General features: G+C 52.1%; 17 protein-coding genes across 21 annotated transcripts; 7 read left to right on the top strand and 10 right to left on the bottom strand.

Annotated features, from left to right (window-relative positions):
- Positions 1–3,088: 3,088 nt before the first annotated feature.
- IUM83_10449 (phosphatidylinositol 3-phosphate 5-kinase) lies at positions 3,089–5,402 on the top strand (the record flags this gene model as incomplete). Its single annotated transcript, XM_067934957.1, has 2 exons — positions 3,089–5,329; positions 5,397–5,402. The coding sequence occupies 2 exons, from the start codon at positions 3,089–3,091 to the stop codon at positions 5,400–5,402; spliced, it is 2,247 nt and encodes a 748-aa protein (XP_067781509.1).
- Positions 5,403–7,774: 2,372 nt separating this feature from the next.
- On the top strand, positions 7,775–8,848 carry IUM83_10448 (phosphatidylinositol 3-phosphate 5-kinase; the record flags this gene model as incomplete). Its single annotated transcript, XM_067934956.1, has 1 exon — positions 7,775–8,848. One exon carries the CDS (start codon positions 7,775–7,777, stop codon positions 8,846–8,848), a length of 1,074 nt encoding a protein of 357 aa, XP_067781510.1.
- A 701-nt stretch (positions 8,849–9,549) lies between these two features.
- On the top strand, positions 9,550–12,907 carry IUM83_10447 (Phosphatidylinositol-3-phosphate5-kinase; the record flags this gene model as incomplete). The annotated part of the gene is made up of 4 exons (XM_067934955.1): positions 9,550–9,886; positions 9,950–10,037; positions 10,101–10,797; positions 12,827–12,907. The coding sequence occupies 4 exons, from the start codon at positions 9,550–9,552 to the stop codon at positions 12,905–12,907; spliced, it is 1,203 nt and encodes a 400-aa protein (XP_067781459.1).
- A 281-nt stretch (positions 12,908–13,188) lies between these two features.
- Positions 13,189–14,853, bottom strand: IUM83_10446 (Flagella associated protein; the record flags this gene model as incomplete). Its single annotated transcript, XM_067934954.1, has 1 exon — positions 13,189–14,853. One exon carries the CDS (start codon positions 14,851–14,853, stop codon positions 13,189–13,191), a length of 1,665 nt encoding a protein of 554 aa, XP_067781352.1.
- A 179-nt stretch (positions 14,854–15,032) lies between these two features.
- On the top strand, positions 15,033–15,985 carry IUM83_10445 (Trifunctional nucleotide phosphoesterase protein YfkN; the record flags this gene model as incomplete). Its single annotated transcript, XM_067934953.1, has 4 exons — positions 15,033–15,525; positions 15,590–15,686; positions 15,749–15,857; positions 15,953–15,985. The coding sequence occupies 4 exons, from the start codon at positions 15,033–15,035 to the stop codon at positions 15,983–15,985; spliced, it is 732 nt and encodes a 243-aa protein (XP_067781514.1).
- Positions 15,986–18,440: 2,455 nt separating this feature from the next.
- Positions 18,441–21,674, bottom strand: IUM83_10444 (DNA polymerase sigma; the record flags this gene model as incomplete). The annotated part of the gene is made up of 6 exons (XM_067934952.1): positions 18,441–18,451; positions 18,530–18,559; positions 20,458–20,749; positions 20,847–20,900; positions 20,983–21,280; positions 21,355–21,674. The coding sequence occupies 6 exons, from the start codon at positions 21,672–21,674 to the stop codon at positions 18,441–18,443; spliced, it is 1,005 nt and encodes a 334-aa protein (XP_067781444.1).
- A 346-nt stretch (positions 21,675–22,020) lies between these two features.
- Positions 22,021–23,531, bottom strand: IUM83_10443 (Amino Acid/Auxin Permease (AAAP) Family; the record flags this gene model as incomplete). 2 transcript variants are annotated; one of them, XM_067934951.1, is made up of 2 exons in its annotated part: positions 22,021–23,213; positions 23,300–23,531. In XM_067934951.1, 2 exons carry the CDS (start codon positions 23,529–23,531, stop codon positions 22,021–22,023), a joined length of 1,425 nt encoding a protein of 474 aa, XP_067781441.1. The 2 variants fall into 2 exon arrangements, with proteins under 2 accessions (XP_067781441.1, XP_067781442.1); XM_067934950.1 differs by having other exon boundaries at positions 22,021–23,207.
- A 3,141-nt stretch (positions 23,532–26,672) lies between these two features.
- Positions 26,673–29,797, bottom strand: IUM83_10442 (putative DNA replication licensing factor Mcm2; the record flags this gene model as incomplete). 2 transcript variants are annotated; one of them, XM_067934949.1, is made up of 3 exons in its annotated part: positions 26,673–28,973; positions 29,049–29,193; positions 29,307–29,797. In XM_067934949.1, 3 exons carry the CDS (start codon positions 29,795–29,797, stop codon positions 26,673–26,675), a joined length of 2,937 nt encoding a protein of 978 aa, XP_067781512.1. The 2 variants fall into 2 exon arrangements, with proteins under 2 accessions (XP_067781512.1, XP_067781513.1); XM_067934948.1 differs by having other exon boundaries at positions 26,673–29,193.
- A 1,032-nt stretch (positions 29,798–30,829) lies between these two features.
- On the bottom strand, positions 30,830–32,239 carry IUM83_10441 (putative HECT E3 ubiquitin ligase; the record flags this gene model as incomplete). Its single annotated transcript, XM_067934947.1, has 1 exon — positions 30,830–32,239. The coding sequence occupies one exon, from the start codon at positions 32,237–32,239 to the stop codon at positions 30,830–30,832; it is 1,410 nt and encodes a 469-aa protein (XP_067781511.1).
- A 1,111-nt stretch (positions 32,240–33,350) lies between these two features.
- Positions 33,351–33,757, bottom strand: IUM83_10440 (putative HECT E3 ubiquitin ligase; the record flags this gene model as incomplete). Its single annotated transcript, XM_067934946.1, has 2 exons — positions 33,351–33,356; positions 33,491–33,757. The coding sequence occupies 2 exons, from the start codon at positions 33,755–33,757 to the stop codon at positions 33,351–33,353; spliced, it is 273 nt and encodes a 90-aa protein (XP_067781443.1).
- Positions 33,758–40,439: 6,682 nt separating this feature from the next.
- IUM83_10439 (hect e3 ubiquitin) lies at positions 40,440–45,442 on the bottom strand (the record flags this gene model as incomplete). Its single annotated transcript, XM_067934945.1, has 2 exons — positions 40,440–40,526; positions 44,129–45,442. 2 exons carry the CDS (start codon positions 45,440–45,442, stop codon positions 40,440–40,442), a joined length of 1,401 nt encoding a protein of 466 aa, XP_067781370.1.
- Positions 45,443–45,806: 364 nt separating this feature from the next.
- On the bottom strand, positions 45,807–48,811 carry IUM83_10438 (putative secreted RxLR effector protein; the record flags this gene model as incomplete). The annotated part of the gene is made up of 4 exons (XM_067934944.1): positions 45,807–46,208; positions 46,896–47,024; positions 47,108–47,375; positions 47,445–48,811. 4 exons carry the CDS (start codon positions 48,809–48,811, stop codon positions 45,807–45,809), a joined length of 2,166 nt encoding a protein of 721 aa, XP_067781437.1.
- Positions 48,812–49,961: 1,150 nt separating this feature from the next.
- IUM83_10437 (uncharacterized protein) lies at positions 49,962–51,064 on the bottom strand (the record flags this gene model as incomplete). Its single annotated transcript, XM_067934943.1, has 5 exons — positions 49,962–49,971; positions 50,070–50,225; positions 50,301–50,495; positions 50,592–50,834; positions 50,928–51,064. 5 exons carry the CDS (start codon positions 51,062–51,064, stop codon positions 49,962–49,964), a joined length of 741 nt encoding a protein of 246 aa, XP_067781372.1.
- Positions 51,065–53,873: 2,809 nt separating this feature from the next.
- Positions 53,874–54,272, top strand: IUM83_10436 (putative retroelement; the record flags this gene model as incomplete). The annotated part of the gene is made up of 1 exon (XM_067934942.1): positions 53,874–54,272. The coding sequence occupies one exon, from the start codon at positions 53,874–53,876 to the stop codon at positions 54,270–54,272; it is 399 nt and encodes a 132-aa protein (XP_067781371.1).
- A 33,759-nt stretch (positions 54,273–88,031) lies between these two features.
- Positions 88,032–89,110, top strand: IUM83_10435 (Mitochondrial Carrier (MC) Family; the record flags this gene model as incomplete). 2 transcript variants are annotated; one of them, XM_067934941.1, is made up of 3 exons in its annotated part: positions 88,032–88,292; positions 88,495–88,561; positions 88,635–89,110. In XM_067934941.1, 3 exons carry the CDS (start codon positions 88,032–88,034, stop codon positions 89,108–89,110), a joined length of 804 nt encoding a protein of 267 aa, XP_067781350.1. The 2 variants fall into 2 exon arrangements, with proteins under 2 accessions (XP_067781350.1, XP_067781349.1); XM_067934940.1 differs by having other exon boundaries at positions 88,032–88,400.
- A 298-nt stretch (positions 89,111–89,408) lies between these two features.
- On the top strand, positions 89,409–90,332 carry IUM83_10434 (Nuclear distribution protein nudE 1; the record flags this gene model as incomplete). Its single annotated transcript, XM_067934939.1, has 1 exon — positions 89,409–90,332. One exon carries the CDS (start codon positions 89,409–89,411, stop codon positions 90,330–90,332), a length of 924 nt encoding a protein of 307 aa, XP_067781373.1.
- Positions 90,333–91,294: 962 nt separating this feature from the next.
- On the bottom strand, positions 91,295–92,869 carry IUM83_10433 (regulator of chromosome condensation (RCC1)-like protein; the record flags this gene model as incomplete). 2 transcript variants are annotated; one of them, XM_067934937.1, is made up of 1 exon in its annotated part: positions 91,295–92,869. In XM_067934937.1, the coding sequence occupies one exon, from the start codon at positions 92,867–92,869 to the stop codon at positions 91,295–91,297; it is 1,575 nt and encodes a 524-aa protein (XP_067781439.1). The 2 variants fall into 2 exon arrangements, with proteins under 2 accessions (XP_067781439.1, XP_067781438.1); XM_067934938.1 differs by having other exon boundaries at positions 91,295–91,543.
- Positions 92,870–102,550: the final 9,681 nt, after the last annotated feature.

Genomic DNA, 102,550 nt, shown 5'->3' with positions numbered 1-102,550 from the left:
GTGGTGGGCTTTAAGCGAGTCAAGCGGAAGCCACCCAGAATGGCCAGCCGTTGCGTATAGCTGGAGGTCACGGTTGGCGAGAATGGGGAAAGATCGCTTGAGTGCGTCGATGAGGTCCCCTACGTCCCCAGTGACTTCCACATCCACCGCGACCGGAGGCTTCCCCGCTCCCGTCACCAAACACTTCGGACTTAGCATTTGTTGTCGCTTTTTACCAACTCGACTCGGCCCGCTGATCCACTTTCTGACCTGACTCGGCTCATCATTTTGGGGAATCGATCCACATCGCACCTGCGACCGTGCGGAAAATGGTGTCTAACTTGGTTGCCCCAGTCGGGCCCAGCAGTGGGTACGTTGAAGGAGACACCACCAAGTTTGGCGGCTCTGTCGGGCGAGGTCTACTTCGAGGAAGCTGCGTTGGAAGGAAGAAGCTTCAACCAGGTAGTGCAGGGGGTAGCTCTTCTTTTGGTCTGCTTCAATGAGAGTGAAGCGAGTGGTTACCTCCAAAATGGGTCGTATACGGAACTGATCGGTTTTATGATCTGACGGATGTCACAGCGATGATCGGGTGTGGGATCGGGAAACTAGTGATGGAGAGGGACTCAGGGCAGGCAGTGCAGGGTGCTGAATCAGTCGGGAAATCGCGTCAAAGGGTTCACGTGACATGGAGGAAGGTGCTAGTGCGGTCGGGAAGGACGATGAGGTGGGGGCCGCGGTGGTGGATAGCGAGGGTGCCTCTCGAGCTGAAAACGTAGCAGAAGTACCTAAAGATGGCGACGGGCAAGCGACCCGGCCAACTGAACTCACCGGCAGCAGCGCCCCGAGACGTGCGGAGCATACGACGTGTTTCTTCAAGGGGTACAAGTACACTCGTGCGTGGGCTTCTTCGAGGAAGATAGTTTATCGGTGTTCTACGTATCGAGCGGGCTGCTGTGGCAAAATGAAGTTTACGATTGCATCAATGGGCTACTCGTGCGTCCGAACGCATACTTGCAGCGCGACAGTTGTAGCTAGCTCCGCCGCCAACGTAGAAGCTGAAATGAAGGCACAAACTGACCTATTAGCGATTTAGCATGCTGCATGGCCTGTGCGTAGAGTCTGGGAGGAGCTCCAGCGCCGCTTCTACTCAGCGGACAATCCTGATGTCGTGCGCGGCCTGTCCGAGCAGCAAGTGATACGGCACGTGCACCTTGCAAGAAACCAGCATTATTCGGGCAACGTACACGGCTCTATCGAGATCCCACCGCTTTCGCTAGCGCTCAACGAGGCAGTCACGTTTTTCCAATTTCACTGTATTACACCAAACCGTGACTACCTGACTAAGCCTACGCGTCTTCTGGGTTGGGCACACCCTGCCTTGGTGGCACTCTTACGCCACCATGGCACGACGCTATTCGTCGATGGGACGTTTCGTTGTGTCCCGAGTGGCTGCGCGCAATGCGTCGTGTTCATGGTACATGATCGCGCGTCTGGTGTGTTCGTACCTGTATTTACGTTCTGAGCACGTCCCGAACGGCCGATTGCTACTGGGATATGATACATTTCATCGTTCAAGCTACTGATCAGCAAATTGAACCAGCAGAAATTGTCTGCGACTTCGAGGTCGGCTTGATGTATTCGCTCCAAACACAGTTTCCTAACGCAATTGTGTTGGGGTGTCTGTTTCATATGAAGCAGGCACTCCGTCGCGCAATGAAGTGCTACGCTGTACCAGAGGATGAGTGCATCATTGCCATGACGCGTGGTGCGTTAGACACACTGACTGTGATTCAGCATGATCAAGTTGAACGGGACATTAAGTGGGTAAGGCGTGAGATCAAGCGGCGATGCACTATAGCTGGGGTGACCTATTCAGTAGGAAAATGGAGAGAGTTCTGGGGATATTTTGAGCGCACATGGCTTCAACAGTATTCCATTGAGGTCTGGAATGTGTTTGGGCTGGACAACGAACTGATCGCGAGGACTAACAATCCTCTCGAGTGGTTTAACCGCGAGTTAAACAGTAGGTTCCCAACGCCGCATCCGTCTATGGCGACATTCGTCACGGTGATTAAGACGATCTCGCACGAGTATGTGCGTCGTATTGCCAACGTTCCTCGTGGTCGTACCCGACGAGTTGCTCGCGAAGTAATCCAGCTTCCCGAAGCCATCGACATTCCTGCCGACATTGGGACCGACGAGGAGATGGCTGAGGAGGTGACTCCCTCTGACACCGCCACTGGTTCAGGCGCCAGTGTCACACTATAGGTATTGTTAGGTAGCTGCTAGCACATTCCTATAATGCAGAAACTTCTCTAATACACACTCGCTTCACCTTCAAATGGATCAGTTCACATGCCTGATCCGCATTCCTGATCGTGAACAAGATCAGGTCCGTATACGAACCAAAATAAATTCTTCCAAGCGAGTTGGTGCTCGCTCGGAAGGTGCACCCACCCTCCTCTTATCGCTAAAATATGCAAATATAAATGTCACCCTTCTTGACTTGCTGATAATACTCTTTCTCCCTGAACTTGGATCACCCATTCGGTAACAGCGCCCCCATAAATTTTGCCCCCCAACTTGCCCCACCCCCTATGTTGTGCCACCCGACCCAGCCCCTGTAAATTTATACTTTGGGGCTCGAAAAAAGTGGCCTGCTGCCCTGACACCAACTATGAACTGCTTGCCTGACCCCGGAGGCCGCAGCGGACCTGATTTTCTTCAGCCGGAGCCGACGATCAGCGCGACGAGGTCGTCGTTCACCTGCGGACACTTCGTCCATGATGCGGTACTTGGCCACAAATGCCAGCAGCTCCCACCTCCAGCACCACTAGCGCGCGCGGTAGCAGCGCTGATACAGGAAGATGAACACCCGTTGTAGAGTGCCCAACCGCTATTGCTGGCCTTGCGGGTGCGGGTCTCGTCAATCTTGGCGCCTGCGTTCGTCTGCATGTTGCAGATGATACGCTCAATTTTTAGAGGGCGCTATTTTTGCCGCCCATACAAACCCGCAGTCCCAAGCGAAATAGAGCGCGTGCCCTTTCTCACTCCGGCAACTGGGCAACTCCATTATCGCAAGGCAAGTCGCTTCCGCACTCCGCGGGCCATGTCGACGATCTGCGGCGCGTTCCGGCAGCTCACGAGCGCGTGCGTGGCGTCCGCGGACTCCCCGCCGGCGCGCAAGGCGTCCTCTTCCTCCCGGGAGCTGGCGCTGTTCTCGGGCCCGAGCGCGCCGCTGACGCTGGCCACGCGCGTGGCGCGCAACAGCCTGAGCGGCTACACGTCGCTGGACCATTTCACGCGCGCCGTGGAGCGCGTGACGGCGCTGCGCGTGCCCAGGCTGCACGCGGGCGAGCGTCTGGGCAGCATGTTCAGCTCGCTGGACGCGCGCCTGGGGCTGCAGCTCGTGGCGTCCGCGCGCCGCGACTTCCGCGTGTGCGTCAACTTCGTGCTGCCCGGCAGCGCCGCCGAGGCGCTGGGCGTCCGCCCGGCGGCGCTCGTGGTGGCCATCAACGGCCAGTGCGTGCGCGGCGCCAGCCTGCCGCGCGTGCAGGCCACGCTGCGCCGCGCGCTGCTCTCTAACGCCGCCGACGCCGCCGACGCCGCCGACGCCTTGGCGCTGGCCGTGCCCGAGCGCGGCGCCTTCGTGGAGCTCGCGCTGGCCCAGCGCGAGCACGAGATGCACGTGGACCGCAACCCGTTCGCGCTCACGCAGTTCCCGTCGCCGCAGGGCCAGCACCTGCCCGGCGTGACGCAGTTCCGCGACGCGCGCGCCGCGGACGAGCAGCAGCCGCTGCAGCTGCAAGTCCAGGAGCAGGCGTCCCCCGCGCGGCTCGGGCGCGAGCGCTCGCGGTCCTTCAAGCACTTCTGGATGTCGGACAGGTCCTGCAAGGCCTGCTACGACTGCGAGCAGCTCTTCACCTTCTTCCGGCGCAGACACCACTGCCGCTCGTGCGGCCAGATCTTCTGCGCCAACTGCTGCGCGCGGCTGCCGCAGTCCTTCGGGGGCGGCAAGGTGGACGAGTCCATCGCGCGCCTCCGCAAGCAGCTCGTGTGCCACACGTGCCACCGACAGCTGCGCGAAGGCCTGCAGATGGAGCTCACGGGCGCCAAGTTCGAGGACGACCCGCAGAAACCCGCCAGCTCGCCGCCCGCGCAGACGCTGCTGCTCATGCCGCAGCATATTGCTGAAGCCATGCAGCGCTCGACGTCGGACGCGCCCAATTACAAGCACCTGGACAAGTCGGAGCTCTTCGACAAAGACGAAATCACTGACGACATGCGCGTGACCGAGCAGCCCGAGAAGTCCCGCCCACCCGTGCTGTTTAGCATGTTCCCCAAGGTGCAAATTGTAGCGAGCGCGCAGCATTTAGCGCACCAACCCCATCTGCATGAACTCACCAAGGAGGTGAAGCAAAGTGGCCATGGAACTGCGCGCAGGCTAAGGACGTTCAGTGAGCCGCAGATCTTGTTCGAGAGGAAAGATGCACAGCATGTGTCACGGAAACTCAAGCGCTCGAACAGCCAGGCAGATATCGGAAACCCGAGCAATCATCGCTGGAGCGAGGCGGAGTTTAAACGTCTTGTCGCCGAGTCGAATGCTCAAGCTCGTCTTGCAGGCGCATTCCCTCCGACGTCTAATGCTTTGACGGCCCGCCCCAAGGCTTTGTCAGCGTCTTTTGATACCCCACGCTTTGGAAACGCTGTTCAGTGGACACCATTCGGCCCCGACAAACTATCAACGAAAGATATCGGTATTCTTGCGATGGTCGGACTCTCTAAGGATGCACACGACGAATCGGAAGACCCCGAACGATCGCTTAGGAGGGATGCCGCCGTGGAGCAAATGTCGAAGGATGCTCGTGATCGTATTGAAGAGCGAATCTTTCACTTGCTCGACAGCTCCCCGGCAGTATCGCAGCTCATTATGGTTGAGCAACATCGGTGGATGCAGATTATCAACCTGTTTGTTCACCGAGCTGCACTCACCGTCTCGTGCGAACCTGACCAAGGTGACTTGCTGGATATTATGCAATATGTCCGCATCCAGTGTTTGGATGGTGGTCGTGTGCAAGACAGTTTCTTCATCGACGGTGTCCTTATCCACAAAAGTTTGGCTCGCAAGGGTATGAGAAGCGACATTTTAAATCCGCGCATTTTACTGATTGCCTCAGCCTTAGACTATCAACGCAAGAAAGAAACCATCTCGTCGTTGGAGAGCGTAGCAGGCCAAGAAGTGGAGTACATGCATATCGTGACGGAGAAGATCATGACGCTGAATCCAGATATCGTGTTGTTCGAGGGGCATGTTCACCGCGTTGCTGAGGAACTGCTCTTCAAAGGAAACGTTGCAGTTGTAAAAAACGTTCGACTAATTGATTTGCAGCGGATTGCTCGCTGTACGGGGGCGTCAGTGCTGACGTCATACGATCACATTGACAAAATGTCGGATGTTGGAGTCATTGGTACGTGCAAGCGCTTGTACGTATTGCTGAGCGACCAAGAACCGAAGAGCGCGAAGAAAATTGCGTTTAAAGCAAATGCCGAAGGGGTATTCGTAGCCGAAGAAGCCTCTGGTATTCCTCGACACCGCAAAAAGCGCACCCAGCGCCAGAATATCGTGTTCGAAGGAGGCATTACGTCAAAGGGGTGCACTTTGTGCCTACGCGGAGGAACGCATGATGTTTTTACGGAGATCACGAATGTGCTCACTACAATTATTCGTGCAGCGTACAATATGAGGCTCCAGCGGTCTGTGCTGGCAGCTTATGGATACATAGCTCCAAGCCAAAACCATGAACGTTCTGTCGCAGAGGAGTGGTTTGCTAAATCGTCGACCTCCTTGTACATTTCGCTCAAGTCAAATTCACTTTCGATGCGCGCGGCTCTGAAAGAAACTCAGGCGATGTGCAAATGGTGCAAGGCGCACACACGCTTCAATAACATTAGTTCGTTGCGGGTGGTTAGTGGAGCTGATGACGATGATAGCTCCTCATACGCAAGCGCATCCATGATTGAGTCGGGGCATCCGAATTGGTGTACATGTGGAGCGAAATCATCCAACTCGTTGAGAGACCGAATCCTGTTTTCTACTTGTTGGAGCACATTAGAGGGGAAAACAGCATCGAAAGCGGATATGATGTGCATCGACTTCTACAGCTCGAATGACATGTCGGTGGGCCAATTCCTGGAGAACTTTTGCTTTGCGAGTAGTAAAGCCGAATTCAAGCGCGCATTCTCGATGTCGAAGCTATCGTTTTCCCATGACACTGGCCGCGTCATTGTGCGAGTCAAGGATTTGAATGACTTCAAGGACACGAGTGATCAGCTTCCCCCGGCAGAGTTTCTCCGGGAGTTCAGCTATCGTGCTGTCTTGCAGCAGATTCGATCCGATGAAGTGATAATGTGGTCACGCAACATGAGTGGTGGGAACGTCTCGGCACTTTTGTCCTCGGAGTATTCGGTGGTTCCAAACGACTTGTGGAACTATTCATTTGGGAAATTCCTAGAGGACATGTTCTACGGAAAGGCGATGGATATCGACTGTGTGCGCTTCCCCCACTTAGCTGGCGTCAGCGGATCGCGAGATGCTTCGTTGGTGCACTACTTTTCTCGCCGTGGACGAGTAGTAAGTGTACACATCGAGCCCCTTGAACCTGTTCTTCACGTAGCACTACAGCCGGCACTGTGGCAGGATCATATTGACCACCAGGCTCAACTCGACGCCATCCATGATTTGTGCGATCTTGTTCGCGAAGTTTACGGAGTGACAACCTCTAAAGTTGCTGAGTCGATGGCAGATCTAGTCACTCCGCTACACGCCAAACAAAACTTGAAAATCCTGAGGAATGAGGTTCAGCAATGGTATTCCTGCTTCGGCGCAAAAATTGAGTCAAACCCTCCGCAGGATGTGTTCGCGTACAACGCGCACTTTCGTGAGATTTACGAGTATGCGGTTGGTTGGAGTTTACGTATCACACGAGCTGTGCAAGCTACGGTAAAACCAACTATGGCGAGCCTCGTAAACAGTCCGAAGAGTGCTCTACCCAAGGCCTGGTTTGACCAACTTGCACAACAAGCGGAGTCCAGCGACCGCTACAGCGAGCCGTCCACCCCCAGTGTGCTTGGAACTACTCCAGTAAGCATCAATTTTCAAGAGCCCGGGAACTTGGCTCACCTCGCGAGTTTTGCGCGTAGCTTGGCTGCTGCCAACAAGGACTCGCCGGCAGCAGGGGGAATGGCTAATGTTGTCAATGAAGTCACCAATACTTTGCGACAGAATGGAACGACGAGCTCTCGCCAATCGGAGCCATGGGATACAGATGAAAGCTACGATCGTTACGATGAATCTAGCCATTCATTCCCGGCCGACTACATGGCAGAAACAGAGCCGTTCCCGCTAGGGCCCCCAGTGTTTGGTCAAGCAGTGTCTACCATGGGAGTTCCAGGTCATGTTTCCTCCACAATGGGGGCGCTTGGGTCCAAAAACGCACTCGAAAACTTCCGGTTGACGCAGCAAGCGAAGAAGCCTGACGGATTGGGATATCTAGCACTCCCTAAACGCCTTCTTGAGTGGCACCCTAGTCTACCGTTGGGGGCAAACAAGGCTGCTGTCCTCGTGAATGCGAAACAGCCCACTTCGGTGGTAGCATACTCACTGTTCTCGAAGGAGTACAGTCAGTGCATCAACGAAAATATGCGGAAGGAGGCCACCCGATACGCTCTCGAGGCAAAATCCACTGAAAGCGGCTTTCAGCCGACCGATTGCGGCCAGTCCGAGGAAACTGGCAGCATGCTACGCATTTTGCGCTCCACCACGCGAAACAACGTGGATCACAGCTTCGTCGACGAGAACCAATTCCAGTCGGCCATGCGCTTCAGCTGCAAATCGTACTACGCAATGCAGTTCCACGCGCTCCGGAAACTATACTACGGCGGTGACCGAAACTACGTGGAATCGCTTTGCAACTGCCAGCAGTGGAATGCAGCCGGTGGTAAGTCTGGTGCTGGCTTCCTAAAAACGCGCGACGAGCGCTTCATTGCCAAGGCCATTCCGGAGATTGAGCTGCAGATGTTCCTGAGTATGGCAAACGAATACTTCTGCTACATGGCGAAGACTTTCGAAAATGATTTGTCTTCCATGCTGTCGAAAGTGCTCGGCATTTACAAGGTATCAATCTCGAACTCAACCCAGAGCGGCGACAATGACCAAAACGTACGCATGTGCGTGATCGTGATGGAGAATTTGATGTACGGGCGCGAAGTAGACTTTTCCTTCGATCTGAAAGGAAAAATGGAAGGACGCTACAAGGAAGACCGCAACGGAGACAGCCGCAGTGTTTTGTGGGATCGCAATTTCGTGGAGCTAGCGGGCGGCATTCCTTTACCTCTGCAGGAATCAGCGTTGTCTCTACTATTATCGGCCATCATGAACGACACAACTTTCTTGGCGTCTGTCCAAGCAACTGACTACTCGATGTTGGTGGGCTACGACGTGAACAAGCAGGAGCTCGTGGCGTGCATCATCGATTACATCCACAAATACGACTTCATGAAGATGATGGAGCACGCTGGCAAGAGATTGATCCAGGAGGAAGGCGAGATCACCGTGCTCAACCCGAAGCACTACCGCAAACGCTTTTGCCTGGCCATGAACAAGTACTTCGTAACAATCCCGTCACGCTACACCAAGGTGACCACATTTGTGCGGAACACGGCGTCTACCACGACAGTCGGCAGCACCACTACAATTAACCAAGAAGAAGACAGGGACTATGCGCAGCCGCCCTACAGCACAAGCACGACTGCCAGCAGCGTGAGCACGATCGCAAGCTCTTTCGTGGGTACGCATCGTCGCCAGGCATAAGGTGGCACCACGACAACAAGGATGATACTTCGAAGTAGTAATTTACTGTACAATACGAAACCCAATCGAGAGAGGTGACCAACTGGGAACGCACCATACGAATAGAACGCCGCCGACGGAGTAGAATTTCACCCCCAGGTAAAAATGAAATGCAGTTTCGCACCTCTAGCATTCGTGTGTTGTGTCTCTTCATAGGAAACGACAAGCCCAATCTAATGGCGTAGTGAGGGACAATGGAGACAATCGTGCTGCTGGAGGCGGTACTCCGCGACTACTGTCCCAGTCCAGCAGTGATGAATCCGTTCAAGCCCAAGGAAAAACGATGGTTGTCTGCTCTTCGCCCCGTGAAAGCTGCTCCACCACGCGAAGTCGTCGGCAAAGTTCAAGTGAGACCAAGTGCATTGCAGTGTGGTAAACTGTCCGTAGATTGCTGGCTAACAATTTCACCGTGCTTTGTGTTCTAGCTTATTCAACGGAAGAGCCCCACATCAACAGGCGAAACAAAATCGATGCACTCGACGTATTGGCTGAACTTTGAGGACGTAAGTATCCGAAATGATCGCGATCTACCGCTTTACGTGCTTCTTTCGCGTGCGAATGATACTATCCTAGACGATGATCGCATCGTACAAAAGATGGAGAGTAGCGCGCGACCTGTATTGCTCGATTGTGGTCCTGAAGGTCAGTGGAAAGGTTCGCATATGCCCCGCGTTTTCGAACAAGAATTGCTTGTCTTTGATCCGATGGTATTCGCTAGTGTGGCTATTGGAAAGCCTGCGGCTGCAAAGCCTCCGACGGCGCAGGTGCTTGTGTTCGCGTACGGAGCCTTTGAGACGTATGTTCCTCCGACGAAATCTCCAGAGCAGATAGCACTTGAGATGGAAGCACTTTCCAATCGATTCCTGCAGACTGTTATGGAGGTGGAACAAGACGAACTGCAAGGGGAAAACGACTTATCGCTAGACGTTCTGCAGCGCAATGCACGACAACTTTTCCGCATGTTTGATCAAGACAAGTCTGACTCAATCGACTTTGAAGGTATTTATCGAAATTGTTGACACACACGAAAGTCGTCTTACTTGAACGCTGTTCAAACTATAGAGTACAAGCAAATGCTGGCTTACATGAAGGTCAACCTGTTGGAGTCCAAAGCTAAACGCTTCTTTCAGCTGGTGGACGATCAGAACAAGTGCGTGGTCACGCAGAATGTGTTTGCTTGCAGTAACTAACCTCTTTGTGGGTGCTTTCGCAGAGGCTACATCGATGAGCGAGAGTTTGTCATTGCAATGTACGTCACCAACTACTTGCGTGCTCATCAGAACAAGCAGAAGCGAATGGAAGGGAGAGGTACTAATCCAGGGCAAAATTTATCACCGACCGACGTATTTCATCAATTGGACGGTGACCGAGACGAGCTCCTGAACACGTTTGAGTACGAGAAAGCATTGGAGCTACTTGGTGTACCTCTCATTTCTAAACGAGATCGAAAAAAAGCGCACAGCAAACTACCAAAATCATCAGTGATTTCGCTGGAGGAGTTTAAACGCGCATGGGTGGAGTTGGTTGATGTCCGGCTGGAGTTGGAGAAGCGCAACGTTGACGGTTTTAATGGAATAGTTGGTCAAAGGAGAAGCAATAGGCTCGTGGAACAAATGCGATCTGCACTGCTGGCTGAAATACATCGAGAAGAACAGGAGGAACTGAACGCTGCTCTGAAAGCAAAAGAGGAAGTTGTCTGCCTAGAGAAGGAGCGTCGAGCTATTGAGCAGGAGGAGTCAAGGCGATTGTTTCAGCAACAACGTCACGCCGCCACATCAACGCGAACGAAGGAGGCGCTCCGTGAACGACAGGACAAGATCAATCGAAAGAAAGAGCGCATGATCAAAGATCGCCAAGCTCGCGAAGAGCGTCGATTACTGGACCGTGCTGAAAGTGAGGCTGAAAAACGCGTAATTCATGAACGTGAGGTCGTTCAAGAGTTGATGATGTCGAAAATGGAGCGCATCATTCGTCGTAAAGCGCGTTGTGGTGACGACGTTGTGGACTTACATGATCGAGGGCTAAAAGAATTTCCTTATGACTTGTATCACGGCCGAGATGCTCTTGCCTCCCTGTCAAGTTTGCTGATCTTAGATATATCTTGCAACCAACTTGAGGCTCTTCCAGGTGGCATCTTCATGCATTTATTCTCGCTGCAATCTCTGAATATCAGCGAAAACAAATTGGAACTAATCCCGGAAGAAATTGGTGAAGCTCGCGATCTACAGCTGCTCGATGCTCGCAGTAACAGATTGACTGCCACACCAACAGGTCTAACAAATCTTCACCAGTTACGCGTTCTTCACCTAGCTTACAATTGCTTGATGAGATTTGGCGACAATTGCGATGGTCTCCGCTCGCTTGAAGAGCTGAATCTAGCTAACAACGCGCTAGAAGTTCTAGCTGATGGAATTGGAGAGTCGTTAGAGAAACTTGCGCGGCTGAATCTCCGTGGAAATCCATCCCTCAAGCGTCTACCAAACAGCTTACAGCAGCTACACAACCTGAGCATATGGGACCTCAGTGCTTGTGACCAAAAGCGGTTGGGCAAGGATGTTTTCGGTGTGCAACTTCAGAATCTACGCAGCCTCAACTTGTCGTTCAATGCTCTCTCTACTTTACCTGACGGTGTTGGAGCGATTGCCAATCTTCAAGAGTTAAATTTCAAGTCCAATGCACTTGGGTCGCTTCCCGCCGCGGTAGGGAATCTCTCCGAGCTTGTGGAGTTGAACGGTGAAAATAACGTGCTCCAATGGCTTCCGTCAGGGTGCGGAGAAAATTGGGGATCGCTGGAGGCGCTGCGGTTGTCACACAATCGACTTACTACCTTACCTGTTACACTTGGGCTATTGCGTTCTTTGCGTACGCTACATCTCTCGAACAACCGCATCACCGCTCTACCTCTGGAGCTTGGTGCTTTGATTAATCTTCGCGAGCTGGATGTGTCATGGAATCAGTTTACGAGCATTCCCGATGAACTCGGATGTCTGGAGTCCCTAACGAAGATTGATGTATCGCACAACAAACTCGCGCAATTCCCTAAAACAATCGCAATGCTAACACGTTTAAGTCACCTGCGTTGCTCTCATAACGCTTTAGTAACCCCATTAGACACGGGGCTTGGTACGCTGAAGTCTCTCCGCTACGTTGATTTGGCTGAGAATCAACTCACAGAGCTTGAGCCGTGTCTCTACGAGCTACCAGAACTCGAGGTACTGAATCTGTATGGTAACAAGATAACCATGCTGCCAGGTGAAATGGCGCAGTATTGTACCGCTCTTCGAAAGCTGGATTTGTACAACAACCGACTACGTGCACTTCCCTTGGAGCTGGCTGACGGACTCCTTTCACAGCTTGATGTGCTGGTTATTGGTCGCAATCCTCTGACTCTTCTCCCTGAAAAGATGAGCAGTACGTGGAAATTGAAAGATCAGTACGAAACGAGCTTTACCAACGGATACACACCGGCTGAGACTAAGGCGTGGATCGTTGATCGGAAGGCCTGCTATCCAGTATTTGTACGAGTATGGGATGAACTTACGAGCAATCGGCTAGCATCTCATACATTGCCGCTGATCAATGAATATCCTGAGGTTACCAGAGAAGTTGCCAATGTACAAATAACAAGTGATGAATTTTGTAGACGCGTAGAGGCTGCGATGAGGAGCACCACCGGTGGTGACAACGGGGAAAAAGGAGTGTGGCAGCAACGATACCAGCGACTTGCTCGCCATTACTTCTACGAGTTCAAGCACGTCGGCCATTCAATTGTGTTTAATGCATCGACTCAACGTCAAGTTGGAAAAATGAATTATGATGTTGAGACGCGTTTGCAGCGGCAACGTTTGGAGCGCGCTGAGTCTGCTATCCAGAAGTGCAATGATTTCAGAGCGCAGTTAGCAGCTGTCTACCGTGCAGATGGTGATGTGTTGGTACCAGCTTCCGATCAAGCTCATGAACGGCGGGATCAACACGAAAAGCAGCTACTTGCACGTGCTCGACGTGACGCGCAGGCAATAAACGCGGGTGTCAAGGACCAAGTTGAAGCCGCTCAACGGAGACACGAGGAAGTTAAACGGCTTCAACGCACCAGGTTTGCCGATGAAATGAAGCGCCTAGCTCGCGAACGTTTACAAATAAAACAGGAACGGAGGTCGCTAGCCAAGAATGGTAGGAAGATCGCAGTGGCTTTAGACGAGGAAGGCAGGGAAGGTGATACCCCCGAACGTGAACAGTGAGGCTGTGCACACTTGCATGGAAAAATGGAGATAGATGAAAGCCAGGAGTAGACACACCTACTCTTACACATCCTCTGCTGCCGCTGCTGCCTCTGCTGCGGCCGCCGCAGCTTCATCCTCGAGCTGTTGGGCTTGCTCCGCCATAGCAGTGAGATTTTCAGAACGGGCAATTACGGCGAGTGCCCAGACGTAAAAGCACGATGCGACTGGGCTTGCCGAATCGACATCAGCTTTGGCGATGTCACCTAGCGTTAACTTGGCCTTGGAAATTGCTGCTAGGGTCGCTGGCAGAGCATTCCGAATCGAGCGAAGTCCTTTGGCGCTAGTACTATCGGCTTCCGCCAAAGATGACATCGTTGTCAGTGAGGACTCAAACGCGTTCAAGCATGCTGTTAACATCGCTTCTCCCAGAAGAGACGAGATCTTGTCCCAACTGGGCTGACCCGTAGCAGGATTGTAGAGTTCGCGTCGAGCGTATCCGAGAAGTTCTAACGCCGCCGCAAAGGTGGACAGGACCACCGGTTTGAATGGAACCACACGGGTGGATGCGATCGACAGGGTTGGGATGTGCGACACCAGAAGTGTCGTGAGGAAGGATAGACGAAGCTCGGCCTCTTTTGTAGCTCGTTGCTGTAGGGCAGCTTCGCTGAGCTCTTCGCCTTCTGCTGGCGCTGGAAACTGAGCAGCTAAATTCTCCTCCTGGACAGCCACTTGTGCAGCAAATGCCACAAGAAATTCGCGCAACAGAGGTTCGTCATTGGAGACTTGTTGCTCGTGATCCTTCATGTACAGCGCGCGTTCTTTCTCTTCAAGCGTGGTGAGGAAAATCTCAGTGGCGTGGCGGAAGCGGTCGACCTCCTTCCTGGTGAACGCTCGCGCCTGGCCCATGGTATCAACCGAGAAAACAAGCCACTGTTCCAGGACATTCGGCTCCTCGGGGTTGCTCTCATTAAGCACGTCGGCGTGCAGATAGCTCTTGTACTGTCCTGCTCGCGTCAGAAGAGCTCCTAGCTTGGGCACACCGAAGAACTTGACCCGCGGTTCTCGAAGCACATTCTCCACGTGCACGAACTTGAGCGGGGCAGCTGGGAGTGGATTGCCCTCTGCATCGAGAGCAGGGCCGCCATCGTCACCGACAGGTGCAATCTCCTTAAACACGTCGAATGTAATTCCAATTCCACGTCGTACGCCCTCTTCATCTCCATCATCTACTGGCTGAGCCACGAACTTGTCAACTACCGCCGAGTCCGGGTGCTTGGAGCTCGCAATAAAGTGGACGACGTTGTTGCCGTGCGGGTCGACACATTTGCGCCCAATGTACGCTTCTTCGGCGTTGAGCGTCGAGCACACCCACTCAAGGAACCGCTGCAAGACGAGCGCCACGCTGGGCAGGCTGTGCAGCTGGTCGTGCACTTGCCTTTCCTCCTCCAGCAGCGCTTCCCAGGCAGTTTCTTGCATTTGCTGGTCGTTGGTCCCGTCCACCGCTCCGACCAAGTGCTGTCGAGCGATTGATAGAGGAGTGGAGAGTCCAGACCGCTGCTGTTGCTCCTTCCGCTTCTGGAGCTGCTGCTCCGCCTCGACGTTGGCGACGTGTTTGAGCAGGTAGTTGCCCAGGAAGTCCACGGGGTCTTCCGGCTGCAGAATCGCCAGCTGCGCCATCGCCTCCGTGAGCGGCGCGCCCACCGTCTGCCGCAAGTACTCGTGGTCCAGCTCGAAGTTGTTCGCCATTTCACTCACTTGGTGCTGGAAGATCGGGGAATGACACCGACATGGCTACATGCAAGTTGAAGCGACGCGTCCCTTCAAGATAGCCGTGCGAACTTAACGATGTTTCTAAGTTAAGTACGTATTGATGTGGACCACTTTTCCCGCCAATTTGAACCCGCATTTTTCGAATTGCGAGCAATATGGCGGAGGACCCTCTGATCGTGCCCTTCGCCGAGCTGTGCGGCGCGCTGCGAGGGCTGCAGGAGCAGGTGGAGCAGCTGGCGCGCGTGCACGAGGCCGTGGACGACTTCAACTCGGCGTTCGGCGCCTTCCAGGGCGCCATGGCGCTGCACGCGTCGTGCCTCACGTACCCTAAGACGCCCAGGCCGCCGGCGCGCAAGTCGCTGCCCAAGAAAGACAAGCAGGTGTCCCCAGGCTCGGGCATCCCACGGCCCAGCAGCGCGCACGTGTCGCCCAGCGGCAACGGCGTGCAGACGACGGGGCCCAGGAACCCCAAGGGAGCGGAGGCGGCGAACGGGGACAGCCAGCAGCCGAAGAAACGCGCGCCTCCTGTGGGCGGCATGAAGAGGCACGGGAAGGTGGAGCCGCCGCACGGGGGCAACCACAGGATCAAGAGACGGAAGACGCAGCCGCCCAAGGCCAAGGCGCAGCCGGCGTGGACGTGGGAACGCCGTACGTTGAGTAAAGAAGTCTTTTAGGTGGGTGTGGAGGGTTAATCGTGGTTTTGTTGCTGTAGATGTTCGGGAGAAGATCCCGCGCAAGTACCAGAGCCCGGCGGAGCTCAAGAAGCTCGAGAACATCGTGCTGTACCTCAAGAACCGCCACTGCGCGATGTATGTGCCTACTACGGTAGTTGGTGGTGTTCTCGGTGCTAACGTGTTGTTGCTCTGTGCAGTTCTATCACGGATCTGGTCCAGCACAGTGGGTTGCCCGTGATACGCTGCAAGGAGATTCTGCAGACGCTCATGAAGCTCGACATCATCGAACGCAAGCGCGAAAAATCGGTAACCTTCCTGCGGCTGGAGTGCTGGAATGCTTTGCCGATCTGCAAATTACATCATGACTCACCCCTTGCTTTCTTTTCGTCTTGTACATCCAGGGTTTCGTCTATAGTTTCGGCAGTTCGAACTAAGGCGAGCAGCACAACCTTTGGTGAGCTGCTGCTGGCTGGTGGGGTCTTCTTCGCCCAACATTTTCCCATGCCGTATTTATCCAATTGATGCGTTACCTTCAGTCGATCACGTCCATCGCCTCACTTCAATTCCGAGTCGTCTTTCGTCTCCCACCGCTCGTTAATGCTCTCCTCCAGCGCCATATCATCGCGCGAAAATCGTGGCGGTCGAGCCAGCGCGAGAGGTGATTTCTTTGGAATCCCTACTCCAGCGCTCCCACCGTCTCGCACAACGTCTGCGAAGCTCAGTGACAAGCTCATCGACCGTTCACTGTTCTTTCGGCTCAGCACCTTAGCCGTTCTGTGGCCGTGAATCTGCTTGAGAGACGATTGACGCTGCGGCTGGTTACCGCGTTCCATGGAGCTCTGACGTAGCAGACGCGCTTGCACGTCGACATGGTTGCCACCATCGTGGGGCTGTGGAGCAAGCTGTGGACTGCCTAGATGCCTTTTTCGTGTGCGATCGTGGTGGCTAGCTGTTGAAGTTGCTGAGCGTGTTGTCAGCTTTTCACTCTCGCTTTCACTATGACGCCGTGAGCCTGGGTCATTGCGGTACGCGCTCACAGCATGTGACTGCGGGATTCCAACATGATGGTAAGGCTGTCGCGGTGGCTGGTGGTGGTGATGGTGATGATACGCATACTGTTGCTGCTGCTGCTGGTTATAAGGGTGGAATGCGTACGGGTGTTCGATAACGCCAACATACGCCCCGGCCGCTGCAGAAGTGGCAGCGTCAGACTTCCCGTTAGCTGGAGCACCAGACCCTAAGATGGAGCGCAGAGTATTGTCCGGGTGGAGTCCTACACCAGCCACTAGTCCCATTCGATTCTCTGCAAACACCGCCGGATCCCGTGATGCAGCAAGCAAAGCAATATGTGCCGCTGAAAACGCACGTCGAATCTGCATGATGCGGAAACAATTTCTCCCCACGTTGTTGCTTGGGCATAATGGGTCTTCGATAAACACCGGGTCAAACTTGTGCGGATCGTACGTTTGCTGCTGTAGCTGCTGATAGTCCAGCAAACCCGTCGCAGCGCCCATTCCGTCCAATGCTCGAGATGCCGGCAAGTCTAATGACGAGCGGTAACCGTACCGCCGTAAACCTTGAGCAGAAGCAGCCTCAGCATTCGGTGATAACTGCCCGTGTGGTTGTATAGGTACTTGCCAATGTTGAGCGTACCCATACTGGCTTGTGCGGTCGTCCACTGCAGCGTCATCCGCTGCGTACTGCTGTTGATACTGATGCGGTACTTGATGCGGGTCACCCATACCGGCCATGAAGGTGCTTTCACGATTAAGAAAGCAGCGCGAAGCCACGCTGATGCCAGTGGTGCGAGGATCGAACCGATTACCATAGAAATCCAAAAATCCCATAAGCATCAGACCGAAATCAGCCACACCTGCTTGCACCGTTGACAAACTGTGCTGAACCGCACGAGAAGCATTCGCAAAGCCATTAGGCATCGTGTCGCTATGCTCCTGGAGATAACGAGCCACCAGTAGTAGCAATGCATAGGATGAGAGCCCGCCAGAGTAAGCAACAGCTAAACCGCGCTCAATAGCGAAGCTTTTCAAAACGAGCATCATCGGTGCTAGGGGCGGGAACTCGTGAAGTAGTGAGAGCACAACGTCGTTGGTAGCCAAACCATTGTGGCCCGGACCTTCAAACGATATATCGAGCCTCACGTTGTATGGTGGAGCTGTGAGCAGAGTGATGATCGGGACAGCAGCATGCGGTAGTGTTTTGACGGAATCACGCACTACCCAGGGCTCTTGTTTTAACTTGCGCGCAAGATTCTGCTGCCATGTCTCCTTGATGGCATTTCGCCCTTCCAACACTCCAGCAGCATCAGCTGGTGCATCACGACGAACCTTTGGCAGGCAGATAACGAGGTCGACATCGCTTGATGGGAGCACCAGCCGTGATACATGTGACCCGTAAGGCCGCACCTGCGCACGCGGCCACAGGGATTGTACTGTTGCAGTGCACAACCGTTGTGCAGCAAGCTGAGCAGGAAGGCGAGCGTCACTGTCTGCCTGTAGCTGCGCGGCGAACTCACACAGATCCCAGTGCAGTTTACTCCTTGGAGGAAGAACCGACAGCGGAACTGACACGAATGGGCCCATTACGGAGTTCGTAGTAGCGTACGTTTCTGGAAGAGGAGGCGCAGCGGTAGGCGGGCTATCAACTTGCTGATCCAAAGACGACGGAACTGGTGAAAACGGAGCCGGGGAAGATGCACAGGAGCTTGCATTACCCAGCGACGAATCATCCAATCCGCCTGTATTGGCTGAACCGGAGGTTTGCTGGAGTTGCAACTCCTGCAGATCATTTTCGACGTTGTGTAGCTGGACTGTCAAGGTTGACACGGTTTGTTTTAGCGTTGCAATTTCGGAGGACGCATTAGCCGCTTGTTCATCCATGGCCTACGCCATCAGATAGATCGGTAACACGTTAGAAGTGGCACAGGATATCAGTTGAAACCTTTCTCAGCAAACACTCACCTTGGTTTTCTCGGCCAATTTTTCCTCCAGCTGAGTCATCCGCTCCATTACAGAAGTGATTTTGGCCAGGGTCTCACTATCAGTAGGCTTTTCAATCTTAACCGATGAGCCCGCCGTAGTATGACCACCGTGATGGTCACAGTAACTAGCGCCATGGTGGTTGTTATCTGTCTCTTCGCCCTCTTCGACTGAATCTTCACATTTTTTGCGGGGGTTAGCAGCACGATGACACGCACACTTGCAGCAATGAGCACATTCTGTCCACGTGTCACCCTTCCCAGCTGACGAGTTAAAACACCGCTTTGGACTCTCATAAATACTTGAACGCCCCTCTCTTCGAACATCATGCTCCTCGGTAATCTCCTCTTCGTCATCCTCGTGGGCATAATTAAATGGCCACGGCCGCCGCCGACGTTTGATAGCGCGTTGGCGATCAAAGAACCCTCCTTCCCGATACAAAAAGTCAGACTCGTTGTCACTGTCCGCGATACTCGACGTACCATCGCCATGCTCGCGAATCGAAGCGACCGTCAAACCTTGCCTGTCGTGATCAGATACTTGAGCTGATCCACGCCTGCTCGAATCCATCCCCGCAATCTTCGAGAATGACGCCAACGAATATTTTCTCGTAGACCCGGATATCCTCGTGTTTGTAAAGCGTGATGAAGCTGAAGAAGTCGACGAGGACGATGAAGGCGGCGGTGGGGGGTCCAGGCCTGGTGTCGTAGGAATACTAGATGACGGACCCTTGTCGGAAATACTACTGTTTTCTGGAGTCTTAAACTGCCAGTGATTGAAATGCCAATCCAAAGCGGGAGTCGGCGAAATGGTTCGATGCGCCGAAGTCTGCAGCGAGAAGACGGATGGTAGGTACCATTCGAAGTTCGACGACTCTGAAGTCGATGATGCCTCGTGAACAGCGCTTATTTGTGCGTCCGGCAAAGATTGATTCTCGTCATCGAATTCGTCGACAGCTCGACGAGAAACACGTGACTGTGGATGATGATCCCGCGGTGCCAATGAGAGGTAAAATGGTGTAGTTGTCGAGGAGTAAAGCGGTTGCGCCCCAAACGTCGATAGTGGCAACGCAGGAGCTGACGCAATCGATGATGTCGCCGTTCCAGTCGAACCAACATTAGAGAAAAAACTCAGGCGTGGACCATCGTCATCACGAGTACTTCCAGTGTCACTGTCGCAATCAAGGAGACGCGGTCGATCATGCTGAGACGGCGAGGAGTCCGAACCGGTAGTAGCACCACTATGTTCACCGGAATCCCTTTCATCGCTTAGTTGATGCGAATGCGCTTTAGCCGACGAAGAGTTCAGTCTTGCAGGAGATTGCGGTAATATTGCATGCAGTCGATTGTTTCTAACGCCAGCTTCAGTATCGGCTTGGTCATGCTTCTTCTTTTTTGCTTTTCTCTTTTTCTTCTTTTGTTTGGGATGAATATTATCCTTAGAGGTGGGTAACGAGGAAATGCTCCATCCACCTGGAGTGGGCTGGCTGCAACCAACAGCCGTATCAATTACATCACGTAGAACAATATCGACACATGCGAGTGCTTCTTCTTGTTTCCTGCGAAAGTGTTCACAAAGTTCGTGCAGTACGCTGCTGAATCGTGTCTGCTGAGTTGCGCGAAATTCGCTTTCGCGCTTCCTTTGTTTGATCATCTTTTTGCGACTTGCACGTCGCCGTTGGGAGTGATTGGTGTTTGCCTTGTTCTCACAGTTCATGAGTTTATCATCATCGGCAAGAGCAACACTTGTTGAAGCAGCTGATACCTCTTCTTCCTTCGACAGTCTTTCACAAAGCAGTAATGAACATTGTTCTTGAAGGTGTTCTGCAAGCAAGAGTTTAATCACTGCTGCTTGCGGGGAGGAGATTGCGTCTTCAAAAGAGCTCGTGAAACAAATATCCACAGATATACCTTGGCGTACACTTCGCTGAAACACTGCCAATACGTCCATGAGAGCTTCCAAAGACGACCGTGCAGCTAAGAAATTTGCCGGTGCAATTCCTTTAGTCAGCGCCGACTGGTTGAGATCTCGGAGGTGCGAAATGGTCTTGTTACCCAGAACTTCCAATGCAGCCGTCCTTTGACTGTCACTTGCAGCTTCCCACTCTCGAACTAAATGAAGCTTAGACGCAAGACCTCGCAAATGAATTTTCGTGCTATCGTCTTTCTTGTGTTGCTTCCAAGCTGACCAAATATTGAGTTCCTAACGCATTAACCATCGGAACAAAGTCAGTTTCGGCTTCGCAGCAGCACACGCAGCGTATCCTACACCTGAATGTATCCTCGCAAGTCACACGCACAATTTGGTTGACGAACAGCGCTTGCAGAGAATAAAATCCTTGCTCCTTGAGCCACTAATTCTCACACACAACATCACCCCACACAGCGTTAAAAACGTAGCTGCTGCCCACAAGAAAACTTATCCGCATCCATCACCTTCGTCTCTCCCCACACGCGATGCTTCAACGTCGAATCCGACGGACACTCGAGCAGAAAACCACCCCGTGAAATCACCTCCATCACCCTAAAAACCTCTGCAAACTTCGCCCCCTTCCTGCTCCCCTCCGGCTGGAAGAACTCCATCGACAGCGCCACCGTGTCGCACGACTGCAGCGTGTTGAGCACCCTCATGGCCCTCAGCACGTCCCGACTGCTCTGTTCGTACTCCCTCGACCAGAAACAGCCCACCACATCTCCGTCCACAGTCCTCGCCACCGGCCGCTTCACAAACTCCCTAGTAGACACAAAACACCGCTTAAAACGTCACTAAATCGCCCGCAAACCCCTTAAAACGCCCTTATTGCTCACCTTGGCGCCGAGCGGGGCGGCATCTTCGCTGCGCGCTTGCTCTGCGCGCCACCGACCGCCTGTGGCAGCAGCTGGAACTCGTGGACGCCGCTGCTGGCGCCTTTGCAGCGCGCCGCCATGTGCAGCAGCGTCTTGACGAAGCCCACGTCCTCCACGCAGCACAGCGACGCCAGCTCCTCGCCGCGCAGGCCGCGCAGCCACCTGAGCACCGCGCGCTTCTGCTTCTCCGCATTGCTGTCGCTATTGCCTTTGCCGCCGCGCCGCCTGCGCAGCGAGACCGCCAGCTCCCCGAGCGCGCGCACGAGCGCCTCGGCGTCCATCGCGGAATTGTCGGAGTGAATGTTCAACTGGCCTTTTGTATGGGTCTCTTTTTAGCGAATGGGCAGGCGCAACGAGATTCGGTATCTGCCAATGAACAAGCGGATACGGCGAGCAAGCGAACTTCAACAACTGGCTGACGAACGTATGAAGGCGAACAAATGAGGATGTTTCCTACTCGATTGCAGATGCCACGATTCACTTTTTGCTTGCATGAGTTTCACGAAACAACGCAGCAATATGTAAAGCTCACGACTTCCGGCAATCATTATACCTATGCCAGATACAACACTTCGTAGCACAGGTGTTCCCAGTTAAGTCGCAGACGATCTAGTATGCCTGGTAACTTTAGTAGGCGATGAGGTGCATCTGCTGCAGCAAACTGAGCGCGCTCACGACTGTCATGACGACTGCCATGAACAGCGCGATGCTTTGGCTCACGCGGTGGCCCTTGCCGCCCAGACGCAGGATGAAAAACGCTGGCAGCATGAAGCAGATCGTCGGGTTCGTCGTGGCTCCGAGCACGCCCAAGACGGAGGCGATGTCGCCGGAACCCAGCGCGACTATGAGCGCCGCGAGGACCAGCGATAGCGACAGCCCTGCGTGGCGCATTAAGTCCAGCCGCCGGTTCGCCAGCAGCGCCTCGCGGATGTTGTCTCGCAGCGTGTGCACGAACAGCGGAACGGTGAGGATGAGAGCGATGCTGAAGCCCAGACAGCCGGCGATCACCGCGCCGTCGCCGTGGTAGTCATTCTTGAGGAAGTTGGACCTGGTGGCTTCACCGAACGTGACCACGACGAAAAAGCCGCAGAACGCGTACACGGTCGTCGCGATGCCGATGCTGCGGTTCATGACCTTGTACATCCTTCTGCTGGATCGGCGCTTGAGCACCAGGTAGATGGGCAGCACGTTCGGGTGGCACGTGTACGAGAACACCACTAGCGGCACCGCTCGTAGCAAGTGGCTGAGGCGCAGGTCGAACAGCGGCAAGTGCTTGAACTGGTAGGCTATTGTCGGGGCCAGCCCTTCGTGCACGAACTGGAAGTACTTGATCACGATCACCAAGGCCATGAACACGATGCACACTATGGAAAACAGCGACGAGAACCGCAGCGACTCGAGACTCCTCAGCAGCGACAGCGGCAGCACCAAGAGCCCAGTGAGCATCAAGATCAGCGCCTGCCGATCCAGAAAGATGCTCTGACTCGAGCTCCCCAGGAACGTCCTCAACGCCAGCTGGATGAGCTCCGCGCTGCCCACGAGGTAGCCGATGCTGGTCCCGAACAGGTTCATGCACACCACCAGCTGCGTGAAGCCCGCGAGCTTGCGCCCCCCAGTGGCCGCAGCCAAGTCCATGTAGGACCGCGCCTGCCCCAGGTCCGAGCACTCCAGCAGCAGCCGCAGCGTGAAGTTGGTGGCGATTGCCCCCAGCGCAATGAGCGAGATGCCCAGCACGAGCCCCGCCTGCTGCACGGCGTAGGGCAGAGCCAAGACGCCGGCGCCCACGATGGCGACGGTCATGGTGAACATGGAGCCTTTCACTGCATCAACGGCAACGGAGCAATTAGTGGGCAATTGGCGGGGTGCATTGCAGTACGAGGGCGTGCGGGTGGCTGGCTATGGCTACCTGATCCTGGCTGGATCTTCTCCATCAGGTACGTCTGGAAGAAGCCGCCGCGCTTGCCGAGCCGCTGCTGCTGGCGGAAGAAGTCGTCCTCGAACACGAGCGTCTCCCGCTCCGAGATGAGCTCGAAGTCGTCCGTGAAGGGCGCGGTGGACGCAGAGCCGGAGGACGCCTCGGTCTCCCCCAGCAGTCGCTCCGACATGCCGTCGTCCGGGTCGTCCCCGAACGCCATCATGATCGATCTGAGAATGAGAGAAAAGGAATCTTGAGCTGACTATGGGTGGGGTTGTGTCTTGGTTTCAGTATGCACCTTTTTGAACCCATTTCGTCTGGAGAGCTAATCGTCGTGATGATCAAAAGCTCATTCCAAAAGTTCTCAACCAAAACGAGCAGCGCAATGCACAAGACACTGGTGCAGTCGTTGGCCACGTGCTGTTACGTGAATTCGGACTCCGAATTCATTAATATAGATTTATTATCGCCAGTGCAATAATCGTTCCCGGCAGATTTCGTCAGAGCAGTACAGTCACATTTAGCCACCAGAGGTCTTTCCAGGCAATCGTCTCGGCAAGCACCAGTCGTGCGGTGTCCTTCACCGTGTTGCCCTCCACCTCGTACACATGCACGTTGGTGACGTTAGCGTTGAGTAGCTTGATCACCACCACGGCTGTCAAGTCCTTCGCTCGCATCAAGTATTTGCCGTTCACGATCACGTAGCCGGAGCAGTACACTCCGTCGGCGGATGCGAACTTCATACCCTTGAAGTAAACGTAGTTTCTGTAATCTGAGATGATACCGAAGCGCGTCTGCAGCTCGGCCCCCGTCGAGATCTCGAAGTTCGTGAGGTTGCCTTTCAGTGCGAGCGTGGCCTTTTCGGTTCCAGATTGCTCCGTGCTGACGATTGAAATTGGGCGCGCGCTATCGGGGCGGAAGCGCCTGTACACCTTACGCATCAAAGCGTACCAGGCGATGAAGCATAGCATCGAGATTTTGGGAAAGAACGACGCGGCCAGGAATACACCATCCTTTCTAGGGATCTGGAACGCGGTACTGAGGCCTAGAGGAGACATGGTGGCAACGACAGGGTCCACGGTGACATCCTGCATACTAAAGACCTTGTCGGAGTAATCGACGATGACACGCAGCACCGCGGGAGACATGCGAATGAAGACCAACCGATGCTTGTGAATAATTTCAAACAGGAAAATGGCAATGGAGGGGGAGATTCGCTCGCGAATCACGGAACTGATTATTGCGACGATACTGAGATAAACCACAAGAACGTCGGCATGCACCATTTCTTCGTGGACACGAACAATTTCCGACCCCGACAGGAGTGCGGCGTTGCACAGTGCGAACTCGTACAGGTTCCAGAACGAGTTTACATACCATGTTACCATAACGAGAATGCCACGTAAAATGAAAATTGCGGTGGAAGTAGATGCGAAAGGGTCTCCGATCCAAATCCTACCCGTAATGAAGTTTTGATACACCACAAGGAGGAGCACTCCCAGCGAGAAAACCGTCTGTAAGCCATAAATGCAGTGAATTCCGTGTACCCAGGCCCACGAATCAGCAATCGACGACTCACCCAGCCATTTCCAGCGAGTCAACGACTTCAATGCATCGGATTCCAGCAAGGTATATGTGTAGCGAATGTTGGACTGGTCATTGCCGTCATAGAAACCGTGCTCCTTCGCCGTAAGCAAATAATGTGCAGATTCGGTCAATCGGTCTCGTGGAACACTGCGGAGCTCGAGGTAGCTTGCATTTGTTATTCCCACAAATTCATACATTTGAAACTCCAGAGATCGTTGAAACGGGTACGTAAGCGCCACGGCGTAGAACCGCTCTATCGTCTCTTCCTGCATATTACCCACGATAGTTACCATGCCTAATAAGGCAGGGCCAGCCTTGCTGTGAATAGGGACTTCGTAGTTTTGAACAGATAGTGATACGGTGGCTACGTACAATACTTTGTCATCCATTTTGGAGCGAAGCAAGTCGAAGACGCGCACAGCTGAAGTATCACCAAGCTTCAGCCGAGTAAAACTGCAATCAACCACAACGGTCACCAGCTCTAACTCAGCCAATGTGCTGATGCTGTAGGCTGTATCGTTTACCATTTTCTCAAATCCTTGGCTGAGGAAGACATAGTTGTAGATGTCAGAGTTGAATAGCGGCACTTCAGAACAACCTTCAGTGGAGGTACGTGTTTCGGACTCGAGAAAGACGGCAAAGTCTCGCGGAGAGGTGTCCCCGCCCAGAACATCTTGAACCAACGGGCTGTCGTAGATAAGTCCCTGACCCATGTAACTTGTAATGAGTGATGCCGTGTAGGCTTCGTACGCCTCCGTGGGATTCTGCATGGAGAAAAGGACTTGAACGGTCCGCCACGTCGCTGCCATGGATACGGAAATGTACATGAATGCAGACGCAATCACTACGATACGGTCTACCAGGCCCAGTGCGTGCCGCTTGGACAACCTCTGCTTTAGCTTGATCTGTTTCGTCGCAAATGTTGCTGAAGGTTGACGAGGTAGCGTTGTCGGTGTCGGGGAGCGTGACAGTGAGGCTCCGTACTCTTTTGCAGGCTTCACGTTCACCCGAAGCACCAAGCTACTTGACGAGGACTTCATTATTTGCGTTTACGATGGGTTCCGGATTAGAGTGTTATGGTGCGTACACTTGTGGACGACGAGTGACAGTGATGATACCCAACGCAGTTGGGCGTTCGCTACCTCGTGTTCGCTACCTCTTCGTCCTCCGAAACATACGAAAACGAACTGAGGAACAGGACTGACACAAATCTAATTGGAGGCTACTGCTCTTATCTCCTTTCCTCGATTCTGTTACAACACACGAACTGATTGTTGAAGTCGCACCATGTCAGTTGTGCAGTTTATTTTTTCTTTATCTTCATGTGTGTGTGTCCCCCTGCCCCCGTTCGAGATGCTCTTTGTCATCTTATCAAACTCGTCCAACTGTTGAAAAAAATGCAAGTGTGTATTTCTTGCACTACGTAGGCTGCATGCTTAGTTTTGTAGTCGTCTGGGGGGGGGGGGGCACCAAACTCGCAGTCCCACCGTATACTAGTATTTAGGATCTGTTGACTCTTGATTCAACGTCTTCGCGACCCTGCTGGTTCAGGAGAGAAACAAGCACAATGTATTTACAGGAACTTGTGTGGAGCATTGCCAACAGTTTCGAAGCATCTACGCATAAGTTTCGTGAAGCATCTCCAGTTATCCTCCTGGTCATGCCCATGGGATAGCAGCAGAGATGTTAATAGTGAATGGCTGCATGAAAACCCTTCGGGGTGTACAACGGCAAAGCTCTGTCGGAAATTTATAACATGTCTGCTTGCTGTCTCTGCTTATACGTCCTTGACGATGGAGTTGGTCGCCTCGTCGATACGGAATCCTGCCTTGGTAAACGCTGCAGATTCGTAGAACTCGCTGAGGTCGTAGATGCCGACTGACTTGGCCTTGGACAGAAGGTCGTCTCGCAGAACAGTCAGGGTCGTCTCCTTGTGACTGCGGTGGCCCGCCTGCGCATTCGTTTGCATGCGCAGCTGCTGGTACGCGTGTGCTGACTTGAACAGTTCGTGCAGTACGTGAAGCAGCAAAACATTGTTGTCCTGGCGGTACGTCAAGTACGGCCGGAAAAGACGCCGCCACTGGCGCTTGAACGTAAACTTTTGTGCATCGCACAGACTCTCTGTGAGCACGCGGATAGCCAGCGCCAGGTCCTCGTCACCAACAGTATCACGCAGATGAATTCGGGCGTGAGCTTCAGCCATACGGAAAAGCGACTCCAAGTGTCGAACAGCAACAGGTACTGCGCCTGTATGCTGCGATGCCCGTCGGAGCTGCGCGTAGAAAGCCTCCACCTTTCCTGTGTCTAGTCCGCTTGCCAGCACCGGATTAACATAGGTGCGTGCGTACAGGATATACTTTCGTAGCAGTTCCTGGTCCAGCGTCATACTTGCATCTCCGTCGCCCACCTGCATGGACTGAGTCATGGCGCTCAACTCGTCTTCCTCATCGGCAGTCTCTTCGTCCTCTTCACCGGTTTTCTTTTTCGGATTGCTGCGCATGTGGCTGGACACGACGAAATCTGCGAGTCGTTCATCATCAACCGGATCGACCTTGTCTTGGAGGACACAAAGAAGGTCAAAACGTTGCAGAATCGGGTCCGTCAGCTCAACGTTCTCTGCAAAAGTGCGAGCAGCATTATACCGCCCACCGATGGGGTTAGCAGCCGCGATCACTGAGCATCGCGCTTGCAATGACGTCACAATACCGGCCTTGGATACAGAAATACTTTGCTGTTCCATAGCCTCGTGAATACTCGTACGGTCCTGCTCGTTCATCTTGTCAAACTCATCAATCAAGCACACTCCTTTGTCTGCCAGCACTAATGCACCACCTTGCAGCACCCACTCCTTGGTGAAAGGGTCGCGAGACACACCAGCCGTAAGACCCACAGCAGAAGCGCCTTTACCAGTTGAATACACGGCACGCGGCGCTGTCTGCTTCGCGAACTTGAGAAACTGAGACTTGGCAGTACCGGGGTCTCCTACCATTAGCACGTTCAGATCTCCACGCACGCGAGAGTTCTTGATAAACTTCGGCTTTCCGCCAAAGAGCGCAAGAGCCAACGCTGTCTTCACCTGCTGATGACCGTAGATGGATGGCGCAATACTGTTAATAATTCTCTGCGCAATATCAGGCTGCTTGGCAAGCCGAAGAATCTGCTTTTTGTCTTCCGCAGTGAGAAGCTGGCTACCCAGGACGTCGGCTCGGCGCTCAACATGGTTTGCCTCAATAACAGTTCGGAAGACGGGAAATCCATCACGCAAATTCAGTGTCGGGTCTGGCGTATTGGTGTAAATACCCGTGACAGCAATCTCATCACCAGGTCGAGCCTTGTCAATGAGGTCGCCAACCAACACAACATCCTTTGAGCGGGGAACACGTCCCGGCGGCACGCTGCCGGGCGATTCCTGCAATGTAATCTTCTGGAAGTTGCGATACACTGTCTGCTCGCTGTTGACCGGGAAATTGCCACGATACTGACACTCCGGGCAAGCATTCAGCTTCACCTCCTGCTGACTCTGCTGCGTAAAAGGCCCGAGCACTGCACTGCATCCAGGACAGTTCACCTTGACGAGCAAAAGCTGCGGGAACACTGACGTACGTCTCGTCACAACACCCGAGACCTTGATGAGGAAGTTCAAGTGTGCTGTACGCAAATCTCGCAGTCGCTCCGTACCCGGTAGATCCAAAATGCGCACGTAAATCTGCTGGTGAATCGTGGCGTAGTAAGGGAACAATGCCAACACGACTTCCTGCGCCACCTCGTCCAGAATCGCAAGCATATCCTTCGGCGCCTCCACGAGCCACGCAGCCACCATCGACATGCTATGAATCACATCTCCAATCTCAATCTCCAGCGACTGCTCGTTCCGCTGCGCGAGCTGCACGATCTTCTCATGGTACACGAGTCTGCCCTTCCCATCCGCAAAGGTGTTGAGGAAGTTCTTAAACCGTCTCTTGATCTCGTTGCGCGGCCTCTCCGTCGCGATCCACTCTCTCAGCGGGACGTCGAAGTGCTCCAAATTAATCAGCTCCTCCTCGTCGTCCACATTGCCGCCCATCTCGTCATACCCGTCCTCTCCCTCCTGAGGGCGTCTAAACCTCCTTCTGTGGGCGTCGTCGTGCTCCATCTCCTGGTCCTCCTGGAACACCTGGGCGATGCGTCCTTCACGCGCGTCTCGTCGGTTCAGCTCGTCCTCCACGGCTCTCCTGGTATCCAGGTCCATGTCCTCGTACTGCCTTGCATCCAGCATGGTCGTATCATATCGGTCCAGCGTCTCCATCCGGCGGTAATCCCTGAAAGAAAAAAAAACATTAAAATAATTAGGTAAATAAAATACATAAAACATCAACATCTCCTCTTCCAGAGGGAGTTGGAGGCTGCCAGAGCTCTCAAAGTGCAGCCCTACATCTCGGCGTTCTCGTTCAGGTCCTCTCCGTCCACGTCGTCGTCCAGCTCGTCCTCGGAGAAGTAGTGCCTCTCGCGCTCCTGGATGTCCAGCTCGTCCACCACCTCCTCGTCCAGCTCCTCGGCCTGCTCGCCGTAGTCGTCGTCGCCCTGCGCCTCCTCGCGCTCCATGTCGCCCACCACGAAGTCGTCCACGTCGTCCGCGTCGTCCTCCGCCAGCTGACTCAGCGTGGGTGACGCGGGCGCGCCGTCGGTATTACCAGCAGCAGCAGCGGCAGTTGTGGACGCGGGCGCGTCGTCGCCGCGGCGCAGACGGCGACGCTTGCGGCCCCGGGAGTCGTCGCCGGCGTCGCTGTCCTGCTCGCTGTCCTCGAGGCCATTGGCGAGCTGCGGGGCGCCGGCGGACGCAGGCGCAGAGGATGCAGGCGGCGCGGAGCCCCTAGGGGAAGAGCTAGGCGTAGCTGGAGGGGACCCGCCGCCAGTGGACGCCATTTCGATTTTGGCGGTAAATGGACGCGCGCCAAGTTTTTAGCTTTTTCCACATTGTGGCAAAATAGGTCAAATAATGATTCAATTCGCAATAAAGGTCAAACAATAATGACTCGATTTTAATTGACCCGTATTATTTTAGGGAAAATTGCTAATCAGTACTAGTAGACTACTAGAGTAGTAGTCTACTAGTACTGATTTAAGGTTGGAATCCTTGACATCCATTTGCGAACGGTAATATTTGCTGCAGCATGATGTCTCAAAAACATCTCGACATGCCTTAGGTGGGCCGTGTCTTTCAAATGAACAATTCAAAGCACTGAGACCACGACGGTGAAGTGGCAAATATCGGCCAGGATAGCCAAGTACATGTAGCTGGCGCTAATGATTTTTTTTACAACCTTCGGCAAGATCTTTTCCGATTGATGACTAGCGCTAATAGATGGATCAGCCAAGGTCAAGTTGAGGCTTCGCCTGGCGAAGAAAAATGGAGGTGGACCTGTCGACGAGGACTACGAGGAAATTAATCCAGCGGGGTGCTTTCGATCACGACTCTAATCGCGGAGCCAGCCGAGATATTCAAGTCATGGTTGCGCTCCCGTGCAACTACCTTATTGAGATATCCTACCGACCACCGTCCAAATGAGCGTTGTGAGGCCCTGTCGGGAGTTTTTGAATGACTTCGATTTACAATATGGCGACAAGTTCTCTGGTTGAACTCGACGGAGCAGGGGCCATTCGGCTCAGCTCATGCGCGAGAGCGACGTTGTAGTTGCGCCGTCTTTCGCAGTATTAGCGCCAACACGCGTCCGCTAAATCTTGTGAGTCATGATAACGAAGAAGCTGGACATGGATGTTCCAAGATAATGTGGGCGTAGGGGTAACTTAGTGCATCAAGTTTCGGCGCACGCCTTCCAACGAACGGTATGTCTTGGAAAACATTATTTATCTCAGCCTTTGCCTAGATCCACCGCGCAGTTAATAAACAAATTTACTTCTTCTTCTTCTTCTTGGAAAACGTTATTATTCTACTTTCTAGATGCGCAGTTGATCTGCGGGGCTGATGCCCGTCCATCCCGTCATCTCCGTGTCTGCGAGCCGGAAGTCGCCGTCCATTTCAACGCAATTGCGGACGGCGTACAAAAGCCGCTCTCGGCAGATTTCGTCGCTTGAATAGCGTGGTAGCTGCAGAGCGAAGAAGCATGTGTGCGACTTGGGCATCTGCGAGTCCATCCAGCCTCCAGTGGTTGTGGTCGTTCCTCCAGCTGAACTGCCGCCGTCTCCAGTCCCTGAAGATGCCAGCGCTTGGATTTTAAACTTCTGGTGGAACTGGGCAGACCCCAAAGGCAGCCGTGAACGAGCCCATACAAACCGCAGAAAAGCGCGCTTGTCCTCAGATTCGAGACTCTCCAGCACGCGCCAAAACCGTTGGATGAACTCGTCGTTGGGCGAAAGCTCTTCGTCGTACTCAGTGTTGGCCTGCAAAAGCTTTACATCCACTTCGGCAACACCACACATCCGCTTCTCGAGTTCAGTCCAAGTCAAAAGCTCCAACGCAGATACTGGCATGATGGAGTGTAGTCCTTGCTTGACAATGTTCATAACCTCTTGAGTCTCTTCCACTCGCGCCCGTAGCATTGCGTCGAGGTAGCTTTCCAAGTTGGCTAGGGTCACTGCTGTGTTGGTACCATCGTCACACAGCTCAACCGTCCGTCCATCCGACAGTATTGTCGTGAATACCAGGTCCATAGCCTCCAGCTGCTCCTCCAGCTCACGACGCTTTGCTACGGCGGTATCACCGGATTGACAGCGTTTGAGATCGTCCGAGATGCCACGCAGCGTCTTCCAGAGCGAGTACGCTACAAAATCAATCTCCTTCAGAGTTTCTAGCGCACTTTCAGGATTCGATTCGTCCTCTGCTACGAGTTGCTTCCAGACTGACATGGCCAAGTCTAGACGTACGCATACTCGCGTTCGCAGGCAAGTGCCAATCATCTGACCAAGGAAGTGGAACATCTCGCAGTAGAGCTGCCGCTTTTCTTCGGTGCTTTCTCCTGGTGAAGAACGACTGCGAGCAGAGCTTGTAGTCTGCTGGAGATTGTGACGGCTGATTAACGCGCCATTGAGTACAAACTTTTCGCGGTTTGCTCCGACTCCGTTCCGCCAGTTTGGACTAGGCAGCAGGAAGGGCAGGACACACTCCGATACCGATACGTCAGGGTCTAATTTCAAGGACGTGCTGCTGGGCCCACCGTTTGCAGAGCTGTCGGCGTTGTTGATGCTGCTGTTGCTTCCGGTCTCCGGTACATGGAGCATCTGCAGCTCAGCGAAGAATTGGGAAAAAAATTCTCGGTACGGGCCGCCGTAGTCATCCACGCCTTCTCCTTCGAACTTGACCTTGAAGCTGCGCAATTGACCGTCGTCCATGGGGTGCGAGTAGACCATACGCAACGTCTTGAGCGGTAGGAAGTGGAGCTCTTCAAATGCCTGCCCAAACAGTGATAGGAATAGGCTGCTGGTTGTTCCTTCATGGCATTTCGCCGCTGCAGCCTTCAAACGATTAACCTGTAGCTGCGGTAAATCTTCAGGGTAATCATATTCGTCGTCTGCTCTCTTGGGCGAGTTAGCAGTCCTCTCCATCAAAGCGGTCCAAAGTGTATTTTTCACGCAGACGAAGAGACTACCGCGACACTGGGACAATAGACGACACGGAAGCGAGTTCGAGTTCGAGTTCGGCAAGAAGTAGTGCCATGTGAGGTCGAAAAATGGCAACGCGCGGCTCACATACATGTTGCAGAAGCGCAGAAGGGCAAAGCGCGCGACCACCATTTTTTCGAGTTTGATTTGCGGGAGTGCAAGCACATTCACTAAGGGTGTAAGCTCTAACAACGTGGTCTTCTCTTTAATGAGGGTGACAAGCTGCTTCGGCGTCAAATTCCATGGACTGACTCGTGATACCTCACAGAAATCATTGACAACTGTCAACAGCTCCTTGTCGACCGAAAGGCTCCACAGCGAATGTTCCCCATACTCAAGGAGTTCGTCTGGTAACAGGGTAAAAGACGATTCAGCAGTTGATGCATTTTCAGCGCCTGCGCTCACTTCACTAGCTTCTGGGTCTTCAGGCAACCTGGGGACACTGAGAGAAGCAGGTGATACACTCGAATCGACAGAGACTGTAGTAGAATCGGCTGGAGGAACAGGCAACGCAGTTGTGGTTGAACTTGTCACATTCAACATACGCAGTTTGGACGGGTGGAAGAACCACGCCCCTGGTTCGTTGTCCACTTCTAACCAAATTCTTCCGGCGGCAGCTCCCACGACAGTGCCATTGCCGCGTGGCGTCCGAACTCGGTCATCCGAGTAAAACCCAAGCTTCCCGCAGGTTGCGCGCGTGACATCCACCCACACCGATTTACCCGACCGTGTCGTGACAAATTTGGTCGATCCAGCAAGCCATTCCGTTGTTAATTTCGATGCTGCAGAAGTTATTGCCGCTCGCATCGGCTGGTTTGCAACCCAGGTGGACATAATCTCACAGGCAAGTAAGCAATCCTCAACGCTCGCACTTCCGTCTTCACCTGTCGAAGGTATGAGGCTGTCTGTAATGCTGTTGCAACTCACGCAGCTGTCCTTCACAAAACATAATTTCTGGTGTCTTGAGTAGAATGCCACAGCGGGGCATACCTCGCCGACAATGTTATCGAAAGCCACGCCGAGGTCAACGCCGTTTTTGCTGAAAGACAATTCGCCCTTTTCACAATCTAATCGCAAGCCAATGCAGTCGCCCTCAGTGAAAGTTTCGCCGTACGCGCGCACTCGGTTACGCTGGTAGTAAAGAGCTTTGTCCCCGATAAATCCCCAGGACTGGTCGTCGGCACCTAGAAACGAGTCCAGATTGGCCTGACGCGACGCAACGCCTACGAAAAGATAGGGAGAGCTAGACTTCTCGATGCGGACCATCCAAGAGTGCACGCCTGTGGAGAAGCTCACGACGGCACACGCAGCTTTCCAGACTTCATTTCCAGAGTAGGATACACTCAATCCATCTTCTGCAAATGCCAACAAGCTACTTCGACTTCTTTTGCGGTCAAAGAGTAGCGAATTTCCTTCCGTTCTTGAATACGCCGGTGCCGTAGGTGGAAGGGGCGATACTAACAACTGAGACATACTTTCACCGCCTCCGCTGCTGAGACGTTGGCTAGTTGAAATGCCTGGTAAATGTTGAGCAACACTCAAGTCGCTAAAACCTGTCAGTCGTTGGAGAACATGGAGGAGCTCGACGTAACCTTGGAGATACTGCGAGAAGAGCAAGCGACCTTGTATCAACTCGCGCCTGTGCCGCAGAATTGCCGCCGTCAAGAAATCCCCGACATCAAGTTGAGACTCCATCACCAGATCATTCGATAGAGATTTGTCCCCAGTATTCCGCGATACCGACAACAGTCTGCTAATAGTCCGAATCACTACAAACTTGAGCGGCAAATTCGCCGTTCCGAGGCAACATCGTAGCCGACGCAGAATCAACTTGGCAAAATCATCCGAAAGCGATAATGAAGTGTTCGTTGCCTCAACTAGCAATGCGTCTAACATCCACACGACAACTTCGACTCCCGGTTCCTCTACCACAGTTTTATCAGAACGTCGGAGGTCACGTTGCGTCCACAAAACAGCTTCATAGGTCTTGTTTGACGCTGCAGCTTCTATCTCATCAAGGCAAAAGTCAAAGGCTGCCGTTGTAAATGCTGCCGCGTCGTAACGTGCAAAGTATAGTAAAGCCTGCGAAAAGATTTCTTCTGCAGGAAACATTTGGAGTTGCTGGGTTTTGGAGTTCGTTGGTTTTCTTCGCGAAACGATTGTAAATTGGTCACCACGCAGCAACACCAACTTGATCAGTTTAAACCATTGAGCGTACGAGGTCATCAAACTCGATGGAGAATCGATAGAGACTCGCGTTGCGGTGGCCTGGTGCAGTAAAGTGACCATGAACTTCCGAGCATACAAAACAGACAGGATCTTCTCAAACTTTCGAAGCTGTTCCAGTAAGCTCCGGAGGTCAAGTTGATTCATTTCGGCTTGGAAATCTTCCTCAAGTACAGAACGCGGTGGCGTATCAGCAATGGGCTGGGGAGTGGTTGGCGGAGTGACTTTAACCTTCATTTCCATGGCCTCAGATCTCCAAGCTGTCATGAACCGCGACTTCGTGTTTGATAGGTAGCCGCCGTCTTCGAAAGGGAAGTACATCTCACCAAATAACTTTCTGCCCATTTCTTTGTCGTTTAGCGCAGGAGCGGCAAACCCGTCGCGTCCAGCACTGGGGTTGACTTCAATACTACTGATACTTTGAAGATCGGTTTTCGTAGCAGTTTCATCGGTATTCTTCCACGAGGTCGACTGAAACCAGCTATTCGACGAATTCAAAGGTGGTGGCTGAGAAGTATCATTGGTTGTATCGTCAGGAGGCAAGACGTCGTCTTCTTCTTCGTCAAATCGAGGGGAATCACGCCCATTGTCCCGCTCTTTGTCCAAGGAGGTCTGTAGTTTACTGAGATACTCAAGGTTGTCGACTATCCAGGCCGACGCACTCACGATGTCGTTTTCGGTTTGCTTCAATGCCAGCACACACCAATCTTCTGGGAATCCCATCAGCATTAATTCCTCCACAAACTCAGCCCGTGTTTCTTCGGCTTCGGCTTCGTCCTCGTCTTCTTCGTCATTGTCTGCGTCCTCCATACTTCCTTCCTCGTCGTCATCCTCGTCCTCCCCATCGTCACCGTCATCATCATCTTCGTCTTCATCTTGGGCAGGAACTCTCGAGTCTTGTTCAACGGGGTCCCAATTCTCATTGCCTTGTCCATTCGCCAAACCCACTTCGGTCGCATCGCGTTGAGTCTGAACAAAACTCCTACGCCCAGTGCCTCTTGAGACTATATAGCCAGAATCCTCTACACTTTGGCCAGGAATGCGAGGAACATTGACAGCATCGCTCTTTCCATTGCTGGACGCGAAAATGTCTGCCAGTTCAGACTCACCGTCTTCATCCAGCCCGACCAAAGCTGCGTATACCTCTCTTCGTAGCGTACTCACTCTTTTCTCAATGTGGTAAAGCGTCTCGTGCTTCGGGTTCCCATCTTCTCCCGCAGCTAAGTGAGCAACGACCTCAATGAGTTCTGGCTTCGCGAGCAGTTCGTCAAAACCTACATAGCTTCCAGCTATTTGAATTAGTATCTTCAGTATCATACAACCAACATTCGTAGAGGCCAGTTTGTTTGCGAAAGTGCCACCCCGAATCGTTGAAGAGCTACCCCCAAACAGTGCAGGAATCAACTCACTCGCCTTCTCCACGATGACAGTAAACACTTTACGTTCATTTTGCTGTGGAATCATGTCGTTGATAACACTCGGGCAAGCATAATTGGTCCAGTTCGGGTTGCCCGCTTCGACCGGATTCAGCTCTTCAATGTTCACCTTGGAATATGTTGGGCAAGTGTCTGTATCTTCTGCATCCCAGGCAAACACTTCGTCATACCATGTCTGTGCGTTGGGGCTTTCGCCAGCAGAGTTTTGCACCAGTTCGAGAGGTTTTGTGCAGTCCTTCACGCGGACGTATGCGAGCGTGTCAAGCGCTGTTGTTGATTGCGGTGTACCAGACAGCGTCTCTGAAGGATTGCGCTGCAATGAACTCGAAGCATGGTACTCAAGTGATAGAACTTGAGCATAGTCTCTCGAGCCTCGTATTTCCACGGTAACGCCAGGTCGTAAGAACTCGACCTCCCCACCAAGGAAGTAGAAGCACCCGATCGATTCGACACATTTGATAGCGGAGAGGTGAAGAGCGCGTTTTCCGAATCGTATCTTGCGTGGTTCAGGCTGTTCAGGGTCTTCTTTTATACCTGAGCACGAGAAATTTGATGCTATAGTAGACGTGACGCTGACGATGCTGTGCCGCCACGCAGCATTCGAACACCTAAAAAGCTGGCGAAGAAGCTGGTTGAGCTCGTTTGCTATCATCACACACTGGCGCTTGGACGACTGATAATTGAACTCGATTTCATTTTGCAGATTCATTTGTTGCTCGGCATTATCTCGAACTTCAGGAGAAAATTGGCTGGCATGAATGCCGCGGGCGATCATCAATGCCCAAGGTACAGCTACAGCATCATCCATGTCTCCACATGAATGAAAGGACTTACTCAAGCAGAACCCAATCGTTCTGATCACCTGCTGCACGAAAACATCATCGAAACGATAAAACCCCAGATCCACCGGTAGAACACCAATTCCAAGCTCTTGCGCAAGCACTTTGGATGCTTCCGGAGGTTCTTGAAGGGGTAGTAAGGCGCCCAGCACCCGAATAGCAGACTGCTGTACGATTGCAGCATTGCTACCCAGAAATGTTCCCCAAATCAATCGCATCCACTTTGAAAACTGAGCTGTAAAGTGCACTAAGCCCTCGGACGAAGAACTCAGCAGGATTAGCAGCGCATGTAGCTCCACGACTTTGAATCGATTGGAGGTAGCTCCGTCCGAAAGTGTTCCAGTCGGCGACTTCTTCTCGTCAAAAACGATCCGAACATGAATAGGGGATAATGAACGAATGTGGAAGCGAAAGTGGCTCAACCAGCCGCTAAAGCAGCGGAAAGCGCCTGCCTTCGATAAAGAGGGTTCAGATGCATTGTTCGACGTCAGTCGTGGATCCCATTCCGCAGCCTTCATGATTCCAAGCGAGCGCGATAAAAAGGTTATAGCTGAAGTGACGGACGCCACAGCAGTCGAGCTCGGAGAATTTGTTTTAGACGCTTCGTGGGCCGCAGGGAATTTACCAAAGTGGAACGGAAGATCTACGTTCCCAGCGGCCCAGATAGGAATGCTTTGAGCCGCAAGAGAGCGTTGGCAGTCAAGCACACCGTTCATATATAGGCGAATTTTAGTTGCTTCTAAGACAACCGCCACGTGAACCCATTTACCCCCAGCTACTGCTTGTTTGGAAAGAATCCGCTCCCAGACACGGCCTTTAATCGTTAGTTCACTGCCCGAATCTGCTTCTCGGTTCAAGTCCATTAGAATCCCCACTTCCAGCTGCCAGTTATCAACGCTCTCTGGTACGAGTACTACGTAAAGCGAGATCTCTCGTCCAGCACCTCGCATAAACACCAATTGACGGTCATGTAGTCCTTGAGGCAAGTTAGAATGCCCACCTTCTGCACTGTGTGAGCGTGATCCCGATGTGGTGTTGATATACAACCACGTAGTAACGCTGAATTCATTCGGCTTGAGCAGCGGAGACATCGGGGTCATCGTATCATTTCCGGGTGGTGAGATCATATCCTCGTAGCTAAACGTGAGTCCTCTACTGTGGGAAGAAAAGCGCTGGGGCACTGTGATGACCTCATAACTCCGCCGCACTGCTACCGGAACCGCTGGGGTACATTCAGCTATCGTTTCCGCACCGATGCCACTCAAAGAAGACTCTAAGGGCACAAACTTGTTTGAAATCGAGACTGCTTCAACGTACAACAATTCAGCGGCTCCGGATAATACTGGAAATGTAGGCACATAGACTTCCCTTGGGTTTCCTTCATTGGCAATCTGCACCGCAAAGTGCACGAAAATATAGCGAAACAAAGTCCACAAAGTGCCTTCCAAGCGCGAAAGCTGCTTCTCAACGATTAATTGTGTGAGTGTGGGCTGCCCTCCACTCCTGCCACCAAAGCTGTCAACGGATGGGAGTTGCACATACGTCTCACCGTTCATTCCTACACCACGCTTCCTGCAAAGTCCTTGCAGCATTTCTTGAATTACGCCAAGTATGCCAATATCACTGACGAACTCAAATTGTTCAACGTTGAAGTGGATACCCCAGGCGCTGAGCAGCACAATCACGATCCAATACGTAGAGGTGGCATCCGTTTCTCCGGGCTCCATCAACAAGGCCGCTTTGTCGGTCATCATCTCCGTAAGATGGCCGACAAATTCCGAGAACGCCTCGCTTTGAAGGCTGGAGTAGAAGTGGCCTACATTGCGAGATCCCGCTAGAATCGAATGGCCAGAGGATTGAAACACAAAAACGTGCGAAACTTGGTGGACGATGTCGCCTTGGATTGAATCGAACGAGACCAATGTGAGAAGCTCCCACAGTGTTTCTAACCCACGGACGGAGGAGCTAACACGGCGGCAAGGATCAACCAGCAAAGCCCTGACTGCACTTTTCGACGACACTGCTTCGTCCGTTGTAACGAAGGTCAGAACTTCTTGCGATATGCGACTCGATGCATCTTGTCGGTTGGGCTGAAATGTACTAGCAACGCTCTTCCATCGCATCATAGTGTGCAACAGAATCCTCACGATTTTCCATTTCGATGCAGGGAACGCAACCAAGAACGGCAGCTTCTCATCGGTGTACGTTGTGTGGATATGTCTCTTAGCTGATGAAGTCGAGAATCTGAATGTAGAGCTAGCGTGGACTAGGAACGCAGGGTCGTAGGGTGCAACGTAGCCCGCATCCAACTGAAGCTTTAAGTGTTCTTGTTCTTCGTGGACGTCAACGAAGGTCAGGAGCTTACATCGGTCGAGAATCGTTTGCTGTAGAACTAGAATCCGATCAAATGAGCTCACTCGCGGGCTTTCAGAATCGGGGTGGGGCATGTTCTTAATCTCGGTTTTCTTAGCGGCAATCCGACGCCGTAATTGAGCCACCCAGTGCCATAAGTTGAGAAATGCTGTGGGTGGAAGTGACCCCCGCGCTTCAGGTGCTGACCGAGTCATGCCTAGAGCAAAATTATAGACTTGGGCTCCTAGCGTATGATGATGAACGAGAGCCGCGAAAAAAGCTGCCTCAATCTGGACGTCATTTTCATGAACCTGTCGCTCTACCGAGTTTGCAGAAGCACTGAGATTCATCGAGAGCTGCGACTGCCGCATGATCATTCGGTAGGACGGGTCTTTCTTTGCGTAGCTATCCCGGACCCAGTCGCATAGCATTTTGGCAGCGTTGTGCGTTCCCGAATCGATGCCACCACTCTGCAGTAAATCCAAAACTGATTTGATAGCATCGGGCCGGAAGATTTCTCCATAGTTTGTGTCTGTAGGTAGCTCCCATGTCAAAATTGAGCCTTTACTCTCAAAGGACGGAGGCAGAATCAAAGAAAAGGGCTGAATGTTGAAGCCCAGCGACGATGTCCCTAAAGCGCCAAAAGGTGTGTGCTGAACAACTCGAGAATGATTGGAACTTTGACTGCTCACACGGTTAATTCCTTGCACCAAGCGTGTTGCATTTAAACCACCTCGAAATAAGGGACTCGACAGCCACAGTTCAGAAAATTTCCATGCGTCATCTTTTTCATCATCGTAGGTGAAGTAGGGATCGCCAATGACTAATGTCACCGCCATTTCGGCAGCGAGAACAGCCACTTCCTTTTCTAATCTGTAGTACCAGGGGAGCGCCATCGCATCGGACGTTGTTAGAGGCTTCCTGTTGACAGGTTTACCGTCCTCATCTGGAGCGGATGCAATAGATAGCAAGTTGCTATCGCTTTTACGTCGGAAGCTTCCCGTATTTTCTTTTTGTGGAGGTCGAGGACTTACAGAAGCTGCAATACTCTCGGCAAACAACTTTTCTGCTTCCTCCGCAGCGCCGTCTCGCCGGTTAAACCCATCGAGAAATCGAAGTAAAGTCTTCAGTGTAGGCAACAGCGCCGCAGCAAACAGTGAATTGTTGCTGAATTCGAACAAACTGACAACCAGCAACGGCAAAAATTGACCCACAATCGAATTCTCGACTGCCTCCAGTACTTTGGTGTGCACTGCATTACCCTGGATATCAACGCGGTGATCGTATCCGTGAGTCGGACTGGGTAGAGATTCCATCGAGAAAACCTGGCCAAGGACTTCACAGCACTGCCCAAGGGTTGCCAGCGCAAAGTCAATGAAGCAACGCCAGGGAGTTGGAACGCGACTTAAATCGCTTTCGTCCACACGGAAGGCGCGATCCACAACACTAGCAATTTGGTCTTCAATCCCGACACTAGCATTCATCGCGTCCTGCAAAGTCCACTCGTGAACACTGGCTGCCCAGCTGGAAAGATGCTTTTGAAGCCCACCGAGAGTATCGAAGAAAGCACGTAAAGCAGATTCCTGGCGTGGCTGAGCTGCTGGTGCTGGCTGGGCAGCAACTACGTCTCCGAGCCGGCGCGAAAAATCTACTGCTACGCGCTCGAGTAATAGCTGATACACTTCAGTAATGGGAGATATCTCGCTGTTCAGCGAAAGCATTTGTTCTGAAGGTGGGACAGGTGCTAACGGAAGGAGTCTAACGATGAGTGAATCCTCAGCCATTCTCTTCAAAAGTGGCTCAAGCAAAAGCGCTTTGGACTTTGGCAGCACATCGATTGACCAAAGATCACGTCTGCACAGCACCCCACACGAATGTTCTGGGGTTTCGTTGCTTAAAAACTCGTGAATCGTATGCATACAGAATTGGCGTTGAAGACACTGGCACGGGAAGAATAGCTCAAATCCCTGCATCAGCGTCGTCATAGCTTCGTCTGCTAGTCTTGCCACGTTCTCGCCCTCATTTAGGGCGCTATCGAGAATGGAGCAAACGTTCCGTCGATGTTTGACGTCGATCAGCGACAAAAGAACCTCTCGTACCTGTAAAATTGCCACTCGTGTGCGATCGAGCTCTTTCGCCCAGGGCTTTGGATCGCCTGTGCACATTTTACGTGTGGCTGTTTCTGAAGAGAGCAGGATCACTGCCTTGGCCATACCAGATCGCAAAAGCTGAGAGAGATTTGCTTGGAGAACGCGAATGCATGCCAGCAGCATGTACATCTGGAGCTGGCCGGTTGAATTTTGTTGTGATCTTCGTCTCGGAGTAGCAGTCACAACTGATGAAGAACTTGACTGAGGTGCTAAGCACGACGAAAGTTGAGACGTAGTCTCAATCTTCTTCGTACTGAGGTGCTTCATCAGGACTGCGATGCTCTCGAATGTAGAGCTACAGTTGTGAACTCCTAACGACTCGAAGCTTCCTTCGAACACACAGCTTGCATCAAACGAGGAAGCTGTCGAGGAGCCAGTATTCGTTGTAAGAGACTCAATGACACTCATCGTTGGATGCTGCAATGTCGGGTAAGTTCCAAGCTTGGGGATAAATGGCTGACAAAGCCTGTCAAGTTGTGCCAGTACGATCACAGCGACGAAAAGAGCATCGGCAGAATCTGGATGAATTTTGCTTGCGAATCCTGTGCTTGGGCATATTGTGAGGCGGGTATCTTCGTCCCGGAAGTCATCGTCAGTAGGATCAATCGCAGGGACTTCGACGTCAGAATTTGTATCTTCGTGTGGTACGAAGGTTCTCAGCAGATTCGAGCTACTTTCGAGTTCCGGTCGCTTGCCAGGGTCTAGCAGTTCCTGGACAGCAGGGGATGAAAGAATCTCGGCGTGCGTGATGCCGTTTAAAGCACTCGTAGAAGCTTCCCCCTTTTCGTTACTAGTCGAGTCTTGGTCGTTCTTCTCTTCTTCCTTTCCACCTGTAAGCACAACGGTATGATAAAACCCCGCGGCAACCAGCGCAACTCGCTTGCCGACGAAATCGTCAATAGGAAAGGGATACACTCGTTCATTCGTGTCGCCCGTCCCCAGTTGTCCATGGTTGTTGCGACCAAAGACGTACATCACTCCGTTGTCCGAGACAGCAATAGTATGATAGCATCCACACGCGAATCGAACGATGTCTTTGCCTTCAAGTTCCTCAATTAATCTTGCGTACGAGAATCTTTGCTGTTGGAGTTGGAGATTAGCTGTCGAGCTCGAATTGGAGCGACCGAGACCCAGTTGGCCGTAGTCATTACGACCAAATCCCAACAAGTGCGCTCCACTGCAAAGAACGATCGTGTGGTAGTATCCACATCGAATTTCCAAGCACTCCTGCTTCTCCAATCCAGCGCGTACCTGCACAGGAACTAACTGGTTCTCCATCGAGTCAATTCCTAGTTGGCCATAGTCATTTTTGCCAAACGCGAACGCCTTGCCTGTAGCGGTGACCACCATCGTGTGGTACTGCCCGCAAGCGACTGAAACTACGTGCTGATCTCCCATTGCCTCAACATGTTGAGGAACCTTGCGGTCAATGGAGTCGTTATGACCAAGTTGGCCGTAGTCATTCCGACCGAAAGTGTACAAATACTGCTGGCCACTCCCGTCTTCCTCACAGGCCATCACAGTGTGATAATAACTGCACGAAACGAGCCGCACGATCTTGTTTTCCAAGCTCCGGACAATCTTCGGCACGCTTTCACTCGCAGTATTCCCATGACCGAGTTGGCCCCGATAGTTATAGCCGCAGGTTGCTGCGCGGCCATCCATCGTCACGAGAATTGTGTGCTCGCACCCGTTGTAAGCGTGAACTTGCGAGATGGCGTTTTCCCCCATCTTGGGCATCTCGCTCAAGTGGCTCACGCGGGCGGTTCCTCCTTGACCGCACTGCCCATTATCATTATATCCACAAGTGAGGACTTTTCCATCGGCTGTCAACGCGATGGTGTGCTCGTTACCAGCACCGATCTGAATTATATCTTTCTGCTGGAGTGATTCAATTCGTTCAAACGATTTGCGGGATGCTGTGTCACCGTGTCCAAGCTCTCCATACGAATTTTGTCCACAACTCCACACTTCGCGGCCTTCCTCGTCCTCTCCAACGTAGTATGCACTTGCGTCACTACTGAAGCCACTCGGGCGTGAAGGCTGAACTGAAACTGTAGTTGGCTTCGCTCTTGAAGCTCGCACTGGCGCTGAAGGTTTTGCACGATCCAACTCGATCAGCACCGACTGAATGTTGAGAGCTTTGAATTTGGGGCATCTCGCGGTGACGACTGGAGTTTCGCTACGCGTGCTCATTGCTGACGATGACGCATCTCGAGACAGCACCTCCCTCATCTTGGACATATCGAGAGAAAGACTGGCATTCCCCATGAGAATTGCGTCTTTCAGTTCGTCTTTCGTTCTCAGTTTGTTGATGAGATTGTTGCCTGGACTACTGTACAGCAGTCGGTGGTGTGGTAAACTCGAATGCGTCACAGCAATATTCACTGCTGTAGTGGTGTTCGCACCAATTGTTTTGAGCCCTCTCGGCAGCGCTTTCCTCCTGAGGCTGTCTTGGACGGAACTATCTCCAAGCAATTCGCTTTCTCGCTTGCTGCGGGGGCTGCCTTTCTGGGGTTTGCTAGAGTCGGGGCGAGTTGCTTCTGCCTCCTTGGCTTTTAGCTTTACTTGAGCCATTTCATCGTCATCACGGCCTGAGTTCCTTGGTGAAGGAATTAGCTCTTCGGTACGCACCGTAGCAAGTGATGGAACAGACGAAGTGAGTAGCACTCGTGACGACAGAGAACTTCGCAGCTCCTTCGCGCCTGTATCTAGCATGTAGTCACCCGCCCCAAGCAATACTCGTAGCACGACGAGGAAGTCCCGTACTGATCCTGTAGCCGCAGCGAGATGAATCAAGCCGTTCACTGCATTGGTGCGATCCACCACATCCAGTTCACCATTCCCCGACGAAATCGCCGGTAGCTTTGGAGACGAAGAAGGGATATTCGTTGGTCGAGGGCACATATCCAGCAGGAATCGCTGCATCTTGTCCGTGAACTCGGTGATATCCGGTAATGGCCCAGACGACCCAAGCCAACGAGCTGATCCTGATCCCCGACCTGTCAAAGCGCCAAGACCCATTGCCACACTGCCACCATGTCCTCGTCTCGGAGATAGCGCCAGAAACCCCATACTACTGAGCAGCGGCAGGAGGTCCTCTAGAAACTCACGTCGCTGGGCGAGAGTGGTGACTGCGGGGTCGTGGAGGTCGCTGAGCAAGCCTACCAGCACTTGAATACCCATGGCAGCCTCTCGAACCACCTTCTCCTTGGGCTTGACAGTCGCTGCCCCTGTTAAAAGCCCCACCGGATCCGCCGCCGGACCATATCCGAGGAGCTCCGACGTCGACTGTAGACTGGTGTCCATACACTTTGCGATGGCGAGATGCAACTGCACTGCCGCCTTCCGCTGTCGATGCTGCGCGGCGACCGCTTCGTGCATGCTCTTCATCAATTGTCGCCGCAGGGCGATCAACTGGTACACTGGGTTTGGGAACGCGCAACCTCGTCGCAGCTCTTCTTTGAGCTTCGTCACCATCAGAGCTGCCAGCTCTGGTTGGTGCAGGTCTCCGAGCACACACAGAGCGTTGGTGAGCTCGCGCTCGTTCGTCTCCTCTGCGTCTCCACCGTCCAACGTCTTCACCGTCAACTCGGCCACCAAAGTCTCCTCCTTGACGTCGAACTCGTCGTCCTCGGAAGCTCCTCGAGCCGCTTTGGTCTGCGCTGCCAGCAGTCTTTGGCGGATGGTCTTCTCGGGTGACGACCCCGTCAAACCCGCGGCCTCATAAGCGCTTGGTCTCCCCACGCGACGAGCTCCCTGCGTGATCTCGATGCGTCTCAGCTGCTTGGCCAGGAACTCCTCGTCCCTCAACTGTGCGAAGGTCAGACGCCCCCACCGCAAGTCCAGCCGATGCACGGGTGTCGTCGAGGACGGACTTGTGCTGCTGCTCAAAGCGGCGGATTGCACGGAGCGAGGCTCGTAGCCCGTGCCATTGGGAGTGGACATTCGCCCGCTGCATCGTATGTACAATAGATCCCGCGATCGAATAGACCGACGCTTCGCCAAGTGAGACTCGACACTATGCGCGACGACTCTCCGATCCATTCAGGCTCCGATAGGGTCGACACTTTACAATTTGCTGCATGGACCTCAAGGACTTGAATCATTAGGCACATTTACATCAATTGCGAGAAGGTGACTGCAACTACAGACGTTTGAGGGCACAATGCATGAAAAGCTTCAACATTTGATATCAAGCAGCGTGTACGAACGAACACCTCCTTTCAGCAGGCAGCGATTGAATCGTTGCGATTCTCATGCACCGCTACAACAAGCTACAACAAGCACGACAAAACGACTTATAATCGCACTACCCCCAATGCAGTTCGGCCCAGTCGTCCTTCATGTGCTTGGAGAGTAAGTCCAACTTCTCCAGCACATAATCACCTTGGCGCGTCAGGAACTTATCAATCCTGCGGACGACTGCCATCGCGACCGGAGGGTTCTTCTTGACGCATTCCAGGACGAACTCATTCTCTCGCTTCATCTCCGCGGCACTTGCCGTCTGCAGTTTGTGCTCCACTTGAGACAGTTGCTCCCAATGCCGATTCAGCGCGCCCTTGAGGATAGCCTCGTAGCCATGCTCCCGTGCCGGTTTCCTCGGTGACGGCTTCCGAGGGGAGTAGTCCGCAGAACTGTCGCCACGCTTACTATCATGAGCTTGTTGCTGCACCTTCGCGATCGGTTCATGTTGTTGCACCTGTGCTTCTTGCTGCACCCCCGGACTCGGCTGTCGACCTGTTGTCCTAGCAATTTTCAACGGACTGTCAGATATCGTACACCGATTTAGATAGTGACACGACCCCTTTGCGGTTCTTCATCCGCTGACTCTGTAAGCTCTTCTCCATGGACGCAAGGCGAAACCAGGGGCACCCACCATCTAGCCTGCGGTGATCGTCAAACGCGCGAATGGACCGGCACGCCGATCAAAGCACCGCAGCTTTTTTCAGCACTGCACTACGAGATCTCGTTGTTGTCCCTCCGTTGCAGCGGATGAACGCTGCGTAGACGCGATCTGCTGGTAAGCTGCAGCCTCTCGTCGTGCTAGACAGAAGTCGTCCATAGACACGAGCTAACGAGTTCTCTTCCTGCTCAGTCCAGCGTGCCATCTTGGCGTCAAAACGAAAAGTGACGACAAACTTCAACCAAACTCGCACTTCAACCTAACTGTCTGAAAGTGTTGTCAAACCACAAAGCATCTTCGCAATGACTCACGTCCCAGCAAGAACACAACGATGCAGTAGAAAAGTCTTTTGGTCTCTATGAATGTCTATGGGTGGGAAATGCCCTGTAGTTTCCTTCACTCGTTCGCTTCTTCGGTATCTTTCGATTCCATCTGCTCGAATGCAGTGATATCTTCAATCAACTCGTGCACGGTCGAGTGCAAAACAACACGTACGCCCCTCTTGGCTGCCAGCTTTGCCTCACGATTGCGCAGCTTCACGTTGAAACCAAAGATTGGGCACTTGCCGTTGATCGCCACGTCAATGTCCTTTGCCGAGATGTTGCCAATACCCAGCCGCACAGTCTACAAACATTAATCACGGTTAGTACAGTCTGCCAGCTTCAACAACACAGACTTTCAACGGGAATTGCTCTACTTGTTCGTACCGAAATGCCGGGCATCTCGTCGACTGTGTCCTGGATGCTAGTAAGTGATCCAGCGCCGTCGGCCTTCACAATGATGGATTTGGTTTCGATCAGATCGTTCTCGTCTATGACGTCGTCATCATCTTCTTCGACTTCATCGCTAGCTTCCTCAACATCCGACTCGCTTTGTTTATAGTCGGCACCTTCCGTGTATTCGGCATGAGTGGCTGCTGTGTTTGCACCACCTTCGTCAGGTAGGAGACAGTCGTTGAACTCCAATGCAAGCTCCCTGTCGTAGCAGCAAAACGGTGTCAGCAAAACCTAGCTACAGGCAACATTTATATTGCACAGGACGCACCTCTGCTCGATCACCTGTTTCGCGCGGGCTTCCGGGAGCACGAAGAAGCCGTGCTCGTTGGGAGCGTCCACATTCTTCGATTTGTTCGAGTATGTGATGTCGACCACTGTGCCCGGCAGTGCGCGCTTGACTTCGCGCCCTTCCGCATCACGCATGTTACGAACCACGCCGTGGATCATGCCGGCCACGAAGTGCTGCCTGGGTGCTAACTCGCCGTTCTTGATCAGCACGCGCAGCACTGTCCCACGTCCCTTCAACGCCACGCTTTCGAGCACAAGCCCTTCAGCCTGCGTGTTCGACCCAACCATGGCTTGCAGCCTCTGCTCGTCGGCGAGCCCAGTGACCAGCTCCCACACCGTGTGCTTCAGGTCGTCCAGCCCCGCCCCCGTCTTGCCCGAGATGGTGAGCACGGGGCTGTCCTGCAGCGCCACGAACGAGCGCAGCTCGTCCACGATCTTCTCCACCTGCCCGTCTCCGTCCTCGCCCAGCAGATCCACCTTGTTGATGCAGATCACGGCCGGCAGCCCCGCCTCCTCGATGGCTCCAATAGACTCCTCCGTCTGCAGCAGCACGCCCTCGTCCGCCGCCACAATGAGCAGCACCGCGTCCGCCACCTGCGCCGCGCTCGAGCGCATGCGGAAGAAGTGGAAGTGGCCGGGCGTGTCCAGGAACGTGGCCTTGACGTCGGGCGTGAGCGCCGCCTCGCACACGTTGATCTTCTGGGTGATGCCGTGCTTCTCGTAGGGCGCGATCTGCCTGAGCCCCGCCTGCATCTGGCGCCGCAGCGTGTCCATGAGCGTCGTCTTGCCGTGGTCCACGTGGCCCATGACGGCGATCACGGGCTGGCGCGCGCCCCGCAGCTCCTCGGGCACGTCGTGCAGCAGCTGCGGCTCCACGTCGTCGTACGCGACCTGCACGCCGAAGTGCTCGGCCACCTCCTGGGCCACGCGGAAGGGCAGCACGACGTGCTTGACGCTGCGGAACTCGGCGGGCGGGTGGTCCGCGGTCTTGAGCTGGAAGCGGCGGTTGGACTTGGTCACCACGCGCTTGAGCACCTTGTCCAGCGGCTGGCGCAGCGTCTTGGCCAGGTCGCGCACGCGGATGAAGGCTGGGATGGCCCGTGGCTGTGCACGTGCCTCCAGGACGCGCTGGCGCTGCTCCAGTCGCGCCTGCTCGCGCTGCTGCGCCAGCGCCTCCAGCTTGGCGATGCGCGCCATGTGGTCCTTGTGGCGGCGCGTGCCGCCGCGAGCAGTGCGTAGCGCCCGTGCTCCAAGCGGCGGTGGCGACAGGTCGCTACTGGCGCCTGCACGCAGCACAGACGCCGCCAGCGCCGACGCGCGCGGCCGCAGCATCAACCGCTGCAGCATCAGTTGCCTTGGTTGATGCACGTGTGGAGCGAAGCAGTGGTGAGTGGTGGAAAGCTGTTAGAATAACCGATATTAAGTATGAGGACCACCTGTTTGGATCCATTTCGGTGGTCGACGCGCCTAAATCAGTAGAAAATGGGTTCAATCCCAGAATGCAGAATTTCCAAATGTCATTTTTTATCGAACAGAGTTTCTATCGGGGTGCGCGGTAAAAAAATTCATTCAGAAATTCGACTTTTCGGGGCAGACCTTTTTCAGAGCCCATATCATTTCTGACATTCCATACCACAATTTTTATTGGGAAATTGTGTTTCAGGTCCGGATGTTTAATACTTAATAATTGCGAATGGGAATGCTCGAACTAAACGTACATATGTATTTTTGAAAAGAACAGAAAAAAACTGAGCGTACCATGTATCAAATCCGTACCCTGCGTAGACCAACAGGAGGGACTACTCTCTGCACCATCTATTACAACGCAAACACCAAAACGGTTCTGGCAGCACCGTAGAAAACCCACTAGCACCGAATGGCCCCTGAACACCACCAATTTGCGGAGGGTCGACACTGCAACTCTATCAAGCACATCATTGGCCTGAAAGCAGCACTCATGAGATATGTGGGCCAATCCGCAACGTAGTTTGCCCATAATTTGAACCAATCAAGAGTAGGTCCACGCCAGCCTGGGATCACTTCTCAACCAGCGATTCCAGCAAAACCACCCCCTTCCCCTCCCCATCGACCACCAATGGCCACTAGACACCCCTGGCAACTTCTCGCCGCGGCGATACCACGAAACGACGCAGATGCCCTACTAGGCGGCTTGAAGAAGTATCGCATCGACAAGAGCGACCTGGCCCAGTGCTTAGTGTGCATGCTCCCAACACCGTTGTACAAGTTGTTTAGTAGGCGGCTGGAATGTCGTTGAATGCTAGTTTGTGGACCAGTGCACAATTCGGTAGGATCGACTGCAATGCGGCAAACTGCACTAGATCAAAATAGGCTGCGAAAAGAAAACTGTGAGAGTTTTTCTTTAAGTACGCACTGTACACATATTTAATGCCTAGATCCAAAATCGGTGTTGAACAATGTTTGTTTGTGTCAACAGGCAGTGTTAATAGCCAACGCGATGGTCCCGTAATTTCTTATTTCAACTTAGGCTGCGAAAATTAAATATCGAAGTCAAATGTAACGAATGCATTACGAAGTTACGCCTATGAATCTGAACCACCTTGCTTCCTCTCTTCCTAGCACGCACCTTCTCCATCTCTCTTGCATCTTGCGCTTCTTGTCCTTCTTAGCCGCAGCTCCAACATATGCCTTCTCCGACTTCTCTGGAAGCTGTAGCTTCGCCATGAACTTTTTCTTTGCCTCCTCATAGTCTTCTGAGTTGTAGTCGCCGTCCTCCACCACGCTATATGCAGAAAGCAGCGATTCCCAAGCTTCTCAAGACCCTTTCTGGGCGCCTGATCCCACCTTTGTAGCGTACCGAAACGACGCCCATCGGTCTTGCTCACACACGACGACGTCGCCGAATACTGCGCCCCACTTGTCAATGGCTGCTGTAATCGGTTGGTAGACAAGGAGGACTGAGTGGAAGACTAGGTTGTTGAGGACCACGACGTCTCCAGGCCGTTGCACCAGAACACCCTGCCGGTTGTCCTCAACATCCAGTTGAACAAATCTGATTTGAAGCCGTAGTTGAACGTAGTGGGCTTCTCAGATTCCTGAGGAAAATACCCATATCTTGAAGGCTGGCTTGGCGCGGGGAGGGAGGTACGACACTACGCGGCCGTGGTCGACGTGAATCGGGGACTCGCGGTTGCTAGCTTGCATCCAAAACTCCGACTTGTAGCCGTAGGCTTCCTCTCTCTTGAACTTGAGCTTTGAGTAGTGGGTCGGTAGTTCAACGGCCAGCTGACCAGGTGGGCAAAACTCATGCTCACCAGCCTCGCGCGCCCCTTCCTCCACAAACGGAAGGATGTCTACGGTTTTCAGTGCATCGCGGAGGTGCTGTGGGTCACTGGGGATGCGCATGTGGCCATGGATACCGGCGACGGTGTCGCAAGCTCCATGAAAGAGCAGGGCGGGCGCCTTTGATTCGACGATACGCTACCACGTGAAAGGAGCCGTGATGTAGCGGTCCTTGCCGTAGGGCAATCGCGCCTTGATCAGGTCCTTATCGTATTGCTTGGTGCCGTAGTCGCCCTCGTCGACGATGAGCTTCAGGATCTCGATGAATGCCGCGCGCATATGTGCTCTGGGCGGGGCCTGGTTGGCAAATGGACGGCTACAAATAGACAGATTTCTACTCGTATTTCAATTAGCGGTACCGCATATCCCCTGTCCTAAGCGGAGTTTTCTCCTAAGCGAAGTTCTATTTCAGCCAATAGCAGAGCTCAATTCGTAGCATATGGCTACATCTAAAATACCACCGTGCGCCAGCTAATATTAGAGTGGCCTTGCCGATGGCTGGCGAACGGACGCATTGCAGAAAGCGCCATGGGAAGACCCCGTACGACTGGAACCGGCAGAAAGCAAAAGTAGTACACACGTATCGCTGTAGACTACACCCACAAGCTGCATGTGCTCGATTTCTTAGATGCAGACCACACAGTAAATGAAGCAATCGAGCATTTCTATCCATCCTGCACTTCAGAAGAAAAGAATCGCAGGCAAAAGCAAATATCAAAGTGGAAAAAACAAGAAGCTCATATTCGATCGATATGCAGCGACGGCAAGGGGCACTTAAAGAACCTACGCAGCACAGGGCAAGCGACAGTTCTATCTAGTGATGCAGAAAGTGATATTGTCCTCTGGCTGAGCTCAATGCGCAAAGAGGGATGCCCCGTTACCTCGCAGATGCTGCAGTACAAGGCTTTAGAGGTCGCTGCTGACGAAGGGCTGAGTTACGACACCTTTAAGGCGTCTCACTCATGGCGGAGGCGCTTTATGCGGCGCCAGAAGCTGTCCATTCGTGCCAGGACACGCCAAGGACAGACGACGCCAGAGCTGCAGCAGCAAAAGCGAAGTTCATAGGCGAAGTTCGGGCAGCCATCATTGAGCACGGCATTAGCACTATGTACAACGCAGACCAGACAGGTATGGGTTTCGTCAGTTCGTAGCTTGCACCCCAGAAGTGCTAACAGTGTGCATGCATGTCAACGAAACCGGGCAGCGGAACGGCAACGTGTTGCAGAGCAAGCAGCAACCATAGCTATGGTCGAGATACAAGAGGTGGCGAGAGAGATGATCAACAGCATTCAGGACGATGAGTCCAGCTCTGCTTTTGTCATGGAAGCGCCCAAACGCACTGACATTATGTCCTGGATTGCCGAAAGCTGGAAGGATCTGAGCTCTAAAACAATTGTCAGTGGCTTTGCAAGGGCAGGACTCCTTGGTGACGTGCGTAGTACAGAAACTGGGTCTGACTGTGTCGAGGATATCACGGACTTGCTGGACAAGCTACGTGAGCTTGGTGCTGCAGGAAGATCGGTAAGTACGGACGATGAGTATGCTAGCAGCGACAGCTCGGAAGATGATTTCTAGAATATTACTTCATGCAATTTCGAAGGTAACCAAGTGAGCTCGGACACGTAGCTCAAGTGGCAAGAGCACCGCGGTTTGTGCGGACGGACGCGGGTTCGATTCCTGCCGTGTCCAGAATTTTTACTCTTTAAGTACGATTTTAATTCCTACCTTTAAATACTTAACTCATTGCTGGGCTAGTTAACCCTAACATAAAGAACGCACATTGACGTTCGCTTAGGACAGGGGATATGCGGTAATTAGACCAACCAACCTGCGTAGTATGTTGTGTGTTTGTTATATGGGGTGTATGCCCGGTTTGCACCTGTGCCAGCTGCACAACCGCAGTGCTGATCGCAAAAAGCGATGGTGTTTTTGGTATTTCCTCGACCAACAGCATCCTACACGCTTACGTTTCATCGTTAAATGCATGCGTACTTTGGGTTTTAAACAGATTCGTTTAATAACGAGATAGGGGCTTTTTATTTGGAGTTATCCTGATGTAGGAGACGCTGATTGCAAAATAAATCGCATTGAACCTTGTGAATAAGGCGATAAACTAACGTTAATACAACAGGCTTGTAATAAAATACAAGCCCCTTTGTAGATTAGACAACAACCAAACAGGAACATTTCTAGGTATATTTTAAACCGTAGTGTATTATTCAGTTATGCTTGGTCTCTATTCAAATATTAAGATTTTAACCTTTATCACCCAGCTGTAACGCCCACGCGTGGGCACGGGTAATATACTGCGCGCCATAATCTTTCGGACACTTACATTTTGGGAAATGTCGCAGCTTCTTGAAAGAGTTAGAGCTCGCTATTTAGATATGTTGCGCCTATCAGATCGTTTTATAGCTGGCATGTGACACGGAGCTAGATTTCCAAGTACGTCTATAGGCTGGTATACAACAAACGCATTTTCTGTCCGCGACACGGTTTTCGGACAATTATCTTCGGTACAGTATGAAGAAGAATGATTTTCCTGTCGTGGCGTCGCATTGGTGGCGGGACTGACCTCATTTTAGTATGGGGCGTGGACCACCCATCGCGGACGAGGAAAAGGGAAGGATCAAGGGCCTCGACGAGGCTAGCTGAGGGGGGAGGGGGTGCGGGAGATCGCGCGCAGCGTTAAACGATCTCAAGATGGGGTGAGCTGCGTGCTGCATCAACAAGAAGCCCGCGGTGAAGACAGGCAGGCCCAAAAGTCTCACGGGCAGTTAGATTCGACAGGTTGTGCGCGGTGCAGCGACTGGGGGCTACTCCGCCTCGGCCTGGTAGGCAAAAATACGAGGTTGTGCGTGCTGTGCGTACTCTTCAGAGGCTTCTAGCTCAGGTTGACTACCTAGACTATTCTAAAATGGACAGAACGCTTCGCTCTCTTCTGCACTAAAAAAACAGTTGTCTGGCCTATGATTATTTTTTCTGGCGAGAAGAAATTTAATCTAGACGGTCCTGACGACTATAAACACTACTAGAGAACCCCCCCCCCGCGTCGATATCTCTCGCGACAGAAGGCGGCGGTTTACTCATGGTGTGGGGCGCGATTGGTGTCAAGGGGAAGTCTGAACCGGTCGTGCTGGAGGGGCGTCAGAAGTCGTCGGACTACATATGCACTGTCTCGGAGAACCTGCTGCCGTTCGCCCATGAGAACTACGGGATGGACTACGTATTCATGCCAGATAATGCCTATATCCATGCATCGTACCATACCATGGACTTATTCAAGGAGGAAGGCGTCCCTGCTCTCGACTGTCCTGGTAGGTCCCCCGATCCCCATAAAAACGTGTGGGTGATCCTGGCGCGAAAGGTGTACGGCAACGGTAAGCAGTACACGCCGGTGGTGGAGCTGCTTAATTTGCTGAACTCGATGGCTGCGCGCTTCTTCGAGAGCACCTCACCACATTTTTCGTCATTATATTTTGCTTGATCAAGTAGAGCACATCGACTCCACCACCTACATGTATGCATGTCAAAACGGCAACGAACAGGACAAAAAAAAAAAACAATAATATAGGGACAAGGGTAGAGAGTAATTGCCAAACACCGAATACTTGTTCTTTACACTCAAACTCGACAGAGATGTGTTTAGTGCATTTAGTAGACGGATCTGCATGTAGGTGGAGCTGAGCGCTGGGCAGAGCGGCAGGACGGCTACTTTCTCCAGACGAGCACGGAAACGCCCAAGGCCACGCCGAAGAACACGTCGGTCTTGACCTCGTGCGTCACGTAGGCATCGAAGGACGAGCCCACGACACAGTTCCAGCCGCAACCGTACTCCTTCTACATGTCGCGGCGCACGAACTCGACGATGATCGAAAAGGTCCACTCCTACTGCGGCTACAGTAGCAGCAGCAACACTAGTAAATTTGGTTAGTAACCTGCGGAGTTGGCCTGAACGCACTATGCCTTGCGGCTGCAGGGCGTCTCGCGCAGATCTCAGCGCCTTATCCAACATGGCGTCAGTCATGTCCTCGACGAACACGACGGTCTTGTAGAACTTGCGTTGCTCTTGCTTGCCATCGCGCTATGCTGCGTGCGTGAAGGACCCTGTGGTCCTGCACCTGGCCCATGTGTTGAGCTCAACGCAGAGCGTCCGTCATGTCCTCGGTGATAACAGGCAAGATCAGCGAGCTGATACCCGAGAAGCAGCTTTGGTGCACGGCCACCTACACCAGCCCGAGCTTGTCCAGGTCGTTCATGTAGGGCGGGAATTCCGCGCCGCGAAAAGGTGATCTCGTTTGCTGGCTCCTTGAATTGGTTTGGTAGTCGTAGCGGCTTTCTGACGTTGGTGCTGGCTCCTTCGTGGGAATGCACAACCCCTCAGTGTTTTTATCGATTAGATGTGGCCCGCCCCGAAGGCTTAGCGCTAAACATTTTCCTCAGTGGCCGCGAGCCGGAGGTGGGTGGTGACTGTAAGGAAAGCGGCGTCTGGGAGGGCAGCCACTAAGAGGAGAGTGGCGAGCTGGAGTATGGCGGCAAGGGCGGTGAGCGCGAAGAGAGAGAGGTCAGCGCAAGAACAGCGGTGACCTGTTGGAAAGTATTAATCAGGAGAGCGGCGAGCAGAAGGAATGCGTGGGGCAGGAGGAGGGTGTGGAGTGCAAGAAGTGCGACGGCGTGCGAAAGGGCAGCGGCGAGCGGGACGAAGGCGTACTGTGACTGCCTGTTTGTGTTGTTACCAGCACCGCGACTCTGGTGGGGTGGCGCTGATAATGGGTGCCGCTGTTTGTGGGTGGCTCTGCGGTGGAATGCACTGCATAAACACCCCACCACCTGTGCCTAGTAACAGTTGAATAGGAGTAAGGTGTAATAAATGGGATAAATTGATGGTTTATTTGTTTATTCCTCTTCGCGCTTGAAGGGGCTTAGTGCTTCGCTTGTATCTCGGTAACGCCACCTGAACGCTGCTCGTTCATGCCGTGCTGGGGAATTGGAGGGCATCTCCAGATAAACCGGTTGAGTTCGTGATAACAGTTAAAACGCCATTGCAAATTGCTCAAGGCAGTCTGACAGAGTCAATACAAACGCTATGTAAATTGTCGACAACATGGCATATATTCGTATTTTACCTGAATCACTTAGAATCACTATGGGCTGGAGACATATTTTGGCCGCATCGCCGACATTAAACGTCGACACAGTGTCGGCAACATATAAACCTACCATATAAATTTGATGATTGGTACAAATTCAATTTAACCGGATCCTTACTTGCTATAAAGATACCTGAAACAACTGATTGGGCTATGGAGGACATATAACGGCCAAGTCAAACAGTATATATCGGCACCGTCACGATATTCATCCATATTTAGCTGTAAGTACTCTCCTGAGAAAGTTCTATGTAAAATAAATAAATATACGTGTAGGTGCCTCGCGTTCCATCACTAGAGGTTGCACCTGACAAATGTCCGCCGGTATGAAATTACCTACAGCTGAGAAGTGCCTGGTGGCGAGGACACACAAGTGCATAAAAGACGAGAATGAGCTATAGCCGAATTGGTGGAAAGGAGAGGTGCGCAACCATCTCAAAATCTTGGGCTTCGCTACAGGCACAATTTCGGCGATATGGAGCCAGTGGAGCGAGCACCATGACTCAACCTTTGCATCGGTAGCGAAACATACATATAATTCAATTATGTACTGTCATTAATATTTCATTAGTGATCCTTTGTTATATGATATATGATAGCTCCTAGCCAACTGATAGACCACGGCGACGTGGTGAAAGTTTGCATCCTTTGTAGAAAGTCGAACTCTTAATTAGATCTTGCGATTACAATATTCATAGAGGGAGAGGCCGACAGCATGCTAACAAGGCGTTCTGCGAAGTTGGACGTGGGGAAAACCGAGTCCATGAACACGTACGGCCCCTTTCGACCGGCGACGTGACCGGCAAAGCGGAGCTGAACATCGGCGTACACTCGGGTTGCCATCACCAGCACGAAGGTGCGCGACAGCAGCCTTCTCCAGCCGAGAGAGACAGGTGCCGTCACGGATCTTGACCAGCGCGGACTCGAAGTGCGGGTCGGCCACGATGTCAGCGCTTTGTCCTAGTGTGTCAGGCTTCACAAGCTCTCTAGAACTGCATACAGTGGTCCGATGTGACTACTGAACTGTGGAAAAAGCTCGGTGAGCGCGTCGAACGGGGAACGTACCTCTCACGTCAATACGTCCGTACACTGGATCTGCTTGGAGACTGATTCGACCTTCTTGGGGTCGTCCACCAAAATTCTTCCGCTACTTGTGCTCGACTGGTGTCGGCAAGAGCTCTGCCACGGCGTCATCCTCACGGCCGATAATTTCACCAAGCTCAACGTAACGGACCTGAACATTGAAGACCTGTAAACCACTCATGGAATGATACAAAACAGACGTTCGAAGTTTTGCCACTTGGTTGAGCGTCCACAGCTTGGTCATGAGCTGCTACACCTTGCTCAGGTATTCATCATACTGCTCGGTGAGACCTGATTGAAACGATGACTAGAATAGTCGGCTAGCGGTACTGTGATAAGCCTTGTCAGCTTCTTGTTTAGAGAGCAATCGCCGACGATGAGGGAGGCGACCTGGCCCAAATATTTGGCGAAGTAGGAGGGTACATCATGCAACGCTGCCTTGTGCGTCATCGCGTTGTGGAGGTCGTCTGACCTGTTGATAATTGGAGCGAGGGCGAGCATGGGGATGTGGACGACTCCATTAGCATCATACACAGGAAACCCAACCAGAAAATGTTCCGATTGGTGGGTCCACCCATCAAGAACTAACATGAAATGCTAGGGCATTTCAGCAGCAATCCTGAGCTCCACCACCCACGTGAGATGTAGGATGTCGGCGCGCAGCGTCTTGACTGACAGCGGCGCTAGCTTGGAGTAGCTGTACCATATATTCGTTTAAGTTAAGCAAAATTGTTCGGTATGATAGCTTGCCGTCACGTGGTAGCTTGCTCGCAAAATGAGATTGGGTTGTTGCGCTCCACGGCGGACTCGATCCAACCGAATCGGTGGTGGACCTTGTGGCTCACCCAGGAGAGCATAGAGCAGGTCTCCACGGTCGTGGCGACGCCCATCTGCGTCTCGATGTCGGAGCGCTTCGAGCGGACGTGCTGAAGCCGGTTCGAGTACCCGCGGTCAGCGGCCTGCTTGTACAGCGGCTGGCAAACCTTGCGTCCAAAGGGCTCCGTCTCTCTCGTATTCTCGTTTAGGGCCAGCGAGGCGAGGCAACGTTACAAACCACTTGCTCCGTTGTGTAGCGGGGACGGAGTGCTTGGGGCGGGCGTAGTCTTCAGTGTTGGTTGGTTGCTGTCTACCGCCAACGACAGATAAATCCGGCAATGAAAAACCGGCATACCATAGCCATGTCTATACAAAACAAGCGCGGATTTTACCCAATCAAATTTATTATACTTATAACAACGAACCAATCACTGCGATTTAATTTTTGTATGGATATCGTAAATCCCCGTGTAATTTAGACTGCAGTACTGAGCTACCCACACTGGTTTTCTCGCCATTGACCAACACGACACCGCCAAGAAGAAGAAGAAGAAGAGCTGCACTATCCGCGAGAGGCGCGATGCGCTCGTCTGATAGAAGGTGAAGCGATGGGGGAGGCGGATCGCGAATTTAAACTCGGTCGAAGCACTCTCCATGGCGGGTTGAAGCAAGCTCGAAAGATATTCAGCTTTACCGGCCACTCTACCTTTGCGTTGCGGAAGGGCCAGGGGCGCAGGGAACCGTTTCCCGACATCCCTGTTGTCGTCACATTCATGAAGGACGTGCGACGTGAAGAGAAGGTAAGGTTTACTTTGCAGAATCCCATATTTTCTAACATTTTGATTGTTAAATTCTATTGTTTTGACGACCCGTGGAATCATGTCCTTGATGTGGGCGATTGGGCCTGGATTATCAGCAAAGAGCGCGGAGTGGCATGCTGGCGCTTGAGCGCACGGTTGCTTTTCATTTTGTGCTGGACGCTCCCTCACAACCATTTTGTAAACACGAATGACCCCGTAAAGAAAACGTTCAAGGAGTTCTGGCGCGAGCTGTCCAAGGAAGGTTGGAAACGCCGTATGCCCACCGGCCTCGGGAAGCACCACAGCTACGTGAAGTCTGGCGTCAAGGGCTACCTGGACACGTCGCGGACTACTCGCTGCAGCACGCAGCTTTCCAGGGTTGGCGGTGATAGCTGCGTCTCCAGCGCTACTGTATTGAGCAGTGTGCTTCGCTACACAAGTACTACAAACAGTTGTTCTTGGGCATCGTCGACATGGCCGTGGTGAATGGGATATCGTCCACTGTAATACACGCAAGAAGAAAAAGGAAATCCCACCTACCCATTCAGACTAGTTGCGCCGCTTTCACAACCAGTTGCTCGCTCGCTGTGCCATCGATTTCGAGACGCACAAGAAAGTCGAGGATTTGGCGTCGGGTCCCATCGCACACCAAGAGTACACATTGGCCAACACGGACGTCTTCTACACGTAGGATAAGCATCCTAAACGTCGTCAGTACCTCTACAAAGTCTGATCTGCTTACGCAGACCTCAAGATCTCATGTTTTGAGACGAACTTCTTCTGCCCGCGCTGCAGCGATACGTTTGACGGCCGCGTGCCGCTTGCCGTCGTGTACGACGTGGAGACACGGGCAACACGCTTATCTGCTCCTAGATATGACACCAAACGTGGAACGACGGCAAGTAGATCCCGCCAAACCTGATAAAAGAAGATTCGCTTCCGTAAGTGTTAGAAAAGTGAGGAGGACGAGGAGGGGAATTATAGAGTAGCGAGTTACTCCGTTTTGATTCGTGTCTAGTTAATTGTCATGCATGTGGCCTTGAACGCGAGGAGAAGTAATTACCCTGTTCTTCCTCACTAATCCGTTAGTTAGTAACAGGGCCGTTTCTTCCTCTTCGCACGACTGGGACCGTCGCGTGGCGCCTATCGACGGGTGCTTGGGGTTAGTGCCCCTGGAAATGGGCTCGCACCAAACCCGACAGGTATTGTAGTTCTGAAGGATTTAGGATGTGTGTTACGCTAGTGAGGCCCAGTTGAATGTCGCTATTGTTTCAGATGGTGGATACATTGTTCGTTTTTGTCTGCCTTTGCAGCTGCGTTATGCTGGAAGTACACGATCCATGTGTCGTCAAGCGGTAGGGGGTTGCAATAGCATATTTCCAGTAATTTTGAAGTATAGTTTAATTAAGTAATCTTATTCAATATACTTGCTACAGAATAAGGCTGGGGCTAGAAGGGTTACACGAAATCACGATACTGTGTTAGCATATATTGACATCTACAGTGATTTGCTGGTTTCATAGTGAAGTAAATTACACCTCGACGATTGTAATGAGCATGATTACATGACGATTACCCAACGCACCTTTTTTCTGATTTGTCATAAATATAGTGGATTTGCTGTTGAAGTTTGGTAAAAGGGCGATAAAGCGCCCTTTTCGTGGGGGTATTTGTACCATGTTTTGCAAAACATCATAAAGGGTGAAAAATGTACCCTGTCGTCGCGAAAGGGTTAACGTGTCTTGACAGGTACTTTAACATTGCGTCCACCATATCCATGTCGTGTACGGTGTGGTTTATGGTCGCGAGGAGGTCACGGATGCCGAACAGCTTCCCCAGGTGCATGTCCATGCCATCGTTTCGCTTCGAGATGGTGTTACACAGTTGATGTACTAACTGTCGCTGCTGATGCAAAAACGGTGTCTGGTTCTCCAGCGCCTCAAACCTCTCCTGGAGTCTATGCTGCTTTCTGCATTACTCCCTGATCCAATACTGGTGAAACAGAATCGAGGATCAAGCGGTTGATCGTAACCTGCTTTTGCTTCCACTCGCTTTTGACAGATTCGGATACCGATGGGTCTGGAGGCTTCGCCTTCCCAGTCGCGACAATCTCCAAGCCATTCTCCTCGAAGAGGCTCATGATCAATGTCTTGTAGAAATCCAAATGGCTCCTCATTCCAGTTCACCGGAACTCCCTTGGTGTTCACCTTCAAGCCAGTCTTCGGCTTTCTACCAGTTGCGCTTGCCGTTCCCAACACCATGGTGTGTGTATACAGTGTTTTTTCAGTGAGGATTACAGGTTTTGCAGGTCGAGGCCTTCTCCATTGCATCACCCAAACAAACAAAAAAGAATTAGGCGCAAAATAAAATGACGAAATAGCGCCAACTTACTCGATATATTTCCCGTCCCCGAAACCGAAAGTATTGTTCAAAAGTGGTACTTGTTTCTCCACCCACGGTACCACGCGTTGCTGGTGGTCTAATGAGGTCCCCGGAACAGTAGCAGGATAAAACCCACGCAACGCTGGCTAAGAGGGCCCGGTGGCAAACCTGATCACAGAAGGTTTGGTGGCCAGTCGCCTCTCAGCGGCGTGGGGGGATGTGGCGTGAGGGACAGCGGCACGGAGGGCATCAACATGGTGCATTTGCAGTCCCCCGGTCGTGCGCGCCCAGCTCCATGAAGGCGGGGCCGGCGGTCGTCGTGGAACTTGCAGTGGCCCTACGAAGTCTAGAACGTGCTCCTACCCTCTGGGTGCTCATGCATAAAATAAAATTAGTAATAATAGCATCATTTTTAAGAAGTAAAGTCATGGGCAATTGGGGAGACGGCGGGGAGGGCCCGGTAGCAAACTTGATCACAGAAGTTTTGGTGGCCAGTCGCCTTTCAGGTTCTGACGAAGCAGCAGGAGGAGGAGGAGTGTCAATAGCTCTACCTTCACTCGGCCACCTGCCCGTAGATGCGCTTGAGTCGTTAAATAATATATACTCTGCACTGCAAGGTCTGCAGACCGTACGGATTATTGCGAACTGACTCGAAATCGATGGTTGCCATAGCTATCCGACCAAACACCAGAATCGGCGTGTCTTCTTGGTAGTATTTGATTTTGAATTGGGAGTCAACCGGCAACTTTCTTCCACAATCCTTTTTATTGATTATTTGGTGTAGTCCGACAACAGCAACTGTAACTGGTTTTAAGCATCCGGTTTATTAACCCTTTCGCGAGCCACCTCTATTAACTATACAATACAAATCTAAGGCATTTAATTGTAAAAGGTCGCAAAATTCGCCCTTTAACGAAATCACGGTACTGCAGTTCGCCTGTCTCATGGTACATGTCTTCTACTGTGATTTGCGTATTACATATTTTTATTGAACACGACTACATGATGATTACGCCAAGCACCTTTTTTGATTTTATGTAAACGGTGGTGGGTTTGCAGTTGAAATGTGGTTAAAGGGCGAAAAATGAGCCCTTTTAGTAGGGGTATTAATACCTTGTCGTGCAAAACACCTTAAAGGGCGCAACATGAGACATATGTGGTGTAGGGAACACCAGATTTCGTGGAGCACACGAAGTCAAGGCGGAACAAGGTACCAAGACGGCCAGGAAAGCAGCACCGACGGTACTGCTCGGCTGGATGGTACACTGTGCCAGTCCGCCGAGCTCGCCGAGCTCGCAGGCTTCACGGGCGCACTGCGGCCGACTGACTGGGAATCAAGAGCACCGGAGACCAAGGACGGGCAGCGCCACGCAAGGAGAAGACGCACGTACGGCAGGCCGAGTGCGGGGAGCGCTGGGAGGCGCTCAGCCGAGTTCAAGGCAGTTTTGAGGCCCTGAGTTCGGCTAAACAGAGCAGCCGGCCGCCCAGACGACGCGGTGCACGGCCAGAAGGTGCACAAGTGGGCCAAGCGTGAGCCCGGCGAGCCCAGCAGCACTAAGCCGAGTCGGCTAGACCTCCCCGTCGACCTCGCCGACTTATCCGGACAACTTATCCGGTTCCGCCGAGTTCGAAGCGTTGTAGCGAGGGTGAAGGGTCGGCCGAGATCCGAAACCACTCCATATATATTGATATTTGTATAGGACCTTAGGAATTTTGGAGGCACCCTTTCAGGGCGCCCAGGAGACTTAAGAACAAAGAGAGCAGAATTTTCTAGGCCCACAACACGTGCACACTTTCCGGTAAGTCCCTGCACGGGGTCGGATTATGCCTGCCGTCGGTACCCGAGAGGCATAGCTTGTAGGGTACTCGAATGGCAGCGCGAAGAGATTAGGTACCCGGGTTGGCGTTGGGTGCTCGCCAAGTGCGAAGGAAAAATCTCGGTAACTCAGCGAGCCGGTACGCCGGATAGCCCGGGTGCCGTTACTCTTCGAGTCGGGTTGTTTCTGCCCCGGCGGCCTGTAAAAGCGCTAGCGCGCCGCCGTCCATCCTTTGGTGGAGGGCACAGGAGTTTGTAAACGAAGTCCGCTGACTCGGCGGATCTCCGGAAGAGTGGATCTTGGTTGGCATGTGTCGGCGAGAGCCGAGACACCCGCTGTCCCGGTTGGGCCGAACCGCGAGGGGACAACCCCTGCACAGGCCAATAAGCGCCGACCTAACTCGGCGATTGTTGTGATTTGTGCTGGAGATCCACATCTGACGATATTTGTGTGTTCTGCAACACCACACCTCTCATCGTGAAAGGGTTAATATGAAAGGCCGTTGATATGAAAGTTTCTGTCGCCACTTTGGGTTAGCACTGCGACCCAATTTTATTGAACAGGAAGCTTTCAGTCACGGTTTGACCTAATTTTGGTATAACGAAGTGCTCGCGATGAGCAGTCACTGATTCAGGTATTCGATAAGAAGTGCAAATACGGTTCCTGGTCTGCGGGCGTTGCGCAGAATTAGCGCTCGCATGTTCGCGGAAATTTTGCTCGGGGTTAGACACGCGCCGCGGTGTGTTCTCTGGACCGCCTCCATTTTGGTCGTTGTAAACTGGCGTAGTCGATAAAGCAGGTGGTATATCGCTTCGTACCATTTCGCGTGAGCAAATGTGGTGAGGCTTCAAGAAGGACGCGGTACAGGGTACATACTGGTGCCGCCACTGGAGCCCCATTGGCTCCGACGTCAAGGCCGTAGTTGGCGTCCGTCGACCGAGCGAGTACCTGTGCGTCGAGGATGGCATACATGATCGCTACACCATAGTCCCTCGATTGCGCGCCGTGGGCCGGCCGATGGATGGGGGTGCATCGAGAAAACGGAGTGATTACAGTAGCCGCATGTGCAGCACCAACGCCATCAGTGTGATGCGGAGTCCGTCCTGCGAGAGCAGGAACGGGTACAAGCGGTGAGCAGCGGGCATGTGGACCGCTGCCGGTACAAAGGCACCGCGCGGAGTACACTGTCGGTGCAGAATCGACCGCTCGTGGGTTGCATATTGCTGGTGGGGGAAGTTCACGGCGCTCTTTGGTAGCGTCTATGAGTCAAACGCCGTCGGGTTCCCGATCGGCCCGCCTGGTGCAACGGCGACAGCTCGCGGACTACCGTCTCCACGCATGAATGCTGCTGGGGGGAGCTCTGCGATTTATAAAAGCTATGTCTGTAAGTCGCCATCGAGGGGTACTGGCGAGGACACTTGGTCGTTCGTGGTCAATCGGACTGCGGCCGGCTTGTAGGGGTGGGCATGCGCGGTGGCCGGGGAGGCGATGGTGATGCAGACGCATCGGTATGGGATCACCCCAGGAAAGTAGACAAGTGAACGATGTGTATGTTGACAATGTGGGAATCAACTGCTCCGAGGCTATCGCTTGGTCGTTGGTGGCCGGAATATAGGAGGCCACTGCACTCCGCGTGATCGAGATGCCCGACGGGAAGGCAAGCGGAGGGCGCGCATGAGGGTATTCTAACGTCACCTCAAAATCAGAAGCACTGTTGTCACCGCGAGAAGCTGCGGGTGCAATGCGCACGAAGGCGCCTGGGTTTGACGCCTCGGATGCTGATAGCAGCTCCTCGCTAGTCGTGCCACGGCGTCAGCAGCAGGTCGGTGCTGCCGCGGGGAGCACCGGGGCACGAGCATAAGTTTAGTAAATGGGGGCGGAGCTGCGTGCACTTGCCCCGAGGAGCCATCTGTACGCGAGGCGTTTAGCGCTGCCGAGGATGTCGTCGGGTCTGACAGCGGTAATGCTGGTAAGCTGGGCGCAGTACACGCGGGCATCGCCACCGCCCGCGCTGCCAGGGGTAACCTCGATAACCTTGACAGCTTCGAGGACTTGATCGCGTTGGGCGTCTTGGCCGCCTTTGCTGACTTGCTGGGTTCGGACTGACGGCTGGTGTAGTTGCTGAGGTCCTCAGTGATGCCGCAGGCACAACGGGTTGTACGCTGGGAGTCGCCGCCAGCGGTGTTGGTATGGGTGAAGGCACTGCCGAGCTGCTTGTGCCAGCTGGGGTCGATGCACTCGTCGGCGCAAGCGGGCACCGGAATCCTGCGGTCAAAGAACCGACTCCACAGGCGCGCTGGTTAATCGGGAATGCCGTGGTTAGTGCGGGAGCAGCCACTACTGCTTCCTTGGCGATTCGAAATTTGTTGCTGTGGTAGTTGAGCTCCAGGACGCGAATGGTGATCCTCTGTCTGCAGCCGCTAGCGGTGGTTACGGCCATCCGAGTCTGAGCACCTAAACTTGGAAAACTCCATCTCAGGATGTTGAAACCGCGAACACCATTACCTTTTGCACTAATTGGTGCATGGCTTTACACAATACGTGGAGGCAATCCAGTAGTGAGTAGCCATGTGGTAACCAGGAATGTCCAAAACATCATTTAGTTCTACTGATTCCCAACAAAGAAAATAGAACATGTTTGCTGATGGCGGAAGGGAATCAACTAAATAACGCAGCAAATGAAGGTGATAGAATGCATTACCGCAATTAAAGCATCTGTACCTACATATACTGCTCGACAACAGCGATGTTCCTAATGCTACTGTTCGTCTTCAAAACAGAATCACTTCTAGCATTAAAGGATGGAGACGATGTCGATCGTGAGACAGCACTGCGCGAGCGACGGTAGAAAGTCTTTCCACCACAGTAGAAGTTGGTGTTATTACACCCAACAGCACGTAAAAAACCGGGGCATATTGCACCTTGGGGCGCATCAACATCCGCTCCACTAACCCCTGGTTGCCATTGGCAGCGGCATCGGCGCGGTCACTGCCGGAAAGGAGCTTGAAGGGCTCGACAATGGCTGTCGCGTTCTTAGACAGCAGCATCGTTCTTCCAGCAACCACGTGCACCACGACCCGCTCAAAAACAACAGAATATGCTACCTAAAACCAGAGTGGCAAGACATAGATTTCGGATTATAGCCTGAATAAACACAAAATAAAGTATTGTAACACTAAATACAACTTCTCTGTTCCACCGTACTATCGCCGTTTCAAAGTTGTTGACATAATAGACGAAGTTGTTATAGCTAGCAAACGCTGTGCATAGCATCCGAAAACCCAGGACGTAACGCAAAATCCTGCAGTGCTGGCTGGTACAACGCGGCCTTCTTTGGAATGGTAGTTGAGCTTTTACTTTTGTGCAAGGTTAATTGTCGTAATTCTGTGAATTGTTTTCGCGATAATTCATCGCGCTTAAATACCAGCTTTTAGGCCCCACTGGGCGATATCATGCTACACAGAAATCGTCGATAATACATGCCCAAGGCCTACAAATTGATCGTGACCAAACGAGGTTTTATGGCAACATCACAGCAGTTAGCAACGAGGATAACGATAAATTGACCAGCCATCGCTCAATACACAATTAAATGGACATTTATTAGTTTTAATGCCTGAAATTGGGTCTTGAGATATGATTGGCGTAAGTGTCGGTACCCTTCAGCAACGACACTGTCGGCTACTGCAAACGTTATCCGTGAGGTTTTTTCGTGTATGTGGAACTTGTGAACACGAGGGAGGCTGTAATCATTGCCTCTCTTGTATGCAATAATCGTACATATTACTTTCTGTACTGAAAGAAAATTTGTCTAAAGTATGAACGCTAACATTTGCAAAGGAGGCCTTCACAATACCTGCCAGGCCGTCAGTGTCGAACGTGCGAGTTGTGTACTGTACCGATTGCAACGAACGGAAGAGCGCAAGCTCCAATACGTTTATATCGGGCGGACGCGGTGGCTGGCTAACCATTTCGATATCCCAACCGTCATCCTGACTAGCTTCAATGGTATCTACGTTGTCAATTTGTACATGAGGGCGAGCGTAGTGTTATTGCACCTTGGGTTTAGGTGACTTTCTACCTGCAACGTTTCAGCAACATTCAATCAACATTAGTAGACTCCGCAACATTGTACAACGTTTAGTAACCCGTTTCACTTACCGACCATTTCTCTCGGATGACAGGGAACACCTTCTCTCGCAGCAGCTTAGTGTAGACAACGCGCGTCACGGATATATTTTTGGTGATCGGGTCACCTTTCGCTCGGTTCTTCTAATTTCGCTGGGCCACGGACTGCTCTACAATATGCTAAATGTCTATTTTGCCATCGATATAGTGTTTTCTTCCAAAGTTATGGCGAGGATGGGTAACTGCAGTCAAAATCGTTGTCTTCTGATGCATCTATTGTCGGGCACGATCAGTAAGTATTCAGCTTTGGCTAGGTAATAGTTGGTTTTTGCCTTGTATTGGTTAAACCATTTCTCATCTAGATGAACGGTGGCATACATGTGATGAACACGAAATGCCTTTGCTCCTAGCAACACACACTACAATGGTAAATTACAGTGCAGCCCTTAAATATGTAGCAAACGTTTTTCCGCGACTAATTACGTCAATTCCTCTCGAATTAGGCTAAAACGTCGTATTTAGGCGTTTCAAACAAAGGCTTGTTGGTGGCCATTTCAGATTTTGCAAGCGACTCGTGGTTGCGGAGAACTGGAAGTGACCATCACTCTGACTCTGGACAGAGGTACGTAGCACGGCACGTTTGCCTCTTATTGAGCAGTCTACCATTACGTTTCTGCTTTTTACTGCTTTGACTTCTTGCGTTTGTCTTCGGAGACGTCTACAACGCGGTTTGGCACTAATTTCACCAAATTTAGAAGTCGGGATTGCTCCACACTTTCACACTCTCTCTGGATGGCCGATTTCAGCTCGTCCACGGTCGTGTATTGCTTCCCACCTCGATACACAGTCGGACAAGAATGCCTCAGACATTCTCAAGTGGGTTTAAGTCTGGTGACAGCGCTGGCCAGTCCAAAACGTTGAAAACGAATCCCTCATGGTAGGCCTCTCCGAAGGACAACAGATAATCTGCGAGTGTTTCCTGATAGTCGAAGGAGTTTTGACGGCCATCCAGAAACGCTAACTCCGTTTTTCCGCGCGACGAAAAGGCACCCCATACCATCACGGATCCGCCACCATTTTGGTGGCTGAAATACGTCTCCTTCTCGCATCTAAAATTGTAGTGGGTCTAACTTGACTCACTACTTTAGCTTACACGTTGCGCAACGTGTATGAGGAAGCGTAAGTACTTAGTAATTACTTAGGTTAATTATATTTGAATACACAAATATAAGTTAAGTAATAAAAGGATTCCAAGTGACTTAGATTAGGTAAAATGAGAACTGTATTGTTTGTAAATTGATCTTCCTCTAAAATCTGCTAAAAACTGTTTATCATCTATGAAAGGGTTGGCAGCGGCTGGCTGTCAGAGCCCCGCTAATATGCATGTCTCTGATTGGTAGAAAGATGCTGCTTTCTACCAATAGGAGCTTTTGGGTATGTGTGGACCACTCACTGTGGTGGTCCACTTCAATGTATCCATCGGTGTGTCTTACACCAATGTGAGGAAGTATCCAAAACTTTTAACAGATAACCTATCTGTTAAATTCACAAGTGGCTTGCAGCCACTTGTGCGTGTAACCCCGTTACACCATCCCCCCCTTAAGGTTAGACGCGCGGGGTCCCCGCACGTCAATCTTTTGGAATTGACCATTCGTCAATTCTCCGCGTTTGGAGAAGAAATCCGCGCTCATTCAACGATGAGCGCGCCTCAGAAGAAGTCCACAAAGTCGGTGGGGAGTCATCTCTCCATCGACGACTACTTCGAACGCCAGAAGGCGAAGTACGGCGACGTCGTCGACTTCGACGATGACGATGAAGAAATGGAGGGCGAGGAGGACTCGCCCTCAAAGCGTAAAGACTCAGTGTCGAGCGAATCGCTCGACCCTCACGCCAAGAACGTTCGTCCGCGTGAAGGGGACGAATCGGACGCTTCGAGTTCGAAGCGTTCGCGTACTGAGAGCGATACCCCACTCGCTTCCGCTGGGGCTCTCAGTACTCCGCGCGCTGCTGCTGCAGCGCGTGATGTCAAAGCTCAAGGCTCTCCCGTGGATGCCGTCCGCATCCGAGATTGCGGACCGGTATGGGAACTCGGTACCTCCGAATGAGGTGCCGCTGTACGTATGCAGCGCCATCAAAGATGACGCTGTGGCTGCCGAGCTGCACTTTGATGCGGAAACGCATCAAAGGCGCGATTACTACATCGGACTCTTTCATGAGCTCCGATGGTTTCAAAGCAAGAAGACATCTTCTCGCAGCAAAGTGCCCGAATGGCAGGCACTTTGTCAAAGTTGGAACGCCTTTGTTGAGAACTTCAACAAGAGGCCGAGTGCTTACCGTGATCGGATTAAGCAAGCGCGTGATCGCTTCGAGACATACTCGAAGCGTGGAAAGCTGGATCAACTTCATGTTGCTGCTGAGGAGGCAAATGTGCCGTGCGCTGTGCCCGAGGGCTTTCAGTGCACGAAGTGCTTCCCAGGTGCGGTCCGCTTGAGCGACCGCGACCTGAACGGGTACACGTCGTTCCGTGTGCCCGAGAGTCTCAAAGAGCTCCGTGCTAAGTTCTTAGCACGTGAGGGTTCGGGCGCTGGCGATGATCGCAGCGCTCGTGTTACTTCCGCTGTGTCAGCGCGTACTGCTCCTCGTACGCCCTTACCATTTCCGGAACGTCCTCCAGCAAGACGTTCCGCGGCTCCCATGTATCTCGATGGGGAGGAAATCCCCTCCAACGAATACGAAAACGAGCCCCTTGAGGGTTCGTTTTCGGGATACTATGGTCAACAATCCGCTCAACAATCCAGCGGGTTGAGCCGTGGGCGTCACGGATCGGCGGTGGCGGGGGTGGGAGCACGCCCCGGGTATGATCAGCCCCGGGCTGATCACTATGTGCCTCTCCACGACCGGGTGACCGCCGTGGAGCGTCTGCAGGGCGCTGAGTTCGCCGCCCTGAAGCAGGAGCTGGCGAACCAGAAGGCCCAAGTTGCGGCGGTCTCGCAGACCGCCTCGAATATCCAGGTCGAGTTGGGGACCCGGATGAAGGAGTTGCTCCAGCGCGCGGACGCGCTGGAGGAGAGGCTGCTCGTCGCCGAGGCCAAGTCCTCCGCTTCTGTCTCGGCTCCTGCCGAGGCTTCGGGTCAGCCGAGCTAGGTGGCTCGTGCTGCAGGTATGGCTTCAGCCGTCCGACGTAAAAGCTCGGATGGAGGCGCATGCTAGACGGTATGTCTAGCGTGTATGCGTTGCCGTGCCGTGCCAACACAGTGAACGGCCCGATGAAGCGCGGAGCAAGCTTGCTTGCTCCGAAGTTCGAAACTGCATGTTTAGGCAGGTTTTGTGTAGCTAACAAAACTAATGAACCAACTTCGAATTCATTTGTGTTGCCTCTGCCCACATTGTCTGCTTTCAGCTTCTGTTGATCAACAGAAGCTGCTATTGTGTCTTGGACGAACCGAATCACGGCTTGTCTTTTTGTAAGGAAGTTGATTGCATCCGAGCTGAAGTTATTCAGCTCGCTCTCCGCTAGAGGCCCGGCCTCTGCGTGGTTCTTTGCGGTGTCTGCGCCCTGCGCAGACCCGTGGTCGTTGGCCTTGTTCTTGGGGGAGTCTGCGCCCTGCGCAGACTCATGTGGTTTGTCCATTGCTGCAGCTGACACTGTGCAAGTGTCAGCGGTTTTCTGCGGCTGCTGTATTGCAGTCGTAGATCCTCCCCCACTTAAAGTGGGAGCCATCACTCCGAGTAAACTCGGTAGACGTGGATGCCGCATGGCATTCACGTAGAACGGTGTATGCCCGGTCGAGGCATGCACTGAGTTATTGATGGCAAACTCTGCCATCGATAAGCACTCGCTCCAGTATTGGAACGAGTGAGCGTAGCTCTTCAACATATCGACGAGCACGCGATTCACGCGCTCGGTTTGACCGTCCGTCTGCGGATGATCCGCAGTCGACATGGAAAGCTGGCTCCCAAGAAGTGTAAACACTTCTTGCCACAGGTGCGCTGTGAAGCGCGGGTCTCTGTCCGACACGATGTCGGACGGCATGCCATGGTGTTTGAACACCATGTCGACGAGCAGACGGGCCGTCTGTTTCGCGGTCACCCCTGCTGGCACCGCAGCAAGATGTACCATCTTGCTGAAGCGGTCTACAAAGACCACAACACCGGTGTTCCCTCCGCTATCCGGGGGAAGACCAAAGATGAAGTCCAAAGACATGGACTTCCAACACTCCGACGGAGTAGGTAGTGATTGCAGTGGAGCCTGCGCGAATGGCGCAGGCTTTACGCGTTGGCATACCTCGCAAGCACGGATGTACTTGCGCACCCACTTATACTGGTGGTGCCAGTAGAAGTCGCGCGTGAGAAGGACGTAAGTCTTCTCACGTCCGAGATGTCCCGCAGTCGGGGCATCATGATACTCGTACATGATCCTGAGTCGCAGGTCATGGTCATTTGGCACGACAACGTGATCCGCGTTGTCGTCGACTGCATTGTAAAGCAGCAGTCCGTCGTGCACACGAAAGCGGTGTGCACGCGCTCGAAGGTGCTTGGGCAGCTTCTGACGGGACTTGTCAGAAGGCGCTGTGCCATAGGCCAGCAAGAGCTTCGCGTCCGCGTCGTGCGCGTACGCGGCCTTCACATCATCCAACAGAGATGATGTGGGTTTGCTCGATCGCATGGCGTCAATGGCATTGACGTCAACAGCTTCTGCATAGTCCGGCCGACGTGATAACGCGTCGGCCACCACGTTCAATCTTCCGGGTTTGTATTCGACCCGGAAGTTATACTCCGCAAAGAATGAGAGCCATCTCGCCATTCTTTGTGAAATGTGTGGCGACTTCACTGCGGTACGCAGCGAAGCATGGTCGGTGTAGACCACAAATGGTCTACTCCCAAGCAAATACACTCGGAACTTTGCGAGTGCATACTTCATGGCAAGGAGTTCCTTGTCATGCACCGGATAGTTGCGCTCAGCTGGCTTCAGCTGACGCGATTGGTAGTAGACGACACGATCACGGCCCTCGTGATCGTGCTGCATCAACGCGCATCCGATCGCGAAATCAGATGCGTCACACACTACGTGAAATGGGCGATCTTGGTCAGCCACTGCCAAGATCGGCGCCTCAGTCAAGCCCCGCTTGACTGCATCGAATGCCTTTTGGCAATCGGTTATCCAATTCCACACAGCTTCTTTCTTAAGAAGTTGTGATAGCGGGCGGATCTTGCCCGCATAATCCTCCACGTACTCGCACAAGTACGTGGCCAAGCCAAGGAACTGCCTCAGTTCCTTGACACTTGAAGGCGTTGGCCATTCATTGATCACCCTGACCTTTTCCGGGTCAGGGCGAACACCATTCTTCCCTACGAGACACCCGAGGACGGGTATCTCGCTCGCCCCGAAGATACACTTCTTCAGGTTCGCGTAGAGCTTATGCTTTCGCATAAGCTCAAGTAGCTTCCGGAGATGCACCCTGTGCATCTCTACGTCGGTCTTCCCGTCCACAGCCCGGCTGTGGATGAACACATCATCGAAGTAGCTCGGTGCGAAGTCGCGCACCGAGCGCAACAAGTGCGTCACGCACCTGTTGAAAGTCGCAGGGGCATTCTTAAGCCCCTGTGGCATTACTAGCCATTCCCAGAGCATGCCGCTTGGCGTGCTCACCGCCGTGAGAGGGATATCGCTCTCACGCATTAGGATTTGATAAAATCCATCTCGCAAGTCGAGAGCACTGTAAACGGTGCTCCCGGCCATCGAATCGATGATAACATCTTTTCGTGGTATCGGCGTCTGCGCCGGTACCGTCGCATCGTTCAGCTTGTTGTAGGCATGAACGATGCGCCATCCGCCCTGTGGCTTCTTGACACAGAACGTCGGAGCACTGTGCGGGGACTTTGATTCCCGCACTTGTCCTGATTTACGACGACTTTCAAAGAAGTCGTCGATCGCTTTCACTTGCTCTCGCGGCAGTGGCCACTGCCGCGTGACACAGTACTTCGTGCCCGGCACGAGATCAATCTCGTGCTGAATGCCCTTATCCTGCGGAAGCTCCGCAGGAATGTCTTCCGGGAGTACGTCTTTGTACTCCCTCAACAATTCGTAATAGGGACTCGACTTCAGCGAGTCCCAACCTTGTTCCTCGAAGCGCTCTCGCTTCGTCTTCGCACTGAGAGCGTCTTCACTCTCAGTGGTACTTCCCATGAAGAGCTGCCTCAGCTCTTCGCTCTCGCTCGCCGTTCTCTCGCTGTCCGAAAGAACGCAGACTTGCTCGATGCGTCCATCATGCAAGTCGCGCGCGAAGCGCTTCCAGCTCATGGCTGGAAGCGAAGTCAACTCCGACGCCGTCGTCGGAGGACTAGCGAGTTCCATGTCACGATACTGGAATCCAGTATCGGTGCGCGTCAAGACGCTTAGCGTCTTGACATTCGGCGTCACCGCCGCAGTCTGCCCAGCAGACTGCTCTTGTTGCGTCTCGGTCCCGGACCGAGACTTGCGCAGCGTTTTCCGCTTGCGCCGTCTTCTTGTTGTGCGGAGCCCGGCTCCGCACAGTTGTTCTTCTGGTCCAGGCCCGGCCGTGGACAGTTGTTCGCCGGCGGACCCTGTCCGCGGGCGCGCGGTATCAAGCCCGGCTTGACCGCATTTTCCTTCGTGCAGCCCGGCTGCACGGTAACGTGTCCCTTCGCCGGCAGGCCCTGTCTGCGGGCGCGCGATATCAAGCCCGGCTTGATCGCATGGCGCTTCGTCGTGCAGCCCGGCTGCACGACAGCATGCAAATTGCGTCAGTGCGGTACGTTTGCAACCGTCCGCACTGTTTGCAGCGTCAACTCCCGGAGTTGACACGCCTTCGTCACCTCGACGCCAATCATTGGCGGAGCCCCTCATGACCGAGGGTGCGTCGGCTCCCAGAGCCGACGCGTCGTTGTCGACCTGACCGCTTCGGGTCAGGGACTGTCCCTTACACGCTTGAACGTGGGTGTTGGTTCCCGGATCCAACACATCTTTCTCTTCCGACGTCGGCAGCATTGCCGACGTGGGTCTCACTTGTGCGCGCCCTCGCGCACTTCTTGGGCACTCCGGGACAGCAGCATAAAGCGCTGTCTCGACTGGTGAGCCGCGCGCACCTGCTGGTGCGCGCGCTGCGGTAACAGGGCCATCGCTCTCTGTTCCGCTGTCGCGTCCGAAGCGCACGAGCGTGCGCTTCTCGGTCTTCACGATGGCACCTGTTGCCAGTCGTACCTCCAGAAGACTTCGAGGTGTCTCTACCTCCTCGAAGTCAAGTCTCGACAGGCTTCGTAGTCGAACAAAGTTGTTCGACGCGCCTGAGTCTACCAATGCTCGAAGAGAGTCACTCGCTCTCTTCGAGTAAACCTTCAAGATGACTAGGTTTGGCCTGTCATCTTGTTTCTTGCAGTGAGAGCTGGTCTCACTGGGGGCTGCAGTCCTCAGTGTCGCGTGCCCGATGTCGGCACGCGCGACTGCATTACCAGTAGGACGCCCCGCGCCTACTGGATGTTCGCGTTTTTTGTTGGTCCGCGGCGATGCCTAGCATCGCCACGACGGCCACCTCCAGGGGGCATGGGAGCTGTGCACTCCCGTGCAAAGTGACCGATCCTTCCGCAACGGAAGCATCGCACGTTACCTCCCTGCTGCTGGTAACCAGCGGTTGTTGCGTTCGAGAGGTCCATTGGCTCCGGACCTCCCGTCCTTGCTACCGGGCGCGGTTGCGGCCTCGGTACGTTTACATGGAGTTTAGCCTGCCGCAGGCTAAACTCTTCTTGCATGGCAAGAGTGATTGCAGCTTCGAGAGTACTCGGGTACTCTCGGAAGAGATAGGTCTTCACAGGCCCATCTCTAAGCCCCTTCATGAACGTGACGACTTTGGTCGCCTCGTCAATCGAGTTAGTCACGATATTTGATACCAAATATCGTGCGCGCTGCGCGTAAGCATGGACGTCATGCTTACCCTGCTGAAGGTCCAGGAACTCCGCCCTCGACCGGAACTCGTTTTGCGGGGGCTCAAACGCTTGTTTGAGCTCCTCTTTGAATATCTCGTACGTGCTGAAGCACGTAGGATCGGAGAGTCGGCGTCCATACGCCCAACCCCTTGCGCGACCGCCAAGGCAGGACATGGCGAACGCGGCCTTCGACAGCGGGTCGACGATGCGTCGAGCCGCTATGGCTGTGTCGAGCTCGACAAGCCATCGGAGGAGAGGCTCGCCCTCTCTTCCCACGTAATTGCTTACGCTCAACTTTAACGGTTGAGCACGCGGTGTCATCCCTGACGACGCCGTCACTGAGGAAGCAGCATCACGCTGCTCCTTCATGATGAAGCCCAGAGCAACACCATGTTGCTCCGTCGGCGATAGCGTACGCAGCATCGTGGCTATCGCTGCTTCTCCAATGACTGTTGACAGTCGTTGGAGGGCCTCCCACTCTGGGTCAGACAGGTGGGGGCAGTCAGCGCGTGCAACATGCGTTGCAGGCGTGTTGGAGCTCTCCATGGGCACCTCCGTGCTCATGTGGTTCTCGGCTCCGCGTTCGTACGCCGCGTACGAACGTCAAGCAGTCGGTCGTTGGACGGACTACAAAGTGCTACCAGGTGTAGTGGGTCTAACTTGACTCACTACTTTAGCTTACACGTTGCGCAACGTGTATGAGGAAGCGTAAGTACTTAGTAATTACTTAGGTTAATTATATTTGAATACACAAATATAAGTTAAGTAATAAAAGGATTCCAAGTGACTTAGATTAGGTAAAATGAGAACTGTATTGTTTGTAAATTGATCTTCCTCTAAAATCTGCTAAAAACTGTTTATCATCTATGAAAGGGTTGGCAGCGGCTGGCTGTCAGAGCCCCGCTAATATGCATGTCTCTGATTGGTAGAAAGATGCTGCTTTCTACCAATAGGAGCTTTTGGGTATGTGTGGACCACTCACTGTGGTGGTCCACTTCAATGTATCCATCGGTGTGTCTTACACCAATGTGAGGAAGTATCCAAAACTTTCAACAGATAACCTATCTGTTAAATTCACAAGTGGCTGCAAGCCACTTGTGCGTGTAACCCCGTTACAAAAATCATGTCAATAGCAGTGTAGGCCGTCTGGTCCGTCAAGATTATTTTTTTCGTATCAGAGAAAACAACTTGATCCCAATCGGGCCTCGCAATAACCATTGCCCTCGCCCATCTTCGACAGACTAGTATGTGCTCCGCCTTAAGCATCGGCGTGCGGTTGCGCTTGCCGTAACCCATGTGAGGGGTGCGCTGAAGCACTCGACGCACTGTTAAAGTCGATATTGTTAACCTCAGGGCGGTTTTGGTAGCACTGGACGACACCCCAGACTGCTTTGCCTCCTGAACGGTGCGCCATTGGGTCCTCTGGGAGACTTTTGTTGGCCTACCTGGCCTCTTGACCTTCCCGTACTCCGCTTTCATCCTCCAAAACTTACTCACACCAGACACCGACCGTCCTATGTGCTTAGCGATCGCAGCAAACGTCCACCCGGCCTCCCGAAGCCCGATAATCTTGCCTCTCTCGACAGCCGTAAACGCCGAGACTTTAGGCAACACTAGGCAGTCTCAACGTCAAACCTACGGGTAGTACAGGAATTAGGGTGTCATAGGGGGCTTAAACGGTGTGCCCATGCAGCTCAGCAACACCCTAGATCGCTCAATAAAGAGGCAAACGTGCCGTGCTACGTACCTCTGTCCAGAGTCAGAGTGATGGTCACTTCCAGTTCTCCGCAACCACGAGTCGCTTGCAAAATCTGAAATGGCCACCAACAAGCCCTTTGTTTGAAACGCCTAAATACGATGTTTTAGCCTAATTCGAGAGGAATTGACGTAATTAGTCGCGGAAAACCGTTTGCTACATATTTATGGCTTGCACTGTAATATTCGGTCAGCTAAAACCACTATCAATATTCGTAACAACACTCAACAGCAATATGTTCCTATGTGGTGCTCAAAGTACATCAGAGCCCACAACAGCCGTCGCATCCTGTGCAGAACTGAGAACGTAGACCGAGCGCGGGAGATTTTTCTTTGAACAGCGCTGGGCGTTAAGTAGTGGAACACCGTCGTTGTTGGTATGCCGGTAGCAGCAAGCGAACGTAAGCCCTATCGTTAGCAGAGAGGGACCTCGCGAGCCCCCTCAACCACCTCATCATCTGTGGGGCGGCGGGTGACGGTGGGCGCTACTGGCTGAAGGCCGCGATGTGAGTACCAACCTTGTACGTGACGGAAAAGGTGCGGCTGCCGTTACTACATTGCTGTGTCGGGCGGAGCATCGAGCTGGTGGACGTCATCCTGATGCTGCATTATCCCAACTATAGCTTCGAAGCGTTGCTAAAAACAATACTGCCGCACCAAGCTGCGAACCACCAGGACAAATGCAGTAGCTGTAAGAAATGAGTACACTATTTAAAAAGCGAACAAAATCGTTCTACTTACGATTTCCATCTTCCTCTTTGCATGGCGTATGACAGCTTGGATGGTTTGTGCGCAGGTTTTGAACCACGCAAAGCAATCCATCAACATGCGGTAACACGGCGCTAAACAACTTCGGTGAAGAAGAGATCAAGATTACTTTCACAATGAGGTAGGTGTGAAGCACATGCAGCCACACTCAGAAAGATTACAGTTCTCGAAAGACCGCGCCGTCTTACTGACAGAGCTGGACGCGATCGCAAGCCTCTAACTCCTTGTACATATGGATCTTTGCATTTTCCGGTTGAGGATAGACCGGGGAAGCGGCCAAGGATTAAATTGTGAGAGAATCTTCTCGTGGAAAGTATTGTGGAACACGTGCCGCGTAAAAGTCCCTGTCGCGAAACCCTGCCTACAACCTCGAAGCGGCCCTGGTCGCCCAGTTACTGGGCGCATCAGCACAGTCCGCTCGGCAATGGAATTGCATCTTTACAAGCGTGGTTTGGCGACAGATACAAAGCGGACGACCTTGGCCAGCGTCAGTGTGTGGGTTCGTGCTCAGGTATGTGAAGGACCATTCATATTTCACCTAGAAGAGCTGTAAGATACTGTTCGCTACAAGTTTGGACATATCGCCAAACTCTCCACAACTGCAATTTTGTAGGATTATCATATTTGATTTGGGGTTAACCGGGAAGTGTTTACTCAGCTAGCCAGAGAAGTCGATCAATATCAATGCTAAACTGCCAAGTTTAAGCTAGTCTATGCTGCGCCCAACCAGCTCGTTTCCTAGACGAAACCGCCAAGGACAGCTGAGTTGCGGTACGCGTAGTCACAGCGTCACACCAGCAGTGGTTGAATACGCTGGCTGTATTGGCGGCAGTGTCGACGAAGGGAGTTTTGGGGATGAAGAAAAGGACGGCGACACGCCAGCGGAGGTCGTTGAGCACGTCATGCCGCTCGGGTTAATCGGGAAATGGCACTTTTCAAATGAGCCCAACCATCACTTCTCGTTTTGGTTATACACGGGCTGCTGGGTAGTCTCTAAAATTGTAAGAAAAGCGAAGTCGCTCGCGAGTTACCGCAATTCGTGCTTAAATATGATTTGTGTAGTTGGGGCACGAGTTATTGTTCTCTGCACCGAAAATGTCCACTCCCATAGTAAGTTTCCTCGATCTAACATAATGAGAGGTCGATTTGATAATAAGCGAACACATAATCCGGACATCAGCCTTAATTTGAAGACTGAGCTTTGATCCAGCTATGACCGAACTAGCGTCAGATTGCTGGAAATGCCGTATTAGATTGGCATTTTCCACCTCAGGTACATTATCTGCTGTTGGTTAGAAGATGCATGTACGCATTCAGCCTCTTGGGCAAGTGTAGGAGGATCGATTTGAGGGAATGCCATCAATACACACCATATGTGAGGATCACACACACCGCATCGAAATCAAACAAAGGTGGATTAGGGGCTTAAGGGGGGTGTCGCACACAGGACTAAATTAGTGGCTGGGGGAATCATTCTCAGTTTCCCCCCCGGAGCCACCAAACGCTCCTGCAGCTCAGCCCCACCGCACACCTGCTGCCTGGCCCCCGGCCTCACGTTCCTGCAACAGGATGCTGGATGCCCCCTCCATCCTGTGTTGTAGTCAAGCGGTCAGGGGACGTCATTTACGCAACCAACTTAATTTACCATGGTATTTTACTCGGCTACAGGCAAGGAACAGCAGAGGCCGACGAATGCGGACTTATCGCCGGGAATGTCATCGTGAAGGCCAACGACGCAGGGCCAACTACAACGTACGTCACTGAATCAACAATTGGAGTTTCCAAGGGGTCTAAAGAAGCTTGAATGAGAGTGTTCCCAGTATTTACGCACATGGAGGGTCGAGAGTGGAGCGACGACAATTTTGACTAAGAGAAGAAGCTCTTTCTTGAGTGACGGGGCGCAGACCATTTTTTCGCTGTGAGAAGTGCAGCGGTGTATGCCCGTTACAGCAAAAACAAAAGCGTACTGCGACATTAGCCGCTGCGAGAGAAGTGAAGAAGACATATGCCGCAGGGATAGATGGTTAACACTAACAATGGCAAATAGATGTGAACCTGAAATCGATTTCCGGAGTTGTAGTTAAAGTATAGAATACGAGATAGGTTGGTTAAAATATAATTTGTTGCGTTTGCTTTTGATTTTGCACCCATGAATGTGCGTGGCATTGTTGCTTCTATTACAGTACGTATATGCGCTTACGACAACTTTGTCGACCAATTCTATAGCTAGATTTTATACAATAAAACATATTACAGTACAAACGTTAACATTAGGTGATTTCGACATGTAGATGGTTGTCAAGTTTTGCACCCGTAGTCATTCTATCTGGTATACAGCTTTTCTCCTTGCGTAGTGCCCATCATCATGGCTTGTTCGACATGGTCGATAGCTCACATCAGAGCGATGATGGTCAGCCAAGACCGACACAGCTACAATTAGCAATATATGTGGACAAACATTGATTAAATTTTGCACCCCTTATACTAATGCTTACGCTTGGTTACAATTCGGGGCTGTACAAACCTACCGGAATGTATCTGTAGCTGAGTTACAATACGCTTCATAATGGGTTTTAGTTTTGATGTAGGATAATGGAAATGTAGTACCAAATCGGAAAGTGTGCGGGATGTGGTTAAACCTGATTCAACGTAACGATAATGAAGATTGACCGCGTAACCACCAACACTCGCTGACTTGCTCTATCACATGCATTCTAGCTGCCCGAACAACATCGCGACATTGACGCACTCCTCTTAGTGTTCATCCACCTGACCAGGGGTGCATAACTAGAAATTTTAAACTGGTTAAAAGTTGAAATTTTATCTAATCCCGGACATCTTTTATTGGAGCTGTAAGGGTATACTTTCTTTTTGACAAAGACGTTCAAGCAGCATAACCCCGATTGGTGACACGGTATACTTGCTTATATACAAGTAGGGGTGCAAAATTAAAAGTGTACAAAATGGTACAAAACCGTTCCAACAAATCTTTGTGATGTTTTGGGTTCACCCCCTCTCAGAATTGTATCCTACCAACAGACTAATCTATGCGTTAGCTGTGCAATAAAATGAGTTGTCGCGTTTGAAAGAGTGAGTTTAATTAATGTATTGAAGTCAAAGTCACTGAAGAACATTCAGGGGTGCAATTAAAAACAGTTGTAGTAAAAATGTAATGATGCCATTTACAGTTACGCAAACGTAACACTACGATAATGACAATGCGGGGCCAACTGTAGGAGGTCGTTCACCAACACGGCGCTGTCTGTTCACAAATGCTGTTTTAGGTACTGTAACTCCGGGAACAGGAAGTCCAGCCAGACGTAAACAAGTAATTGAGTGTACACAAACTCCGTATTTATTCCACGACCGGCAAGGTCACACTCTGGTTTCAATATCGACTTCCCACCCGTCTATTGGTTGACCGTCAATCTCCATGAGACTTTTGTTGCGGATTTTCAATGCCGGATATAACTTTTACCACGTTGCGTTCTCGTCGACACACATACTGGAGTCTTCCCGTTGACATAAATTCAAAACATTCGTTGAATCTGTTCCGTCCATCAAAACCTGAATGCTACCACGTTGTGGCCGAACTGTCCAAAGGCAGCTTTGTTTCTCCAGAAATGTTACTCGATCCAACATTCTTCGGTTTTGGAATATTTTCTAAACCAAATGGAATTCCATCGCGAGACCAGTGGCGACACATAAGTTTAAGTCTGCCCATTAGACTAGCTAACTTGATCAAGCTATAGAATGTGTACTTCTCTGTCCCACCAATTTATAGGTACTTTGGTTTTTTGTGTGCCACTCAACATTGTTAGAATGATTTCATTGGTTAAAATAGTATTGGCTAAGGCGGGCTGAAGTCCACCGTAAAACGGTTGGTGGTGGACATTAAATCGCCACAACAGTTTCGGCAACCAAGATAACACGCACAGTCGGGGCCAAGGACATCTCTCCGCAAACGCGCGTTGTGGTGGTGGTCTTCCTTACCACGTTGAGTAAGGAAGGCCGCCTCCGCTACGGAACCATAGCGCGAGCCAAGCGGCTCTTCAAGCTTAGCCGCGCTTTCGTAGAGACCATCTGGGGTCTACGTAACGACTCCGCTGCCCTCGTGCAGCCTCGGCGGGTACGGCCGCCGAAGAAGACCCGCCTCAGCGCCAAGGAGGTGGGGGAGCGAGTTGCAGCGGTGACGCTCTGCCAGCGGCAGACTTTGCGTGCTCTCGAAGCGGCCTCCGGCATCCCAAGATCGACGCTGCACCGGCACCTCAAGTCGAAGGTCCTGCGGCGCTTCATTTCAAGGGTCAAGCCGACGCTTACCGACGGACACAAGCTTCAGCGGCTAACGTGGGCTCTTGCGCACGTGCAGCGCCCTATTGGTAAGAATTTGGATTTTTCATTGTGAATGATATTAATTTACAAATTATTGTAATTAATTGTTGACTAATATAATTGTTAGGCGGACTTTTGTATCGTTTCAATGCAATGTATGATGTTGTCCATATAGATGAGAAATGGTTCAATATGAACAAGGCGTCTTCGCGATACTACTTGGCCACTGATGAAGCACTACCTTACTGATCGTGTTCGAACAAACGCTATATCGGTAAGGTGATGTTTCTTGCAGCAGTAGCAAGACCGCGATACGATTGTTCCCGAAAAAAATATTTTGACGGAAAAATTGGGATCTGGTCAATTGTTGAGTGCACCGCAGCAAAGAGAACCTCCAAAAATCGGGTTGTGGGAACGCCCATCACCAAGAACGTCAATATGTCAAGAAAGATATACGTGCAGATGCTCAAGGAAAAAGTTTTCCTGGCAATTCGTGCCAAATGGCCAGGTACGTGTATTTATCAAACTGCCGATACATTCTCTCTATTAACGTTTGTCATTTTACGTAAACAGGTCGGAAAACTTCCGTTATACGTGTCCAACAGGACAACGCTGGCCCGCACGTAGAAGAAGATCATGATGAGGTTCTTGCCGCCGGGAAGGAAGGTGGTTGGGACATCCAAATGTTGTGCCAGTCGCCTCGCTCACCCGAGTGTAACATACTGGATTTGGGAATTTTTAATTCTATTCAGTCCATACAGTATCAGCAACCGACAAACCAGATCGACGGGCTCATCGAAGCTGTACCTAGTGCTTTTAATAGTGTTAAATACGAAACTATAGATAAATGCTTCCTCACTTTGCAAAAAGTGTTGGAATGCATTATCATCAATGAGGGAGGCAATGATTTCAAGCTCCCTCGACTTCGTAAGACCGTCGGTCCTAATGGGCTCGGTCCAACGTCACTTGCCACTACGGCTTCAACTATAGAAAATGGCTACAAAGCACTGACATCTCAGATTCTCAATCAATAAAACGATGTTTATATTTGTTAATTTCGTACCTAAAACTATATCAATCGATGACTGGATGAAATTATTATCATGTGATTTGACGCATATCGTCATAACAGGCAATTGAACCTCACTTTTTTGGGTGCCTATTAGAGAGTGTTCCGCACGTTTCTGGCCGTTGTGCTGTTACATACGTGGTCACCAAGTCGGAGTGGACATCTGGTAATTTGTTTTGTTTAATATCGCTAATTTGCCGTGTAATTACGAAATAAAACCTTATTTCTTTCAAAAATGTTTTCGCGTTTGTGTTGTTATTTACTTGCTGAGCACTGTTATTAATCTGCAAAAAATATGATAAGAGTGCGCTAGTGCGGGCTTTTAAACGCGGCTATTCCGGTCTTCGGCTCATATGTGTTGGTGAATCTATGGTTCGAAATATCAACTACCTATAAGTTGGTGGGACAGAGAAGTAGTCTTGCTTAATGCACTTGTTAAATGTCTCGACTGGATTGATTGTTGCTGGAAAACCTGGCGGAGTCCAATACACACCCCAATTTGAGAACACAGAAACCAGTCATTGCTTTTTTTAAATACGTTGCAAACTCAATTAACAGCTCACTCAATGCTTTTAAGATGTCCCTGACGACAGCTTTCCTGCCATGCCCAATGTGTCGCCCGCAGTTTTCTTTTTCTTCTTCTTTTTGCCTTGTCAGCACCGCAGTAAACTTCAACTCCAATACAGCAGATACAGAATGCCATACAGATTAGTTCGCTATTCTGTACGATCCGGAATAGCATATTCGTAGGACAAACTTACCTAGAGCAGTATGCTGTTTCAGCACAGCACGTCATGAAGAATTTGGTTCCGTATTTGCTGGGCTTGTCCGGCATGAATGCTCGCATGGGGTTGTACTTGCTGCGGTTCGGCATCATACCCTCATCAAAGGATATATGACCTTGCCAAGTCGATACCCTCGGCGGAAAGTCTTCTCGACCACTTGTAGTATTGGCCGAACTTTCCATGCTTTGTCTGTCTGCGCGCTACCTTCTTCATTGCTGTTGAAATGTAGAAACTTCATGATCTCTTCGAACCTAGCTCGTTTCATGAAACGCGAAAACGTCCCACGTGGTATGGCGCCTTCTTCCTCCGTCGACCAATGCTTAGCAAGACCATCACGGATTGGAGCAACGGCCCTCGCAAAGAGAAGTGCTACCACGTGCAGAATCTCGTGCGGCTGGATCCGTTTGAACTTTCTCAGATCGGTTTCGATCTCCTCCAAATTGGGGACACCCACCCGCGGATCCTTTGCCTGACGGGCAAGCAGCTTCTGACGCCGAGATGCCGCGACAGCACAAATGCTCTGCTGCCTGTACAGGTTCGTCTCGTCGGCAATGCGGATCCACAACTCCTTCGGCAGAAAATAAAAGAATAAACCCAGCGGTGTGTCCGCGTAGGCTGCTGCAGATTGAGTCGGCCCCCAAGGTCCGTTGTAGTAGTCCGAAGCCGCTTCTAGTTGGAGTTGCCCTACAGGTAATCAAAAGCAATAATATACAGATTAAGTTTAGGAATGGCAACGCTAACTCTGTGTCATCCTGACTTACCACTCTGTGCTTCATTGTACACAATCCAGCCAGCATTTCCCAACGCTCTGAGTTCATCGTCCGTCATGTCAAAAAGACCCATCTCGGGGGCCGCTTCATTCAGTTCCACATCTGCTATGTCTTCTACATCTTCTACAAGCACTGGGCCGAAATTTTTATCTTCCATGACGTCTTCATCGTCTGCATCAGAATCACCATCGCTCAAATCAGCGGCTTCAGCGATGTTGATGTCGTTCGCAGTGACTTGGCCAAAACCCTTCTCATTTCGCAGCCCATCCATAAAGTTGTCGCTGTCAAAAACTTCGAGAGGTGTCACTTCACTCACGTCCGTGCCATTTGTTTCGCTTTTCGAATCTTCATCTCCATGAGGGTGTAATTCGGTATCATTCGGATTAGTGCCCGACTCGTCACCAACTTGCTCTGTAGCATCCAGAGTTGGGTTGGCCTCACCACTATTCCGCTCTGTAGCTTCTACAGTAGGGGTGACCACTGCAGACCCTAGCTCTGTAGCGCAGACACCAGCTTGAACGTTGTGGTCGTTCGTATCTACAGTACCCAGAGCATCCTGCACGTCCACGCTGTCTTGTTCTGTACAGTGCCCGCCAAATCATCAAGACCCCCGATTTGGCGGGACACTTTTTGCAATATCTCGGCTACTAGGCCGAGTTAGAAGCCGCTACTTTGCTATGTTCTCTCTATTATGCGTACGGAGACGCCACGTGTGTTAACAACTTAGATTTCAATGTATCTGGCAGGGCTGGAATACAAAATCAAGGTTTTGGCACCAGCATCAAATAATTAAGACCACATCCTTTTTATGATGAAAAAACACTTTTATGCACAGACCATACAAACTTCTATACTGAAGGAGTGTTGATCAAAATATGAAGACGGTTGGCGGAAACGAAGGGTTAGCTGGAGCTGTGAGCCTTTCATTTTCACATGGGCCACGGCAAGGCCCTCTCCGAGCAAGAACATTGGTTTGTCGTCGAGCTCCACGACGGAGGCGTCTCTCTGCACAAGATCGCTAGGAAGACAGGCCGGTCCCGTACGTACGTCCGTAACGCAGTTAAGGCGGAGCGGGGGGCGCAGGAAGACAGCGGTGGAACACGGAGGGCAGGGCGGCAGCCAGCTCTAACGGAAAGCAGCGGCAGCTCGTGCGTGCAGCGGCAACAGGCGAGATCTTCGCCGCCGAGATCAAGACCAAGCTCGGCATCAAGGCGTCCGTGAGGACGATCCAGCGGGTTCTGCAGCGTGTGGACCATCTTGTTTACACCAAGATGGACCGCACGCTCCCCCTCACGGCGGTGCACAAGGCTGCCCGCGTGCAATGGGCGGAAGAGTACATACTGAAGGCAGGCAAGCTTGTCGCGTTATTGTTTTACTGCGATTACTTACTCTAACAATACTTTTTGTGTAGACATTTGGATCCATACTATTTTTTCAGATGAAAAGAAGTTTAATCTAGATGGCCCTAACGGATTCAAATATTACTGGAGGGACATGCACCAGCCTGCACAGTCGTATTTGCGTCGCCAAAATGGCGGAGGAAGCGTCATGGTGTGGGGTGCTTTTAGCGCAGCGGGTAAGAATGAGTTGGCTATTTTGCGTGGGCGTTAGAATTCTGGTGACTATATTTACACGGTATCTGAATATCTACTACCTTTCGCTCACGCTAACTATGGTGTTGACTTTGTATTTCAGCGAGATAATGCTTCGATTCATGCCTCGCATGAAACGAAACATTTCTTGCAAGAGATACATGGTGTGGCCAGCTCGCTCGCCAGATTGCAACCCCATTGAGAACGTCTGGTCGGCGATGGCGGCCAAGGTGTACGCACATGGTCATCAGTACCACAACGTTTCTGATCTTGAGGCTGCAATTATGGCTGCAAGGGACGCCATTCAGCTAGACTACCCGCTGATGCTAGTGGAGTCCATGCCTCGACGGTGTCTAGCGGTGATAAAGAAGAAAGGTGGACTGACTAAGTACTAACTTTAATATAGAAGTTTGTATGGTCTGTGCATAAAGGTGTTTTTTCATCATAAAAAGGATGTGGTCTTAATTATTTGACGCTGGTGCCAAAACCTTGATTTTGTATTCCAGCCCTACCAGATACATTGAAATCTTAGTTGTTAACACAAGTGACGTCTCCGCACGGATACTAGAGAGAACATAGCAAAGTAGCGGCTTCTAACTCGGCCTAGAAGCCGAGATATTGCAAAAAGTGTCCCGCCAAATCGGGGGTCTTGATGATTTGGCGGGCACTGTATCATCACGAATAATATCATTCAGCACTTCGCTTCCTCTGTAGCAGCTAGAATAGTAACATACAGCATACCCCCCCCCCAAACGGTTGTGTGTGTATCAACCGACGTATCAGCTGCCACCCCCCAAAGTAGCAGCTCCTAACTCGGCCTAGAAGCCGAGATATTGCAAAAAGTGTCCCGCCAAATCGGGGTCTTGATGATTTGGCGGGCACTGTATCATCACGAATAATATCATTCAGCACTTCGGTTCCTCTGTAGCAGCTAGAATAGTAACATACAGTATACCCCCCAACGGTTGTGTGTGTATCCACCGACGTATCGGCTGCCACACCACCCCCCTGAACGACAGGAGAGGTCGAGCGCTCATCGGGAGCGACTGACGTCATGGGTGCGGTTGCCGTGTGCGCGCAACTTGATGCAGAAACGACCGGCGTCTCTTCTCCTGGTTCCCGCACCCCTGCAGTGTGCGCCACCTTCATGCCGATTGGACCTCGCGACGATGAGCTTCCCATAGCAGCGCCGCACAGCGGCAGCTCAAGCCAGCCGGAACGACGCGCATACGCCATAAGATCACGTTCGCCTGCTCAGTAACCTTTACGTAAGTATTAGTCGATATAATACACGCAGAGATTCTTACCCACCTTCGAAAAAGTCGACGTCGCGTTTTTCTTCTTGTTGGTGCCCCTTGATCCCCGGCTTCACATAGTGATGGTCCTTAGCTATGCCCGTATGCTTGCGCGCCTTCCACTCCTGCTTACACAGGTCGCGCCATAGCTGCTTGATAGTCTTTTCACTTAGACCGGTCATCTTTGAGAATGGAGGGAGGAGTTGCTGCTGACACGCGGCGCGGGTGGGCTTTCATACGGATTTTCAAACCTGTTTGCTATTTATATTCGTCTTTCTATTAACACAGAAGTATTCCCGTCTATCTACCCCTCGCACATCAAACGGGAAAGTTCAACATATCGGGCATTATACAAACTTTTACATGCGAATATAGAGTGCGAAACAAAGTTTGCTGCATAATTTGTCCTGTTAAACTTCTTATTCTGTAGGATAAAGAATATGGGGCTAGAAGGGTTAAGCCGTAAGACGATTGGTGTTCATAAATGTATCTAATTGGGTATTTTTTCTTCATTTTATCCAATCAAGAGACGTGAGTGACGTCGACGCCGTCAAGGAAGGTAACCGTTATTTTACTGGCTGAAAGTCCGCCCACCTGTCCTCTCATTGGTAAATATAATGCAAACGCTACTTGTACCGTCTCTATCGCTCACGCGGCGTACGCTCGCAGGTTGCAGTCGACTGTACTGGAGCCTGCAGCTCACTCCCCGACTAGCGCCCTCCCCTGCAGCCCCGCTCCTGCCCGGCCCGCCCCACACTCGACGATGCTGGACCCGCGCGAGACGTTCTCGGGCGTGATGGGCGCATTCTGCTGCGTGTACGCGGGGCTGCCCTTCGAGGTGGTGAAGGTGCGGCTGCAGACGCAGGGCACCACCAACGCCTACAAGGGCGTGACCGACGCCTTCCGCCGCATCGCCACGGAGGAGGGCGTGTTCGCGCTGTGGAAGGGCGCGGTGCCGGCGCTCAGCAGCTCCATCATCGAGAACTCGGTGCTCTTCAGTGCCAACGGCTTCGCCAAGCGCGCCGTGCTAGCGCTGCACGCCAAGCAGCGCGCCGAGCACGAGGGCGAGTACCAGCTCACGACGCTGGACGAGGCGCTTATGGGGGGCTTCGCCGGCTGCTTCTCCGCCACGGTACGGTGTTAATACTGCCGCTGCAATGCACGGTGACCAGCGTGCTGCGGATATCAATATGCAGTACTGATGCTGGATTTGTTGCTGTGTGCAGGCCATCACCATGCCGGAGAACATCAAGTGCAAGCTGCAGTTCCAGCGCGGCCACCTGGGCGAAGGGCGTACGTTGCAAATCGAGCTACAATTAGTTTGCAACATTGATGGGGATACTGATCGTTTCTGTTGCTGCTGCAGGTTACCACGGTCCTTGGGACTGTCTGGTGAAGGTGGGCAAGGAGGAGGGCATCCGCGGGCTGTTCCGCGGGTACTCGGCGCTGCTGCTGCGCGATGTGCCGTTCAGCTTCTTCTTCTTCGGGTCGTACCAGGCCATCACATCGGGCGCGGCCAAGGCGCTGGGCAAGGAGTCCAAGAACGACCTCAACCCGGTCACCATCCTCGCCAGCGGAGGGCTCGCGGGCGCCACCAGCTGGGGCATCATGTTCCCCGTGGACGTGCTCAAGTCGCGCATGCAGACGGCCAGCTCCACGGGCCCGCTGTCACTGCGCGGCGCCTTCCGCGCCGTCTACTCGGAGTTCGGCATCCACGGCTTCTACCGCGGCTGGTCGGCCGCCGTGCTGCGTGCATTCCCGGCCAACGGCTCGCTGTTCCTGGGAGTTGAGATGACGCACCGCTTGTTCCGTTGGTACGACGCGAAGCACGCCGCTGTCTGAGCAAGTGAAAACCCAAGTATAAATGGTCGAGGTGCCAGGCAGCGAGTGCGATTGATCGCATAAATAACTGCTGGCATGGCCAGATCCATTAGAATAGGCGCTAGTACGGTCTGGCCGAGTCAATAGAGAGAGCATGAGACGATGGCGTCGTCCAGCATTCTTATCTGCCTGCTGCTTCAGAAATATGCCCGAGCAGCTCAAATCAGGGGGGATGCACTTGGAATTGGTGGCGCGCAACGCTGGACGAGGAGACGCGGGTGCCGATTGAGCGAGATCCTGTCCATTTGACTCTGGGGCGATGGCGACTGCGGCGACCATGGATCTTAGGGACGCAGAGCACGCCGGCAATATGGCGGCCAAACCTTCGTCTCCCGACCAGACCCGCCAAGGCAGCGTCGGCACCGTGGACACGGACGACGATCTTGAAGAGACGTTTGACCTGGACATGGGCGTCGAGGCCGTCGCGCAGCTCCTGGTGGCCAAGGCCGCGGAGCTGGTGCAGTTGCAACGCACGCACGACGAATACGTCAAGTCCAGCTGCGAGTACGAGCGCGAGCTCGAGATCGAGGTTGACCGGTATGAGAAGAAGACGCAGCAACTCGAGGCCGCTGCGTTGCTGCTCGAGCGAGACAAGAGCGATTTGAGAGACAGTGTCAGTGGGACCAAGGAGGAGCTGCAGAGCTCACACCGCCGAGAGCACATGCTGCAGACGCAACTTGAGGAGATGAAGTGGAAGATCCAAAGGCTGGAACAGGTGAACGACGAGCTCGAGACCGCGGCCCGCATCGCCCAAGCGACCATTGAGGACGTCCAGCACAAGTCCGAGACCCTGCTGGAGCAGAACGTATTCCTGCAGCATGAGAAGGAGGAGCTGCTGAAGCAGCTCTCGTCCATTATCATTGCCGAGGTGCACCCTGCTATGATTGGGCCCGGTGGACAAGTATCAGTGTCCAGGAGCGCGAGTGCTCGCTATTCCCGTAAATCTTCCTCGCACGTGACGGAACCACCCGTGGCGCCAGTCCAACAAGAGAATGCGCGGAAAGGCAAGAAGCGCAGAGGACGACGCCCGGAAGTGCTGGAGACTTGTCTTCACCTGACTTGTCGAAAGTGCCGTGCGAACTTGCCTCACGCACACAACGGAGGCAGCGACGAGTTGGGACCTGTCGCCGCGTTCTTTGAAAGGCTCCGAGTTTTCTTGTTCGGCCCCGAGCGCGAGCGCTGATAAGCGCTTTTTGGTGTGGATGGATGTCTGAAGACATCTGAAGACTCGTAGGAACTGAGCTCGTAAGTAAATCGGCTCACTTATCAATCGGCCTCGCAAGCGAGCGGCGACAACACACCGTGGATACCTCGAAAGGTGTACATCACACATGGGGCGACTCACGATTATCTCCGCGAGTCTGCTGTTGTTGACGATTACAAGGAGCGGTATTGGTCTCGTCGACGCCAAGCCATGCACGGAAAAGGATCTGAGCGTCTTCAATGAAGTATCTGACCAAGTGAACAAGTGCATCCAAGACAGCAACCTCAACTTTCAGATTCCGCCACGTTCGAGTCTTTCCGCGACTCAGCAGTTGACGCTATGCAAGTCGAAGGCTTGTCAGACCATGATAGGAGCCGTTGACGACCTGGACATTCCTCGCTGTGAGGCCACTTTTGACAATAAGAACATGACACTGCAAGCGAGTCTCGACAAGTTCGTATCGTCGTGTGACACGACTACGCCGGCGCCGGCCCCGATGAAGCGACGCAAGCCGCTTGAATCATCGTCTTCGGGCTCGAGCTCCTACCCGAAGAAGCGCCGGTACACTAACGTTGCCACTACGGCCAGTTATGGAGCGCCTCAGCAGCTTGTCGTACTCCTGGTCGTTGGGATGCTATCGCTGGGGCTTGTGCTTCCGTGAGCTACGCCTACGAAAGACGGTGCAGTACGATGACCTTACGTACTTATCCATCACTATTCTTCGCTGAAAGGAATATATTCTCCTACTTCCTCCTACGTATGTTGCCAACATGTCCGGACCTGTATGCATTGAAAATCGGTTGCCGGCTATGTAGTAAGCACTGATTCCACGCCGACAAGGTCAAATATATTTCGTTCACGCTTTCTCGGTCTAGGAGTTAAAATGCACACGTGCACTACGTAGGCTTCGCGCTCATAGCTGGGGGTAAGATCTCGTTCACCTACTTGCCACTTGCTAACACAGCGCTGTGCTGACCACCGGCTTCGATTTGAAGAATCTCAGCCTCACCAAACTTCTTGTCACCCTTCTTTTCCGTGCCAAATGTGGCCTTTGACCAGTCCAGTTGGCGAGGTTTGTTTTCGTCCTGATCTATTCCGTGGCCAAGAGCGAGCATATCACCGTATCCCCAAGAGAAGATCGCATCGCTCTCTGTCAGCGCCAGCGCGTGGTTGGAGCCCGTCGCGATCATGCGAACGACACTTGAGCCGTTGTTCTTCGGTTTCGGGATCGTCACTTTTTGCGGGCGATCCTTGAACTCGCCAGTGCTGCTGGTGTCGAGCGTGCCGAGCTGGCCCGAGTCTGCGCGACCGAACGTGTATACGTCGCCGTCATTGGTGAGGACGACCGAGTGATGAGTGCCTCCATCCACAACCGCGACGTTCTTAGAGCTGAGATCCTCCACAAGCTGCAGCTCCGTGCAGTTTTCCGTACTACCAATTCCCAGCTGTCCGTAGTTGTTAAGTCCACACGTGTACAGGTAACCGTTCGCGCTCAGCGCGAACAAACTGTGGTACGAACCGCAGCCAATGGACTTGACAACTGGGAGCTGGTTCTTCCCTAGCATCACCGGCTTGGGCTGCAGGTGGTCCTTGTACACCATGTCGACCTTGTACTCTCCGTCCGCATCCTTCATCTCCGCGTCCACCTTGCGGCCCAGCTGGCCCATCTCGCCCAGTCCCCACGAGTACACCCGGCCGTCGTTCGTGCGCACCAGGTTGAACGCGCTGCCGCACTTGACGTCAGCGATGTTGTCCAGCGCCTTCAACTGGAACGGACGCGTCTGCTTCTTCTTGAACGCGGCCTTGGCCGACGCCGCGTCGCACCACTGCTTGCCCTCCTTATCGCGATAGCAGCCCCACGTGTACACCTTGCCAGCGAGCGTCACGACCGCCGTGTGGCAGTCTCCGCCCACGACCTGCACGGCCGTGGCCTCGTCTGGTCCAAAGCCTTCCACCTTGGCCGGCACGTTCTCGTCCCCGTCGTGGCCCAGCGCGCCGTCGTCGTTGCAGCCCCACGTGTAGACCTCTCCGGCCGCGGTGATCGCGGCCGAGTGCAGACCACCGCAGGCCACACGCACGATCTTGAGCTTGAGCAGCGGACGCACCACGCGCGGGAACTTGACCATCAGCTCGTCGTCCTCGTCGACGCCGTGGCCCAGCTGGCCGCAGTCGCCGCTGCCGAAGGTCAGCACCTGGCCCCCGCGCGCGCCGAACTTGGCGTCGATCTCGCGCGCGTAGCCCACGTACTCCTTCATGTTCTGCGCCCAGCTGCCGGCCTTGTTGTGCGCCCACTGCGCCTCCAGGTTGTCCACGAACGCGCGGTTGAGCGCCGCGAGCTGCCGCGCCGCCTCCTGCGCGCGCGAGGACGGCGTGGCCGACACGATGCGGCGCGCCTTGAGCACGCTGGGCGTCGCTCGAGGGAAGCCTCCGGCCTCGCCGTTGGCGGCGCCGGGCGCCGCCAGAGACGCCTCGTACTGCTCCTTGGACACGCCGACGTCGACCCGTCCCCTCTTCATGATGCCTCGCTGTTGTCCACTGCGGCTCGGGCGGATGGATGGCAATATTTATGTGGCACACGTGAAAATAATAAAAACACCCCAAAATGATTAATCTGAATATTTAATACAGTATAAGAAATTACCGGATTTGTATGAAGTCCTGTCCCATATTAAATCAGTACGAAAGTGGATAATGGCTCCCTTGCACTACATACCATAGAGGTTTACAGGTTATAATGTTTGCGATGCTCTTTATTGAGGCACATCACTGTATCTTTGTCCCCAAGTATATTTTCACGTATTGAAGGATTAAAAAGAGTTTGAACTTTTAAAAGATAAATCGATAAGGCGAAGCGTGTTTCGCAACAGTTGGTCCTGTTAAATTAGTCGTCAAACTGATCATTTGACTACATATTTCCACAACGAGCTTGTCACCATTGCAACTGTTAGTATCGCCCTACAAAGCCAAGGAAGTATTAATACCTTATATAAGTGAAAGAGCACTTAGATGTGGCGAGCAGTTGCTGTATCCAAGTGGACTGGTCTTTTATGTCCGGCTCTACAGTTATTGGCAGATTCCGGACTGGAATCCGGAAAGCCTAAATAGAGATACGCTTGTGCGCATACACAAAAACCACACCAATCAGCGTCCAGTTATTCATTCTTGACTGCGGTGACTAGGGATAGCAATCGCACTTAATTGTAAAATGCAGATCCTCTCCACGCGTCCATTCGGCATTCTTCGACAAGCGGCAGCGGACAGCGGTACGTAGGACAGCGGCACAACGGACAGCGGCACAGCGGATAGCGGCGAGCAGCGCCCCGGCGGGCTGCGCTGCGGAGGCAGCAGCGCGGAGGACGGCGGTTGTTGGGCAGTGGCAGGGAGGGCGACGGCACAGCTGCGAGCGGCCCCCGGTGGGAAGCGCTGCGGAGGGCAGCAGCGCGGTGGGTTGCGGCCCGATCAACGCTGCGGGTGCTGTGTCCCTCGTGAGGTACGACCCCCCCCCCCATCTCCAACGCTGGTGTAGCTCAGAGGAAGAGCAGGAAGCTTCGCTTCCAGGTCGCCGGTCCTCCAGCATTTTGGTTTGGTTAACTTGTGACTTGTGATGTATATGCATATGTATGTGGTTTGTATGTGCTATTGTATGTATGGACTGTGGTGTGTCTGTGCGTAGGAACATGGTTAGGCTACGTCGTTGGCCGTCCACAGGTGCGATGCAGGCGTGTATGCGTCGGAGATTGAGCCATTCACCTTCAGCGTTAGATACTGTGCCGTGAGCGCTCTGTACGCTGCCGGGTGTGACGCCCGTAACGCTCGCCAGCGCTTGCGAAGCGAAGAGGATTTTGTCGTCGGCCTCTTGCCGTCGTAGCTGCGGAGACGCTCGTTCGCAGCACGGTCGAGCGAGAGGGCTAGCTCCCATAGATCGTGCTTCCACGCTTGGTACGCGTCGACGTTCGACCGATGAGGTGGCGCGGTAATTGTGCAAGGTGTTTGGTACAGTACAAGCATGATGTTGACTGCTGCCTTTGCGTCCGCTCGCTTGTTCTGTTCCTTCTTACCCTTCGCGGTTTCCCATATTTTGTTTGTGTACCAGTTAAAGACGCAACCAGCGAGGGTGGAGGAAGTAGCTGGAGCAGGAGGCAGAGCTGGATCAGTCGTGCTGACTCCGGTGGCATTTGCAGCAGCAGGGAGTATAGCCGCCGTGGGTTTGGCGTCTTCTAGACGCGCAAGTCGCTCCTTTATCTGCACTAACTGCTTCAGTATGTTCTCCATTGTCGGTGCAAGCAGCGTGTCACCCCCACTGACTGTTTTGCTAACTTGTGCGTGGTTTGTTGCGCGCCAGCGGGCGGTGAGGTGCTCGCCCCATTCGCAGGACGTCGTGGTGTTGATGTGGCAGCCAAGACGAGCGTTTGTGGCCGCGTTCGAGCGATGCAGCTGGTACTCGCATCGCGTGGGTTTCACAGTCGATCCAGCCGCGGTACTGTGCGCAGCGTCAAGGACGGTCTTCAGGTGCACCAAGAGGGCAGCGAAGGTGGCGTCAACAACGTCCACAGCTATATTGTATTGTGCGTGCGGAGAGCCAAGGACGTGTTGGTACCGCTCGTCACGCAGGGTAATAACTTGACCAAACACGACCGCGGAGAGACGATGCTGCAGATCGCCAACGGTCGGAGTTGCCACAGGTAAGTCTGGTACCTCGTCCCCTGCTAACACCTTGCCTACGCATTGGTCCTCACGTGTTGTTGTCCCAATGTAGGCAAAGGCCTTCGTCAGCGACTCCAACAGCCACGCACCCCTCGTTGATATCCACTGGACGGCAAGTTTTGGGCAGGCATTAGCCTACGCTGCGGCGCCGCGCCGTCGAGAGTAACTCGTCATATTGGGCGTCACAGCCTGGGCTACAGGAGGAGCCATTTTGGCAACGGTGACACGGATTACCTCGGTAATATAGCTGGCTACACTTGGTCGTTTGCGTTCTTTCTTGAGAGGTGGTTTAGCCACTTCATCGTTGGCCTCCTCCAAGCTTTCCCAATAGATGACAGCTTCTTCCTGGGAGTACGTGCGGCCGCCAGGTAGATCAGGGTCAGCAAATCGGGGCACTAATGGAAATAAATATTTAGAGGGTTGATCATAGCACACGAAGAGCATCCCGAAGGCATGCAGCATACATTGCTGCCATCGGACAGGTGAGTTGTAAATCGATACACCTTGGACTACTGAGGTCTTAATACGCGCAATATTTAAAAAGAGCTCTCCTGACGCCGCGGTCGTCAACTGCTGCTTTCGGGCGAAGCAAGTATCGATAGCACGGCCGACTGTGTGCCACATCATAGTTAATAGAGCTGTATCGTGCACATTTTTTAGCCCAGCGGCAACGTCCGCGTGTATGACTAGGTGTCCCACAAGTGCACAAAGATCATCAATTTTGCACCCGGGCGCGTCACTCTTCTGCACATTAGCACATAAATTTCGTTCTTCGATAGCGCTAGCCATTTTGTCGCGTATTTGCCCGATGCGTTTCGAGTCGGACAGGGAAGTTGGGTAGCGTTCACGGAGAAGATTTACAATTTGAGAAAAGTAGCCTAGAGCAGTCGCTTGGGCAAGCAAACCATCCGCAGCACGGACCCTGTGGCTCTTTTTAGTCTGTAGAAATATTGAAAAAGCTGTCAGCAATGAGTAGAAGTTTTGAGTGGGAAGACTAACACAGGTAGCTATCGAACTATGCATGCTATCTAACACTGGTTTTGACAATCCTGTCGAGGAGAGGAACTCCCCAAACACTTTCTCTGCGGCTAATTCTTGGCCAATTGTGCCTGCCGGGGTATCGAGACCACGGGACGCTCGCTGCATCTCCTCTCCGTCTTGGAGTGATTTTTAGAGTGACTATAGAAGCTTTTACGTTGGGATTCGATCTTTAGTATTGCATGCACACTATTCTTGGGGGTGTTTCGTCCGGCACATAGTAGATTTATCTGATAAGAATACTGAATATATGAAGTTTTGTATAGATACTTATTTGCGTGAAAAGGAAAATTCCAACGTTTTTTTTTCAGAAATAAGTCGGCACACAATAAACCTAACCCAAAAACGTGAGGATTGGTTGAAATGCCGCAGCCGATCCACAAAATGTAAAAAATAACTGTTGATTGGATGGGATAAGTGCACCAGCACATGATAGGGGTCGGGTGTCCGGCCAAAGAATACTTATCCTACATTAAGAAGTTAAGTTCGCTACGAAATTAGAAATAGCGCAACATCTCGGGTAACCCAAATTATAGTAATTGCGGCGTATTTCGAAGTTGAGTCTGTTGAGCCTTCATCGTCTCACTCGGGGAGGAGGTCTATATAAAGAGATAAACATGACGTTTTTGGAGCATTTTCACTCTTCATTTTGCTCAGGATGAGCTCCATTCCGGGTGATACTTTTCAAGGCTGGGTCTTATCAAAAGAACATATCCGGACAGTCCATTCAACGGGAATACCTCGTCGTGATATGCCTGTGAACGAATCGACACCACGCACTTTTCAGTTTGGGGTATCATACATAAAGCGCAAGATATCGGTTTGGATACATTAGGATCTCAAAGTACTGTCCAAGTCGGTGCAATGAATTTGATACGAAATGCGGCTTCCGACTGTATGTGAAGGCAACAGCTCAAAAAAAAATAATGGCGGCTACGCGAAGTACAGTTGGCACATTTATACGAGCCGGTTTTTTTGTAATGTTGAGACTCACATTGCAAAAAACTTAGACGTCTGTTTGGTTTCGACGGTGCTCATTTACAAGGGGAGATGAACCAGTATGGCGCATTTTTGGTTGCTACCGCAAAGGACTTCGATAAGAATATGGTGCCTTTTGCATTTAGCATTGTCCCGAAGGAAAATTTCGAGCATTGGTGCTGGTTTCTAAAACTCATCAAGGAAGCTCCAGGAGGGATCGACAAATTTACAGCAGTATCGGATCGTCAGAAAGGTGACCTCTCTACTGTCTCCGCACGCTGGCCACCGACTTTGTCTATGGTATATTATGCACAACATGACAGCTAGCAAGATCCCGCTCACTACCGAAGTCTCGTGGTACGATCTGCAAACTTGCAAACAGCGACTGTGAAAATGACTATAATTTGTATAAATCCGAGTTGTTAGCTGTCAATCCCAAGGCCATGGATTACTTAGAAGACAACAAAAAATTGTCTCCGCAGAACTAGCCAAAATACAGGCTCACCGAGCACTACAAACTCAGATCACGCCAAATTTATCGGGGCAAGCAAACAATTAGATCAGAAACGAGTGTCAGAGTGCCAAGCCCCTAGATGCTTTTAGTATTTATTTTCGAAAAATTAGTGAGTTACTGTCAGTTCGACGCCAAATTGCCGCTAAATGGATCCACAATTCAACAGATACTAATTCTATACCAAGGTTAGAAGCCATACTCAGTGATTTAACCAATGCAACAGACAAGGGTCAGTTTACCCCATACATGGCTAGTTCTTACTCAATACAATTCATAGGACCAATCCAGCAGGCCGGATACATTCATCCCTGGCGCCAGTCGACCTACTCCGACAGAGAGTACACTTGTGGAGACTGGGTAGACCTTGAATTTCCCTGTGTGCACGCAGTAAAAGCAGCAATCGTAGAAGGTTCTGCACTGGACATGCTGTACGACAAGGAACGACTGTCCCTGCGTCACTACAACGATATATACAATTTTCCATTCAAGCCATGGCCAGCTGATGTTCCTCTTGCCCGAAATGAGACCGTGCGAGTGCCGCTGTCTTGGTTGAACCAGAGGAAATGAAATCTCGTGTCACAAAAGGCAGGCCCCAAGAAGAAACATAAGCGCAAAAGAGCGAAAAACGGCGACTATGACAAAGTATAAGTGAATATTGTTCATTTTAGCTGGTAGCATTTCGCATCACTTCATTTAGAAATTCCAGTTTCAGTTAGAAGTGCGTTTGATCATTTTGGGTGGTATTAATTTTTAAATAGTACGTTTACTCGAAGATTGTAGCGAATTTGAAGAAAATTAACAGTGACTCTGAGAGCTTTCGGACACTCCATTTCAGCTGGGAAGCGAAAAATCTAACTGAAATTGAACATGATTGCATAACAACTCTGGGCAACACTTATGGATACAATACGGAATGGTCGTGTAACAGTGAGAACACTAATTTATTTATCACTGATTAACGAAGGTCAATCATGCCCGCAAAGTTGACCGTTGCGAGCTCTTTGGCAGTCGTCAAGGCTGCGGCGGAATCTTCCCAAGCCTCTTCGGCTGCATCGCCAACAGCGAGTCTGCCTGTGCACTCGAGCTTCAGGTAGTGAACCCGACCGCTAAGGCGACTCGCTGTCTTCCGCGCCTCCTGCTGCGCCATCTTGGCCTTCTTGTCACATTTGTTTTTCTTGTCAAGATTACACCGCAAATTGGCGAGTCTTGCGAACACTTTTGCACACTTTCAGCACGTGCGCGGCTTGAGCTGGTGTGGCCTACCGGGCTTCACGCGGAGGTCCGTGGGCATTTTTGGTGTGAGTGAGGTGCGAACCTAATAAAGCCCTACTATGTGAATGGCGAGTAGACGCCATGTGTTAGCACATCTAAGTGCTCTTTCACTTATATAAGGTAATTCCTCTGCAAAACCTCCACCTAGTGGTAACAAGAAGATGAAACGAACATATGCTGGTTACCAAGGCAGCGTGGTGATTTCTAAGAAAGGGCATCTTCAAGACGGCCCTCGTTGCAACCAGGGCATTTCGGTTAATAGGTGACATGTACTAATGCATCGACTTGGGCAACACGCGAACCCAAACGCGCAGACCCACTATGGCTGCTGCGGGTCCACCCCATCTGAGTGGATTGACCCAATTTCACTATTGGGGCTCAGCAATCGTGTAAGCGTTTTGAGAGTCAGACATTAGCTCAGCGAATAACCCGACTTCGTCTGTGTGGGTCAGCTATACTTACTCGTCCGTTTTGACCTTCTCTAAATAATAACGGTGCTTGCCTACTACTAGACCGTTGTGTCGACCCCACGACCGTCTGCTAGTGCATTCCCGCGGCCGGCCGACATCCTCTCCGATCCCTTCTACGAAACCCATTTGATCAATTAAAGTGTCATCGGTTGGTAGGAAATGCGGTCGCCTGGTTGGCAACAAGACGCGTTCTATCGAGGTGACAACCCTCGCAATCGCCAAGTGTTATGGGAATCTACTCGGTCGGGAGTTGCCACACAGTTGAATAATATCCAGTCTCCATTCATATACTCGGCAGTGTTCCCTTTACAGCGCGATACAGGTGGACATCGAGACCAAGGCGATACGGTTATCTCTGGCTTAATGATGCCAGCGAGTTGGTTTTACAGCGATGCCAGATACGAAGACGTGAGTGATAGCACCGATGATGACACGAATTTTGGAAGTGATAATGCGAACCTGTCAGTGATGACGAGTTCATGTGTGCGGACGAATCGATTTATGCTGACTTCGGTTTATATAGTTCTGAAAAAGATTTGTTGCTCTTCGAGTATGGCTTCCCCCATTTAAATTTGGATAATGATTCTCATGACTCAGGGGGATTGGAATGGGTATGCGACAGAATCTTCTCCCCTGTTTCCGAGCACTATATCGACCAGGAGACAAGTTCGCAAGTCGTATTCGAGGGGAAGACTCCATTTGTTATTTGAGAACCAAAGATGAGAACTGTTACTATCTAAATACAGTGGTTGTCCGATGCGCCTTAGAATTTGTACGGCCTCTAAATTTAACGTTCTAGATCCCTGGAAAATTGTTCACACTCGCCGAAGTGCGATTCACAATCACCCACCACCACTACCACCCCATCCGAAGATATTCGGGGCTATGCAGCTCATCGACGATGGGCGGAGAGCAACCTTGCACTTGCTTTGGTTGACAATATGCAGGGGTTTATTGACAGCCAAACTGCAGCTGGCATCCCCGTGGCGAAGATTCGAGAGTCGATTTTAAACAATGATCCGGAGTCTTTAGTCCTCCAGAAGGACATCAGTAATTCCAAGCTCAAGACCCATCATGTAGTTATGACGACTGTGATACAGATGGGAGCTCTGTTCGCGTTGCTAGAAACTCACAAGGTTTTCTATCGAATCGAAGTAGATCCCAATTTTTGTATCTACTGTGGGTATATCCGGTAACCTCACTCCTTTATGCCACTCGTTGTGATGTATTGTTTATGGATGGCACGTTCAAGAAAAACAAGTACGATATTTCGCTTGTCAATGTCATATCTATGACATGCATGAACACAACTTTTCCAGTAGCACAGTACCGCCTCCCTGGGCAGAAAAGGATAAGTTGGTCTCTCAAGATGTTCTGTGCAATGCTTGAAGACTTGGAGTCCCACATACTGCTATAATGCTTACAGACCACGTACTGGCGTGTTTGAATGCTCTCGCTGTTTTTATCTCTGTGTCTTCGATGCTTTGTAGGTGGCACTATTGCGATATCCAATCCGCTCCTTGGACATGATAGATATGAAAATACGTTGCAGACAAGTTTTCAAGGAATTCTTCAACAAAACTATGGAATCTGGAACAAAACAAGAAATTGAATTTCGTCGTGCGCAGCTAAATTTATTGTATTCGGTGATGGCTTCGTATTTGGATGAAGATTGGTGGACATATAAAACAAACTCGTTCATTGCTGTACGAATCGATATCGTCCTTACGGATATTACGATATATCAGCAGTGGATGGAACGCATGTGCAATGCAAACGCAGGTTGCACGACATGTACGCGGTGTTTAAGCGACTGTTGCTCAGGTGGGTTTGGTGTGTAAGTGCGGCGAGCGTTCGCCCTGCTCGTGATGCTACCATAATACCATATCTGCTTCGACATGACAGATACACACAGGTGGCTCGCGTAATCACAGTTTGAGCCCTTCGTGCTACGGACAATCGCTGGAAAGAAGCCACGCACGTCATTACTAGTGTTAAATCGACCTGAGCTTGTTCCGGAACTTTTCAATAATCAATGGCAGGCCTTGGGTTCACGAAATCATCGCTATCATCAAATCTAATCAAATGGGAAGTTGAAGTTGTTGCCCACTCATTTTGATGCACACTGGTGGATAAATCGCGATCGCATCCATACTTGGCGTCTTAGAAACCGCGATCAGGCAAGTTTACGGAAAATACGCCGTGTCGCTTGATCATAGGGCTAACCAAAGTACCACGGGCACTGCACGACTTCCAGCATTTGCCGAGCGAGTTGCCTAGCGAGTTGGTCTCAACGACCCATCCACTATTTCTACACTCGAGATACATCACTTTCGCAATGGCTTGTCGTTCTCCAGATTTTTTCTACCTCCTTTGGATGGGAGAATCGAATGCGGTGGGCCTAGTGTCAGTTTAACCTGTAGGAGTTCACACATTCAGTCTTCACTGCTTCAACCACGTGTCGAGCTAGACCAAGCCGTTGTGTACCAGACTTCAATGCCGCAACAACGAGTTGAGATGGACTAAGCTAATACATACGATTCAACACATGTCCCATCGTGACCATGGTGGAATACAAACAAAACCCCTTCTAGTCTGCTTTAGATGGTACACACGTACATTCAAAAACATCCCTTTTACTAAACATTTTAGTTGTACTTTCACCTACGGCACTAGCACGGGCAAACTAGTGCTACACCACTGTGTAGACACAGCATCTATCTGCTGGTTGCTTATATTATACCATATTTTGAAGTTGACCCAGATCGGTAAGGCTGGTTTACTATCTTTGAATGACCCAGAAAAGGGATACTTGGTCACTATTTTTCAATGACCCAGAAAGGGATACTTCAAGATAAACGGGGGCACTGGGTCATTATTTGAGGTTAACCCAGACGTGGGCATTGACTCATACTTAGAATAGACCAACCACGTAATGCAAGAAAACATTTGAACACAAGGAGAGCGCCGCCCGTACGTGGGCCTTTAGAATAATCTTCGTTTTTTAGTATTATATTGTCAAGATTATATACTTTTTTACTTTCGAATTAGTCTATAATTCTATTCTACTAACTTTATCGCCCTTGCCCTTAAGGGCGAACTCCAGTGATACTAACTATTTCCATCCTGGTTCAAACATTTATTCAACGAATCATACACTTCTTTATGCTATCGACTGACTACCTTGAAGTTTGCTAAGTGTCGGTACCATGCCTAACCCT

The sequence above is a fragment of the Phytophthora cinnamomi genome, assembly GCF_018691715.1.
Source record: "Phytophthora cinnamomi strain GKB4 chromosome Unknown Contig117, whole genome shotgun sequence".
Lineage (NCBI taxonomy): Eukaryota > Oomycota > Peronosporomycetes > Peronosporales > Peronosporaceae > Phytophthora > Phytophthora cinnamomi.
Note: the sequence above shows the minus strand (reverse complement) of the source record. Positions and strands in the feature narration are given on the sequence as shown.